This window comes from Pteronotus mesoamericanus, unplaced genomic scaffold, assembly GCF_021234165.1.
Source record: "Pteronotus mesoamericanus isolate MK-2021 breed Mesoamerican mustached bat unplaced genomic scaffold, CSHL_Meso_final scaffold_651, whole genome shotgun sequence".
NCBI classification, from domain to species: domain Eukaryota; kingdom Metazoa; phylum Chordata; class Mammalia; order Chiroptera; family Mormoopidae; genus Pteronotus; species Pteronotus mesoamericanus.
The window spans coordinates 28768901-28913079 of record NW_026555325.1 but is presented as its reverse complement, the minus strand read 5'-3'; the positions used below and the strand labels follow the sequence as shown (position 1 = coordinate 28913079).

General features: G+C 36.2%; 1 protein-coding gene across 1 annotated transcript; it reads right to left on the bottom strand.

The window, feature by feature from the left end:
* Window positions 1–46869: 46869 nt before the first annotated feature.
* Window positions 46870–119196, bottom strand: XIRP2 (xin actin binding repeat containing 2). The gene is made up of 9 exons (XM_054562397.1): window positions 119060–119196; window positions 93396–93556; window positions 87792–87929; window positions 62964–63074; window positions 62501–62573; window positions 61425–61555; window positions 51387–60780; window positions 49190–49323; window positions 46870–46936 (listed from the first exon to the last, which is right to left on the bottom strand). Exons 2-8 carry the CDS (start codon window positions 93450–93452, stop codon window positions 49229–49231), a joined length of 9999 nt encoding a protein of 3332 aa, XP_054418372.1. The 5' UTR covers window positions 93453–93556; window positions 119060–119196; the 3' UTR covers window positions 46870–46936; window positions 49190–49228.
* Between the last annotated feature and the right edge of the window lie 24983 nt (window positions 119197–144179).

Genomic DNA, 144179 nt, shown 5'->3' with positions numbered 1-144179 from the left:
TTTTACAGTACATTCATTTAGTTTTGAACTAACAATGGATATACAAAAAGTAACTGAAAAGAAAGCAAGGCAAATGTGAGGAAAGGAAAACTGAGTGATAATGATTAATGTTAAATCTAAAGTTTCTGCTCTAGAGCAACTAGCATCAAATATAGGCCATGTTACATTTAATAGTCTTCTTCAATCTTAAAGTCACTTTCTTAAAATACAACATTAATACATTTTGTTTTAAAAAAAATGGAATCTAATGATTGTAATTCATGGTCCCTTAGATGTTAAGCCAGATCCTGCTGGGTAAATCACTTTTGCAACTGGTAAAGTTGTAGATACAAATGTCACAATTATATGACTTTAAAATACCTAGGAAATGAGGCTTCAGGTTTAAGTCCCCAGTTCAAACAAGAGTTAATCATTGAGTTGCTGAATACTGAAATAATTGCTTTACATAGTTTTTTTATTTTTCAGGATTTTATACAGATGATAAAGAGCAGCCATCATAAATATTTGTAACAACAATGATGGCATAATATAGTTCTTATATCCTGAGTTACAGGAGAAATTAAGTGTACGATGCCAATTTTCCATCACCAACTAAAAAAGGGAAATAAACTGTCACCTTAAAATGGGCCTTAAAGAAATTTAATAACAGAACTGTACTCAACTCCTCACTCCCATTCCTACCCGACCCCCCAAAAAAAGCTTCGGTTAGCAGCCAAATCTCTTAATTACATTATAAATAAATTACATGGAGGGAATCTTATTTGAAGTTTTTTCAAATTTGATTTTAAAATACCACTTACTTCATTTCCCAATTTTAAATTGAAATGTGAAATAATGAAGCAGCATAGTAAACTATAAGACAGAGAATATAAGTAATATAGACAGGACTTATAGCCAAAGACTGATGAAGATGGGGCTATTTTTCCACTGGGTCTGTTCACTTGAAATCTCCTTTCTAGTAAGATTCAGATTACATACACATACGTGTGTGTGTGTGTGTGTGTGTGTGTGTGTGTATTATAAATTTCATCACCTTTATTGAGTTAGTTCAGCAGAAGGGGGAAAGTTGAAAATTCACTCACTGTACACCAAAAGCCAATAAAAAAAAGTAGTTCACTTTTTGTTTGAGATGCTAGTGTCAAAGTTATGGCTCCATCAAAAACTCATATTTGAACCTTGGAAATGTTATCTAACATACAATAAGATCTGTCCAGAAGGTGTTCAGCCATGTAATATGTAAAATAGTGACACTCATTCAAGAAGATACAAGATACAAGAAACATTGGATGAAGGATGATGATGCCTCAGTCCCCTTCAAATTAGGCACCTTGGGTCCTCACACAGTTCTCCCAGTTGCCCTCAGCTTTCCCATCATATCTTCCTGAATCTCATCAACAGCCTGGGTTGAAATCTGTTCCCTTTCAAAGGTGATTTTAGTTTTGGGAAAAATCGCAGGGCACCAAATCTGGGCTATAAGGGGGCTGATCACTTGGGTGATTTGATGTTTCACCAGAAAACACTGCATGAGAAGAGAAGCGATGCATCAAGTAGGAGCATTGTCATGATGAAGCTGCCAATCATCAGTTGGTCATTGCTGCAGGCTTCTGAATTATCCAAATAGTTTCCACAGAGGAAATGTTCAAGCCTAATGCAAAATTTGTTGCAGCTTCATTGCTCTACTCAGTCGGTCATTCTGAATGTGACATGTTCACTCAATGGCATCTACTAACCCACTGACTAGTACAGGGACATCGTCATTGTTCACACAAGTGCATTCCAGTCCACTCTCCTTGGCGGCCAGGTTACATCGATGTCATGCACGTTATTCTCATTATATTAACAATGTTTGGATATTTTCCTGAGAATCATGTAATTCCCATAAAATGATTAGCAAGTTTAAATCTAACACTCCAAAAATTATTTACTATTTTTATTATCATCAATAAAAGTTTAATGAGACAGGAATTATTGCCCCATTTACTAAAATTATATTTTAACTCTATTCAAATTTTATGTCAAAACTTCTCTTAATTATGAACTTAACATTTAACCATAAATGCAATTTTAAATGAATATGTTTTTAGAGTGTGAAAGGCTATTGAAGATACCCACAAATTTTCCAACTATCAGTTGGTGATCATGGGGATATTGGAATAGCTGAGTGAAAAATCTGAGTTCCACTAGGGTAAGACAAGGAGAGGCACTATTCTAGCTGTGACATCCCTAAAGCGTACAGCAGAGAGAGGAAGAGAAACTGTAGCACTGCACAGGCAAAACAGACAGCTATTTTATTCATTTTTTTAATTTTATTTTAATTTATTTTTTCAAATACATTTGTCTCTGCCTACCCCCCACCACTTTCCCTTGACCCCTCCCTCCTTCCCTCCCTCAGCTCTTCCCCTTTGGTTTTGTCCATGAGTCCTTGCTGTATGTTCTTTGACTTTCCCCTTCCCTTCATTTTCCCCGCCCCCCGCTTCCCGCTTGTCTCTGTTGATTTCTTTTCCTTTCAGTGTTGCTGGTCTTATTTTCCTTGCATCTTTGTATGGTTGGTTAGGTTCCACTTATAGGTGAGATCATATGGTATTTGTCTTTCGCCCCCTGGCTTATTTTGCTTAGCATAATGCTCTCCAGTTCCATCCATGCTGTCGCGAAGTGTAGTAGTTCTTTTTTTCTTTCTGCTGCGTAGTATTCCATTGTGTATATATACCATCACTTTTTGATCCAATCATCTACTGATGGGCATTTAGGTTACTTCCAACACTTGGCTATTGTAAATTGTGCTGCTATGAACATTGGGGTGTATAGGTTCTTTTGTATTGGTGTTTTGGTATTCTTAGGGTATAGTCTCAGCAGGGGAATCACTGGATCAAAAGGCAGTTCCATTTTCAGCTTTTTGAGGAAATTCCACACTGCTTTCCACAGTGGCTGCACCAGTCTGCACTCCCACCACCAGTGGACTAGGGTTCCCTTTTCTCCACAGCCTCGCCAGCACCTGTTGTTTGTGGATCTGTTTATGATGGCCATTCTGACTGGTGTGAGGTGGTACCTCATAGTGGTTTTGATCTGCATTTCTCTGATGGCTAGTGATGCAGAGCATCCTTTCAAATGTCTCTGGGCCCTCTGTATATCCTCCTTGGAAAAGCATCTGCCCAGGTCCTTTGCCCATTTTTTCATTGGATAGCTTGTCTTCTTGGAGTGGAGTCAAGTGAGTTCTTTATATATCTTGGAGATCAAATCTCTATCTGATGTATCATTAGTGAATATATTTTCCCATACGGTTGGCTCCCTTTTCATTTTGCTGATGTTTTCTTTTGCCACGCAGAAGCTTCTTATTTTGATGAGGTCCCACTTGTTTATTCTTTCCTTTATGTCCCTTGCTTTAGGAGACATATCAGTGAAAAAATTGCTGCGTGGGATATCTGAGAGTTTCCTGCCAATGTTCTCCTATAGGACTTTTATGGCGTTGCGACTTATATTTAAGTCTTTTATCCATCTTGAGTTTCTTTTTGTGTATGGTGTCAGCTGATGATCCAATTTCAATTTTTTTGCATGTAGCCATCCAGCTCTCTCAACACCATTTGTTGAAGAGGCTGTTATTGCTCCATTTTCTGCTTCTGCCCTCTTTGTCAAATATTAGATGCCCATAGAGACCTGGGCTTATTTCCGGGCTTTCTGTTCTGTTCCACTGGTCTATGGGTCTGTTCATGTGCCAGTACCAGATTGTTCTGAGTATAGTGGCTTTGTAGTAGAGTTGGATGCCCGGTATTGTGATCCCTCCTACTTTGTGTTTCTTTCTCAAAATTGCTGCGGCTATTTGGGGTCGTTTATGGTTCCATATAATTTTTTGAAATGTCTGTTCTATTTCTGTGAAATATGTCATTGGTATCTTAATAAGGATTGTGTTGAATCTATAAATTGCTTTGGGTAGTATGGACATTTTGATGATATTAATTCTTCCAATCCATGAGTACAGTATATGCTTCCATTTATTTGTGTCTTCCTTAATTTCTTTCTTCAATGTTGTATAGTTTTCTGCGTACAGGTGTTTCATGTCTTTGGTTAAATTTATTCCTAGGTACTTTATTTTTCTTCTTGCTATATCAAATGGTATTTTTTTTCTGATTTCTTCTTCTTCTATTGCATTGCTGGTGTACAAAAATGCCTTTGATTTCTGTATATTGACTTTGTATCTTGCTGTTTTGCCAAATTCACTTATTAGGTTGAGGAGTTTTTTGGTAGAGTCTACAGGGTTCTCTATGTACACTATCATGTCATCTGAAAACAATGATAGCTTTACTTCCTCCTTTCCTATTTGGATGCCTTTTATCTCTTTCTCTTGTCTGACCGCTGTGGCTAGGACTTCCAATACGATGTTGAAAAGAAGCGGTGAAAGCAGACATCCTTGTTGTGTTCCCAATTTTACTGGGAAAGCTTTGAGTTTTTGCCCATTGAGTATGATGTTGGCTGTAGGTTTTTCATATATGGCCTTTATTACGTTGAGGAATGCCCCATTTATTCCCATTTTGCTGAGTGTTTTGATCATAAATGGGTGCTGTACCTTATCGAATGCTTTTTCTGCATCTATCGAGATGATCATGTGGTTTTTGTCTTTTCTTTCATTTATGTGATGTATCACATTTACTGATTTGCGTATATTGAACCATCCCTGCATGCGTGGGATGAATCCCACTTGATCGTGGTGGATAATCTTTTTAATGTATTGCTGGGTGCGGTTTGCCAATATTTTGTTGAGGATTTTAGCATCTATGTTCATCAGCGAAATTCGCCTGTAGTTTTCTTTCTTTGTAGGATCTCTATCTAGTTTTGGGATCAGGGTGATGCTGGCCTCATAGAAAGAGTCTGGGAATCTTCCCTCCTCTTGGATTTTTTGGAATAGTCTGAGAAGGACAGGGGTTAGCTCTTCCTTAAATGTTTTGTAAAATTCTCCTGGGAAACCGTCCGGCCCTGGGCTTTTGTGTGCTGGGAGTTTCTTTATTACTGCTTCAATTTCCCCAGCTGTTATCGGTCTGTTCAACAGACAGCTCATTTTAAATACGACCAAGGGTTAGATGATAGTCCTGGCAGACCATGGGCAGGACATTGTCCAAAACAAGTCCTTCAGACAGCTGCACCTCTGCCCCCACAGTGACTTCGGCATGATCATTTCTAATTTTTGATGCACTGCCTTGGAAAATAACATCTTTATTAAGGGAAAATTAAAAATCATCTCACTTAACTGGAAAGATAAGCAGATAGTACCTGGAAAACAGTGCTTCATAATTGAGATGACACTCTTCTCATTGCAGTCTCTTTGAAATTAACTTGAACTTAATACTTTGAACATAAAGTGAGAATCAACTGGTCAAAGATGGCACGATAGTCTATGATACGAAACATATTTCAAAAAAGAGAGACAATGCCTCTGTATTCATTTTTACCAACAGTCAGTGGGGAAAATATACACCTCAAGTTATTTCCTTTCTTCTTCAATTCAAGTTAACAAATTAACTCATACTTTTTTTTTTCTTCATTATATTTAGTCACTTGCTTCTTCTTAAAGATTAACAACTCTTATGGGCAATCTTACCCAGTGTCTATTCCATGGGGTAAGTAAATTTATATTATGATATTTTTGTCACATTATTCACTTTCCCTGAATATATTTAAATAGAACATGTTGAATTTAATAAGGAATTAGGAGGTTGTCTGATTAAGCTTAGTGTTTTTGAAATAGAGAAAGATCAGTATGAGAGCTTAGTTAGCAAAGGGGACCGTATTATGAGATTAAGTCAGAGAAGTAGGCTAGAGGCAAGATCAGGGTGGTTCAAGATAATAGAATCTGTTCTTCCAAAAGAGAAAGAATAACTACCATGAGAAATGAGATTAAAAGAAAGTTTAGTGATTAAGGCTTTTTACTATATGAGAGAGAATGAGATTGTACATTTGAAGACAAGTGCATTGCTTTGCAAATTCTAGGATGAACTCACCTGTACTAAAAAGAGAAGATGAAAAATCTCACATTACTAAATACTAGCAAAGACAGATCAAAAGCTATTATATTCAGCCCAAATTATTAAAGGCAAAAGAAAAGGCTAGTTGTGTATTTTTTCACTTAAAAAAATTTGAAATGTTGTAAAATATTCTTGAAAACTAGAGAAAAAAGATAGGGAAAGAATCACCTATTTTCCCACCATTTTTAATGCATTTATAATTTCAGTGTTCATATGTTTAAGTTTTGCATAGATATAGTAAGACTTGTATATAATTGTGTATCTCCTTTTCCCCAAGAAATATTATAGCTTATATATTTTTATTATAATCCTCATATTTACTTTTAATGGTTGCATATTATCCTCAAATGTATGTGCCTCAGAGTATTATTGACCATATGAGTTGCTTCTGATATTTATTACACATAACACATCCATCAACATCTTTAAACATATGACCTTTTCCATATTTTTACTATTTTTTTAGGATACATTCCGAGAAGGAATATTAATGGATCAGACAGTATGAATATTTTTATAGTTTTCTCTATATACTGCCAAATTGCTTTTCAAAAGAGTTGTGCCAATTTTAATTGTGACAGTTTCTGAAAGCTCCAGATTCACTGCATCCTTGCCAATGTGGGACATGATTATTTTTAATATTGTCATTTAGTAGATGATAACAAGTCTCCATATTGTTCATATAATTTTTTTAATCTAGTAGACCAGAGGATCAGAAAGGAGTATATCTAAAAGTAAGAAAGGATTTGACAAAAGCCCCTATTCTAGTGGCTATCTTTGTGGTCCGTATGGTTAAGTAGATGCTGGAAGATCACCAAACAAGATCAGTTCACAAAAACATTACTATACACAAAGCATGCTATGAGGTAAGTGTAAACCTAGTCAGGGGTCTGCAGGGAAATGTCACAAATCCAAGTCTGATCCAGTCCAACTCTGCACTATTAATCATACAACTGAAGACAAGCAAATACTCACAATGTGAAAATAAACATACACATATACTTTCAGAGTAATTCAGCAAGTCTACTTCTAGGTCCTACAGATTCTTGCACACATGATATCATGTATGCAAAACAGTCATGACAATATTGGTGTTACCCAAAAGAATTGAGAAAAAATATATATAATAGTTCATCAGAAGGGGGCTGCCAGATACGTATGGTACTTTCACCAAATGTAATACCATGGAGTTGTAAAAATAAATGATGAAAATCGTTATGTATCAACTTTGACAGTCCTCCAAGATTGTTGAGTTTTAAAAGCGGTAAAAAAAAAAAAAAATGTGTATAAAATGTAACCATTTATATAAAAATAGGGGAAAAATTTAAAAGTTTATTGCTTTATCTAGCTAGCAGATTGCACATCCCATGAGCTACAAGAGGGCAATGGCTATTAGAGGGAACCAATGATCGACCAATTTTCTTTTTCCTCTTCTGTTTTTTTCCAGTAATTGCATTATTTGTTCAAGTATAATTTATGAGATCATCAAAATCACCCTGTACAGAGCTCAGCCAATATGCCAGAGTAAACTGTTCTCAAAAATGTGTTACAATAACAATGAATTTATGCTTTCAGGAAAATTCCACCCATTCCTATATGCAGATGACTTTATTCTTTGGAAGTCGTGTTTGAGCTGTAAGCATGAATCAAAAGAGATAAAATACTCAAAACATTCAGCTATACTTACTTTCTGATTTATATAAGGAAGCATGATTTTCACCTTATTATAATCATATTCAACAGAATCTTTAATTGTATTTAATAAATTACTGGGCCAGGCTATAGTTTATCTTCTTAGGATATAATAGCTAATGTCTCAGTTTTACCTTGAGCTAATGAGAATTAGCAGAGTAACTGATGAGATACACATACATATCAATACATGTAATTATTTTTATTCTTTTTTTAAACTTGCTATGCCAATAATAATCCTTTAGTTGAACCATAAAATTCAAATATGTTTAAAATTCTATTATATTGAGATAAAGATTTAAAAAGCAAAATCCAAAATGACTCCTGAGGCAAAATTGTGCTTGATATATAGTAACTCAAGGTGGAAAAAGGAGTATTTTACAATTAGCTACTTTCTTTCCAAAATTAAGTATATCAGTCCAATGTTGTGCTTTCAATATAGTTGCCTGAATGCCAATGGTACTATCATTTCTCTAGACATTGCTTTCTTTGTTTGTTTTAGTATCGGATTTTATATGATTACAGTACTGCCTGTTCTTAGCAAAAATTATTTTATATATTTAAAAAATAAAACCTCCATCTCCATCTCCAAAATATTAATATTTTATCAAAGCCTTTTGTATATGTGAATGCAAGTTCCTCCTTCACATTAAATCTTGTCTTCTACTTTATTCGCTATTATTTCATCAGCATTTTCCAATGTTATTACCAGCCTCTCAAAATCATGGTTTTATGGTATATATCTTAATGTAATTATTTCCCTATCATTGGCCAAATAGATTATTTTTACTATCAAACTACTACAAATGACATTTTAATAAAACTGTTGCATTTCTGATTAATTGCATGTAATCAATTTCTAGATTGGGTTGCTAAAACAAAGCGAACATTTCTAAGGCTTTGATACACACAGCATCCATTTTCCCTTTTGCTGATAACAGTCCCTGATTTCCCTTTGAATATGGTCTTGGCAAGGATGGCAATCAAGGTGTTTCAGTGATCCACTGACTAAAAGCATAAGCATGAAAACTGTCTAGGTCAGTCATGCTTCTCATTCTAGAAATCTAGGTCTGGAACAAATTGGCACATAGAAAAGGCCCATGCTGATTCATCTCGGTGATGGTACCTGGCAAAGACTTCATCATCTTTTCCCATGATATCTGTAACTATTCTGTTTCCTCTCCTTTTCTTTTGATTCTGTAAGCTACAAGTAACTTCTGTTTGTGGTGGATCTTATTCTTTAAGTGAATCATAATTAATTTCTATATCATGCAACAGAAGAACTCTGTAAACACCAATAAATAACCTTTCCAAAAGTTTAGAAGAGCTTGCAGTTCATCTCATCTTTATCATCTCCATCAATTTCGTAAGTGAATCAGCCTTCACTTATAATCTTTGCTATTATGCTCAAAAGTGCTAGCATTTTAAAATTTTTTCTTTACTCTTTATCATTAATTTAAAATATTAGATGCTTATTGACTTTATATATTTCTGGGTTTGGTAGATTATTTTTTTCTTTTTCTATTTTTCTGTTGGTATACTTATAATTTTCTAGTAGCTAAATAACGCTTGTGGCCTCCCAACTATGTTCGAAAAAATTAAAAGTCCACAGACCTTTGGAAAATAAGAAATCCTGTTTTGGAGTTATTAGTAAATATTTAAAAGAAATTCTATAGACACTGTGACTGAATTAAGCATAAACATTTTACATGCAAACTTACCTCTAGCTCTATAAATCTTAGATGACATCTCTAAATGCATCCCAATTTACCATTTCCTTGATCTCAACATAATATTAATACAATGCAATATTATGTGTATATCAGATAATAAAATATGTACATGTACAAATTGGTAGATATAGTCATTTCTTCTTACATTATTAGTTTACCAAATGCATAGCTATTTCGTTAGCAGCTAGCAATGGGGTTAACTTAGTAGATTATAAACAATGTTTCTAGACCTGACCCTCCTTTCAGCTGACTTTGGATAATTAATACCAACTTCCTGCAATAAAATTCTTCCTTATACAAAGAGGAGATTAGACAAATGATTGGATTCTTCTCAGCTCCAAATATCTGATTCCTTCTAAGGAATCTCTTCCAAGAGTTTCATAATCAGCTAGAGCTGTCTTTGTGCACTGGATATGGTAGTAGTTGGTGGTAACAGTTGGTTAACTTGCTTTTTAAAAACTCTAAAGTTTTACATTTGAGGTAGAAAGGAGAAAAAACAGCAGAAAAAGGTTAAGGCTTAACTGGGTGGTACCTGCATTCTTGAATCTGGATAAATAAAACACTGAGATGGCATTATCAGAAGATTTTCCCATCTCCTGATTAAATAGCAGCAGTCTTGAAAATTTTTCTTTCTCTCTCTTTTTTAATTTCAATATTTATTTATTTATTTTTAGAGAGAGGGGAAGGGAGGGAGAAAGAGAGGGAAACATCAATGTGCGGTTGCCTCTAGCAGCACCCCCTACTGGGGACCTGACCAGCAACCCAGGAATGTGCCCTGACTGGGAATGGAACCGGCGACCCTTTGGTTCACAGGCCAGGGACTCAATCCACTGGGCCACACCAGCCAGGACTTGAACATTTTTCTTGAAATGGAGATCCATTCAGAAATGACTGTTAGTATTGTGTACCCTGCACTAATACCTTGTAATAAAACTTCTGAATAATTCAGCATTAATTCATTATGTGGTATGGCTTCTTGGGAGTACAATTTTAGCTTTCCTCAAAATATACGTCACAAACCAATTTCTGAAGTCAAGCTACTTTCCATTCTTCACACGAGAATAAAAAAAATAGCAATTCTTTTCAGATGTAAGCTAAAGACCCTAAAGAAAATAATGAAATGGAAAGCACAGAAATGAAACTGGAATCATAATTGCATACTGTTTTATGCATAAGAGAATAGAACCTGGGAGAATATCGCAAGGTTTTATCCACCATTGGACTAACTGGATAACCAAGTTGATTTTTAATTAAAGACAAACTTATTTTGAAATTTTGGAACTGTTTTGGCTTTTTTTTTTATTATTAGAAGAGCATATCATGAAAATTTTAGGGAAACTGACTTCAGACCCTAGAGTTTTTGATCAGCTTTCACAGAAGTACATGAACATGTCTCTCTGAATAGAGCAAAAGCAGAACGCTTCTCATTAAAATTATGCTTTTAGACCATTCCTTATTACTTCCAATTCATTCATCCCCTTTAAATGAAGTCATGAAGATTTAATCTTGGATAGTGATAAATGCCTTTTAAAATGCTGTTAATTTTAAATAAACACATTGAGAGTATCAATGTTTCCCATTTTGGTTCCTCTGAAAAATATGATTTGATTTTTTTAAGAGCAATATCCAGTCATTTCATTGCTTAATCATCTTTGAATCCCTCTCTTGCCTTTAGCCCTTATTATATACAGTGTTGTTGTTTGGATCGTAGCTTTGGGACTAATATATATTAGATTATCATCATAAATGCTTTCCCTTTTTAGATTAATTTTTGTATATTTGTGTGGGTGTGGGTAGGTGTACGTTAACTGGGGAGAAACTGAGGTAGAAAGAGAACACAGAACTGGTGGTGAGGAGGGGATTAGAAAACATAGGTTAGTACATAAATTCTTTACTTATTATGCTTTTTGTTTATGATAAATTTTACCCCAATAAAATATAATCTTCATGAGGGCAGGGGTCTTTGGTGGTTTACTCACTGATATACTCCAAGCAACTAGAACAGCCTCTCGCACATGGAAGGAACACAGTACAATCTGTTAAATTTTACTTGAACAACTGTATTTAGTAATAGATTACTTAAGAGGATGATAATTTTGCTTTATAAAGTACAGTCATCATTCAGGATGGGTTGTTGAATTTGTTTCAAATGTGGAGTGGTTACATTCATTGGGAAAGCCCTTCCTGTAAGAGCGGAACTAAGGGGAAGAATGCAAATGAATTTTAGACTTAATCAGTTGGTTGAGGTTTTTAATTCTCCTAAATGTGTTAGTTTACACACATATACACAATAAATTCATCACTAATTAAACAAAAACAAATTAATATTAAGATAAAAGAAACCTCACTATCTTACCTAACAATGTTGAACTCTAATCATAAATACTTGACAGAATGAGTATGTTTTATTTAATAAGATTATGTGATTTATTCCATTACTACTGACAATGAAAATAATTTTTCAAAAGTTATGCAGCATTGAAATTAAAATCTGGGATACGTCTAAAAGTGATTTTAGTGGCCTAGAGTCTTGACAAGCTGACATTTACTTGAGTTACTAAAATCCATCCAGAAAATATGGCAGCCTGAGCTCACGGGCTGCCCTGCAGCAAACAACTCTAAACTGAAGTAAATTTGCAGAACTGGCAGAACTTGAATTGTTTTCATAAACTAAGTGGTTAGCACTATCTGTTATTCCCCTAAGCCTGTGCCCCCTCCCGCCCCCACACACATAGGCTCTGCATCTTTTCTGTTTTTAGTCAAACATAAACCCTACGGCTCTATCCTAATATTTATGCTCATTGACACATTTCTCTGCACTTGATTATATTTTGTTCTGGTAGCTTTGAACACATATTTTATTATCTGAGAAAGAATTTCCCAAATTAAAAGTCCCTTCTCCTCCAGAAAAAAAAATATATAAATGAGTAAAAGGGCTCTGTTTCTGCTTAAAGACTTGTGGCTTACCTCAATACATAATGCAGGGCATTTACAAGATGTTACTTGATAGCAATGTGAAAAACCAGGTCCTTAGCCAAGCAGTTAAAATTTTCCTTAGAGGTCCCACTTTTATTATTGGCTGTTACTTGTAACTTGGTTTTCATTTAAAGTTATTTGAAAATTATTGGTTAATAATGTATAATACATTTTTTAAAAGATTTTTATTTATTTTTAGAGAGAGGGGAAGGGAGGAAGAGAAACGTTGATGTGAGAGAGAAACATTGATCAGGTGCCTCTCCTACTCATCCTGGCTGGGGAGAGGCCCTGGGAGCCAGACATGTGCCCTGACGGGGAATTGAACTGGTGACCTTGAATGACGCCGAACCAACTGAGCCACACCAGTCAAGGAATGAATATTATATTTTAATCCTATTTTTCTCATATCAACCCATTGGGGAAAACTGTTTTGTGTTGTTGGGTTTTTTTTTTTTTTACCAGCTCATAGCATTGCATAAGTGAATCACAAAACTAAAATCAACTGCTTAATGTTTCATAATCTTACAAGTCCTGAAAGTTACAACTATACTATTGCAACATTAAAATAATCACATTGCAGCATGCAGATTTTGAATGGCAATGTAACAACCACCACTACAAGTTATACTCTAATTCCGTCAGAAAACTAGACTTTTGAACCAGATACGATGACTGCTAAGAATATATTTACTACCAATTTCTACTAACCCACATGCAACGTACAAGTGTTCAATAGTGCTAAAAATTCCATTTACAGATCACGAATTAACTGATGAAAAATGTGCAACTATCCTTAAACACAAAACTGACATCACTGTTGATTTACCAGTAAGTTATTCATCCACTCCAGAATAGTTAACAGTTTTATGTAAATTGGGAGAAAAATGGAAACTTTAAAAACAAACAAACAAAAAAAACCGGCTGAAAATGCTGACATTTTGGACAGCTCCCTTCTGACTTTTCTACAGTATTTCTATTAGGTGTCTTAACTTTCATTTTTTGTTTTACCAAATCACAAATGAGCTTAATCAAGTGGTTTCTGTGGTTTGGGTTTCGTTTTGGTTTTGCTATTTCTCGAGCTGTGTTTGAGGGCAAAAGATTCCTCCAGTGAAAGAGATTAAGAAGCTACATTACAGGTGAAGCGCTCCCTAATACCTCAAAATGGGTATTGAGCCCATTTTTATTTTTCCAAAGATTCTCGCTGGCAAGCAGAGAGGTTCCTTCTCCCCTCCCATGCCCCGCTGCAATCCCGTGGCCTCTGTCAACGACCCCAGACCCTCTCCGACTGAGCCAGGGTGGGGACAGTTCCTTCGTGCTTGGTATTTCAAGAAGTTTCCTAAGCCGAGACTCCTAAGGAGACAATGACCACCAACAAAACAATCGCCGAGTAAGTTCGTGCGTCCTGAAGAGGGATCGAGAAACCACTGCACTGAGCTACAGATATTGGGGCATAGCCCGGCCGCACCATCCACTGGTAGCAGCGGGGGAAAGAAAAAAAAAAAAAAATCCGCCTTCTGCGGAAAGGTTTGCAGCACGGTGCAACTCACAGCTTTACAAAATAAAACAATTTAATTAAAATAAAAACAGTGTAGGCACAGGAGGAAGCTGGGTACGAAAATCTGGTTGCACTTGGTGGTTAACGTACTTTAAGTCTGCTAGTCCAGACCCCTATCCGCCGGAACTTTCTCGGAGGGCGGAGCCGCGGGGCAGTCCGCAGCTGCCCCGGGCTGCCTAGGAGGGATCCGACCACCGGGAAGTGGCTCCACCTGGACGCTCAAGGGAGCCCCGCCCCGCTTCGGCCACGCTGTCGGATCACTGACGCGCGTGCCCCACTCCAGCGCCGGCCAGGAGCGGCTTCAGCCAGGCCCTCAAAGCGGGGCTCTCTTCTTCCCCAAATCTGCGCTCTCTAAAAGTGTAGCGAGCTTCCAACAAGAGGAATCAGACACACACAAAAGTCGCCACTCCCCAAGCCTAGTTCTGCTCCCCTTTCGTCCTTTTCTTCACCAAGGCGCACCAACCGTTACTTTCCCCTCCCAAGTCCTCCTTTCCTAAGTCCCCGGCGCAAAGTGGGACTTTGGGGAACCTCGATGAATGCCCCCGTCCCCTGACGCACTGGATCCACAGCTCCTTGTTTTCATTAAGGCAATAAAGTTCAATTTGCCCGTTAGAGCCACGGTGGACTTCCCCAGGCATTGCGTGCGCTCTCCCTCCCGCTGAGCCAAGTGCCATTCCCTCCATCCCATCCAATCCAATCTCCCTGAAGGACGTCGGTTCAAGCGAAAGAGAATTCACCTCGTTCCCTGCAAAGTGTCCCAAACCGCGTGCCCGCACATGCATCTACACACACAATGCCAACCTCACACTATCAAAGTCTGTCCGCGAGAAAGGGAGAACGCACGAACAGGAGTGGCATCAGCGCGGGGAGCAGCTTAGCCGAGCGTCCGGACTCGCTGCCCGGGTCCCAAACACCCTTGTCAGGATCCCTCCGGCACAACAAGCCTCCTAACCCCAAAGGTAACATCGATGGTCCCGGGAGCCGCACCGGCACTGCGAGGCCGGACCTTACCCGCGGAGCGCGTGGTCTCCAGCCGCTCGGCTGGCCCGAGGGCCAAAGGGACGTTGCAGCTGGGGTCCCGGAGATGCTGCTGCTCCGCTGCCGCTGCCCGGATGCCCGGCGCCAGCATCACTTCTCCGCCACCTCCGCCTCCTAGTGCTCTGTTCTCTCGGCTGCCCCTCCCCGGCGGCCGCCTGCAAGATCGGCAGCGCGGGCGGCGCGGCGGGGTGGGCAGCAGCGGCAGCGGCGGCGCCCGCGCGAGCTCGCCCAGCTGCACCAGCTAGAGCAGCCGCGGCGGCAACCGAAGCACCCGAGCCCTGCTGCGCTTCCCCGGCGAAGGCTCTGGCCTCGGCGACTGACAACGCCCAGCAGCCAATCACTGCCTGGCCCCGCACTAAGGGGGGAGACCAATCAGAGCGGAAGGCCCAAGGTTTTCCTCCGCCTTTGCTCAGCAGGCTTGTTTCCGGGAGAGGCGGCGATGCTGCTGGGGTTTGGGATGGGGGAGGCGGGGGAGAGGGGTGGGTTGGGGGACTCCTAGTTCCCGAGCCTTAGGTGCGGAGAGACAGCCCAGCCCACCGAGGTGGGCCTGGGGCGCTTCAAACTGCCCGGAACCCGCGCTTGGGCCGAAAAGGGCGCCTCGGGGTGACTCTGTCCCCAGAGGCTTGTCCCTGGCGGTTCAGGGTCTGCATCCCTGCGTCGCGATCGTGGGACCCGAGAACAAACGGCGTTGCTGGAGAGCGAATCCCCGGAGGTGGTCGCCGCCTTGAAGGAATCACGCGTGCTAGTCGCCAGACAGCGCCCCCGTCCTTCTCCCTTTGGCAGCTTTGGCAGTTGAGAAGAGTGGTACTGAGCCTCCGAACCATGCCTTAAAGCAATCAGCCCCGAAGTGTGCCCGAGCTATAAAAGAGGCACATGGGGGAATGTTCTCAAAGTTGTAGGGGGAGTGGACCTTCACTACCTGTCCTCCAAATAAACTCCCCCATCTTCACACACGCTCCATGACGAAAGAAAACAATACACCTCAGAAGCCGTGGAGAAAGCTTAAGCAGGCAACCTAGTCGGTTTGCTTTTTCTTTCTTTCTTTCTTTTTTTATTTATTTATTTATTTATTTATTTATTTATTTTGCTTTTTCTTTGGAGAACCACTTCTGAATGATACAATACGGTTTTTTTCCCTTTTTTCCTTTTTTTCTTTTTTGCGTGTTTAATTGGGGGTCGGGGTGGGGAGGTGGACTCAAGCACCAAAGAAGCGATATTATTTAGCAAGGAAATAGAAAACGACAGTTGCTAGCTCTTTTTCTTCCCCACTCCCCTCCCATCACCGTAATGATCTTTTCTTGTGAAGCATTTTAAGTCCCTTCAGTGCATGCAAGTATATCTGAATGGTCCAGAGTCGTAAGTCTATATTGCAGTACATGTTACAGTTAAAAAGTAAACCAAGTTTTACACGAAGGCTTTAACAGGTATGGGTCTTTACCTAAGTGATCTCTTTCTGATGGGAATAGTCATGCCTATCTTACAAGGTTATTGTGAAGGTCAAAAATCAAGTGTGTAAGTCAGCTACATAGTTGTTTGACAAACAGCTGGAATTCAGTTATGTCTTAGTTCTGCTGCTGCTGTTTCGAAGTGTATTTTAAGAGATCCTTTTCTTTTTGCAATAATTGCTCCTATCTTCATTTATCTTCCTTTTAAGATAACTCTTCATGTATCCTATGATGCCCCAAATAAACCCTGGTTACACTTTATGAGCACTATAAGGAGAATTTGAATGCAGAGTAGACATGTGTGTTGCCATCTTCTAGTACTATAGAAAATGTATGCATATCACCCCATTCTTTTCAATTTTCTTGTGTTCTTCCCCCTTCAGTCATTTAACCAATCTAGTGTGGGAGCTAGACCAACTCTCCTTAGGGAACTAACTGTGCTAAAAAGGAATAATGAGGAGTTAATTTTTTAGGCTACAGAGATATGTACCATACCACTTTGAATTTTTAATCTAGAAAAAGTTTGTGTTGTTATCGTTTGTTTAGTTTTGTTTATTTTTTTGTTTTTATTATGTAACTAAAATCAACACCCTCATTAACTACATCAAATGACCAATAGGTGAATGGAATTAAATATGGGAGAGAAAGTAAAATGAAGTTTTACTCAAACTTTATTGGGAAAAAGGGAGTTGATATTTTTAAAAAGTAGGAATATTAAAGCAAATCCTAAAACTGGAAAATGTAAATGCAATGGCAATTTAGAAATATCTCTGATAAAAGATAAATTTCGGATAATCTTCAATCAAAAGATGAATCTTGACTAAGGAAAGCATGTAAAATATGAAAATGTTATCAAACTTTAGAATATGTAAGCTCTTCAGAAACTTCAGACATATGCCTACACAAATGCCCACATAATTTTTCTAACTGTTCCAACATATCCTGCCAAATATACTATTTTCCAGAATTTTTTCATGTTAACTGATATTTTGCAATAGTTAGTCCTAAAAATATATGGGTCCTCTGTACCATATTCTTTAGCAATTAAGATAGTTAAATAACTATCTTACAGAAGCAAAAAAAGTTAAAGTCAACAGCATGCATACAGATGTAACAGCAATGTCTCATATCACTAATGGTATGCATAAGCAGCTCTGAGCAAAATAAACTTGCACAATGAACAACCTACTAATAGTGAAAACCAAGAAATACTTAAACTCAATGAAAATGAAAAATTAAGAAAAAAAATTAAAAGTAACTTAAAAGATTGTATGCTGATGTTAGGTGTTTTGCACTGCTGTAAATTTTGTGGGATGTATTGGGCGGAAAATCTAGTGTTATTTAATTATGTGTTTATTTAATGAGGTGATTATATTTAATTAAATAATTAATTGTTTTTACCTACTTTCATATGTCTATTTTTCTTCCCATGCAATCAGAGAACTCATTCAACTTGTTAGTAGAGGAGTAAATTTGCTCAGGCACTACTTTAACCAATAACTACTTGTCTAATCTCAAAAACACATAATTTCATGTTAATTGGTGCAAAGAAAAACCACCTATATCCATAACAGAAACTATTTCATTAAGTTAGTTCTGAAAAAAGGTATATCTAGCAGGCAAAAACTGAATTCAAAGGAAAGAAATCAGTCTAGTTCCAGCTCTGGTTTTGACTAGGTGAGTACTCAGAGGTCAGTTAAACTTTCCCAGCATTCCTTATTTATAAAATAAAGATTAAAAACAAAACAAAACCTATAGCTGCCTTTCTAAGATGTGAGGATTAACTAGTAATTGGAACTGCAAGCCACAATTGGCTTTTGCAGAACAGTCCTTCCAAAAAGGTAAAGCCCTGAAATTGAATGATAATATTATCTTCTCTCAAATGTGACTTAGTTTAATTCTCACAATAGGCCTGTTCATTATGGATACATAATATCTATTTCTACAGATGAACATACTAAATTCCAAAGAGGCTTTTAATACTTTTATAATAAATTGACCATCAGATACACTCTTTGTTGATGTTACCCAGCAGGAATATTTTTCACATGCTTTCTTTACTATGCCATTTCCATTTACTATGCAAATTTAAAGGCTGGCACCATAATTTAAATGAAAGATAACTCATGTTTTTTTAACATTGGATATCAGTTGCACCTTAGAGCTATTTCCTCAAATAATATAATTAATTAGATAACTTAAAATACATAAAGCCTCTGTTCTCATACTTAAAACTCTAAAACATCTATAATAATGAGTATTACTCATGCTCGTGTTAAAAGATTACTATACAAGTCTTTTATGTTAAAAGATTGAAGCAAAATCTTGATTAAAAAACAGCAATGAAAACCACCAGAGTGGGATTGGATTCTATTAGGTTAATCATAACTAGGACTTTCTTAAAATATCCTATATATCAGGACCATTGTTCTCCCACACATGCTCAGGAGTAAACAGAATAAAGTCACTCATTGTTTGGAAATAGGACTCCAAGCCCAGCAAATGTCCAGGCACCCAGCTCTATACTTTCCCACCACATCGTAATTTTCTCCTGAGATTTTGGAGTTAGCAATAGAGAGGGAATCACTGAAACTATGAGAATGTAAAAGATATCCAAGGACAAAGTGTAGACAGAGCCAACACACCTACGAAGCCACTTATAAGTAAAAGAAAGTAAAAATGGGGGGTATTTCCTTGGGGGGCACAAAATTTGTTGTGGAATCTAGGAAGACAATAAAAAACAATGTAGCACTGGAATCCAAGGAAAGATGATGGTTTTAAAAGACTGGAAGGTGAATTATATCAATTCTTGACTATAAGTATTGACAAGAGACCATGGATTAAGTGATATCTCTGGTTTCTTTTGAAAGGACAATTATGGTAGGGTGATTGGCGTGAAAATCTTTTGATCCCTACACAACAGGGACAGGATAGTACAAGTGGGTATGTTTCTATTATGGTAGAAAAGAGTTATGTTAGTATATATTAGTAGTAATATTTTGAAATAGAGCTGGAGTCATGATTTATGCAGAATGCTGTATAAAGAACATTAATCAACATAAAGTCTCATAGTCTTAAATTATTGACACTATTGTTATTATTAAAACAAAATTATTTGCAAAAATATGCAATCCTTCAATCAGTGTGTATGCTATAGAGGTCAAATCATTACCAAAATGGAAGAAAATATATTTCTTAATCTACCTTATAGAGTCCATCTGCAATTTTTATAATTTAGAATTAGGGTTTTGTTTTGTTTTTTGCCTAAATAAGAAAACCCAACCTCTTTTAATGATAATGTTCTTTTTTCCTTTAGCCTTAACACAAAAGAACAGCTGTATGTTACTTTGTCCAGCATCAAGTCGGAAAATGGAAAGGCGACATGGACGTGTGTGTGTGTGTGTGTGTGTGTGTGTGTGTGTGTGTGTGTGTGTGTACTTTGGGATAGGGGATAGGCAGGTGAAGGAGGAGCAGTGGGAGATGGGAAGAGTAAGAAGGAGAGAAGGAGCAGCATTTTCAAATTATTTATATAGCAGTTCTCCATGGCTTCAATAATCAGTACTTATTTCAAACACCACTTTGAGGAGAAGATGCTAAAAATTAATTTTTAAAAAAGTAATGACTTCTATATTGCCACCACAGAATGCTATTTATGTACCTAGCATAGTGCTAGGAGCTCAATAAATGTTTGATCAAGAAAAAAATTAATGTATAAGTGTTGCATGGGGTTTGGGAGGGGGATAGAAAGGGGGCTCCTGATGAATGAAGTCAACTGATAACATTTAACGTGCTTCTTTTAACTATGACTATTTTAAGTTTATATAAATAAAATCTTAACATGTAATTTCATTTTCTAGGGTTTCCCAGGATTGCTGGTCAGATTACACCACGAGATACACTCTCTCCTTAGACTGAATCTTAATTTCTGCTTAGCATCCCAGCCACCCTCCCCCGACCCCTCCAGTCCAGCTTTTAACTGATTCTCCAGGTAATTTAAGGAGCTTAGGAAGTGTACCGGGGGAATGATCCTACTTGCTTGGGAGTCAAGTGCTAATAAAAGGTCAAAGCTGAGTTCCCAGGGACTGGGGCCGCCAAAGCTTATAGCATGAATCATCATTAGCTTTTACTGATGCCAAGTCGTGCAAGTCTGTGAAGTTCATACAGAAAGAGAAATTTGGATCAATAGGACTTTATGCTACCATGCAACTTGATAATTACTTTCTAAAAATTAAGTCTGTGAAGCATTTTTGTTCCTTAAAAAATATTCTCTGTTCTGAAAGCTTGCCTTGGTACCTAAAGTGTTTTCCTGTAGCAATCTTTTCTGTTGTTGTCATGTTACTGTGCAGCCTGTCGGCATGAAGAGTTTATATGGACACCGTTGGTTTTATTACTTAACATTGGCCTGATATTTCATAACAGGATTGATATTTTAAATTCACTTTTCTGAATTTAAAACACGAAGTTACAACCATAGTGCAGTACTTTGCTTGCAATCTGCTCGTGTACTGGCTGTTGACCCAGCAATGCCAGGGGAAGGTGGGCTATGTTGTTTAGTTGGTAAATGAAGCATGTAAGCCATTGCTGTTTCTGTTTTACACTGAGACTCAATGAGTGCCTTGGAATACTACATTCTTGGGGAAAAATATAATAGAACCTCTCTCTGTTGAAGGCCTTAAATAAAAATACCCAATGAGATATTTTATACCTTTGCCATGTCAAGAATTTTCAAGGCTTTAAAATAAACCAGGGAGTCAAGAACATGTGTTTATGAGCTTAATATCAGCCGTGCCCATTTGCCTTTAGCTGCTAACAGAAAGGACTTTTAGATGTGATTGAGAAGATGGAAGTCAATTTTTAAACATGATAAGAAAAACCTAATTTTCTTATTACCATTCATTTAATCATAAAGTGAAAATCTGGCTTCACATTTTCAGAATTTTCTTCAAATCTAGCTTAGGTAAAATAGAATATTAGAAATCTTGTTGTCTAGATCTCTGTGTTCCAGGTTTGTAATCCTTTCTAAAATACTTAAAACTCTATTCCTCTATAGATTATTTTTCTCTCCCAAAATACATGAATTCTTAACTGTTCATGTGAATGCCTGCAAATTAAAAGCTCATTATTTCATTTAATCTGAAAAACTTGTAATAATAATGACTTCTATTTTCATATTCTTCAGTGTTCTAATAGAGAGTTTATGTGTATACACTGCATTTAGTTTTTTCCTTGATTATACTCACAAGTTAGACCTATATAGTACTTGACTTGAGTACTTCATTTTTAAAAAGCGATTCTGATTATCAAGCACTTTTCAATGGAGACATTAATTATAAATATTTATAACAAAGACATTTCAAAATGTGGCCTCATAGGGTACGATAAGTCAGATTCACAACATGATATATTTATAACATCTCTATTAGGATTAAGTGTTCTAGAAATATGTTATATTAATGTTCATATGCATAAGGAAAATAGGTGGTGACATATTTTAAGTGCCTTCTGGATGGCCGGCTCTCATAAAGCCATGGTCCTGTGGTTTTTAAGTTTTTAGTACAAATCTTCATGAATAAATGCAGTGCTTAGCCACAGGTCATCTCAGCCCTTCTAACAGCACCCCAGGGTGACATCAACCTCTAGTCGAGTGTACCAGCCTGGTAACAGGACAACACATGAGCTGTTATATAAAGTCTCAAAAAGTTGTAGCAACTTGGAAATCTCTTAACAGAACATTCAAATCAGGTACTTTAATGTAACTAATGAGCACTCTTTTATCTTTGAAAAATTGTTATTTCTGAGAATCGAAGAGGCGACCCTGGAATCTAAAAGCAACGGATCAAATCTGAGCTGGAAGATAATTTCCAGCAGCTGCTATTGGCACTAGAACATAGATTCTCTTTGTTAGGCTTCAGCCTCCAGGGGCAAGAACATCATAATTTTCTGAAGAGTAATAGGATAATTGCATGAAGCATAATTTCAGATCAGCAAAAAGAAGAAAATAAGAGAAAGACCAAAAAATGAGCAAGTGTCTTTTTCTGCTTGTCTTTTTATGAGAAACGAATGAAAATTAACCACTGAGTCATTAATGTATTATGTCTATGTGGAATGGCTAGTATACACTGACATAAATACAAGTGAGATACATATTTTCTGAGTTTTTCTGGACCTTTAAGTGGCAGCAGTACAATATTATGAGTGCTAGTTCTGGTGATCAACTGAAAATATGTGTTTTTATTTTAATATTTTAATTTTTTTATTGTTGTTCAAGTAGAGTTGTCTCCATTTCCCCTCCACCACTCTCTACTACCCAGCCACCCCCACCTCCCACCCTCACTCCTACTCGCCTTTGGCTTTGTCCATGGGCCCTTTATACATGTTCCTTGATGACCCTTATCTTTCTTTCCCCCATTATTCCCCTCCGCCCTCCCCTCGGGTTACCGTCGGTTTGTTCTTTATTTGAACAAACCAGTTTGTTACAACCAGAGAAATTGAAAATGTGTTTAATAGAAGCATCTTTTGGATCATTTTGGGAAGTTCAACTACAAAACCTCAATCATTTTATGCACATTTTCATTGCTATTGAGTGGTTAATGACAGGAATTTTAAAAGGTGCTTTGCTTTCTAAGCCATAATAACTAAGAATGGGAACTTGGAGACAGATCAACCTGAGTTAAAATTATAGATCTTCCTCTTATGTGATGTGTGATCTAGTGAAGTTACTTATATCTCTGTGCCTCAGTTTCTTCACTTGTGTAAAATGGTGATAATAATAATATTTAGTTCTTAGAGGGGTTTTGAAATTTGAATGAGAAAATATATATTCTAAAGTCTTATTTCAGTATCTGGAATATAACGGCTCAATATATATTAGCTATTTAGATCATTATTGTTATTATTCATTAATATTATTAGAGCAGAAGCAATTAAAAGTGAGACTTGCCTCAACTTCCATTCATTCTTTTAAAGCTCAGTTTAAGTCATGGCCAGCTACCTTAGTTCGTTAGAGCGTCATCTCAATATGCCACTGTTGCGGGTTCCATCCCTGGTCAGGGCACATACAAGAAACAACCAATGAATGCATTAATAAGTGGTACAACAAAACAATGCCCCCCCAAATCAATCAATAAAAAAAATTAAAGCTCAATCCAGACTTAAGGTTTTGCTCATGCTTTTCCCACTAAAGCAAATATGTTTTTTACATTGCAAGTGAATTTCAGGAGCTATTTTGTTGTCTTTTTTCCCTGAAAAGTCTTCCCTAAAGTATTTGTTAGGATAAACCCCGATATATCAATGGCTTAACAAAATAAAAAGTTACTTCTCACTAATTCTGATTCTATTAGTGTTGTAAGAAGGTGAAATAGGAAGTTACTCTACACAGTCACTCAAGCTCTTTTACCTTCAACACATGCTTTCAGAATGATTCTGGGAATCAACATTTAGATGAAAGATGAAATATGAGTGTAAGAAGGATTATTCAAGAGTGGCATGTATCATTTCCTCTGACATTTTATTGGCCAGATTCAATGACATGGCCACATCAATTGCAAGGAGATCTGGGAATGGCAGTCTAACTGTGTACTTGGAGGAAAGAAAAATACTTTTAGTGAACAGCCCATCAGTTTCTGCCACAGGTTTCCCTTTTTTAATTTCACTCATGTCCCTGCCCCCACATGTCAGAAAGATAAACCAATTCCCAACCAGATACTGCATCTGGCTCAAAATCAAGGTATTAGTGTGCTGCACATTCTTCTCTATCAGAATTTGATGTGCTTCCTCATAAACTATAGTCTAAAAGACTACTTATCTACACCCCACCCCATTCCCAATGAATGATGATAGCAATTAAGCTATCTCTTCAGAAATGAGAATAACGGGAGATGCCAAGGAGACACTGATCCATAGCAACCAAGGATATGTGATTGCATGCCTTGTGAAAACACCCATTCTGGATGAACAAAAGTTTCTTCATGAGGCCTTAATTCTAAGTTCTTGGAGGAACTCTCTTGTCCACATTTCTCCATGGCCTTGCTTCTACCTACAGGAAGAATTTTCCCTTTTCAGCTATTCATGATCCCATGTGAAGCTGGTGATGGGGAATACATTCTCCTTTTGCAGCCTGCCTCTTGCTGGTGCAAGTTTGAAAACTTAATGATTATTTCAAACCCTCAAATGTCCAAGCTTGGTTGTTGCTATTGTTTTTCTGGTTGTTGGAGTTGTTTTGAAAGCCTGAACTTCTAATTTTTTTGACAACACAATTCATCAAAAACTTAAATGGATTGTGTCCTATTTGTTTCTAGACAACCCTCTATCTCACTGTTCACACTTGAAATTCTTCTTAAGACATATTTCTCAAGCCTAATTTATTTTGGGTTTTTCATTCTGGCCCTTCTGGCCCCTACTCTACAATACAATGGAAGCTTCTTTGAAATCACTGGAAATTGGTGGGGTGAATATATTTTAAACCAACTTAATGAATCAAGTCGCTCAATGTATTTTTGTTTTAATTGTATTCCCCAGTATGTGAGGACCAGTGTCAGTCAGGTTTGCCAATGCTTTAAGTTCCCAATTTTTTGTTTGTCACTATTCCTTTTCCTCTCTGCTTGCAAACCAATCAATTCTTGACTGACCTCATCTTTTTTAAAATACCTTGCTAAATTTAGCTATTAGCAAATAATCCATTCTGTTACAAATGCATTTTCCAACTTCTTTCTCTAGTCCTAGGCTCAGTGGATATCTGATATGATTCACTTTATTGCCGATAGCTTTTCCAAATATTTCCTTGCATACAGAATTATTCTACATCCTTCAAACTTTTCTGTAGCCTACTGCCCCACTACTAAGCCAGTGCCACATATTTTATTTTTTGTTTTGTAGCATCCAAATTCTGGTATCAATGTGTGTGTTAGCCAAGGTAACACTAGATGCTGTGACAGCTAAATCTAGACATATTACTGGCTTAAATTACTGGAAGATTATTCCTTGCCCTCATAAATCCCTATCAGGGATGTGTAGTACTGACTACATTCAGCCATTCAGACTAATAGAAGCCTATGGAGGGAAAGAAAGGAAGATTATATAGATGATTTTTATGGGTCAGCCCTAAAGGTGATATACAGTTATGGCTAGACTAACTGTAAGATTGATAAATACCATCTAGTTGTCCAGAAGAAAAGGGAAGTGGGTTTGTTGAATAGCTTACTAGTTCCCACTAGTTCAGCAAATAAATTTCATTTATTATACAATAGGAAAAATAGCTACATTATAGAGAAATTGTGAAGACTAAAGGATATCATGGCATAAGGTAAGGCGTATTTCCCTGCAGGTACATGTTACATACTAATTTACTTGATTAATATTATCAGAATTGCAAACAATTTGTGTACAGATTATAGAATGGAATGTTAAATACAAGTCTTTAATTTATAATGTCTTTTTGTCCTGATTATTGTCAATCAAAGGTGATCCAAGAGACTCAGAGGATCCATAATCTTGACCTTGTTTACAAATTTCATTTTTAAAGTCAGTGATTCTATAATTAAAATTAACTTCCAACTAAGCTTTTCCTCTCTGGAAATCCATTCTTAGATTTTAAAGCTTTTTATTATATATTACACAGAGCGCACTTACACCTTAAAGTGGCGTAACCGAAGATGCTGGCACTGCAGATGTGAAAGCACCCACCCTGGCAGCGCAACGGTGGTGGCGGCAGAACAGAAGTTAAATGGAGACGAGATAACCAAATACAGAGAATATAACAGAAGTTGTGTTTCACATAACACATTCAATTATTCATAACACCAAAAACAGTTGTCTGCTTTAACTTTATGCTTAATGAACTTAGAAAACATTCTTTTCTACTTTTTTCTTTTCTCTGTCTAAAAATATTTTTCTGTTTTTTTGAAATTATAAATGTATATTTATTAGCAAAAAATATGTTCAAAACCTGCAGTAATCCCCGCTTGTCTATGATTTTTGCTTTCTGTGGTTTGTTACTAGCAGTCAACAGCAGTCTGAAGATACTAAATAGAAAAATCTGGAAATAAACAATTCATATTTTAAACTGTGTGCAGTTCCGAGTAGCGTGATGAAATCTCGTATCAGTCTGCTCCTCTTTGCCTGGAACATGAGTCATCCCTTCGTCCAGCATATCCATGCTGTATACACTTCCTGTTGTTAGTCACTCAGTAGCCACCTTGGTTATCAGATTGACTCTAGCAGTATCACAGGGCTTTCGCATAAAACACATACAAAGAACCCCTAAAACTCAACAGTAAATAAATAACTCAACTTAAAGATGAACAAAAGATCTAAATAAACATCTCACCAAAGAAGATACTCAGTTGGCAAACAAGCATGTGAAAATATACTCAAATCATTAGGGAATTACAAATTAAAATAATGAGATGCCACTATACATGTTAAAATGGCTTAAAAAAAACTGCTATTGAAGACGTGGTGAAACAGGAACTCTCATTCATTACTGGTATAAACACAGAATGGGACAGCCACTTTGGAGGACAGTTTGGCAGCTTCTTTCCAAACAAAACATTGATTGCTATTGTTTGTCAGATGGTATGGTAAACCACAGCATTTAGCAATTATGTTCCATACCTACCTGATTTGAAACGTTATGTCCACACACAAGTGTTGAAAGTAAATATTCACTTTAGCAAATATTAAAGTAACCAAGATGACCTTCAATAGATAAACTGTAGTAATCCATACAAAGCAATATCATTCAGAGAGGAAAAGCAAAAATAATGAGCTATCAAGACAGACACAGACATGGATGAATCTTAAATGCATAATGCTAAGTGAAAGAGGTCAGCCTGCAAATGATACTTACTCTGTCATTCCATTTGCATGACATTCTAGAAGGGGCAAAACTACTTGGATATTAGACAGATCAGTGGCTGCCAGGGATTTAAGTCGGCGGGGTGCTGAAGAAGTGGAGCACAGGATTTTTTTAAGGTGGTTAGACTATTCTGTGCTATACTACAATGGTGGATACATAACATGGTGCATTTCTCAAAACTCATAGAACTTTCTAGGAGACAGAGTGAAACTTAATATATGAAACTAAAAAAGAAATAATTTAGGGAGTCAGTGGATCCCATGAAGAAAAGTATATAAATAAATATGTACTTGGAAATACCAATGATTACCTCTCAGTTATGAAATGACATGGGCTTTTTAAAGAAAGTTATTTCATTTATACCAAAATGGTAGGGGTGATTAAAATCCCATATCTTGCTCAAGGTATTTCTTGGCTTCTATAACTTTCACCACTCAAAACCCAGACTTGTGGAGACTTTCCCAACCCCATGAATGTTCAAGTATAATACCTTTTACACCTGCCTCAGCAAGAAGACCAAGGGACTCAGACTGAGATTCCATAATCGCAGCCACTGTACACTCCATTCAATTCTGCCCACATCTTCAAAAATGACAAACCAGGAAGTGGTCCCTTAACTACCAAGTAAGTTCTTACTCGATTTCCAGCTTGCATCTGCTGTGTAAGAGCAAACAGCTGGTGCCAAGGTCACCTGCGCTGTCCTTGGTGCTGGGCTGCTGGGTGTCTCCCTGCTCTGGTCTGTCCTGACTGCTCAGCAGCTTTTGACAAAGAGGATCCTCACTTGATACTAAATGTCCTCTTAACTAACAGTGTATATGACTCGCTTAATTTTTCTTTTGTTTTACTCTTACCTTTCAAATATTGATGCAGATTTAGGGGTTGGAATGCTAGAATACACTCCCACTAAACTGAGGGTTCTGTAGCTATAAAATCACTCATCACATCTTCAAGAATAAAAGCTCTTTTCCGTGATTCAGGCATTTGTGTGTGTGTGTATGTGTGTGTATGTGGAAATAAAATGTATCTTATTGCTGCAACTACATCCTCCTTATTTTATTTGTTTGTTCTGTTATGAAATAATTATTAATGCTACCATCAGGGTTTCCATCAATACACTTTAAAAAAGAAGACATGAAGGAACAAATATCATTTTTTTGAAATGTGAAAAGGACAGTCTAATCAATATTCCATACTTGATATCATATTGGCTACCTTTTAACAAGTTTTCATCCCTTTGTTTCCAAAGATTTGGGGGACAGAAGGGTTTAATACAATGGATGTCCTTAGGGTAGATATTATAAACTGGTAATTCACTGTAGACTCTTTCTGGTCTTTATACATGCTTTCTCCAGCCATTCATTGTCTTTAAACAATTTAAATTTCTAACCATTAAATTCTTGGAGATTTGATATAAAAATTCAAATTTCTGGCTTATTCTTTTTAAAAAAGAGGTTTATCTACAAATATTGTATTCACATTCTCCAAAGCAGCAATAGACTGGTACTGAGAAGAAGCTGCTCCTTCTGATAAACTAAGCACACTTCAGTTTGCCTTAGGCTCTACTAGTGTCTTTTGTTCCTTTTTGTGGAAGGTGAATGATAGTTACTACTTATGATTAAACTTGCATTCCATACCCGATCTGCTTAACATATTTAAAAGCTCTGCTTGGCTCCAAGGGCATTTGTGTTTACTATTGAGATCTATATGCATTTTCAGACTTGTAGGACAGAAACGGGCAGTGTACGAAATCTATACCATTTGCTATGTCCTGTGTCTCTGTGTTTCAGCCTTAAATCCAAAATTTGGATAGGATAGAAACGTGCTCAACTTTCTACTTTCATTCAAAATGAGGAATGTGTGATACAATGGTGGGTCAACATCTAAATTACCATTTTGTTTCTTTCTGCTGTGAAACATTCAGTGAATCTAGGAATCTTCCTTTACTTTTTATTCAGAAAGAAAAATTAGACAGTAGTAGAAAGAGCACTAGACTTACACAGTTAGAAAACTTGGTATTGTATTTTAATCTGATATTCGCTAGCTGAGTACCTTTGGGCAAGCCACTAAACTCTTATGAACATGGACTAAAATCATCTATAAATTGGATATAATATCTCCTTTTTCTCTTTCACAAGATTGTTTTAAAGCTAAAGTATGATTAGGAGCATACAAATATCTTAGAAAGCATGAAACTCTTAATGTTAAGGGGTTGTCCTTAAATGAAAAATAGACTCTCAAATGTTAGTAAATAAAATTAAAAAACCACAATGACATATCACCTCATAGCTGTCAGAATGGCTATCATCGATAAAGGAACAAACAACAAGCATTGGTGAGGATGTGGAGAAAAGGAAACTCTCATGTACTGTCCACGGGAGTACAGACTGGAGCAACCACCATGGAAAACAGTATGGAGTTTCCCCCCGCCAAAATTAAAAATCAAACTGCTTTATGACATAGCAGTTTCACTTATGAGAATATATCTGAAGAAACTCAAAACAGTAATTAAAAATAATTAACCCTTATGTTCATTGCATCGTTATTTACAGTAACCAAGATTTGTAAGTAGCCGAAGTGCCCATTTGTAGATGAATGGGTAAAACAGCTGTGGTACATTTACACAATGGAATACTACTCAGCCATAAAAAAAGAAAATCTTACCTTTTGTGACAGCATGGATGGACCTGAAGAGTAGCATGCTAAGTGAAATAAACCAGTCAGAGAAAGACAAATACCATGTGCTTTCCCTTATATGTGGAATATAATGACTAGAATAAACAAACAAAATAGAAACAGACTCATAGATATAGAGAACAGACTGATGGTTGTCAGAGAGTATGGAAGTGAGGGGGCTGGGTGAAGGCATGAAACAAAAAAAGAACTTACAGACACAGGCAACAGTATGCTTATTACCAGAGGAAAAGTGGGGTTGGGGGAAGTAGAAGAGGGTATAGGGGGAATAAATGGTGATGGAAGGAGACTTGAACTTCACTTTGGGTGGTAAACACACAGTACAATATACAAATAATGCATTGTATAATTGAACATTTGAAGTCTATACAATTCTATTAACCAATGTCACCACAATAAATTCAATTAAATTGAAAAAGAAAAGGAATTCAAGTATTTGCATAATTTTATATTCTTATGACTACCTGTGTTAGAATAACACACACCCTCACCCACAAGGATATATACAGCCCCACTTTCAGACCCTGTGCACATGTTTCTTACATAGTTAAAGGCACTTAGCAGATGTGGTTAAGTTAGAGATGATGGCACTATTCTGGACCCCTATTGTGCTGGCACACATGACCCAAGGACTGCAAGAGGTCTCGTAGAAGTCAGAAAAAGCAGGGAAACTGATCCTCACTCAGAGCTACTGGAAGTAACACAATTCTGTGTATATCTTGACTTAGGGACTTTTGACCTCCAGAAGTGCGATATTATAAATATGTTAAGCCTCTAAGTTTATGGTTATTTGTTAAAGCAGCAAGAGGAAACTAATACATCTTCACAGCATTTAGAATCTAAACATTAAAAATGAAAGGGATCATGTCATAAGCAATATCATCTTTCCTATGTTATTTGGCAATTTGATTACCGTTATAGTAATCCTAGTCCCTGATGCCTTGGGTGCATTTGCTTCAGTATACTTATTCTTTCCCTGATTGTTCTACTCCAATTTTCATAATCAACATCTTATGCCTGGCATTGTTTCTCCTCTCCGTTATCTTATGCAACACTTCTCTTCTTGTTTTATCCAAACACTGCCTCAAATCATGCTTCTTGTTTTGCCAGAGTGAAATCAGAGTAGTTACCTCAGAAAGCCTTTGGGTTTTTCTTATTCTTTGTGGTTTGTGTTACTCCTTGTATGTATTGTCATACAAGCATGTATTGTCATACTTCTGTTTTATTTGGCTGTGATTGTTCATTAGTTTGTCAGCACCAAATGTTATTTGTCTTAAATCCTGAGCTCATACAAAGTACTACATATGAAGTTCAACCTTTTATTGTACAAACTACACATGTTGTAACCCTCACATGCAATTCTGGTGTTTTCAGTTCACCAGTCCTCGTATATTGTACCTAGGCAATTTCATCCATACCCATGTCCATTTGTGTGGGTGAATTACAAGTTGAAGCATCTAGTTTTCTAGTCTTGACTGGCTTTTCTCCTGTAACTGAGAATACAGACATGATAAACATACACGTTTCCAACCTCAAGATGTATGAAAATTTGTTATAATTTGATGCACAAAGACAAGAAAAAGTGTAGAGGATAGGCAACTAAGTCAGTGTGTGTTAAGAATATTTTCAAAATGAAGTGATACTTGAAATGATCTTTAAAGACACACATGAGATATAGTTAACCCAGTCAAATCAAGAGAAAGGACCTCCAGCAAGAAAAGACAGCCAGAGGAAGAGGGAGAGGGAGGAAGGAAGGAAGAGGGATGGGTGTGGAGAGAAAGAGAGAGAGGGAGAGAAGACAGAAAGACAAGACAAGAAAAAAGACAGAAAGAGAAGGAAATTAAGGATGGTCCCCAGCTTGCTGAACTGAGCACTGTCTGTGGCTATCCCACTCAGTTAACACACTGTAACACAAAGACACAAAAATATATACACAGAAGGGCAATGCTTGTGGAGAACACTTAAATCTGCATGTTTAAAATCTTTGTGGAAGAGCAAACAGTTGGAAACAAAGAGCCAGAGCTCAGTAGGAGGACCTAGTGTCGAGAGCTAGAGACACAGTAGTGACATTTATCCATACAAGGTGACGTAGAGATGTGGATAAGGTTGCCTAGGCAGAATGTGTAATGACAGAAGGGAAGAGAGCTGAAAAAGTCTGGAGAATACACATTCCAGGGAGAGATAGAGGAGAAACTGCACATGGAAGAGGAGGAGAATGAATGACTAGAGAGTTGGAATAGAACAGCGGAGATGTGTATCAGGGGAGCTAAGGTAGAAAATGGTATGCATGCATGTATGTATTTGTAGAGTGTGTTTGTTAAAGCTGGGACAGTGAAACAGAGGAAGAGCTTAGGATGAAAGAAGCAACAGGAAAGTGTGGGCAGGGTTGTTTTGGCTCTCAAGAAATGTTTTAGAAAAAAAGTAAGCCACTCTAGGGTGTTTGAATTCATTGAGAAGTAAAAGTTGCAGTAACAGAAGTGAGCCAATGGGGAGCCGCTGTTAGCTCACTAGAAAGTCAGAGAAAAGGGGGCCTTGGAGATAGGCTCAGAGGGTTAGCCCAGGACGAGCTGCCTCTGCCTGTTTCTACTCTGGTTGTAGGTCTCTTGGGGCCCCTTAGAGCTAAGGAGAGAAAAGTGAACAAGCACATCTGAGAGGGAAGAAAGGCATGGGCATGCTCCCGAGAGATCCAGAAGATGGTTTTGGTAAGGGAGTTGTCAACGGTGTCAGATATTGCAGAAAATTAAATTGAATTGAACCAGCCTTTCTATTTCAGGGGCTACTTCCAAGGAACCAGTTTTGGGAAGAGTTTCCACAGTTGGGGAAACCACGTCAGTGATCCCTGCATGAAGAAAAGATCTCTAAGACACAAAAAGAAGTAAAGCCAAAGACCAGGTACAACACAAAGTTTCCAAAAGCCAAGGGAAGAATAAAAACATTACCAGGTCCAGAGGGGCCAATAGAGTGTACAAAAATGCAGTTACTGAATCAGGAGGAAAGTACTGGACTGGGAAACAGGATAGGGTGGAAGGGCCAGCATCATATAGACTGAAGAGTGGTCCTTAGCTTCCCTGACCAGGATGCCACTTGTAAGAACTGGGCAATTCCTGTTATAGTTGCTCGCGCTGTGTATGAAAAATGAAGAAGAATCAACTACAACTAAAAACCAATATATTTTCAGGCAGTATCACTGTGTAAAAGGCATGGTACAGCTAGAGAAGGATGCATAATCTAGAAAGTGTTGTTTTTCTTCAATAGAAGTGATCAGAACATGGAAAAAGGACAGGTAGCTGTTCTAGGAGGCAGAAAATACAGATGATGGAACAAGAGATCTAAACAGGCAGGAGGACGGAAGCCAGAAGAGAGAAGGAAAGTTTAGCCATATTTGGCTCCTGGGGCTTTTGATATGGGGAAAGAGAGAAAAGGAGAAACTTTAATTCCTTCTGTTTTGTTCATAATAATGATGAAATTAAGTAAAATTTAAAAGCATAGTATGAAAGCCTGGTTGTGTCATGTAGAGAAGTCTAAGCACAATACACTTATATCTGTAGATAGAGGGCAACACATTTTCCAAAAAAGTCTAAGTTCATTTATATGAGTGTTCAACAGTTTATTTTTAAAAACAGCATTGAAAAAGTAAATTGAATAATAAAGTAACACCTGAATCTATTAATTATATTCTTATTTATTGTACTGCAATTTACTTATTTATTTGATTGGGGGAAATAACTCCTCTTTTCACAGGCAGAATTTATTCCTTTGTTTTCACTAAATTCTTTCAAACTATTGCTCATAGTAGGCGCTAGCCATTTTATATGCTACATAATTGAATTAACTTGTTAGTTAATATATTTGAAGTGTATTTCAACAACTATAATTCAAATAGGCTTTAGAAAACACCTGTATCTGATTAGGCATCTAAGCAAGGTATCTCTATAAATATAATCACATTTTAATATGTGAAAGAATAAACCATTCATCCATTAATATATTAAATATCTATATCATGCTCCGTGCATCTGGGCTCTAAAAGACCACTTTCTTATTCTTGTAACAAGAACAGACTATGAATCTTTTTTCAACATATATGAAGACCTAGGTTGAAAATAAATACCATACCTGCCAAAGTATTCCCAGATCTTCACATCCATACATTTAAATAGGCACCCAGTTTGAACAATTGCAAGAAAACACATGAGAGAACACAGAAAATACCCAGAGAAAACTACAGGGCTAAATTAAATTGTCTTTGATAGTAAGATACTGAGAAGTATCCCTGCAGAAGGAGAGGCAGAGCTGCAGCAGTTGGTGGCAACTGAATAACATGTCATGTGAACGGGTCCGCCATGGGCCAGTGCCTGCCTCCCAACCTGAGGAATTTTTCATAGTCTACTTCAGCAAAAGCGTAGGTCACAGACAACGCAAAACAATAAAAAACGCCAATGCCAAAGAGATTCATGTTTGGATTTAGAGTGCTTTTCCCCTAGTACATATATGTAAAAACACTAATGATTGACTTGGAACTTGTTCCTTTTTCCCTCAGAATTTGAGGCTGGAGCCACATCTTCACCAACCCATTCACAATCTCTGTTATCATCCTTCTGTTTTCCACATTCTTGTAGATTTCACAGCAGTTCTGTCTCTGGCAGGGTGTCTTAAAAACCTTCTGCAAATGAAGCTGGTAACAGCAAGCCAGTCAAATCCCCAGGTTCACACCTGGGTTTTCATCTTGTTCTAAGTAACTGATGCTCTGGATTGCATTTTACCTGTCAGAGCTGAGTCATTATTGCAGCCTCCCTCCCGCCACATCTCCCACCTGGACAGCCTCCTAACCCTTCTAGAGTCAGGGGCTGCTTTGAACTCAGGTCTCCTAGAGGCTCAAGTTTGATGGAAATCCCTTCGTCTGTGTTCCTACCTTCAGTTCTATGATGTAAAGCACATTCTTGCCTTGTCGCCTCTTTGCCTGTTGCTAACTTTTGAATCTGTGTGCTTCTGGTTGTTTGGGATATCCCTGAGCTTAGTGCTCAACCTTCCAGATGTTTTCTACTGTCTGCTTTGACTTAGATTCATTTACACATATAAAAAAAATCTATAGAAGCTTTTACATGAAAAACTACAGACCATAAAAGCACAAATTTTCAAGAAAAATATGCAGTAAAAAGGTATCAAAAAGTAAAGATGATTGGGTATCTGAAAGTCTGGATTTCTTTCTTTTTTTTTTTTTTTTAAATTTCACAGTGGCGGCGGTTCAGTTCTGTGCATGTTTTCATTTTCTTTCCGGGCCTGACATTGACTATATTTCCAGGCTCCTGTGCAGGAAGATGTGACCTTGTCCCTGAGTTCTGGGCAATAAAATAGAAGCAAAAGTGGTATTCCCTACTTCCAGGCCTGGCCCATAGAAGCTCCCTGCAGTAAGCTGCGTTGTCTTCTCCCTCTGCCTGCCAACTGAGGCGGCTCCAGGGCCGCAGAGGAGGGCAGAGCCACCGCGTGGAAGGACTGAGCTCATGAAGGACTTTATGGAGCAGGGTCACTTCCTCACCACATTGCATTGGAATATAAGCAAGAATTAATATTTTCTTGTCTTAAGCCCTGAGTTTTCAGGTTTTATCTGTTACATCTGGAGTTGCTGACCATAACCTTTATGTTATATCTAACTGCCTTCTTTGTTTCTGGGGTTTCAATCATAGAATTTGAACCAATCTGTTTGCCCCTGTCCTCACTGATGGAACCCCAGTTATGCTGCTACATCTGCTATTTTTCTTCATCTGTTCATTACTACCTTCATTTAAATGAAAAACAAAAGCAAAAATTAAAAAAAATCCTTTTAAACTATTTGCCTATATAATTTTCTCTCTTACTTCTTCCCACATATCTCTCCTTCCCAGATCACCAAGACTGATTTATGTATACTAATTTTTGGCTAGTATTCCCATGGTCTCTCATAATTTACTATGATCTGCCACTTTCAAGATGGCTGACCTTGGGAAAGCAGTTTAACCTTTTCAAGACTTAAGTTCTCTACATAGAGATAATAATATCTTATCTCAGAAGTATGTTGTCAAAACTAAATGAATATCAGTAACTTCAATAAAAAAATCATGATGCTAAATTGTATGCCTCATATTTTAATGTACGCATCAACTGGATATTGATAGATCTTTATTTTGAAAAACTTGAACTTTGGCAAAATGTAGGCATTCCATATAAACTCCCTCTCTTTTTTTCTTATCCCCTACTCTCTATTATTAGCTCTGTTTGGGGGACAAATGACTTTATATGCTCATGCAAAGTGCTATTTTCTGTGCACATTAATTTTTCATCCATCCATCCATCCATCCATCCATCCATCCATCCATCCATCCATCCAATAGTCATTGAACACTCATCATAGCTAGAGTTAAGGGAGACAGGAAGGATGCCATAGCCAATGAAAAAAGCTGAAAAAGCTGGTGTGAGAGTAAGTGGCTGTGGGCCCTGAGGGTAGGAGAAAGCTGAAAAGGAGGACCACAGAGCAAGTCTTTAGCTGGATCTTACAGAATATTGCCACTGAAAGCAGAAGGAGCAGAAATCCAGGGTATGTCATTCATACTTATAACTCCTTTCCCCTGCTCTGGAATAAAAATGTCATAAGAAATTATTTTGTAAATGTGGCCATTATGTTTTACTTCTGATGATATTGAAGTTCTTTCCTGTTCCCTGAGGACACAGGTGAAGATGGAAGGCAGACAGTGGTCTGGGTAGGTTGGAGATGCCAGCCCGAAATTTAACATTTTCTGTAGGCAATCTCTTCATAGGTAATTGAAACTAGGCTCTTTGAAATGCTAGTGATCTAATAATTTTCTTATGAATTAAAAAATAGGCACATGCCTTTCCTTTCTTCTTTATAAAGTAGCTTTTTAAACATCTTCCAGTGTTGGAAGTATTTCTAGCTTAAATATTTCAGAACTTTGAAAATTAAAAGGTTTAGTATTTAGGGCAAAGGGTTCCTGCCCTGTTTCACATAACCAGGGCTGAACCTTTAACATCCTGACATTTCCTGGCCCAGGAACAAATGCTGCCACATTTTACAGCCACACGGAGAGTGAGGTAAACCCTGGCAGCAGAGGCACTGACGTCTTTCTCTACGTTATTCACAACCCTCACGTCCCACGTGTGCTGATTCCTACCTGACAACTCTTCTCTGCCACATTCAATTGCTCTTGTTAATTGCATCGATTTAAAAGGAGCAGTTATGGTTTCTGCTTGCCTTTAAGGTAGGCACGAGGATTGATGTATTTCCTTCACTTCCATTCCCTGAAGTTGATGGCATTTTCAATAAGTAATCTTATTTTATGATTATCTACTTGCATTATAAATGTGTTTGAATGTACAGGCATAGGTACCTGGCTGTATTTGTGGTATAATATACCTGCTTATATAAACACACATATGCACATAAATACATACATACAATTCAATGTACAATACATTATACTTGTGTGTCTTTATAAATTTATATAGTCATAGGCACATTGCTGGTGCATATTCAAATTTACATATACATATGTGAACATTTTATCTATATATTTTTTATACATGCAAAAGTCATATTTGATCAGGACTAACTTCAGTCCATGTTTTGGTGCTTAAAGCAGGGTGACTTGGCAAACTGGGTCAAGTAACTTAAACTTCCCAGTCCACAGACTCTTCAGGAATATTAAGGGTTAAATGAGATCATGATCCCAGGGCTTGACTTAGTGTGAACTTGGAATACAGCAAAAGATGAATGCTTCTTCCTACCAGTTGATAGTGTTTTTGAATGTGCATGCATATCCATTCTCTAAGCAGCAGCAACTAGTTCCCTTCCTATCTGAAATTTCTGATTAAGTAATGGTTAATCCAGAACTTTTTTCCTTTTTAATTTTTGTTAAAAATGTTCCCAGAGCAATGGACTCTACTGGTTATCTAAGTTTAATCAAATGATCAACATGCTAAATTTCTAAATATATTGAAATTATGAATTACTTGTATAAAAACTAATAAATTACGATATTTTTCAGTCAAACCATGAGTAGGATCTTGATAAAGCAGGGGGTGCTTATTTGGTTCTAGAACAGTAGTGTGTATGCATAGACATGTACATGCACACAAAACATACATATATGCATACAACACAATTATATACAATGACAAGTGCAAGAGCAATCTATAAAGCCAGAAAATAAAAATTAAATGCATGATAGAGAAATTACAATATTTTCACAGAGACTGCTTGGAAGGAGGGAGGGGTATGGAATTTCAAACAATAACTCTTTTTCATGTCTTTGCATCACAGTACTTAAATATGCAATATTGGCCAACTCAGTATATCTAAGTCTTGCTTTTATCAAATATAAACTCAGAATACTAAAATCTCTTACATTTCTAACTCACTGGGTTATCTTGGGATAAATGTTTAACCTCTCTGAGCCCCAGTTTTCTCATATGTTAAATAATATAAAGATTTACATACAATGTAGGGTCATTGTGAAGACTGAGATAAATCATATCAACATGTTTTATAAACTACAAAGAGCTATATAAACTTATATAGCTAGTAAAAATGACAGGGGTGTTACCATATGAATTCTTATACACTGAATAACTAACAGAATAGCTGCTTTAACATTCCATCTATAACACCATTTTATGTACATGTGAGCATATTTTTTGAAATGTGATCAGCAAATCAAAGACTTACCATCATTCTAATCTTTAACTACCTAACTTAAAAGTTCTATACAAGTTATTTTAGACAAAAAGTTAACTTCTACTACATAGGAAAATGTATACTTTGAGGCTATCATAATAAATATTAATAAAAATTTCATATATATGTATTTGTATTTGTGCATTTATGTAAATGAATTTGTCTATCCTTAAGTACTAGATTAATGTGGGAAATCTTTGAGATAACAAACATGTTTTCCTGTAAATCTGCCTAACCCTATTATTAATAATGAAATCTACCCATTCAGCCATTTTTTTTTTTTTTGAAAAATACCCAAGGGTGCCTGCCCTTGGCTCTCAGATATGTAATCTGGGAGTAAAACTGCAGTTCTCTTAGAAGTACTGTTTTTACATGTTATCAACAAGACCATGGTTGATTCTTTGTACATAACCCCAAAATTATTCCAGAATGTATCCTTATTCTATATGTATCCGTATCCTTATCTATATGTATCCATATGTATGCTTTATACTAAGGCAGAGTGTACAGTGGCTAAAGTTTTAGACTTACATGGTGATTGACTCTTTCAAAAAAATACATCGAATACATATCATACAAAACTTTTTTTACTGGGAATTGAGGAAATATGTAGAGTAAAATTAGAACTAGTCCCTGTCTTTATAAAGCTTGCAGTTAGCCTGGCGGCGGTGGGGATGGGGGTAAACTGGTGGCGTTAGAGGGCAGGGGGACGGGTGGAGTGCTCCTGGCACTAAAATAATTGACAAATCCATCTAAAATTAAAGCTGTGATACAGGCTAGGAAGAAAAGAAAAGAGAGCTATTTAAGTAGTAAAAATCAACTGGATTTGGTGAGAGATTTTAATTGAGAATGGATAAAAGAAATAAGGGTATAAAATATGACTCCCAATACTCTGTTTTCAGCAACTGGATAGAAAACAATGTCTGAGAGAGTAAGTACTAAAAGGGGACCAGGTCTGAGGTTCAGTGTGGAAGTGGGTGATTTTCTGATTCAGACATGTTGATTTTAGGTGTAGTGAAACATCCAAGAGACACTGTCAAGTAAGCAGCTTTCCGTATGAGTCTAGCATTTAGGAGAGAGCTCAGGGAAGGTGATCTGCACTTGGGAGTCATCAGAATGAAGGAATTAATCAAAGCTTGGGCATGGATAAAATTGCTAGGAACAGTATAAATGAAGAAATAAAGAAGATTAATAATTTTTTTTAAAACTGTAATACAGTTATATGAAATTATGTTAGTTGAAATGCATTTGCTTGTAAGTACTGTAGCTGCATCAACAGCAACAAACTAATGCAGGTATTAATGAAATTGAGAGGAATAAAGAGAATAATTAGACTACTACATTTGGTAATATAAATATTATCCACTTGATAATATTTATCCAACTAATTTTGTTATTAACTTTTAACGAATATGTTTTCAGAGTTGGTGATTTTGATGGCATTGAGATTGAATGTGTTGGTTTGTTAAAATCATCCTGAATAGCACTGAAAACTGCTGATATTAATTTTTTCATAATTTGGACATTAACTATTCAATAATACTCATAAAGTCACATTTACCCATGCAAACATGCATACTTACATAATTCAGGGATTAAGATTTCAAAGAGATCATTTAATGATAGGGCATGGAGTTTAATAATTTTTTTCATTATTTGTAACTCAAGACATTGCCGGAGTTAATTGTGTTTTATATATCATCTTAGTTACAAAATCATTGAAACTTTTATTGAACAATAAATATTTCAGGTTAGATAGAGTTCAGGAAATATTGAAGTATTTTGAAATTGGTTTTTTAATTAATTTGTTTGAGGAAACTTTTATATGGGCAAATGAATACAATATAGAAAGGTGTGCTCACTAGAAATATCCTTTTGTCCTCCTAAAGGAAATGGCTTAATGGTGATAAAGGACCACCATAAAAAATTAGTGTATAAATATCTACCATCATCTTATAAACCATACAGTAAATTAGAGGGTGGATATATTAGTGATTGATACCAAATGTTGTTACGTTGACCCTTTTCAATCTTCATTCATCAGAAATGGTGTTAAAATGATAATGTGTGGGATGGGTCCAAGCACAGATGAACATGTTCCCTTTGTTTCCAAGAGCCTTGAGTTTGGTAAAGGACATGCTGCTGGCAAACTCACAAGTCTCACTGCATGCAAAGAGCAAAGAGCACAACCAGTATATATACCCCTGTTACCTCTGTATCTGGCACACACAAACTTTTGTTGGAATTGCTTAGCTAAGAGTGTCAATGGCTCTTGATTGGGAATGACCCCAACTTTCTGTATTTCAAACCCCATATGGCAAGGGTTGGGGCCCCTCTACTGCAGCAGGAAGTGAGGTGCACGCAGCCACACTGCCACACTGCCCATGTTAGCTGTGCAGTGGATCCACCAGCCATGGGGGACTAACACATTGCTGGTGGCTAGATCTTGTGTACTCTCTCTGTTTTTGTTATAAGCAAACACAGCACCTTGCAGTGTGCTCACTGACTCTGAATACAAGACTTCCTTCAGCCAGTAGAATGAGGCAGATATAACAGTGTACCAGTGTCTCTCCTTCTCTTTCACTTCTGCCATCACCATGAGAAAAGCATGCTCAGAACTGTTGGTCACAGGAGAAGGACAATAATCACCTAGAGCAGAACTGTCCCCATCAAGGTGCCCCAAGCAAGCTCAGCCTGAAACAGTTTCCAGCAGACTTGCTGATGATTGACAGAGGACAGACAAGACCAGCAGAAACACTCAGCTGAGTTATGGAGAGGCATCTGCATTATCTTTGAGTAAAAGTATAGGTGCCAACCCTTAATAGGGAGGAAGGGACCATGTCTGTAGGCTCAGAGGGTTCAGAGGAGTCTGGAGTTTCAACATTTATCTCCACTCATGTTCTGGATCCCATTCTCTTCCACACGAGTCCCTGACCTTGGCAAAAACTTCAACCATCTATGGGACTCATCTATGGGCCTTACAATTAGATTTAACCTTTGATTGTTAATACTTCCAGATTTTTGTTAATTTTTATTCCAGAGTGATAGGGTTTAGCAATGTTTGTTCAATTCCATTTTCATCATCATTGCTATTTCTCCTACTTATCTCAAATATTTGGTACATGGTACCGGCTGTACATTTGCTTCAACCAGGACAGCCATCCTAGTTCACTACTGCTGAGATTTTTAACAATTGCGATGCAATCTTGTGCCCACTGTCAGCCAGGCAGCAAATAATTCAGCTCCAAAATATCATCCTAGTGTCTGCTTTCTTGGGCCACTCCTATGACCAGCTGGTGCAGGGTGGGTTCTCAAGCAGATTCTGAGACAGTGATGAAAGTGGACGAGGTTTATCAGAATGTGCTCTTGGTATCAGGGGAGGGGAAGGGACAGAGAAGAAGTAGGACTGGATAGAAGGAGAAGGTGACCTATGACCCGGGCCCAGTGGAGGCCCAAGCTAACCCAAATGGGATATTGACAGTCGAGTGACTCTTCGGAGTTGTGCCACGTTGTCCTTTCAATGACCACTTATTGAATTCCATCCAAGTTGGGGGAAGTGGGTCTCTTCAGCTAAGGCAACCATGGTAGGGGGCTGAAAGCTGAGGGCTTTCTGTGGGCAGCACTGTCAGCACCTGTGGAAGAAAATTCTTCATCCCTGAAGCGAGGTCTCGGCTGTGCATCACAGAGTCCGCCATCACATAACCACATCTATGTAAATTGTGGCTGCAGCAAAATGAAGACAGCTGTCAAACGTGAAAATTTTCTACCTGTTTATTTACAACTATTCTGAGATATTCCAGTTGAAGGGACTGTTTCATGGTAATACATTTCTTGAGTTGGTTCCTTTCATATCCATAAGCATCAACAGTACTTTTTTGTTTTTGACTGGCTCTCTTTCTAGTATAAGAAGTTATACGAAAACATGATTCCTCATTTAAAAAAGAAATCTCTGCCAACATGTACCAGAGCTCTTTAATGTTTATTAAATGGTTATTGACTGGGCAACACCATAATGTCTATTTGTTATTTTTATAGATTAGTTTACTTTCTACAAAAATGTATTATGTTAAAAGATAATGACCACACTGTAGGTATTCTAATACTATTATTTTCTCTCCACCACTTCATTTGCATACCTGAAGTTCTAAAATTTCTCATAGCAATTCAGGGGGAAACATTCACAGTAAATGGTTTGGGTTTTTTTTTTTTTTTTACACAGCTTAAATTAGACTTTCTGAAAGATTCCATCAAATGTGAGATTAAATTACTTTTAGATTATATTTATCCAAAATGTTTCTTGTATTTTATTCCAGTTAATTTCTAGGAGATTGAGACTGCACTCTTCAGTGCCTCTCATATGTACTCATGGCTCTTACTTTGAATCTAAGTATCATGTTCCTGGCCTATTTCTGATCTCCATGTAAATTCAGTTTTTTCTAAAATAAGATTTCACATTACCATTAATACCTGTAGATTTCAAAACTTTTACATTAGATTTAGAAATCACCTTTAGTGCTCAATAACATTTTCAGCAAGAAAAGCTGCATTGCACCTCTTTTTCCTTCAGTGTGTATGATTATCTTACTTATAGTTCACTTTCTTAGCAATGGAAAAACTTTTCTACTCCTCGGTTGGATAGTAGCCAGTAGTTAGAAACTATCAAAATACAGCAGAAAATGTATTCTTTTTCCACCTTCCAGTTCTTTTAAAAATTAATGTGCCTTTAGAAATTACTCTAGAGATGTTTATAGAAAATTGTTAGTTTTGGGGAAAATATGCCAGGTGCACATTTGGTTGCATACTAGTAAGTTGGCGGTAGTTTTGCATTCCACAGTTTTATTGCACTATGGGAAAACCATTGTCTCAATCCAAAGAATGCCCTGCCCAGAGCCCCAAACCTGTCACAAGGATTGATTGTATGAAATCTGTAAAAGACAATTCAGTGCAATTTTCTGGGGAATAGAACATTTTTGTAAGATTCACTGGAAGGCCTAGTCTTGAATAAATACATAATGCAAAACCCCTTACGTGCCAAGCTCTGCCATCACACAGCCTCCTCTGGTAAAGCATATGGTCTATCATAGTTTATCTTGATTCCTTTGAAAAAGAATTATGTTCCTGGAGATATTAATTTTTATAGCAAAGGTCTACATATAACATAGCTCTTTGCTATACATCCAAAATGAAAAATTGTTGGGAGGTGTGTCATAGTATAAACAGACATGTATTAAATAAAAAAAAAACCAAACCCAAAACCCTGAAGGTGAAATGTGATTACTACTGTTAAGGGCTGAATTGTGTCCATTACGTCCCCCTAAAATTAGTATGTTCAAGCCCTAACCCTCAGGACCTCAGAACATGACTCTCTTTGGAGACAGTGTATTTAAAGAGGTAATTAAGATAAAATGAGGTTATTAAAGTGGGCCCTAATCTAATGTGGCTGGTGTCATTATATGAGGAAGAAATCTGGATACAGGTCCATGCAAAAGGAAGACCATGTGCAGAGAAAAGATGGCCATCTATAAGCCAAGTAGAGATGCCTCCAAAGAAGATGACACCAATTTCCCAACTTGCTCTCTGAGTTCTAGATTCCAGAGCTGTGAAGCAATAAATTTATGTAGGTTAAGCTGCTCAGTCTGTGGTACTTCGTTGTGGTACTTACTGTTTCAGCTGCCTGAAACAATAAGAAAATTTACTGAATTTTTGATTTGTGTACTTAGCTATACTTTAATTCTTAAAGATTGCTCTTTATATTGGTTGATTATTTGTCATAATTATAGTGAAGTGATACTCATTATTAAATAAAACAATATTTGGATTTCTTAAGTATGTTTGAGTTTTTTTTAACTCCTACATGTCATCCAAGGAAAGTGATGCATATATCTTGACAAAATGTAGTGTATGGTTTGTGTATTCATCAATTACATACAGTAGATAATAAAATATGCAATGTGCATAATTTACTTCAGTAACATCTAAAATCTTTTCAGTTAAGTTAATTTCTGAGTGTGGATGACACATTATTCTAGAGGAAAACATATTTTTATTAAATGTTTATAGATATGTTCCATGATAGTTTAATATAGGCATTTATATAAAGAACCATAATAATTCTTCTGTCTTTAAAATGAGAGCAAAAATGAGAATGAAAGTCTTTTATTTTCTAATAATACTGTGGCTTTGGTTTAGTATTTTTTTTCATCTGGGATTGTGTGTATGTGTGTGCGTGTGTGTGAGTGTATTAAATACTTGCCCCCATGGCGTACACTTCCTAAACCATGGAAAACATATACTTAGAATGAAACATATATGGAAAAAAGTAGCAGAAGTGTTTTGGTTTGCACCACAGGTAATTTAATTTTATTTCAACAGAAATTATAGAGAAAGAATAAGTATCGTGATAAATATCAGCGATATAGAATCACACCCATGATGTTATCTGGCTTGTTGAAAAACAGAGCGATGTGTGTAAGTGCCATTTGACAGGAAAACACAGCCAAATTGTTTCATCTCTTCATTCTCTTCAGAATAAAAGTAGATTCAAACCAGTTATAGAAAACATTATATAGTGAAATACAATGAATAACCCACTGTGGTAGATACGAGCTTTCTGAACATTACATTTACAAGTTCAACAAAAGGTTATCAAAATCTCAAAAGTCTCATTTCAGGACAATGCGGTGTCTCAGTGCCTGAGTGTGGGCCACAGGAGCCAGAGTTGTTCTACTCAGTGTCACTGTAGCACCTATTCCTTTTGATTTGCTCTTCCACGGTGAGCTGCTCAGACTGGACCTGCACTTTGGGAAATGTGGATTTAGCCGCACATTCACTTCTCAGAGCGTGAAAAATGGTGTTCCTGTTAATGTGGGCCGCGCTTATTGTTTCCTCATGCCAATGTTTGATGTCCTTCTCAAATTCTCTTAAGTACAAACATGGCATATTTTTCATTTTATCTACGGAATCTATTAAATCCCGCTCAAAAATGTTCTCATTCTTCTTGGAGAAAGCAGCGATTTTCACAGTGTTAGAAAAGAAGAAGTGTAGACTTTTGTTATTTGAATGGTGTCCTTTGATGTTTAAAATGTTTGTATCAGAAGAGGCTATTGAACTTTTGGTCTTTACTATTAACCCCCCGCTGAGGCCTGATTTGGGGGCAGACTGAGGAGGGGCTCTGTCAGTCTGTTTATCGAGAGCCACAGCAAGGACCTTCCTTGAGTAAGTCTTTTCGGATTCAAATATACCAAGTAACTCTGAGATTCTAGATGCGTTTGCTAAGTTTCCAATTTGATATTCACTTGCAGAGTAGTTTGCTTCACTTGACAGTGGTAATAGATTACGGAATTCTAAAGCAGCTGTCTTCCGCCTGCAATTATTCAGAGATGAGACTGCTACATAATTGTTATTATTATTCTTATTCAAATTCTCTTTATGATTTTCTGGCACCACCTCATCATCAGTGTTAGTAACCTGTAAAACTTCTGCACTATCAGGTTCATTAGTTTTTTCATTTTTCTCCTTCTCAGCACTCTGCACAACCACATTATTGTTGGCAGCAAGATTCATTTCACTTTTCCTCTTGTTCTTTGTCTCTTCAGCCTCATTCAGCTTATCTTGCACATTCTTATTTCCTTCCTTCTCATCTTTTCTTGCTTCGTACATTTCCTTTTCTTTGATTCCTGTAAGATCTTCTTTCTGGCACATATGGATGGGCTGTAGATATGGCTGCCGGAAAGAAATGCTATCATGCTCTAGTCTTTTATTTTCCAGGGTTTTAATGTGCTCTATCAGTGATTCACTTTTACATTCAGTGGTTGAAGGGGCTGTCATTTCAGGAGGCCATTTAGGTTTACTCATTTTGAGTTCTTCCTCAAGGGGGACGGTTTTCTTAGGCATCTCCCTGGAAGGGGGCCAAGTGATTTTTAATTTTCCTCTTTCCCCAAATTTTCTCAGACCATCCCTTTGCCTTTCCCTGTCATTAGCATCTAAATGTTTATTAAGATCTCCAAGGATGGGGATGTTGTCTGCCCTGTTTTTACAAGTATTTTGTTCTTCATTAGGAATAAAGTCCATTGAGCTGCTTTGATTTTTGCAATTCCATCGATCTTTATGCTGTTTGTGTCCAAAACCTTCATCATAATTTCCCTTAGATTTGAAAAGTTGTTTGAAGTGAGGTTTACAATATATATGTCCATGAAGTGATGCGTAATTTCCCAAACTGCCAGAAAAAGAAAAACAAAAGATAAAATTTAGTGTTCCATATATACCTTGCAAATTCATAGAGAATTTGGAAATTAATTATTTCATGAAGGAGTCAGAGATTTAGTACAATTAGCTTAAAGGCAATAGAAATGTGCTTATTAATTGAGCATTCCTATTCAATGATAGTTACCACTAATACACTATACGATGCATTTCTTGTAGTATTTAGAATGTCATGCTGTATGTCAGGTATTGGTATAGTAAGTATTATAGTGTAATGCATATGTAGTTATAGACAGTATAAAATAACAAGACTAATCTTTGATAACTCAGTGATTTATGTGAGGGGATTGTAATATTCAATAAATCCTAAATAGCACACACACAAAAATCAACTATTTGAATTTCCTTGTAAACTCAATTTTGAATGAATTGGAAAGCTTGCCTATACAATTGTTTTTCTGGTCTTTTTGGGGGAAATCAACAAATAGCATGCCTGTTAAAAATTAAAATCAAATTTAGTCCAAAGCAGCAGCAGCATTTTGGGATATCTCTGAATCTCCACATAAAAACAGATGTATCGACTAGATAGTAAAGCTGAAAAACCCATGGATAAAATTTATAACAAAACTAAGTAACAAGTCTTTGTGAAAAGTCACATGCAATGGGAGGAAGGGGCATTGGGAGAGGAGCAGGAGCAAGATCCTTAATTGCCTTTTAATTCATATTAAGATGTTAATTTTTTGATAGAAGAAGTCATTAAATGCATGGGTTTTCAACAGGGAAGTGACCTCAGATTTGCGTTTTAGGAAGAGCATTCTCATTCCATCGTGGAGCGTGTGCTGTGCAGGCTGATGGTGGTGGTGATGGCGGCGAAAGTTACTGGACAGGGAGACTTTTTGTTTGAAAGACCGCTGGTCCGTGGTATGGAATAAAGTGCACAGCTCAAGAGGTATTTATGGGAGAGAAATGATAGGACTTGCTCATTGCTTGGATACACGAAATGGAGGAGAGAAAGGAGTCAAATGTAACTTCATGTTTCAATCATTGAGTTAATGTTAATGTTATTGACTGAGAGAGTAGCATACAGACCATGGAGTAAAGGAAGCGATTTTGGTAGAGAGGAGATAATGGGGCATATTGAATTTGCTGTACTTAGGAGAAATATAATTGGAGCTATTCATTAGTCATTGGGATACAAGTGTCTGATACACAGAAGAGAGTGCTCGGCTAGGGGTACAAATTTCAGAGTTATTGCTACATGGATGATGATTACAGTTATGAGCATGGATATGATAAATGAGAAAAAATAAAAACAGCAAAAAGAATAAATGTCCATAACGGAGTTCTAAGAAACATTAATATCTGGGTAATGGACAAAGAAAGAATCACCCACACAAGAGGGAGACTGAGAAGGAACAACTAGAAGGTAGGAGGAAAGCCATTATACTTTGATGTCATGGAAACCACGGAAAAAGAACATGGCAATGAGGAGGGTTTGACATTGTCAATTAAAGTCAGGAAAGATAGAGCCTGAAAGATACACAGGATTTAGCAAAATAATTACATTTCAGCATTTCAGACTATAGCCACAACAAATGCCACATTCATTTAAGTGTATTTACTTTAAGAGTTTTGGAAAATGAATGCATTTATAACCGTGTTGGTGAGGTCCTCCGTCTCACCAGAGAACTTACAGAATATTTATCTAACTTGCTATCTACAGTTCCAAATTCCTTTTTTTTCCCCACTTAGATGGAATAGCCCAAACACAGGTAAACTCCAGCTCCCACCTCCTGTTCAGCATGTGAGGTTACACTGAAATACAGCTGGGCCCATTAGCGTATAGCCACCCCTGTTTGTTAGGTTTCCACTCCATCGGAAGGTTGAGCAACAACATAAACAGCATGGCCTGCAAAGGCGAAAATGTCTACTTTCTGGCCCTTTACAGAAAAAGTTTGCTGACTCCTGATCTAGAGTCTAGACTTTAAAATAGAAACTTGAAAATCCTGATTTGCACAGTAACTCTTACGTTTTCTTACCTATATGATCTCTGTATTTACACGAAAGGAACCCTTCTTGATTTGATTGGGAAAGCAAAATTTCAAAAGGAAAATGGTCACAGCCATCCTGAGCAAAGCTTAACAGGAATGCCCACATCCCTTTTGTGGCAGCAAGATCTGGGACAATGTACATTTTCCTAGACACATGATGTCATAAGTACACTGCAGGCTGCTGAATATTTGTGCCATAGACCACAAGCGTTTACCTCAGTTTACTGTTGCAATGGTGACATCGGAAGCAGGATTTATGAAAACTCTGCTTGTCTGCTGTTAGGCACTCCATTGGATAAACTGTCTTTTGACAAAGTATACATATTTCCTTGTCTTGGAGTAGCAGTTTCTAAAATAAAAATTTACAAAAGCTTTTTCAGTGTTACCTTCAATCACATTGTAAAAACAAAACAAACGAGAGCAGCATATTAACTGGCCATGCAGTTCAAGTAGGAAGCTCTGAGGTTGCTGTCCTGACATTTCTTCTCTGGTGATAAGCCATTTGGGCACAGGGTCTGGGACTCTGGTACAGTCAACCTCACTCTAGTGTCTCTACTATTTCATCCATTGTGCACGTTGACTTTTATTATTTAAGAAAGCACACATGAGCAAAACATAATCATTAATACCTTTAACGGGATATATGGTACACTCAGCCCAGGGCAGCCTTGAGAGCACTCATTCTGGGTTACTCAACTTTCCATGTAAATAAAGGTTTATACCTAACATGGTCCAAAGTTTTTATTTTTAAAGTATTCTGGAGAGATTTTTCTAAATTATGTACATATCTTTTGTTATCTGAGGACATTGTGTATATTTAAATATTTCCTTGATGACTTAGTGTTGACTCTATGACAGCAGTTTCTAACTTTAATGAAACTACTGATTACATTTGAAATGTTCAGGGCCATTTGTACTCAATCTAAATGGCTTTAGATTTTAGGGCTTTTTGGTTTGCATATCTGCCTTTTATAGCTTCCCTACCTCTCATATGAATGCTAGCTCCTGTGAATAATAGTAGTTTATATTACTAACCAGTGTTTGCAGAGTGGATCAAAACTGACACAGAACTTTCACCTCAGTATTGTTTTGATCCGCACAATGGTCCTGTGAGGATAACTAAGCCTTCATTTTAGTTATACATATAAACACATATGCTCAAGTTTTTCATACAAGTAAATGTACTTTAGTGATTCAAGGTTCAATTTGGACTACTGAAAGTTCTCTTCTGTCTATTTGGTTTTAGCAGGGGACACATTTCTATATTTCACATCAGTCTTTTTCATGTATTTTCTATGTGTTTTTAGCTATTGTAGCAGAAACTGAGAATTTGAAATTAATTAGACAGCTTTGCTTAATTATGCCAGAGGCAAGCACATTAAGAAATCATATTAACCTGATAAACTAGACACATATGTTACAAATATTATAGAGGCATAATTATTAGTTTCAGCAATTTTTATTTTGAAGTTGCTATTTCTTTCAATCTGTCTAAAAGAATGGACTACACTAATGATGTGCATTAATTATGTCAAATCCTTTTATTGTGAGGCCTCATTAATTGTAAAATGTAGGGAAATATAAATAAATGAGCTGTCCTCTGATGTTAAAAAATGTACTAAGTTCATATGTTTTAAATCTCCTTCCTTCCAAATATAATCAAATTTTTAAAAATGTGTTGTCCATGTTCATCTGTGTCTGAGGCTAACTGAGCTATCATTTGGGGTTTAAGTGAAAAAAAAATGTTATAGGAAAAAAAGTGGTATTAGAGAAAGTTAACCGTTTTCAACTCAATAGCAATAATTAAATATACAGGTCTAATTCCAATCTATGATTTTGTCAGAGATACCAATCAATAAAAATCTTTAAAACACATGTAAGTATAAATTGCTTCTTGATTTATTAGCAGGCTGTTTTGAATTCAAATGCAAATACCACTTAAGTCTGGTAGTTAAAAATACATCAATAGTAGGTCAAGGGATATTATCTAATACTGTCTTAAATAAATGGATAAAACAATAAGTTTTAATAAAAATATTAATAATATAATATGGGTGGATGATCATTAACAGATATATAATTACACATAATAATTAATACCATAACAATAACGATTATTGTATCTGCTAATTTATCCAAACCCTTATTCACCTTAACAAATACAGGTCTCAGTAACCTATATACATTATAGTATTTGTTATTCTCACGCAGTGCAGATGAATCATATTAGATGCTTTTATAAATAGAAAGTAGTAAAAGCAAGCATTGTAAAGAGGACACTGGCAACCAGGGAAAGCTGTTAGTCTTAGGTTATATTGTTTGGTTACTTCCATGCACTCTCATCATTTTAGCTAGGGAACACATGCCCAGAAATGGGTTAATCTTCATTTGCATTTTTTCAAGCTCATTTACCACTTCTGAAGGCAGATTCCTCTTGGAAGGTGGTTCTCATCTCAGCTGCAGAAGCATCTGAGGTTGCATATCCCACACTTTCAAAAACTCTTTCATTCTCCTGCCATGTCTTTTGAAAATTCCTCTGGAGCTCTTTAGGTGAATCAGAAATATCTAAAATATGGCCAGCGATGACATCTTCATAGGTTGGTGGGGCATGCTTGAAGCCAAAGCCAGATTTGCCAGCTTCTGAATTATGCATTGAAGACGTTGTAGTCTTTGACCCAACAGCTTGACTCTCAAATGCATCCACACCTGAGAAATGTTCACTTAGAGATCTTGTTTCAGAGTGTACACTGGACTGCTTAACAGGAATATTTTCTAGCTGCTCTCTAGGATGATTGCGAGAAAAGCCTGTAAAACTAGTGTTTTCTAAAGATGTTAATCCAAATTCCTCTGTACAAAATGTACGACTTTGTTGTTTTATATTATGGTCTGCTTCTCCATTTACATAAACTCTTGTATTTGACTTTGCTTCAAAAGCTGGGCCACCCTCAAATTCCCGGAACCATCTGTTTACTTCATTTTCGTGGTCATTTATGAAATTTTCAGCCATTTGAACGGTTCTGTTGGCTGCTTCATATCTCTGGGCATGCTCTGACAGGTGAGGCCCTTCCAATTTGCGGATGATTTCAACAGAGTCAAAACTTTCAGTATCTGGCACTATGTCGTTGGTGGAATTTACTCCATCTCTATGAACATAGGTTGCTCTTTTCTCTACTTTCCTGACTTCCTCTTGAGCTTCCATGGATTCTCTGAAGGGACCACTATCAACACGGTTTACATTTATAGGTATTGTTATTGTAGGAGAGTCTCTACCACGAGTTTCTATCTTAATTTGACGACGAAGAGTTGCAGGAGACTTGATGATCTCAGACCTCTTGTCTACAATTGGAGTAGGGGTTACTGATGAACACGTGATAGTACCTCTGGATAACTTTGCAGTGGTGTCTTTGAGTTTGACAAGTTGTTCAGAGCGATTCCTGGGTGGAGAAGGGGAAGTATTTGCTTTGTGATTTCTAGATGTTGGTGACATAGGCATCCTTGGTGATGGTTCAGCAAAATTGTCCTTTTTAGGGGACTGAGAAAGCTCATCCTTAGTAGAGGCTTCTGTTCGCCGGGCAGTAGACTCGATTGTTATAAAAGTTGGTGATGGGGAGCGTGTTTTTAAAGAGGGAGGAGGAATCTTGCTGTCATCCAGTTTAATTTCCTGATGGGTTTTCACATGGTTATTAGTAGTTGCTGCATGATGGGTTCCTACATGGCGGTGCTGTGTTTTTTCAACAATGGTATTCTCTTTCTGTTCAGTGTTTTTATTATAGCTGATGTTAACATTAGACACTTTTGATGTTTCATTAAGACTAGTAGGTTTGTTTCTCTGCATTTCTGCTTTAGAGGATATCATGGCTGTTTGAATTATATTTTCACAAGATGCAAGCATATCCTCTGCTTGAGTTTTAATATGTGCTATTTCTTCTTTGATTTTTTCTATGTTATTCTCCATAGTAAGGCAAACTCCATACTCTCTCTTCTCTTCACTTAATAGCCACACTGGAATAATATTTAACAGTGTCTGAAATGTTTTAAGGCCAATTGTGTCTGGCTCTGCTTCAAACTGTTTTACCCTAGACAAAATCTGTTGTAGTTCTTCACGTTTTCTCAAAAATTCCAATATATTTATAGCACATTTTCCATTATCCTTCTGGGATTCTTTTGCAGAGGAAAATAAAGATTTGTTTTGTGTAATCTCTTGCTTTGAATCTTTAGCATTAGAAAAGACTTGTTTCTGTTGTATGCCTTCGACACCAAGCCATTTTTCCTCCTGAAGATTATTGTATGGCTGGGGACATTTTTTATGTTCAGCTTGACTTTCAGAAGTCTGTATTTGCGTGTGCTGAAAATTCTCAGTCTGAGAATCAAGATGTGCATCAGTAACCATTTGCGTGACTACCTTCCGTGCTGATTTATTCAAAAGCTCTTGTTTTCTTTCCACTGTTAGCCCCTCTTCTTTTGGACTAACCATTGGTGGGCCCTGAATTATTTTTTCACTTTCTAGAAGTTTCCCACTCTCAGATTCTCTGAATTCTGTTTGCTTCTTATGAACTACATTGTGCTTACTTGCACGGCTTTTCCCTGAGGGTTCTGTAGGCAATTTTATTGTTACTCTTTTCTCCTTCTCAGGTAATTGGTAATATTTTTCAGCCACAGATTGCTTATCACTATATTCAGTCCTTGCTTCAGTTTTCTCAGTTTCCTGATGCTGTTGTTTGGTAACAGTTTGAACATGAATTTCAGGTTGCTTTTTATGGCTTTCATAGCTGTGGTCTGTTTCAGTTAATTTATGATCTAGAGTTGGAAGCTTGATGGTTCTAACTTTGAAACTTGGGGAAGCTGGTGTACGTTGGGGCACATGCAATGGCTCCACGTACTTACTCTGTTGTGTCTGTTGTGTACTGCATTCTTGGTGACTCTGTTTAATTTCAAAAGCTGATTTAGATTGTGTCATGTCCCTTGAGCTCTGTAAAACTTCCTTTTTCATGATATCTTTGTCTTTTGAGGCTGCTAGAACATGTTGGAGCCCCTTGGCAGTACCTGCTACTGCTGGTGTTGTGGAAAGTTTGTGATCAGTCCACGCTTCCAGTGCTTGAGAATGTCTTTGAGAGTCTGGGTCGGGTTGGGCCACAGTGGCCCCTGAATCCATTCCAGGTCTGGGAAATGCCTCATTTGTTTTTTGTAAAAACACTTCCTTTCCCAACTCCGATATATTTTGACTTTGGCATTCTGTTTTGGCTATGTTGTAGCAAAAACTCTTAAGTTTCTGCTTTTCAAGTTCTTCTCTTTGTTGTTTGTATTTTTCTTCAGCAATCATTAAAGGTGTCTTAAATTTTCTCATGTAAGGTTTTGGATTTTGTTGTCCTGAACCTGCAGGAAATGAATGAGATTTTACGAGAGGTGTTTTTCCTTGTTTTTCCTTGGGTGATAAAGTCTCTGGAACTGTCTGTGAAAGAGACCTTGTAGAGTCCATAGACAATTGTTTTCTTTCAGGTGCAGTTTCTCTAGGTATGTTCTGCTTTGTCTCTGTGTGCTCACTGCTAGTCGTCACTATTACTTTTTTCTGATCCTTTGAGGAAGTAATTTCACATTCCATGTCTGTCAGGGAATTTTTCAGTTCAACTCTTGGGGAACTGTAGTACACTTTATCTCCCATGCCCTTGAAAAATTTGGGTTTTGGCAGTGTGGGAGGTGGCAGGCGTACTCCTGATTTTCCTATTAAGGTTTTAGCCTGAGAATCAGCTTGCTGAGAGCGTGAGGCTTCTTCATGGGAATACTGTACAAGTGCTTCAGTGTGCTTTTCTTGAACAGAAGAGGAAAGGAGATGTGCTGGGTTTAGAGATGGAGTTGGAGGAGGCGGAGGTGGTAGAAACATCGATAAACGTTCTCTTTCAGATTTTTCTTCTTCTGGTGGTGGAGGAAGAGGAAGGCCTGGGAAATTTTCGAATTCAGCCTTTATCTTCTCTGTGGACATTGAGGGAGGAAACCCATTTTTTTCAGGCAACATCATTAAAGGAGGTGGAGGAGGAAGAGGAAATTCTATTTCAGATGACGCATTGGAAGGTGGAAGAGGAGGTGGAGATGGTGGTGGGAGAGAGCACTCACTTCCTTTTACATTATTTTCAGGGTTCAAGTTGACTGGATTAAAGGCCATTTCCATTGCCATTTTTAAGTCTCTGGAGGTATTTGTCTTCATTAGAAAGTCCTGGCTGTTCAGACGAAAATCAGTCTTCTGCTTTTCGTCAGTTGCCTTAAATTTATTGTGGCTTTTTGAAGAGACTTTCACTCCTGTTCTATCTGATATGTCTTGATCTACAGGCAAAGTCTGCCACACTGGTTGAGGGTTCACATTCTTGTTCTTTGTATCTTTATCACAATATTGCAGCTCTTGCTTTAACAAAGTTTGCTTCTGAAAGTCCCCTGAAACATCACAAGTTTCTCTGACTGTCTTGTTGACTGAACCCTGGGTTGGACTGGGGTTCCAGCCTTGTGTATTTGTTGATATTTTAGTGTTCTTGGTGTTTTTAAAACTCTTTACAGGGAAAGGCTCAGTCTTCTGGTGGTCATTCCTCAGTGCGCAAGTTTGAGCCTGCTGCTTTCCAACTGCTTTACCAACGGATTGGGCACAGTTAAAGACAGCACCCTGCTTCTGTTCTCGCACTGCCTCCAGCTCCTTAGTTTTTAGATTTTGCTGAACTGACACAGTTGAAGCCAACTGCCTGCTCATATATTCATCTCTAAGACATTGCCCTGTTGTGGTATCAGTCCAGGCTCCCATTATGTCCCCTGATTCCAATGTATCAAAGCTATCTTTAATAGCTTTGTGGTGTGAATTAGATAGTCTTCTAAGGCTTTTCTCAAGAGCATCATTGTTTTGTTCACGATCTATGACAATCTTTACGGTACCTTTAGGGGCTTTTGGGAGATGAACCTCAGTTCTTTCTTCTATTAAATTCTCATGACAAGATTTGCCTGTAGTTTGACTGAGAGTGTCTGTTCCCCCTTGCCACCTAGCTGCTGGCTCCAATGGTCCTGGTCTTGGTTGAAGAAGGTGTTTTTTGTCAGTCTGGATAGTCACCTGATGAATCTTTGTTTTTTGCTCTTGTGAGGATCCTACCATCCCGGCTTGTGCATCTTCTTGGATCCCACATTTTTTATCTACCTCTTTGAAAGCTCTTTGTGCTTCTTTCAAGTTCTTTAATGAGACTTCAAGGTCATCTCGGATAAGCTCCTTTTTCAGGATTTCCGTCCTTATGTTTGCAGTCTTTTCAAGGCACTCGATAGCCTTCTCAAAATCATCAGGGATGGCATCAGGCTGTTTAAACTCTTTCCATGGGTGGCTTGATTCCTTAAGTGACTTGAGTGTGGCCAGCATGTCACCTTTTATAATTTCTTCTGTTTTAGCCACTGTTTTCTGATTTATGGCCTGGCTGAGGGAATTTAGGGTTGATTTCAGATCAGCTTTTATAATTTCTTCTTTTGATGTCTTACAAGATGTACTCTGAGGCTCTGTCATGAAAACCTTAACAGTATTATGCACATCTCCTGGAATGATATCAGTTTCACTAACAGTACGTTCAACCTGAGACTGCCTTTTATTTAGTAACAGTTTTGTGCCCTGTACATCACCACCAATTATTTCTTCCTTTGTTTCTTGCATTGTGGCCGGTAGTGTTTCATTTGACCCCATCTGGAGTTGTTTGAGATAATCCAAAGCTCCAGTTTCTATGCATGTTGTAAAAAACTGAACATTTCCCTTCTCAGAGGCATCGATTTTAACCCTTTCAGATATTTTATTGTTTGATATGGAAGATAGCAAATTATGAATAGTATGCTTTACATCACCTCCTATTACTTCTTCACGCTCAATTGTGTCACCAGTATTTTCATGAAGAAGACAATAGATGGTCATGTTAATATCTCCTCTTTCATCCTCCTGAATTAAAATGCCTTTCTTTACAGATTTTTCCTCAGAAAATAGGTTTTTGATTGCTTGTTGTACATCACCACTCACTACCTCTTCTTTCTCAGCATGAAATTCTGTTGATCTGTTTAATAATTGAGTTTTGGTCAAGTTAACATTTCCCTTCTCTTCTTCACTAACTATTATTTCTCTTTTTGTACAGTCTCTTTTGGAAAGTAGATTCACCATTACATTTCTGAGATCAACCCTGATAATTTCTTCTTTCTGTATCTCAGGAGATGTTTGATTCATTAGCTTATACTTTGCCATTCGAACATTTCCAACTTCATCAGCTTCAATGATGATTCCAGGAGCCTCAATAACTTTTTGAGAGTATAATTCTTCTAAGGTTTCTTTAATACTCTTGCCAATAATTTCCACCTTTTCTACCCTATTTTCATTAAATGCATGAAGGGGTGTGGTTTCAAATAGCCATGTAGTTGTCTTGACATTAGAAGGAGGGATTTCTTCCTTGGTGATTTTTGTGATGCTTTCACCGGCTTCCTTCATAGAATCCAAAGTCTGATTTTCGAACAGCCATACTGCCTGCTTAACATCACCTTTCTGCACATCTTGCTGGGTGACTGTTTTGATATTTTCATATTCTGAGCCTTCTCCTCTCAGCTCATCTATAGTGTGGGTTTCAAATAGCCAAGTAGATGTTTTAACATTGCCCTTTTGAATTTCATTGACACTTACTGTTCTTACGTAAGCATTCTTATTGCAATTTTGAGACTCGAAAAATTGTTTACTTGTTTTTACATCCCCGCCTTGAATATGGTCTATGGTGGGCACAATATGATGTGATTCTTCTGAAATCTGATCTAGTGGCTGCGTTTCAAATCTGTATCTGACAGAATTAACATCTCCCTTCTGAATATCTTCTTGTGTGACAGATTTAATAACAAACACAGTCTCTGATTTATTAATTGAGTCTAATGGTTTTGTTTCAAAAAGCCACCTTGTCCCTCGTACATCTCCATGGATTACCTCTTCCTTTTTAACTGTTGTCACTTCATGATAATACCCTTCTCGGTCTTGAATTGCGTAGAGTGGCTGGGTTTCGAAGAGCATTCTGTAGCTTTTTACATCACCCTTTATCACTTCTTCAGTAGTTGATTCTTTGGTGCTGATATAATCAGATTCTTCTTTAATCTCATCTAAAGAAAAAGTCTCAAAGATAAAGCACCTCTTTCTTACATCCCCACCTTGTATGTCGGTCACTGTCTTAACTAATTCATCACCTTCTTGGCCTTCTTTTATCATATCAATGGGCTGGTTTTCAAAAAGCCACCTACAATTTAAAACATTGCCCTTCTGGATATCTTCAGTCTTTAGGGTTTTGATCTTTTTCACAACTTCCTCTGAACTGGAACTTATAGAATCTAGTGACTGATTCTCAAATTTATGCCGCATGCCAGAAACATCCCCAGCTTGGATATCCATCTGTACGGCCTTGATTTCCTTTATTTCTTCTCCTTGTATGCTGTCCAAATTTTCTGTCTCAAAAAGAAAACATGCTGTACGAACATCCCCACCTTGTATCTCCTCCTGTTTTACAGTTTGCAATTTGACTGTTGCTTCAGAGTCATCTTTTATGGTATCAAGTGGCTGAGTTTCAAAGAGCCAAGTACAGGCTTTGACATCTCCCTTACAAATTTCTTCGCTGCCAGTCATCAGTGAAACTTTTTCATAAAGAGATTCCATTGGCTGTGTTTCAAAAAGCCATCTACAGGTTTTGACATCCCCTTTAACAATATCTGTAGCTTGCTCAGGTTTACCTTCTAATTCTTCCATATTACTAAAATATTTAATTGAATCAAGAGGTTGTGTTTCAAACAGCCATTTAGCAGATTTCACATTTCCAGTTTGTATTTCTTGGGCAGATATTCCCCGAATTACCTGAAACTTATGAATGCTTTCATCAAACTGGTCAATGGGCCTTGTTTCAAAAAGCCACCTACAGCTTCTTACATCACCTCTTAGGATTTCTTCTTGTTGCACTGTCTTTACCTGATGATATTTGCCAAGGTGATCTTGAATAGCATACAGTGGTGTTGTTTCAAAGAGTGATTTATTTAACTCTACAGCACCTCTTTTGACTCCTTCCACCTCTATTTTATGTGATGCATCAAATTTAATTAAATTGTTTGATTCAAAGATATGTGTGTAATTCCTTACATCTCCTCTGTCAATTTCTTCAAGTTTCACTGTTTGTATATATTCTTTTTTATCTTCTCTAATCTCTTCCAGAGGTTGAGTTTCAAAAACCCATTTTTGGTGCCTCACATCCCCCCTTTCTTCTTCAGAGGCAGTGATTTTTTGAAGTTTTCCTACATCAGGGCTATCTTTTAAAGCCTCTATTGGAAGTGTTTCAAACAGACGCTTAGTAGTTTGTACATCACCCCCTATTTTTTCTTCAGATCTTAGAGTATCTGCATCAGGAACTTTGTTTAAAATGTCTAATGGCTGTGTTTCAAACATCCAACACTTTCCGGAAACATCTGTACCTATTATTGCTTCTTTTTCAATGATGACTTCTTGTGAATCTTCTTTGATTTTCTCCAAAGGTTGAGTTTCAAATAACCACTTTGCCCTACTCACTCCACCTTTGACATTTTCTTCCATGGATATTCCTCTGACAACTTTAATTTCCGTGATATCCTTGTTAATTGTGTCCAAGGGCTGTGTTTCAAACATCCACCGTGCTGTTCTCACATCACCCTTCTCAACATCTTCTCTGTGAACAGTTTTAATTTCTAGCATTTGACCTAAGCCATCTCTAATAACATATAATGGTTGAGTTTCAAAACATTTTATACTTCTCTTAACATTTCCCTTAATTTCTTTGAGCTCAGACCTGAGTTGCAGTAGGTGACCCTCATCCACTGAATGAAGCTGTCCAATTTGATCCAGATGCTGACTTTCAAACATGTATCTCACAGTCTTGACATCTCCCCCAGTTATATCTGCTATGGCAGTTACAACTGATGCTTCCTGGCTTTGATGCATTTTGTTCAGTGAGTCTAATGGCTTTGTTTCAAACATCCACCGGGCTGTGCGGACATCTCCTCTGGCTAGCTCAGGAATTTTCTCAGCATTTTCTTCAGTGCCAGAAGAATGATCCCCCAGTGTATCTATGGGTTGGGTTTCAAACATCCATGTGGTGTATTTCACATCACCACCAGCAATAATTTCTTTATCAGCAATGCCCTTGGAGATGTTTTCATCATCTGGAGAGCCATTGTTGATTGAATCTAATGGCTGATTCTCAAAGATCCATCTGATGGACTGTACCTCCCCCTTCAGAATTTCATCCCATTCCAGGTGTTCTCTTTCTGAGTTAACAGCTTTTTGAGAATGGTCATTTGTATTCTCAAAAACGTACCTGGCTTGTTGTACATCTGCTGAAACTGAGCTCTCGGTGTTCACTTGACTAGAAACAATCTCAGAAACCTCACTAATATAATCTTTTTCTAAGTTTTTTCTTAGCTCAGGATGAATGTGTTTATATAAACGGTTTAATTCATACAAATTTCTTTGCTTGGAATATAATTCTTTGGGGACTGGTGGTATTCTAGGAGGGCTGGGCAATTCAGGGGACTGGGAAAATGCTGTCACATCTAATGGAGTTTGAAGTATTTCAGGTGGGGGAGGAGGAAATTCTTCTGTCCTTCCCAAAGGACTGGCATGAACTTGTACCACAGTTGAGGAAGTGGCACTATGGTCACCGTATTTTATGGCTGATGTCTCCTTTCTCTGGCCGGTTGAAGTGTAAGAAGTGGAAGAGGTACCCATAAGTGATGATGGCTTTAAAATCTCTTCGTGTTCACCTTCAATCTTTAAGGGAGAGAAAATCAAATCTTATAAAGATGGGTGGAGTGGTGGAGACTTCCTAGGCACTGCCTTTCACCTGTCCATCTGTTATGACATCTTCACTGGGAACGACAGGTGACAGACTCCATTTAGTAACTGACTTAGGAGCAATATTCAGTGTTTATTACTACCTTTCTTATAATCTATTTGCACATTTAAAGTTATAGTCTCCATTCAGTCCATCTACTCAGCATTTTTACATATACATATAATCTTGATTATTTTTCCTCTTTCACTGAATGTGCTATGCAGAGTAATCTAGAGGAAAACAATAAAAGTCTTAGAGTACTTTTGAGGGTTGTTGTATTTTGTTTAGCTGTCTGACATTTAAACTTGGCTTTATAATTTTATTTAATGTTAAAGTTTAGAGTATACATGATTTTTTCTTCCCTTATTTTCTCCAGTTTGTAAAACTGGAACAATAAAGCTCTAAATCTATTGCTTTTCTCATGTAGAAGAATACTTCTCTATGGAACAGAATAAGTAATGATTCAGAATATTTTTTCATTGTTGAAAAACCACATCAGACATTCAATAATTTGAAAATGCTATGCATTTGCATTTAGTTTTGTAAATTAATATGTTTCTGTGTAGAAAAATAGTCTTACCTTAATCTGCTTGGCTGGAGTTGTCTCTCTGTCAGAACAAAGGACCTTTTCCTGGGCAGACTTTTCAAACTGCTCTTTTAAAAACTTAGTTGAAACCTTTGGAACTTCTTCATCCTCAGGTGTATCTATGACTACAAACAGAAAAGAACACCAAGGATATCCTGTAGCTAAGAAACATGATGTTCAAGAAGAAATTATAATTCCTTGGGAAACTTCTCATAATATAAGTGGATTAAAAAATTCAAGATACAAATATATACATACAGCGCTATTTCATTATGTAAGTTAGTATGTCAAGAAATATACAAAGAAAAATAGTATCATTATCTATGGATGATAAGTCATAAATGAAGAAGTGTTGTCTATTTTAATTGTATGGAGTCTCCAAATTTCCTAAGCATATTTTACTTTCATGTTCAGGAAAAAAATAACACAAGTTCTAAAACAGGAAAAGAACAGCAAAAGAATACAAAAGAAAGACTGACTTCCTTAAGCACAAACAAAATAAAACCAAAATACAGATATAGTCAAATAACATTTCAATCACAGCTAGTTTAAGACTGTCCTTTGAGCTTCTCAGGACAGCAAAACTTCTCATTCTCCCTGTATCAGCAAAACAAACTGCACCCATTTTATGCAAACTTGCACAGATGTGCCTGTAGTCTAATCTCATATCTGTAGGTTGGAGAAGTGGACATAAAAGTGCTTAAATCTGTTATTAAAAGTAATACAATCTAAATAACATTTCTGTTCTCAGGGAGCTTGATAAACATCAAGTTTTATTGTAGCTTCCTGAGGCAAAAAGAAATTCAGAGGTGGTTGGCTTATCACCTAGCTTTTAGGATGAATACATCATTGGGTTGATGGTCAATGAACTATTTTAGAAACTTAATGCACCTATCACCGCTGGCAGAATCTAATTATTTACAGAAATACTACTCTGTCCCCTTTGGGACCATGAGTCATACTTACTAACTTTACATAGTGAGAGGATTATGCTTTGGAAGTCCTCCATTCAAATATAGACATATGAATAGAGAAAGGTATATTAGGGTCAAATAATACCAGATTCTTACCTGTTTCTTGAACATACTGATGGAACTGAGAAGCTTGGTTTATTTCCTCAGTGTGCTTTTCAAGATGAGAGACCTGTGTTTAACGATAATTTCAAATAAATAATTGTTTTTAAGAAGTCAGTGATTTTGCCACTGTCCATGTATGTATTATTTCACAGTGATTTTCACCCAAGATTTCAGTGCACATTGAGAGGTGCTAATTAAACACCTTTATCATATATGTCAATGCATGGGCTCATACTATATCAGAACATATATTAATAGACACTTAAAGTGCACTCATATTTTTAGGGTGTTTCTTTTATTTTTCTAAGAATGTCAGCTCCAAAATGGGGAGGGAGACACTGATAAGTATTGATAGGAGATACATACAGGACAATAAAAGCAGTTGCTTACAACAAGGTCAGAATTTCCACACAGTTCTAAAAACTGTCCGGAAAGGGATGTCTTTCTAAGTAATTACCATTTCTGTTCCAAGAACACCCATTTTGTGTACTTTGGAAGCTTCTTTCCCATTTCTTTCCATCTCCTGGCTGCTTCTGGAAATGTCAGGCTGGCTGCTGTGAATTACCTCCTGAAAATAAATGAGTGAATGAATAGATGGATGGATGAACAACACTATAAGAGAAGTCTGAAAGTTTTAACTTTTTTACTAATGCAATTTCAGTGACAGAGGCTTCTGAAAAAAAAAATTAAGTTTCCTAGGTGTGTTAGTTTACTTAGCTGCTGTAACAAATTATCACTTTAGTGGCTTAAAATTGCACAAACTTAATATCTTATGGTTCTGTAAATCAGAAGGCCTGACTAGGTTTCACTGGGCTTTGGCAGCTGTCAGAAGGTATGTATTCCTTTTTGCAGCTCTAGGGGAGAATCTATTCCTCCTCTTCCTTTGCAGTTCTAGAGGGTACCTGTTTTCCTTGGTTTTTTGGAGCCCCAGATTGAGAGTTTCCTACACTGCCATTTCTCTGATTCTCTCGTCTGACCACCTCTCCCCTTTCTGCTTTTAAGGACCTTGTAATTACATTGGATCAATCTGAACAATCCAGGAATATCTCCCTGTGAAAGGTCAACAGATTAGCAGTCTTAACCTCATCTGCAATCTCAATTCTCCTTTGCCATATAATTTAACATTTTCACAAATTCTGGGGATCAGGACACAGGTATCTTTGGGAGCCATTAGGCTGCCTCCTACCTGTAGTAAGCAACAAATGTTAGTGAAGCTTCTTGTACCTCATATGGGAAATATGAACCTCAAAAAGAAAATGCAAATCCTTGATGAAAAAATAGATATATTTTGTTGTTTACAAGCCAGCTTTTCATGTTGCAGAAAGACACCCAGTCTTCGAGTTGGCCATCTGGTTATATGACACATCCAAAGTTCAACGGAAGGATGTAACCATTAAATATAAACAATATAAACAACTATATTATGCTAATGTGCATCTCTGTCTCTTCACACATAGGCATACTTTTGATTTTGGTTAGCACAGGCGACCCTGGCTGAATTGTAAGCTTAAAGCTCTTGTTACTTTTGTTCATCCAGCCTTGCTGTTACTACAAAATGTGATCTGTCACTACAAAATGTGATCTGACACAAGTATATGGTTGATTGATTGATCGATATGATGAAGCAGTAGACATATTGCTAAAAATCTTAGGACAGATAACACTTCAAGAACACGTGTATTTAAACTTGTTTAAAGTTGGGAGTTCACTTTTATCTTGATATCAACATGACTAACAAATACTGGTTTTGAGCTTATTTTTAAAAATTTCACTTAGTAGAGAATAGTCAAGTGAGGAAAGATTTGTTATTATTTTTCTCAAATAGGAGCATTAAAATTTTGTTGTTTGTTTTACATGGAGGTGAAGTTTTAAGCCATCAAATTCTAATCATTTAAACCAAGAATACATTTAAAATCAGTTCATGAGATCTTGACTTTATATATAATTTGTTAATGAACTTTTAGTGATGTGGTTTCCCCCTACATTCCACCAGTGTATTTGGTATAAGGGTTAAGGTTCTGATTAACCAAGCAGCAGTCAGACATTTAGTTAGAGATATATACTATGATCTGAACTTATTTACACTTTTCTAGGAAGGAGAATTAAGGGAAAAAGTTGATACTCTCTCAAAAGTTCTACAGAGAGTTGAAAGCGAAATGTACAAGGTTCACACTTTAAAATGTAGACCATTTCATTGAATGTGTTAAATAAAGAAATGTGAGGAATCCTTTCACAATGTATAGTGTATCAAATCATCATGATGCACAGTTTAAATATCTTAACATTTTTTCAATTATACCACAATAAAGCTGAAAAAAATGTAGATTATATCTCACTAGATTGATGACCAGTGCAATTTTTTCCTAAGCAGAATGGTTTTCTAGCCCAAGTTAATGCTCCACATATATCAAATGATATTTAATAACATGCTTAACACACAGTTTGTGCTAAGGAAAAGTTTACTTAGTGAATAAATGACTAACAGAGCAAATTACTGCTAGTCACTTAATTTTATCCAAACTTCTATTTGCCAGAGGATGTTTTGGAAATGGGGGATAGAACAATCAACAAAACATGTATTTTACTTTCTCAAGAGGAAATATAGAAAATAAATAAACCATATTCTTTGCTTTAATTGAAAGAACCATTAGTTCCATATAATAAGAAACCTTGCATAATCAAGTTTTACTTCAGGATTTCAACACATGAGGCTGGAGGGCAAAATAACAGTCGTTGAAGACTACAGAGAGGAGACATGCATGGTTGTAAGTATCATCTCTTTGCAGGACAACTGTTCACAATTGTGACAAGTCTTCCCATCTATAGGAATATAATGGGAGAATTATACGGCTTTCTTATGACACATTGAGAAATAAGAACTACTAATTAAACAGACAGTGGAAGAGCAAAGAAGAGTGGGAACCTGACCAGTAATCTTACTGAAGGGCACCACGACAATTGCTACAGAATCACATCTATACCTCGAGGCCCATGGGACCGGCTCTGGCCCAGAGGCATGCTGATTTGGCCTACTCAGTGTATTCCAAGTTTTGAATCTGTTAGCACACACAAAAATAAGGATTCCTGCCTGCTTTTGAACACTTCGAAGATTTGGCAACATTGGGTTCACATTCCAAAATGGCAGCCAACTTTTTTAGTTGGGACACATATTTCTCAGTTAATCATTCTTCCCATCATTCACTGATATTTAATACCAAGTTGACATTTAAAAAAACCTGTCTGGGACCCATAGAAATTTTAGAGTCTGATACTTGCTGCTAATCATCATGCTGAAAGAATGAAGTCAGTGATATGAATCTGTGTGTTGAGAAAGACAAAGGCAAAACATTGGGAGTAAATAAATGTACCTTTGACACATTTTTTTTTTATTGTTGCTCAGTTACTGTTGTTTCGCCTCTTTCCCCATTGTTGTCCCCTGACCTGCCCCCCTCACTCCCACAGTCAACCCCCATTTCCATGCTCACAAGTCCTCCATTCCTGTTCCTTTGCTTGCCCCTTCCCCTTCTTTCCCCCATTATCTCCCTCCACCCTCCCTTCTGGTCACTATCAGTTGTTCGATACATTTAAAAAATTATTTTCTGAGGCAAACATTTTATACTTAATATGTGTCTACTGGAGTAAAAACACTCTATGCCTATCATTTTCAAATATATATTTCTTGTAAGAGATGACACAACATAAACAGCACAAGTTTAGAGTCCTGAGTTTCTACGTTAGCACTTAACATGCTATTACTAAACAGACTGTAATTGCCACATTAGTTTGATATATTTATTTCAATGCATCAGTTTTACTGACCCCTGGTTAGTATAATTTATATAAAGTCTGTATTAAAATACAAGATTTTGTTTCTATAATCTTGCAACTTTTTTGTTTGGATTTTAAGTCTGACTTTCATTCTTCCCAATTACTGGTGTCTCTAGAGTGTAGGGTTAGGTAAAAGGATGAAACAGCATAATGCTCAGGAAGAAATCAAATTAATCAAATAAAGTATAATAAAAAAAAATCTGGCCAGAACACCATATGTAAATTCATACAAAAAAATTCATGAAATTGGTTCCCTAAAATTAAATTCAATTAGAGATAAGGCTGCAAGAGAAAAAATGCAGTTTTCGTCAAAGGTGAATTAACCAGGATCCAGAAATGGGGGATTAGTACTAACTCCCTCCTCTGCTGAGTATGTGCTTATCTGGGATAAGTCACTAAATCACAGTTAAAACTGGTTTATTCATCCAATTTATCCATTTAATGAAATAAAAACAGATCATATATGTACTCTAATTTTGGAATCTACAAGAGAAATGTGGTACAACTGAAAAACAATATCATGATGTTTGTATAGCTCATACTTATCTGATGTCAACTTATGTATTAGCCAAGTGTATTACAAAAATCTATGCTTGATATACATTTCTTTTAAGGAGATTGCTACAGCACAGGAAAGAGTTCACATTCTGCCTACTCAACTTGTCATTATTATTATAATAGAAAAAGGCAATGTACATTTCTACCAAAAAAAATGCAAACTCATTCTAGTATAATGAGTAATGAAAGGACAGACTTTTTTTATGGTAAGTCACTATTATTTTGATTCCTAGAAGTACAGCCACTAGGAAAAAAAATGTGATGGAAGACTGACAGAATAGTTAATAACTGCCTCACTAGAGTGGAGAAAGCATTTCATGCTCAATGCCAGTAATTAAGCAATTTTACCCATCACTAATCTCACTTTTAATAAACCTAGAGAGTTATGATATATTAATATTACTCTCATCTTTGTCAAACAGATATAAACAATACCAAAAACATGTTATTTATTTTAGCAAAAATGTCAATGGATTCAAGGTTTGGAAGAATAATTATTTTTTTCTTTTAAGTGATGAGCATAAGAAATTTGTGGTTGGTATATTGTGTTTGTCTAGAGAGGGATATATTCAAATTCAAACATGATTTTTTGTTTTTTGTGCCCTGAGATTTCTCTCTCTCTTTTTTTTTTAAAGTTTACTTTAACAACGAATAGCATACAATTTGACATTGTTAAGGTTTGAGTTTCAGGTTAAGCCTCTTTCCATAGTCACGTATACACCTTTGAAGTCTTGGCTCAAATATTATATTCTCTTTGAAACTTTTCCCAACTGAGTTATCTATTTCTGCTCCTTTTATTATTTTTTTTTGTATTTCTGTACTCTCAGTACATAACTCTATTATCTACCTATCATATTTCACAGTCATTATTTGATAATATGAAACTCACCTTTAACTGAACTCATGGATCCTCAAATGTCAAATGCCAATGTTTAGTTTCCTGGTAGATAGTAGATGCCCCTCCAAAATTAAGGAGTGAATGTGTGGGCAAATAGTCACATTTCCCCCCTAGAAATGTGAACATTTTATGATTTTATAAAAATCTACTTTAAAAATTAATTCTAATATGTTTCCACATAATTCTACAATTTTATGTTTTGGTATTTCAAATGACAATCTTTATTATTTTTTAAAAAGATTTTATTTATTTATTTTTAGAGAGGGGAAAGGAGGGATAAAGAGAGGGAGAGAAACATCAATGTTTGGGTGCTTCTTGTGTGCCCCCGTCTGAGGACCTGGCCCAAAACCCCTGCATGTGCCTTGACTGGGACTCAAATTGGCAAAGCCTTGGTTTGTAGGCTGGCACTCAATCCTCTGGGCCACACCCACCAGGGCCAACAATCTTTGATTCTGAATATTTCATAATTGGTAGAAGAGTTACTGAAGCTAATGTGTATAACAATAATATGTCAATCACTTTACAAAGACTAGTTATAAAGAGGCCTTTTGACAAAATTGCAAGTATCAGAGCATCTTTGAAAAAATGTGGGGAGTTCTGTGATGCTATAAGAGTAGTTGGCATCACCAGAGGGAAGAGAAGTCTGTACCCAGAAATCAAAATATACACAAAGGCAGCAATCACATACACAAATGTAAAGAACCTTTCAAAATAGGAAAATATATTTCCAAATAGCCATTTAATAAAAAGATTTTCATGGAATAGTTTGTATACTATTATTTTTAGAGAATTGTTCATTGAGTTGATGGATCTGACGTGCTTTCATGCATCTTGTAGAAACAGCAGTCGAATGCATTGGGCAAAATTACTATGACATCAAAAAATGAAGTTGAGATATTTATGATGGCAATGAAAAACAATACTTTACCCTTATATTTAATTTACACAAATAGGGAAAATATCAAGGAGAAAGAAGAATAAAGGCAATTGCAATTCTTTGAAAAAATCTTTTAATTAATTTAAAAAATGTTTCAATTACAGTTGGTGTACAATATTACATTAGTTTCATGTGTACAACCCAGTGCTTACACATCATATAACTTATGATTACCCCAGTAAATCTAGTAACCATCTGACACCAACAAAGTTACTACAATATTATTGGCTTTGTTACCTATGGCTGTCCTTTATATCCCCATGACTATTCTGTAACTACCAATTTGTATTTCTTAATCCCCTCATCTTTTTCATCCATTTCCTCAGACCCCCTCCCACCTATCAATCATCTAAATATTCTCTGCATCTACGAGTCTGTTCCTGTTCTACTTGTTACTTTATCTTGTTTTTAGATTCCACATGTAAATGAAATCATGTGGCATTTGTCTTTCTCTGACTTATTTCACTCAGCACAACACTAAGTCTATTCGTGTTTTTGCAGATGGCAAATTTTTTTCTTTTTTGTGGCTGAGAAATATTCTATTGTATATATGCACTACTTCTTTATTCACTCATCTATTGATGAACATTTAGATTGCTTTCATATCTTAGCTATTGTAATAATGCTGTGATGAACATATGGACAATAGATATGTATATATTGCCATTTTATTATTCATTTCTCCTCCTCCTCCTCCTCCTTCTTCTTCAGGAAGACCCTTTAACATCTTTGTAATGACAGTTGCATGGCAATGAATTCCTTTAACTTTTTCATGTTTGGAAAGTTTACCTGTCCTTCAGCTCTAAATGATAGCTTTGCTAGGTAAAATAGTCTTGGTTGTAGGTCCTTGCTTTTCATCACTTTGAATGTTTTATTCCAACCCCTTCTGGGCTGCAAAGTGACTGTTGAGAAAGCAGCTGACAGTCTTATGTGAGCTCCCTTGTAGGTAACTAAGTGCTTCCCTCTTGCTGCATTTAAGATTCTCTCCTTATCTTTAACCTTTGGCATTTAAATTATGACATGTCTTGGTGTGGGCCTCTTTGGGTTCATCTTGTTTGGGATTTTCTGTGTTTCCTGGACTTCAATGTCTATTTCCTTTACCAGATGAGGAAAGTTTTTAGTTGTTATTTGTTTTAAATAGGTTTTTAATTCCTTGCTTTCTCTCTTCTTCTGGAACCCCCATGACATGAATGTTGGTACACCTGGAATTTTCCCAGAGGCTCCTTAAACCATTTTCATTTTTTTGGATCCTTTTTTCTTTTTAATGTGTTGATTGGGTATTTTCTGCTTCCTTATTGTTCAAAATCCTGGTTTGATTCTCTTTCTCATCTACTCTGTTTCCCTGTAATATATTCTTCATTTCACCAGTTCTTTTTTATGTTTTCTATCTCCATTTTTATGCTTCCTATCTCTTTCTTGAAGTTCTCACTGAGATTATTGAGCATCCTTCTAACCAGTGTTTTGAACTCCGAATCTGGTAGATTGCTTGTCTCCATTTTGTATAGTTCTTTTCCTGGATTTTTTTTTCTGTTTTTTCATTTGGGACATGATTCTTTATCTCCTCATTTTGGCCGGCTCTCAGTGTGTTTCTATGTATTTAGTAGAGCTGCTACATCTCCCAGTCTGGATAGAATGGTCTCATGTAGTAAGTGTCCTATAGGGCCCAGTGGCACAGGCTCCCCAATCACCTGAGCTAGGCACTCCAGCTGCACCCCCTGTGTGGGCTGTGTGTACCTTCCTGTTGTAGTTGAGCCCTGACTGTTGTCAGTGGTAGAGAATTACCCCTAGGTTGGTTGGCTGCAAGGACTGGCAATGACCACAAAGAGCAGAAATCTATCCATTGGGGCTCTGATACACGCTGAGTCTGCTCCTTGAGTGTGTCAATGGTGGAGGTGGTTGGGTGATGCTTTGGCACAGTCTGAAGCTTTCCTCTGAGTGTGCTGGCCCTGGGGCCTCCCAAGAGGTGCAGGCAAAGGTCAGCTCCTTCCTGTGCCCTGCCCAGGACACCAAGCATGAGCTACAAAGTGATCTGCAGGTAGGTGCTACTTGTTCTCAACTCAAGGTGCCTGGGAGAAGCCAAGCTGTGAACTAAGGCCAGCTGTAGCTGGTATCAGGTCTGGGGCCACTTACCAAGAGGTATGGGGTATGCCAAGGCCAGATGTTGTTTGTTTATATGGAAAAGCCACTGGAAATGCTTGAATGGACCTGCAGTTAGATGGGGCAAGGTCTCAGTGAACCACCAGGGCTGGCTAACAGTATTAGCCAGGTTGTTGGAGAATTACATATGGGGCCTGTCTAGTGCCTCTGTAGGGAAAGGGCCAAGCAATGGAACAGTTGCCTCTGCTAGCACTTCTTCCTGGGATAAAGCTCTTCCTCCAGCCCTCATCCCGAAGCCAGGCAATTCAGTTCCTCTTCGTATGTCCCTGGTGCCTTTTGAAATTCTTCCCCAGTGCTAGAGCTCAGAGTGAGTGAGTCTGAGTGAATCTTTGTGCTAGCCCTTTAAGGGGAATTCCTGGGACTTTAGGAGCCCTCTATCTCACACAGTCAAAATCTCTGCTGGTTTTCTCAGCCAGAAGTTATTCGGACTTCTCTTCCTGGCACTGGAATCTTGTTCTGGGGATACCTAGTGTGGGGTTGGGATCCCTTGCCCATCAGGGGATACTGCCAACAGCAAAGATACCCCACCTCATTTTTAACCACCACACAGGGTTGTGAGACCAGCCTGTTCTGTGTGTTTGCCCCTCCTACCAGTCTCAATGTGGCTTCTTTATATGAAGGCTGTCTGGAAAAAGTCCAGTTGTTGGTAATATAATGAGAATGGTTTGCATGACATCAATGTAACCTGGTAGATAAGGAGTGTGGACTGGAATGTGCATTTATGAACAATGATGGCTTCACTGTACTAGTCAGTGGAGACAGTTGAGGTCACTGAATGAGCATGTGTACTGTGTGGTGGTCACATTCAAAATGGCTGAGCAAGTAGAGAAATGAATCTGCATCAAATTTTGCATTTGGCTTAAACATTCCTCCACAGAAACTATTTGGATGGTTCAGAAGCCCACACCTATGGGCAACTGGTGATTGGCAGCTTCATCATGACAATGTGACCACTCATGTATCACATTTTATGCAGAGTTTTTTTGGCAAAACATCAAATCATCTAGATGACTCAGCTCCCCTACAGCCCAGATTTGGTACCCTGTGACTTCTGGCTTTTCCCAAAACTAAAATCACCTTTTGAAAGGGAATAGATTTCAGACCATCAATGAGATTCAGGAAAAGATCATGGGGCTGCTGATGGCGATTGGGAGAACTGTGTGAGGTCTCAAAGTGCCTACTTTGATGGGGACTGAGGCATCATTGTCCTATGTACAGTGTTTCTTGTATCTTGTATCTTCTTTAATAGATGTCTATGTTTTTAATATTATATGGCTGGATATTTCTGGACAGGCCTTATATGTATACTTTTATGTTAGCTATAGGACTTCAGCTATATTTCAGGCAGATTTGAATGACAGTTGTTTTGTAGCTTTGTTGTAATTTTGATGTGGTTGTGGGAGGTTCCTAGTACTGCATTTACCTATTCCACCACCTTGACCAAACCCCCGCTAATCTTGATTCTTTGTATAACTCAATATACTCAGAAGTAAAGCCTCCAATTCTACATGGTTTAGTTGCAGTCCTGCCCAAAGCCATGAGTGTGTACTAGTTGGACTACTGGCATGCTAAGAGAATAGTGATGAAAAACATTAAAAAAATTAGTGACTTTTTCCTTTAGAATCACTGAGTCCTTAAACATTAGTGATCTTATATAGTTTCACACATGCATTTACTTATTCAACCAACGGCTTGTGAGCATCAACCTTCTCCATAACATTGTGCTAGGCATTGTCAGTATTGTTTTTAATAAAAGTTTCTGTGCTTATATTTCTATCTATCTGTTATCTATCTACCTATCTACCTACCTGTCAGTCATTTATCTTTCCTTCTATGCCTATATCTGCACAAAATATAAAAATGTACACATTTATATTTAATAGAATAAAAAGGTTCAGTTAGCATGAAATTCTTTTGAGACAAAATTTATTATACCTACACATGCATGAATTATACAGGTTTATTGTATAAATATATGAGAGAAGTGTCATCATTCAATTAATTTCAACTTTTTCTTGACTCAAAACAATTATGCTTTGGTCGTATTTAGCGATAAAGAGCAAAACCTATCACTTTTTAATACTTAATTTAAAAGTAGGAATATTTGACTTCAAAAAAGATTTCTGAGTAAGCAATTCCAGCCTTAACTCCTAGAACCCTGAATGCCCTCAGCTTTCTGAAAATTATTATATATGGAGCCTGATTCTAGTGTTCAAAAATGCCAAAAATTCATAAGAAGAATATGTAGATGTACCCTCAACAGGGCCATTTAACATATTAATTAGTTATGTAAGTTATATTTCTTTTACAAACTAAAAAACAGAATCATATAAAAACATTCAACTTTCAGTAGAGAATACCTTCCAGAAATTTTATGTAGCTGCATGTTGAAGATACACACACACACACACACACACACACACACACACACACATATTTCAATCTAAAATACACATCACCATCTTAAAACCAAAGAGGCACTAGGATATGAATAAACATAAAACACAATAAAAGAGGCTAAAACTTAGAGTCTTAGGGAGCAGTGAAATTGGAAAGAAAGAGCTTGTACAAAGATTGAAAATACTCCAAAGGAAAAGAAATCCAAAAGTAACATATATCTTAATGCAAACCCAGATAGAGAAACAGAATTATTGTACCTCTTCATTGTTAGCCTTCCCTCACCAATGTTCAATTGATTCATAAGTCCTGCCAGTTCTATCTTTATCTCTTGAGGATATGCCCTCTTTATTCTAGAACTTCTGACTCATTTAAGTCCTCATGTATATATTTAATCTCCTATTTCAGTAGTCTCCTAACATATAGTCTTCTCTCTAACCTTGACCCCCTTTACATCAATCCTATACAGCCATAAGTCTTTCTTAAATGCATATCTACCTATATTATTCCCCTGTGTAAGTTTCCTCAGTGGTTCTTGATTGCATTAGAATAAAGTAAAAAACCAAAATTGAACACTGCTTATAATGTTCTCTGTTATCTGGCCTTTGCCCACATCTCAAGCTTTATGCCTCAATATCATGCTATTTTACTTTTTGCATAAGTTGTTCCCTTAGCCTATAATGCAATTCTTTATTCATTAAAAATTATTTTAAGTCTCAGCTGAAGCATTTTTTGCCCTCACATGTCCTTCCTGACAATCCTTTATCCAGAGCAAAGTTTATCACAACCTCTTTGTGCCCCCAACAAACTTCATTTATATTTTTCTCATAGAAGCTACCATATTGCAGTTGTAATTATTTGTTATATGGCTGTCTCTCTGATAAAGTGAGCTCCTTGAGGGCAAAATAATATCATGCTCATCACTGAATCTTTTGTACTTGACATATGGTGGATGCCTAACGACTATCCGCTGAATAAAAAAGTGAAGGCACAGACTCTGGAGCCAGCCTTCCTGGCTATGATCACATTTGCTCCTTTTCTTTGGATGTCACTAAGACACGCCATGTGTTCATTAATTGTCCAAAAATTGTAATAATAATGGCACCTAGTTCAGAAGGTTATTGTGAAAAGTAAGTTAATATATGTGAAATTCTACTGGTGCTTGATATCTTTACTTAACAAATATTCATTGCACACTTGCTTTGTTTCTGCTATATTCCCAGTAACTAGTAGGCATACTTAGTAAAGAAGGCCAAAAAATAATTGAATGAAAGTAGATTGTCTGTGGCTATGTCAATGAATTTTACCATGAATTTTTCATTACAGAATTAAACCCCAAAACTAAAAAGGAAGCAGTTTCCCATACATACATTTTTCCCCCACTAGAAATGGATTTCGGGCACATGTGGGCATTATTCAGAGAGAGAGATAAGCAAAAAAGGTGCCTGTGCATATTATAACTCTTCCAAATTATTCTGGCCCCCAGGACGTAAAAGTATTCTTTATAAACATGACCAGAGAGTGGCTTTGTGATCTTTTATGTACTGATACCACCGTTCATAGTGATTTAATCTCTTGCTGGCTTCTAATTTTAAGCATCAGCATCTGCCTGACTTACACAGGAAAGTAATTTGGTAAAGAGACATTGGTTTGCTGGGGTGGGCAGCGGACACGGACAACAGTGTGGCGGTGACCACAGGGGAAGCAGACTGGGGCCAGACGAAGAGGGTAAAGGAGTCAAAGCTACGGTGATGAAGGACACTAGACCTTAGGTGGTGAGCACATGATGAAGTATGTAGATGACGTATTATAAACTTGTACACTGGAAACTTATATAACCAATATTCCCCAATACAGATAATTTAAAAAAATATAATAAAATAGGGACAAGAAAGGAGAGCCATTATCCTTAAGTAACAAAACGCATTAAAGAACTGCACAGTTACAAAATGTCTTCAAAGAATCCAAAAATTAATAATCATGTGCAGTAATTTTCATTGCATATTAATTCTTAAAATATCACTGGATCTTTCATCATAATATCTTTTTCACTACTATATCAGGTAACTAGATATTTTGCTTTCTTTCTTTTAGGGTTAGAGAGGCAGTGAAAACATCATTTCTATCAATGTAATATTGGTCATCAAGTGCAAAGACTCAACAAATAAAAAAATCAATATCAGAATTTAAAGTACTTTTAAAAGCGAAAGAGATTCTTAAAAAGAACAAAGAATTATTTGCTTTAAGAAGATGTTTAAATGGTTTTATTTTACATAAAAATATATGTAAGCAAGTAACAAAAATTGAGCTAGTTAACTCCTCTGGATTAATAGTAATAAATCAGATAAAATTTAAGGACATACTCTTTGACCTGTACTGGATTTAGTCCCAATTAAGCTTACCAATACCAGTGCATTGTAAAGGACAGAACACCCACCCACTTAATGGAAACTCGTGACTGAAACCCAAGTTTGTTCTGTATGGCTGGGTCAGAGCAGGTGAGATTCAAAAAGGCTTTAATAAGAAGGAATGACAATAGATATTTAAAACTTATTTCAAGTATTGTGGTGTGTGAAACACTAAAAGATAAATATCTGATCACGTCTTAAAATTATAAAAAGTGATATTATAATGAGCATAGATGCCATATACAGAGGCCATGGTCATTTTGTTTAAGTAATTTAATCTGCATTTTGTACAAAATGATATTGCCTGTCTCACCAGTGTTTTTATAGGAGGGAATCAACATATTTACACTTGATTGTGATATAGAAACAGTAATTTTATATGTATCTATAATTCTCTCCTCCATATATTTTCATACACCCTACTTCTCATAAATCGTTGCTTTTCTTTCTCTATTTTCATAATGGTATACTTTCTCATTAATACCTTATGTATTAATGAAAGCCCTAGAAAAAATAAAAACAGGAAGGAAAGGAGTTGAGGGACAAAAGGAAAGTTTCTTTTGATCCTCCAAAAGAAAATAAAAACAAAGAAAATATGATTTGGAGAGACCTGGCCGATTTTTTTGGATACTGGTAGAAATGTTTATGTTAGGCTCACAAACTGAATCTCAGTCTAAAGTAGACTTCATCAAAGTCTCCAAAATATCCTTCAAATGTTTCTGAACATTGTACAATATGGTGAATTCTGGTATTCAATTATTATAATTTGTCCTCCAAAGAAAAGAAATGAATTTCAAATGCCATAGTAGGTCCATGTCTCTAGAAGGCTCTGGTATTTACCCAAGAAGAAGGGAGGTGGATCGAGTGCTTGGCTCTCACTGTTGGTAACTGGTATATAACAGGCCCTGCTCTTCTGAAGCATTGGAAATGGAGTAGCCTCCACTGATTCCTGAAGAAATGAACAAATAACTTGTTGCTTACCATACCTGCATATGTCATTCAAGACAAAGGGGGATACAGAACAAGCACAAGAAAAGCCTGTTAGAAAAAGATACAATTCTACTTCATGTTCTGTGATGCTGACATTTGCATAGAAGCTAGGAAAAAATGAATTTTCTAAACAATATCTCTGAAATAGCAACAGAATCTTTCTTTTGTTTTTTAATCCTCATCTGAGGTTATGTTTATTGATTTTAGAGAGAGAGAAGAAGGGAGAGAAAAAGCAAGAGAGGGAGAGAGAGCAAGAGAGAATGAGGGAGGAGAGAGAAACATTATTGTGAGAGAGAAACATCGATCAGTTGTCTCTGGCTGGCACCACAACTGGGAAAAGAAACTGCAAACTAGGTATGTGCCCTGACTGGGACTTAAACCCACAACATTTTGGTGTATGGAATGATGCTCTAACTGACTGGGCCACCCAGCCAAGGAAGCTTAATGTCACTTCCTTTTCTCAGGCTCTGTGTTTTTCCATTTTTTTAGCATGATAATTCATTTGTAATTATGCAAACTAATAAACAAATGATCATCCCCTAAAATAGATAAGCCTGACTCAATCTAATCATTATCGAAGACCCATGAGTATAAGTTTATTTTGAGAAATACTGGACCCAAAAGAAGCAGAAAGAGATAATAATATCTGCTTATATCAAGTGCTTACAGAAAACACCCATTTTTCATAAAAGTAACTATGTGGGAAAATATTTTGCAGATTTTACTAAGTTCTACAAACATAATGATTCTGCAGTGTTAATGATTTCTTTCATTATGATTTTCCTTGCTCCACAAAAACTAGCAAAATCCAAGATCTTAAAATTCTGTAGCTTGCCGATCTATTATAACAAATTAAAAAATTTAGTTAGTATATTATAACATATTGTCTCTATCCTTTTAAGTATAATTATACAAAGAGCACATTTATATTTTTGAACTAATATGAGACTTCCTATTGAAGGCAGGGCTATACAAATTATTTCTTCTATTCCAGCTTTCCCTAAATGTCCATTCCCTCCCATGAAAAAACACATAAAATTGCATTATGACAAAATATCTGCATTTTGCGTCTTTATCAACATCAAACACTTTTTGAGAGCATCTGTCCCAACACTGAGAACATGAAACTCTGTGCTGTGCTTATGTGCTGTTGGGAAAGGGTCCTGGTGATACGCCCTCAACAATTCCTGGCCCTGAGATAAGAGCAGTACCACTCCTTTTCCCCTAAAGCAACCCAGATTCATTTTACTTAAAAGACATAAAAGGTATACTATAAGTGTGCTTGTCTCCTGCAGTGAAATTGAAAATGGGTTCTATAAGAACAAATAGGTTTACAGGAACAGGAATCCCACAATGCCATTGAGAAGAAGAGAAGCTGTGCGTGTGGTTCTTCAATAACTGGGGTAAAGATTGCTCCTACAAATCCTATTTTGGAGAAAGAGTAAGATGAATCGTGGAAAGAAAAGTAACCAGTTTAGGTTTTGTGGAAGCACTTGAACGCACACTAGCATCTCAGTCTTACTTAGGGGCATCCATACTATCCAGCGAGATCCTGTCCACCTCAGAAACAGTGCCAGGGCACCATTTGTCTGGCGTCACTTCTAAACCACTTCCAGTCACCAGGCAGATTAGTTTGCTTAGTTATTAATGGCACAGTAAAAGAATGCAGGCTGAATGCGTGCACTGGACAGACTGCACTATTTTACTAAGAAGATAGAGTTTTCACAAAAGGCCCAGGCAAACATTTTGTGATGTCTTCTCGGTGTGGGGTTGGAATGAGTTTCACTTAATAATGATGCCCTGGGATGGCCTGCAGTGCTGCCATAGGGCGGGAGGAGTGAGTCCCTCTAGGCATTAGCAGGAGAACACGTACACCAACAGATTCTGCAGAGAAGCTGAAATTGGAAGTTGCAAAGGGACCATGACTGAGACTTTATGGTCCCACCTCAGCAAACAGTTAGCAATTACCATCATTTTCATCTGGGGATAGCAGAGGCTGAGAGTTACAGTGTATGGCTCTTAAGTAATATTATTAATATCAGTAGATCATTGAAAATAGTCTTACTGTACTTTATGGGCACACTGTGTAACCCTGGGGGAAGACCACACATTGGTTTAATTTTATAGTCAAATGACTATGAGCATGTTTATATGATTTAATAAAGTTTATCACTTTATAATTAAGTTCTGTGTCTTTCAGAAAATAATATTTTTTGTATAGAAATATCAAAGGTACAAACTCCAGAGGCATTAGATGTATAGATTGCATAATCTCATACAGTTAAAGGTTGTTTAATGAATGATTATAATAACCCATAAGAAGTTAAATCTCAGTTTTAATTAGTAATTATTGGTGTATTAGTGTGTGGCCTAAGGTGATAATTTCTAATCTTTTTTTCTAATTGGTTTATTTTTAATGTTTTGATATTTTTCTTTAGTCCATTCACATCATTCTGTTATTTAGTTTATTTTTAGCATTAAAATACATCTTTGTACATATGCAGAAACTACTCAATACTTTCTGCCATTAAGAAGGGAGTTAATTGGGTTTGGGATATTAGTAAATTAGTTGTGTGGCTGACGGACATTTATTATATTCACCATGATTTGTTTAAGCCCCTGCTTTCTCTATTCTCTGCAGTTCCCTTGTTCTACTGATGGCAATAAGCATGGCAAGAGAAATGTCAGAATGAAGAGAAAGGCCCTGCTTTCGGAGTGAAGAAGAATGCGGTGGGCAGATGACAAGCCTCAGGTGAGAAACCAGGAGTGGAGTGGTTAGCCCAGGGGTAACAAATCCTGGCTGGGGTTTGTCCTCTCATGCTCACTGCTGCTCCTTGGAGTCACTTGGAGAACTATAAAATTCCCTGATCCCTGATCATTTGCCAGAACAATTAAGTCAGAATTACCTGGGCTTCCTGGGGAGTGTTGTGTACTACCAGAGTTAAGGACCACTGAAGGCTTACATGACTTAGGGAACCAGAGCTCCCACGGAGATTCCATGTCCCATCCTAATGGGACAGTGATTCGATTCTGATTCCTTATCCAGTCAGGGAGGAGGTAGGAGGAGATGTGTCAGGGGCTCTGAAAATATGTCCTGCTTCACATCCAGAGTGACAAAGAATTCAGCAGACAGGGATCTTATTGAAACCCACTACCACTACATTCTTACACTCCAACCCAGGGGAGCCTGGGATAGAGGCACATAGTAGGGGCTTTCACAGACCTTACTCATGTGAGCCTTAACAGAATCAGGGGGACACTTAATGGTTTGTCAGGGCTTGGAGAGAAAGCCTCTCTTCCTTTCATCCTGGGAAATACAAGCTGTCACGGAGTTTGGTTTGTGTTTTGCCTTTGTTTTCCCCATATTGGTGCAAACAGTAGTAAATGCACCCAATTGATTTTACAACTTGAGCAAAGAAATGTCCCCAAAATATAACTGTTTATTATTCAATTTCTGTACAAATAAGTACAGGATGGCCATCGTGACCTACCTCTAGAACTATAGGGAGGTGCATATAGGTAGGAAGAGAGGAGACACAGGTAGACAGGGAGTCCTAGAAGGTCACCACTGCAAAGTGGCAAGGCAGCAGTGGCCAGGACACAGGTGCGAAAAGCAGTAATAAGATGGGTGATCATGAGCATAATTGAGATAAGTTTGAATGCAAGAGTAAAGGAAAAAAAACAACAAAAAACAAAAAAACCAATGAACCAACAAACAAAAAACAAAAAACCCAACCCAGAACTGTCAATTCATTAAACATGCATCTAGAAACCCACAGCTGGATCAGAGTTTGTATTTCCAGTTCTTGCTGAACTGAAAGAAAAACTGAAGGACTAGTGTAAAGCAGAGCTGATATGCTGTATGGCACAGTCAGAAACTGGGATGTTTTGGTTAATAGAGACAACTAATCAGCTGAATTCTGTGTAAACCAGCCCGTGCAGGCCGGGCCTCAGTGGATTATAGACCTTACTTGGTTGAGGCCGTTGTTTCATTGTTTGATTTACTTAGTACACTGTTGGTCTTCTGATTCTGAGTCAGCATTCAAAAGTTAAGTTTATGTTCTTTTCCTCACCAAAGCCCACTCAGAAACAGGAACTGAGAGAGAGTTGTAGAAGATAAACAGCTTAAAGGGTCTGCATTTGGAAGGGAAACAAGGTGAAAGATTTGTTGCTAAAGTTTTAATTTTTAAAAGAGTAAACCCATTAAGTCTAATCTTCCTATTGGCCTTACTCATGAGACTCTTGAGGCCAAGGCTTGTGTCCTTTCTGATCTGTGTTTTCCTGAGACCATGCATATACTCAGCATGCACTGGGATGCTGCTGTGGTCGCTCAGCCTATGTAAGGTTTGTGTGTCCATCAGCCTATCTGGAAAAAGGTCAGGATGACTCCTTAGCCTGTCTCCAAGGAAAAGAAACAGTTCTCCAGCAGATAGGAGTCCTTGTTTCTTAGTATTTGTAAATATTAGCACTCTAAGTTGAAAAATACTTGCTATATTTCATTAAGACAATTGTAAGAATATATTTATCTTCATTGCTTCAATTGCACAAACCAGAAAATGTCATGAGGTAGTTTTTATCACTCACAAATACTTTTCTTTCCCTTCCATTCATCAGCTAAAACATGCTGAGAAACCACAACATTCGTAGAAACTGACAAAAATCAATACTCCCTCAACTCTTTCCCTTTTCCTCATTTATTCAAGCAGTGTAGTGGCCTTTTCTCTCCTGCCTGATTCAATACATATATTAATTATATTATTTTCTTCTTGGTACATCTTGTCACAATACGGTGAATAAAGCAGTCGTCAAAACTAAATGCTATGTTATTCATTTGCTCCCACTTAAAAATCAAACTTTGATTCATGACAGCAACCCGGGGCTGCAGCGCACCTGTGCAAGGCTCACTTTATGCCTATTCCTCTCTTCTGCCTTCCCAGATGTTCCCTCATCTTGTCATTTCGTAGAATCAGGGTTAAGCATCTTTTCCTCAAAAGAAGGCCTGCTATTACAACTTTTAAAATATGCACTAAAGTTATTGATTACTCCTGAGCAACAGATGCCCAGGTCCAGAGAACTGAAAAGAGAGCTAAGATGTGAGGCACAGAATGATGTCATCCGTCTTTGTCTTTTTACATATACATAAAATGTTGATGAATCATATCTGACTTTGATAAGTGATGATGTTGATCATCACTTGATGATGTTCTCTCGGCTCTGGTGTTAACACTACTGATAATAATAGCTGGTGTTTATTGAACAATTCATATATGCCAGGCTCTATAGTAAGAGTTTTACAGGGACCATCTCATTTTATTCTTAAAACATGCTTGTTACTTCATCCTCATATTACAGAAGAGATTAGGTGGCAAACTCAGAAGATTATAACCTGAGATGTCTGACTCCAGAGCCAACAGGATTAACCATTACTCTAGCCTGACTCATTTTGAGTAAGGTTACTTTAAGTTGTAATAGTTATTTAAAATTGGTGTGCATGATTAAAAGACAACATAAGACATGCTTTTGGTCACAACCTTATGTGTTGATAGAGATCTAGGCTAGATTGTGGCTGTTAATAGCAGTCTATGACCTTGAAAAATTACACATTTGGCAGAAAGCTAAAGGTAGGTTTAAAGCACTTTTATGAAAAATGATTTGCAATGTGGACATTTAGCTGATAAAAATATGTTTAGTTTGCTACAAAATAATTATGGGTCACCTTTAAAGAGTCTGAAACATGCAGATGTCAGATTATATCGGTCACAAGCTGTCAAAAATGATTTCTATCAACCTAAAATTGCCCAGGGATTGTTCCAAATCCAAATAACCTCACAGAGTGCTAATGTTGACATTAGGATTTCTGCAACAGCAGATGATGTGAAAGGAAACATACTGTCTTGCAGCTCCCTCCTGGCCCACATCAGATTTGGCAGCAGGGAATGAAGGTCAGGAATATTTCCGACTCTTGACATGGGTTCAGTACAACCATTTTTGCATGAAAACAATTACCTAAGCTCTGTATTGTACTGGTTATGTCCAAATATTTGGGGGCTCTATCCGTTCTTCTCTGCTTAAGCCACTTAAAAGTAATACAGAAACAACTCCAGAAAAGAAGAGGCTTCTGGGACTTCACAATAAAAAAACCAAGAGCTACTCAGTACTGCATGCATAGGGGGGAAAGAAAACGAAGAAGAAATTCACAGGAGAAGGTGAAAATCAAAGCCTGGGTGTGAGACTACAGCACAAGGAACAAACGGCTCAGACTGCTAATGGGCCCCTGGTTTATTCCGGGGGAAACGCGAACGTTCTAAAGTTAGATTGCGGTGACACTGCACAACTGTGTAAATATTCTAGCCACTGAGTGGTAGGATGAATGTTAAGGTATATGAATCACATCTCAGTAAAGCTGTTTACAAAAAGAAAAGAAGAAGCATTTGTAAAACACAAAAACCAAAAAACAAAGCATTAGAATGGGCAAGTGAAAATGAACGCAGAAAAGAGACAATGGCGGTTTCATGCCAATACCACATTTATTCTAATCTGCTCCAGCATATTTTAACACACCCTTTCAAGCACAAGGGGATGGATTATTCTGAATGCTCTTCCCAAACGGAGTCTGTTGAAATAAGTGGATTGAAAACATCCTCTAAAATGGTCCTTTTAGCTCTACCATTAAGGATAACAAATATATTCACTGACGTGGAATGCAAGGACACAGCCCTGAGGCAAAGCCAGAAACAATGCTGATGTGATATTTCTAACCTAAATAGCAAGAGGAGACAAACTGAGTGGTTTATAATCCCGTAGGAGAGTTGAGTTTCATTCATAGGTATTGGAATCAGTAATGGCTGTTTTGAAAAGCAGAATCTAAATGGGTAATGTTAAAAATGGTTAGTACTAACTACCAGAGCCTAATAATAATACATTCTTTTAAGAAGCTGACCCCTCTGCCTGCACCTCCCAAATGCAGGGTCCCCATTGTCCAGAGAGGCTCCTTTTTCTAATTTACATGAAGACACCACACAGGCTAGCAGTGACACCTTTAAATGGGAAACAGGCAGAGCCAGAAAGCATGACTTGTCTAGAATATAGAAATGAGATATTATCCCAAATTTAAAATGCCTGGCATAAATGAATGTTTCTATACCTTGTACCTCATTTTTTTCTATTTCAGACCCCTTTTTACAATAGGTATAAAATAGTCTGGTCAATCAGCAAACAAAAGGAATCTTTAACCCCAGAGATGGTTTACTTTTCAAAACTTGTTTAGCCTCATTGTTGATCTCCCAAACTGTTATCAAATTGTCAGTTAATTATCCTGAAACATCGACTTCAATACATTAGGAAGAAAAGAAGCAGATTGGACTTAATTATTATACCTTAGGAAATTATTACTAATGGTGACATTAAATGTCAGAAATCTAAAAGAAATGTCCTTAACTCTAATTAAACTTGATTTCCAAATTAATATTAATTTTATAAGTTAACTATATATGTATGTATGTGTGTGTGTATATATGTGTGTGTGTATTATATATATATATATATATATATATATATATATATATATAGGAGGGCAGAGGCAGACTTAGCAGAGAGATAAATCTCAGGTACTTTTAACAAGCAAAGAGACTGAAACACTATTAGAGCCGACAACAGCTTAGGTAAGACAGAATTAACTGTCTCTACCAGTAAACATGCTGTCTTCAATCGCTGCTGACAAGTAGTTTTTAGAATGCATTCGATAGCTTTAAAAGTTTGAGTTAATATCTAAGACACAATTTTTCTCCATTTTCTACTCTATTACCAAATTGGACATGTATTTCAAATTTCCAATAAGCATTATAAATTAAAATTATTAACTTTCTATGGTGCAGGTAACTTTTTTCCTTCATTTTCCCACAGACTCTAGCATACAGTTCAATAAACGGTATTTACTAGTTTATTCTTACATATATTTCCTTTATATTTTACTTATGTTACATTGCATTATGAATTATTCCTCATGAAATTATCGGGTATTATTAGCACATCTAAATGTAGATAACGAAACGGAGAGGTCTCCGCAGGCTGAGTCATGCAGATTTGACTTCTAGTTCATGGCTGGTTGTTTACTTCTCCCATACACATTACTATTTCATATTCATAGAACAGCAACTACATCTTATAATAATAAACTACATTTACAAGGAGTTTATTGTGAACATACATAGTTTGTTTGGCTGCCTTTGTTTTTACCTCATATTCATTTATTCTTCATTGATAACCATGTGTGCTGAGTATTTCCACTTTGGTAGCAGGTGCGGAGGCCTCCGCCAACCAGCTCCCTTTGGCTATAGCAGTGAGCGCTAGGAGGGGCATGTGTGTGCCATTTAGAGCCAGTTAGATGTGTAAGGCCTTTTCCTGGGACTTCTGGAAAAAAGAATTCTTACTCTTTCTCTGCACTTTTTACAACCATTTGGGAGAAATCTGGGTGAGAATGGGGGCAGTTCAGAGGAAGCAAGGCTCAGAGGTAAAAAAGAAGAAATACAATCAAGGGGATATTTAATTTAAAAACAAAACAAAACAAAACAAACCACACACTTGTGTAGTGCTTACAATGAGCCACAGCTGTAAGCACCTTAAAGTATAATTAATCTAATCTTCTTAACAAACCTATTAAGGAAGTACTATTATACCCTTGGCTTTATAATTGAGGAAATTGATGCACAGAGAAATTAAGAAGCTTGCCTAGTATCACACAGCTAATAAGTGAGGGAGCAGGAATTTGGACCCAAGTGATCTGACTTCAGTTTCTGTGATTAGCCATCATGCTAGGCACATACTTTTCAGCCCTTACATCAGTGGTAAGCTAATACATACTTAAAAATGGGTTTAAAATAAAAGAAGAAGAAAAAGAAGGAGAAGGAGAAGTAGCAAGAGGAAGAGGAGGAGAGGGGAAAGAGAGGGGGCGGGGGAGGAGGAAGAAAGGAAAGAAAGAATGAAAGAAGAAAGGAAGGAAAAAATAAATCTTTCATTTGTTACATTTGCTAATTTCCCTGGCACAAATATCCTCATTATGGATAATTTCAACTTGTTAACATGACATCATCTAGTTAGCAAAATTCCTAAAAATTTAATAATCAAAGAGTTAGTATAAGTCAGCTGCTCTAGAATACCATGGGAGCTAACATTAAACCTCTCTCCTATGAGACTGCCTTTTGGTCAGTCTGCAATGTTACTTTTGGTTTCAGCCACTTTTGGTTGGGTTTTCTGTCTCTTGTAATATTAGAGTCCAAGTTTTATGGATAATGAAATACTTTTACAGAAATTGTCCTTTGTTATTATATTAGACCTATATAGTAATCTCACAAGATACACAAATCACTCAACACTTTTTCATCTTCCTCATCAGAAACTGAGGCTTGAGTGGGTTATGAATTTGGTTTATGTAGTACCAGATACATTATTTGCCTGACTTAGCGCAAAATGAAAATGTGGGTCCCTTGTTAAGAAATTATTAAGAATTTCAAGATGATAACAGTGGAGCATTAATCTAAGTGCAGGGTCCTTCTAAGAATGGGGCCCTGTGCAAACACCCAGCCCTTCACCCATGAATGTGGCCCTGTGCCTGTCACTCAGCTGCTGACAGGAGTGGCCTGTGAGCTCGGATCTACAAGTCCTGCAGCCCTTACACTCTATTTTAGTGCTTTCATGCAAAACAGAGGCTCTGTAAATACCTACACTTCTATGTAGAATCTGTTGCTTAAATTATTTATTTTTATTTTTTAAAAAATTTTATTTATTTTTAGAGAGCGTGAAGGGAAAGAGAGAGAGAGAGAGAAATATTAATGTGCCAGAGAAACATCGATTGGCTGCCTCTTGCAGGCCTCCAACCAGGGACCTGGCCCATAACCCAGGCACGTGCCCTGACCCAGAACCGAACCAGTGACCTTTCAGTTCACAGAACGATGCCCAACCCACTGAGCCACACCAGTCAGGGTAGTTGCTTAAATTATTAACGATAACTCTATTTCATATTGTTTACCAATTTCAAGTAAAAACACATAATTGACTCACTTAAAGACCCCTATGTTGTAACTATATATTAGATCACAAGTATATCCAACCTTAATTTCTTATTTACATTATGTTTCCTAAGTAAAATTAAAAGAAATCTTACATAAATGTAAATATTAAGCTATCTATATTGCACATTTTTTACTTTTCAGACAAAGCCTGATAAAAACACAAATACTTTTTCACATCAGATTTTTAATCAATCTATCTGATATACCCCTCCTACCAAATAGACCCAGTTGCCTCGTTTTTTAAAACTTAGGCAACTCTAAATATCCTAAGGATTTAAAAAAAAAAAAAAACACTTTCATTTCCCACTACAAAATTTCAGAAATACTCTGGTTACTTTTTTATTCATGGAAAACATGGGCCTAAGTACAGCTGTTTACAATGCAATCTTTTTTTTAAGTGCCAAGCTCAGTCTAATGAGTTTTATTACTTAGATTCTTACATAGAAAAATACTTATATCCTATGATAACATTTAGTGATATATGATAATGGAAGAATAAAATGGAAAAGAAATATTTTATATAAGGTAACATTATACAGTTATATATAACATCTAGTTTCCACTAGTCAATTTTTGATGCTTTTTAGAGAAAACAGAAAACTCATCACAATAAACAGCTTTATAATGCTTCATATTTTATCTATGCCAACAACCAGTGGATAGTTTACTAGGAATGACAACCTAGAAGCAGAGACTCAATATAAACACTGTACACAACATTTCTATTTACCTGTTGACTAACCTAGGCTTTTTAATTTCCATTTATATTTGAAACATTAGATGCCGAGAGGAAAAATATTCCAGCATGCTTCCCCAAGAGTGTATCAAAATGCTCCACGCAAGTAAATCAACACACTGATATGCTTTAAAAATGGTTTTCTAAAACATTTAAAATTTACCATTTTTGTTCATAGGGAATTAAAATAAATGCACAAATAAAGAGGTGGTGAGGGTGGGAGGGATGGTACAGGCAGTCCCCACACTGGCACTGAAATGAGATCATTTCAATCATACATGATTTATCCATTAACTATCGTAGTGTTACCTGCTCAGATCTGTTCTGATGCTGGTACTGGTACTGAGAAAAGGTATTACAGGAAGAAGCAATTTTGTCCTTTTCAAATTGTTTCTTCACTCTGGCCAAACCACCAGGCACTGTGCACATGTCTGATTCCTCCATCATCTAGGACAATTTAAGAAAAAGAAAAATCAGCTTTATATTTTCTCAGGATAGCATTCTCAGCTTTTTTTTTTTTTTTTTACTATTTGACAATTATCAATTGGTTATATATTTACAAAGATATTAATATACACAATTATTTCAGTAGGCCCTTAAAGAATCCCTTAACAAAAATAATCTCATGTTATTTTCTCATTTATCTGCGTTTTGATATGTTAGAAGAATGTTCAAAGTATCGAGTTAATTTTCCTTATCTCAGATTTTGAGGTCTGGAGATTAGAACTATTAAAATGCATTTCTCCAATAATACACAGACTGGTAGAAATTAGAAAAATGGATTCAATTTTAACCCAATAAGGTCATCATTAAAATCCCAAATGTTATAGGCAACACATAGAATATTAAAAACATTTGACTCACTCCAAAATGTATTTAAATCTTTAGGGATAAACAAAAGAGCCTCAGAGTATCTCTTATGCAAAAGTATTAATATCAGCAATAATAACAGCTACTTAATAATAGTCCACAGTGAATGGCTATATACTTATACATATTCTGTCATCTGATGTTTCTCCATATTCTGTGAGATATGGACAATTATTATCTTGATTTTACAATGAGGAAATTGAGGTTTAGAAAAGCAAGGCAGCTTGCCAAGTTCTCACAGTTTGGGTATGAGTGTTGGAGCAGGGATTTGAACTCATATCTGTCTTAATCACAGCTGTCTGTCAGTCCTCATAAGCCTTAAAGGTCAGGCAGAAAAACAGCAGCTCTACCACTCCAGGACTCAGCTCTCAGCGTTGGCGGGTGAGAATAGGTGGGAGGCGGGGTGGGGTTAAGATCATAAGGATTTTAGTCTATTACTGGCAGTTTACAGATGAGAGAGTCTATTTCAATTGGCAATATTTGGAACAACTTGAAAAACACTGCAGAGTGTTGTCAGATTTTATGGGAAGTGCTATAACTCAAGGGCTTTGGTTTTAAAAATTTAGCACACTCTGCAGCCCAGCAGGCACTCAAGCCCCACTGGAAAAGGCAACTCTCAAGCAAACAGGCCTCAGGCCAACCCACCCTCCTCCAGGTCTCCTTATAACCGGAAGGAGACTCAGCAACACTTCAAATTACAGTGAGTCTCCTGAGGCCTGGCCTGGTCCTGACATAACATTCTTGAGACGTGAAAGTAACTGGATGCCCGGGATGCTGGTGAGTTGAGGTTCCCATACCATGGGCTGTGGGCTTCCGTGGGCCTGGAACCTTTACCCCTACGTGTAGTCTCTCTCGAAGAGACACTAACAACACAGCTGTTGTCTTGGGGTTCTTTATATACCAAAATATGAGAGACTAAATTATGTTCATACTCAAGATTATCTAAATTCTAACAAGCTTTTAAGCGGTTGCTTTATTAAGTTCATAACCTTTCCCAATTAAATGGACTGTTAAGAATATGCACATTGGATCTATGGAAAGAATGGATAATAATGTACCCTTATGTGTTTACTAGAGATAGTCTATCAGATTCTGCAACAAACTTCGTGTATAAGTCCTGGTCAACTACTGCCATTTGATACTTGTTTAAGTCAAGGAAGAGTATGGCATTCCTTTTGAAATTTAAGATAATGAAGGGGAAGGGTGAATTAAGGCTATGATATTTTTTTAAATCTCCCTGTCATTTGATTTATATAAGTGGCCTTCCTTAATTAATCATATATAGAAAATACAGGGTGGGGCAAAAGTAGGTTTACAGTTGCAAATATGGGAAACAGAGTTTATTCTTGTATTTTAATTATTTATTAATTAGTAATTTATTATTTAGTAGTATTACAACTGTAAACCTACTTTTGCCCCACCCCGTATATGAATATTAAGTTATAGAAATTAAGATAATTATTGTTAAGAAGAACCTTATACTTTCCAACAAGTGTAAACAATGTCCAAATTATGTGCAAATTAATCTGGTAAATCCCACTAATTATGCTAATTACTGGATACTTTCCTAGTTTGTGCCTTTTCTCAGAAATATCAGTTCCTACACTGAACAGGTTGACTCTCATCTACCAAAAGGATTAAAACACAATGTACTCATTTCTTTCCTTTAGTGTTGTGCTTTGTAATCAGAGCAAATTAACAGCAAATGCATACAGTTGATTATTTTTATCAGTAGCATTATCTCTAACTGCTGCTACACCATAGCTGCTACTCACCCACCTAAGTGAGGTAAGTCCTTTTAACTGTAGATTAGAGGTGGTGCTAAGGATTTCTTGTTCAGCACAGACTGTCAATGTAAGGTTTCCATATGTATGGGATAGATGGCAGGGATTATTCAGGGAGCAGTCCGTAGCCATTAGCTGGCTTAGATGGAGACCACTTCCCATCATTTTGCCTTGTTTAGCACCAAGTACTAAACATTCCAACTAAACCATGTTCTTGTAAATAACCACATAACATAGATTGTTTGGTTTTGAAATTTTGCACACTTATTCAAGGTTTCCTATTTTTGGAGTCAGAATTAAATTTAATTTAGAATCTAATGGGTATGCCAATAATAAAGTTACCTTATTAAGTGGATTTAAATACCTAACATAGAACCTAACCTAATATGATGTTAGTTTAATATTAAGTTAATTTAAATACCCTACACTTAAACGTAGGTAAATATATTACATAATCACCAGTTTCCTTTACAATGAACTGCCCTTGGGTTCCAGGGCATAACAGAGAGAACATGATTTGGGGGTTTGGACAGACGGTGATTCTAATCCCGGTTCTGACACTTAAAACCTAGGACTGGAGTTCCTGAAACTCAGTGTTATTTCTCAGAAACTGGGAATAACAATATATTCTCAAAGATTTCTTGTGAGTGTTAAAAAAAAAAGATAAAGGAAATAAAATTGCCCAGCACGGATTCTAGCATTTTAATTTGTTTTTTGACAAATGTTACCTTCTCCTTCTCTTCTAGGGGTTTCTGCAGTCTGCTACCTTTTCATGAGTGTGACTTTTATTTAGGTTCAACCAAATGCCATCTGGCTGAGTCTAGGACAGTGAGAAACTGATCATTGTCAGCGATCTCAGTGTGACTGAAATACAATGGATACACTTTGGGGCTAATCAGTGACTTCCAGGTTTTGCATATAAAATATTTGGTTTAGGTTTTACCCTTTGTGACAGTAAGGATGGACCTGGAGGACATTATGTTAAATGAAATAAGCCAGTCATAAAAAAAAAACCCCATATGATTTCACTCCTACATGGAACCTAATGAATACATTACACTAACCAGCAAAATGGAGACAGACTCATAGAGAGTGAGATGACAGTTAAGAGGCTGTGAGATTAGGGAGTGTAGGGATTGGGCAAAAGGGAAAAAGGATTCATGTTCAAGGACAACAGTGTGGTGATTGTGGTGGGGAGGTGTGTATAAGGGGACTAAATGGTAATGGAAAAAATACAATAAAAATATTTGGTTTATTTGTGTGGACGGAAATTTAGTCACAAGCAGTATCCATGATTTTTAAAAAGTGAGCAAGAATTTGATGCAGCTGACCAAAAAGGGCAGTTTCTTTGTTGTTTTATTTTGTTTTGTTTTGTTTTTACTTTTCTTTAGGTATTTACCTAAAGAATTTCTTTAGGTAAAGAAATTTTCTCAGGATTTCTCTGAGATAATATGTGTTCTTTTTTTTTTCTTCTCACAATATTCGCTTAGGGCCAAACCAAATAATAGGATAAGGGGTCATTTGTTGAGCCAAAGATGCTTTCTGGGACAAGAGGAGGAAGCTGAATATGGTAGAAAGAGTACCGAAGTCAAGAGACTAGAAACTGAGAATGGCTTTGTTACACATTACGTGATCTCCACAAATTACTTTCCTTCAGGTTTTTTTTTTTTTTTTGTAAATTGGCAGGAAAGGGAGGGATTATTAAATTTCTTATATGTAAAATATCTCCGGAATAGAATTGCATTAGTTAATGGAGGTGGAGGAGAGAAGGTTAGGGGTGGAGGGGTTGAGCAAAAAGGAAAAAGGACTCGTGGACATGGAGTCAGTGTGGTGATTGCTTGGGAGGGGGTATAAAGGGACTAAATGGTAATGGAAAAAAATACAATAAAAGATTAAATTCAAAGAAACCTTCTGTGTTAGTGATCATTTAGTTTCTTCATGTATCCAATTTGAATATGCTTTCTTGTATATTATAAATGCAAATTATGCCCTATACAAGTTTTTATGGTTTTATGGCATATTCCCATAGTTCATGAAAAGATAAACATCTTACTCAATAAAAGATGATTTACTGGATGTCCAGTCTTTAACTAGGTATTTTCAAAAGCATCTTGTTTCCCCAAGAATCCTTCCACCATTTTAAAACACTAATTTGTACTAAAGTTCCTTGCTGATCCAGCAGAGGGTGTTATCTAAGGAGAATGGCAGGAGCCGCTGGAGTGATAGTATCTGTTTTGGAAGTGATCTAGGGGCTTGTCATTTCTTTACGTTCATTCAAAAGCTGTTCTGCATCTAAAATGGATTTTAATGCTTATGTAAAAACTTAAATGTCATCTAGAATTGTAACATTGTTAATGAGATTAGCACAGTCAGACTTGTCTCTAAATAATTTTTTTAAAATGTTAACAGTGCCTATTTTAGAATTCTACCCTTTTTAGCTATTCTGTCTCTTTTTTCTATTGGTTAAAGGAACAATTTTGTTAATTTAGTGATTATAATTATAAAATAACATCTTTATATGCCACGAAGCTATAAAGCTGCTACTAATAAAATGACTCTCAAATCCTGGGGAATGAAGGCTACAGAATATGGAACAAAATTTCTTTTCAATATGACTTTATTATGCGTTGGCTCTAAAAATTAGCGGTCTTACTGAGGTCTGCTGTTTCCTATAATAATAATTGGTTTAGCAGAGTCCCCACATTGCTAATCTCCCTCATTTCTATGTTGATTAACCTACACCTATTAGGTTTAGTACATATAGGGAAATGAGAGAAGCAAAAGAAATTGTACTGCCAGGGAATCTAAATGAACTCTTCATGAGACCAAGGAGGGAGGCACGCAGGCCCACATTTTTAAAATTTGAAATTAATTTTCAACTTTTCTAAGGAGAGTAGCTATAGGTTAAATGATAATGATGGGAATAATAACACCTTTATACAGTACCTTATGGCTTACACATACATTATCTCTTTGACTCCTCACTAAGCCCCTCTGTGGTAGATGGTTATTCCCATATTTCAGTTAAGGAAACGGAAGCCCTGAGAGAGGTTAAGAGAGTAACCCGAATTTACACAGTTAATGAATAGCAGAGCTGAAGCTTACATTTAGATCTTCCAAATTTGAGTCACACTATTTCTGTGCTTTCTCTACTTTATCTCATTATCCCATAGTATTCTTATACTGCAATATAAAGAGGGTGAATGAAGAACAGACAACAAACACATTGCTGAAGACAAGATCACCAGGAGCAGCTTACGTTGGCAGAGAAGCTGCGGCAATCACCCCTGGAAACAGCTGCTTGGTACCTCGCCATGCGCTCCTTCAAAGACACCACCTCCTGGAGATCCGACACACCCTCAGCCAATGCGGCACTGTCTTCTGCAAACCCACTCGCAGGCTTAGGAGGGCCAATGATCACTGAAAAGAAATGTAGCATGCTCAGCCATGTGTCAGGCTTTGCGAAGAAAATAGCATGCCTTATGCATTCTGAAGGCATTTAAAATATCTGGTCATAAAACAGACTGCAACATTTCACAATATTTTCGATGTTCCACTGTCACCCTCTTTTCTTCAAGTGTCAAGCAAAGCTACAAAATGCCAATGCATGAGCATATACTTATCCAAACAGTAAAGGAAAATATTGTTCCCATTCCTACTCCTGCAATTACTGTGATGAGAAATAGTTGTTTATTAAGAGACACATACTGTTAATTACAAACATTCCTGAAGCACTACGTGTGGGGTTGATGCTAGATGCTTTAAAAGTGTTAAGTCATTTATTTCCCTAACAACCTCATAAGGTAGGTGCCATTATTTTCTAAAATTCATAGATAAGGTAACAGAGAGTCAAAGTTAAAAAAACAAACAAACAACTTTCTTATAATCACACAAGTAACAAGTGGCAGATTTGATGGTTGAATTTAATCTTTAGCAAATCTAAAAACTGTCCTTTTCTTCTCTCTCCACCCCCCAACCATCAAGGAGATAGATCTAACTAAAATATTGAATGCTAAAAGAACTATAGCATTCTTTCTTTTGCTTTTATTCATCAAGACATGTTCTATAAGAAAGAAATAATAGTCCTATTGGAAAAAGCTTTGTTAGTCACCCATTTGAGATAGTCTATTTGCCCGCTGACACCATCTGCCTGACAAAAATTGAGGGTAGTAGGGCTTATATCCTTGGAAAGAGAGCAAAGAACTGTTTGCATGACCACAAACTAACAATTGTTGGAACCAGAAAGGTCTTAGAGATCACATAGTCTCACCTAGTCTAACTAGCTCATTTTAGGAATAAGGCAATAGATCTAAATGTCAAAAAGGAACACAAGGACCCTCCATGTGATTCTCCATGGTTATTTAGTGATATGTGCTAAAGCTGGTTTCAAAACTAGTTTTTTAAAAATATTTAATCTAATGTTTTTTTGTTATCACACTGCTTGATAGTTTACTATTTACTTTTATGGAATATTGTAATTCCAAAGTCATTTTAAACAAATATTTGTGGAACCAATCACTGTATGAAATATATGTATATATGTATGTCTATTCATCACTTAATTCATGCACCCTCTACCTTTCACCTTAGGAATGGCAGTAGAGTAGAGCTCTTTGTTGTACTTGGTTATTTGGATTTGTTTCATTTAATCACTGTGATTAAAGAACTCCAGGTAACAGATAGCTAAGTTGTTTTCTCCCTTCCCTGTTCCTCTACTTCCTCTTCCAGCCCCCACATTGAACCATCCTATTCATTAGCTTTTGCTATTGGTTTCTTTAAAATTTATGTACACAACAACAGTTGAGAACAACTATAACCCAGAAAAATAATTAAAAATCATTTCTGTTTTGACTCTTTGATTATTTAGTTTTCTACAGGGACTTCTTATTTAAATGAACCTTTTCATATATTTTAATTAAAATTGTAAATATATTTTATGTAACATGCTTTCAAAAAGATACAAACTATAAAGGAATAAGAAGTTTATTATATGAACACTGTGATTGTACAACACTGATATGTTCACAATAAATATCAGTTATTTTTGAAGTTCACTGTCATCCAAAACCTTTTCTCCAAACAAAAGGATGCTCTTTCAAATGATTCTGATAAAAGAGACTCCCACAAACCATTGAACATCTTTCACATGCTGAAGTAATGCATCTTCATTTTTGCCCTGTGTATTATTTATCTGCACAGATGAGTTTAGTTTTTATTCAACTGTGCTCTTCTTACTTTGTTGCAAATAATCTAATCACTGTAGAGATTGTATTGAATATGACTCCCTAAAATTTTTCCACCTTAACATATAAATTTTATTTCTTATATTACTCATAAAATTATGTCATTATTTTATGAATCTTAACAGAAAGTCTGAAGTTCATATTTACTAAAATTTACAGATAGTATTTACTTTGCAAATATTCAATTTTTATCTTTTTTTTTTTTAATTGTACTGAGAAATGCTCAAGGTTAATGGTCAGGGATTCAGTAGCCTAAGAATTAAGAGATTTGGATTCCATTGTTTTGTGGCCTTGTATTCTGATAACAATAAAGACACCATATTTTAATCTCTCTCTTTAACATCTCACTCTGTCTCTCTCCCTTTATTTTTCTATCTTTGCCTTTCTTTTGTTTTCTCATTACTAATTTTGCCTGCTCAGGTAAGGTCATGGAGTGGAAAACTTTCCTGGAGCTAACAAGCTGTGTCCACATTGTCCCCTAACCTCCGAAGAGAACGTCTTACTGATTTCTTCATCTGAAAACCAAGATGATGCTTCCTGCCCAGTCTACTATAATGCAGTGCTCCTATCCCGATGCTGGTGACACCTGATGTAATTTTTTAAGACTGTTACGACAGCCCTATTCTTAGGGGAGTGGGGAAGAGATAAGAACATTGTTACTTGACCTTGTAATGCACTATTTCAGGAGAACTGAATGCAACTGAGAATGAAGGACAGTGTGAAATGAGTTCAGGGTACTTCAAAGAGAAAGGATATGTAGAAGAACAAATACAAATGATACTATGAAAAAATGCCTGGCAAAATAAGGAATGAAGGGAACTGTAAGTATGCAAATCAGACAGTGGAGGAACATGCTATAAGGCTAATGTGGTCTGTGAAAAAAAGGAAGGGAAAAAATAAAACTTTGGATGATCATTTCTGTTAGCATTATAAATATTGTAAAGTGATTGTACTAGAAGTTGCTTGTCTCTGAAGTTTAGAGGTAATTTATTGTGCAGATGAATGCATGAAAATCCCCAAAAGTTCCATGAATTCTGCCAGGTCTCCAGAGCTAATGATACAGCAGGAACTGGAATTCATTGCATCCTAAATAGTATATGCTTACTTTCACTTGATAATTTCTAATGCATAGAAAATATTATTTCTTTGTATAATAGAATGAATCCTATTGTGGGAAAATAGGGGTTCTGTGAAAAAGTAACTTTACAGGATGATCTGATCATAAATCCTTAACTGGGCATGTCTTAGTGGGCAGTCATGCCCCAGGCATATAATTTTTTAGTAAAAGGTTTGTGTTTGCTTTAATGCAAGTCCATTGTTTCTAAGTTAACATATCTTTGAAATAAATTGTAACCACACTCAGGAGAGCACATAATCTTGTTAACTATCCTGTAATCCAATACCTGCCATGCTTCTCCCACTTCCATGTAATTTTCTTACATTTCCTCCTTAATTTCAAATGCATAAAAGAAGCTACAAAACCGTTACTCTCTGGAGCATTGAGATCTTGCTCCTTAACATATGTTGTTAGTTTGTCTCAAATGAACTCATAAAAATTCTCTACAGGTTTGGGCGTTTCTTACGTCAGTACTATAAAGCAGAAAAAAAACATGTAGGAAAGTACTTTGAAAGAAAATAAAGCACTAAAAAAATCAAGCTGTTGAGAAAGCTATTACATAGCAAGGTCAAGAATGTCTTGTGAGAATTCTGAAGTTCTTTCAAAAAAGATATACATTACAATTTTTTGAAATACAAAAATTTATACACTACAGATAAATCCAACTCATGTCCAGTTCATATTTTCTTAAGCCATGAGAGACTGTGTAACTAGAGATCTATTTTCTCCATCTCTACCATGTTCTTTTTCTTGTGTAGTTTTAAAAAAAGATTTTATTTATTTATTTTTAGAGAGAGGGGAAAAGGGAGAAAGAGAGGGAGAGAAACATCAATGTGTGGTTGCCTCTCGTGTGCCCCCTCCTGGGGACCTGGCCCGCAACCTAGACATATGCCCTGACTGGGAATTGAACCGGTAACCCTTTGGTTCACAGGCCGTCACTCAGTCCACTGAATCACACCATCCAGGGGCTCTTGTGTAGTTTTTGAAAACAAAGTAACTGAATCAATCAATCAATTTAACCTTACCCAGGTTAAATAATTCATTATGTCTTCTAGAATTTTATTTTCTATGAAGAGTCCACATTTAAAGCATTTTAAATAAGCAAAGTGATACAACATAAGGCAGAATACTCTCCTTGAACAATTATTCACACACGTGTTGTCACTAACAGAAGCACCTGCATAGTCAGTCACTCCTTGGTGTGTGCTTGGAGGTATTAAAACATAGCTTTAAGAAATCAGATATAGAAAACAATGAGGAATAGTCAGTGTAATTAATATACTCTGGAATTTTCTCCTAATTTTACAATTACTATTATCAGTGAAAGAATTCTTAGACATATGCAGAGTAATATCAAGAGATTTCAAAAAGGTCATTGCTACATTTGTTATGAACCTTTCCCTAACTAGCTGTTCAGTAAATTTCAGATATGGAGTTCAGTGATTCATAAAAATGATTTTACAATATAAAGAAAAGACAAATATATCCTCATTTCCCATTGAACAATTGTCTAAATATCTGAAATAACAAGTTATACATATAATCCTAAGATCTTTACAGAGTAACAATTTGGAAATGATGGTCAATGGCTTGATACAAAGAGATAGGGTCAATGCGTTGTTCAAAAATACTGTCAAAATCAGAAAAATGTTTATTCATAAGCTGTCCAGTATGGCAAGGTCCACAGGGCTAAGTGCTAAGTGTTTTGTCATAATCTTCCTTCTATAGCAAGATTCCATCTCAGGACATATTCTAAAATAAATATTTCTTCTTACTTTAAAATATAGAAAGCACATTCCCAAACTGTAGTTGTGGATAATGATTTATGGGAAGAATGATTGTGTAACAATGCAATGGATGCCTTGGATGAAAGATAGTTATTAAACGCCAGGTGCTTTAAAACTGGCTTACACAAATTATTTAAGATTTTGTGAATCATCTTATTTCTTTTCCCTTTTGCCTACCCAATATGAAAAATATGAAAGTTTATGGAATAAAGTATAAAATATTTTGACCTCTTTATTTCATAAAGAGACCACTTGCTAGTGGGTTATGAAGCTGATATTAGCTTTGCCTGATTTGGAGCAGTGATCTGGCTGAAGTGAAATTAGAAGAAAAGAAAGTTGCCAGAGATTAGAAGAGAATGAAGATTATTAAAATTTTTCTAAAGAATGAAATACACATAGGATAACATATGTTGCAGAAAAGAAAATCACTAACATTAACAATAATGCAAAAAAGATGACAGAAAGAACAGAGAGAAAAATTTAAACTACAAGATAACATTATTTCAGTAGGAGAGTAGGGTGGAATGAGCAGAATAAATAAGATATATCAAGAGAAAAAATCGCTGAAAATAAAATTTGGGCACGGATTAAGAATATTTACCATAATCCAGAAATAAATTTAATTTTAAACACCAATGTATCAGCAAATCCTGGTAAAACATTCTATAAGAAAAAAGAAAAATTCTACATTATCTAGACACATGAGATTTTGTGATAAAGAAATAAAATCCAAACATCCATATATCTTCTTTAAAACACTGGAAACTATAAGGAATTAGAAAATTGGTTACTGGTTACTGAAATTTTAGTTTTGTGAAGTACAGTCTATATGAACCCAAGTCAATACTCATGTGAGAAGGCAACAAAAGTCAAACAGAGTCTAAATAGCAAAAGTTAGCCAAAAAAGAAAACAAAGGACCTCATAGTAAAATACCTAAATGAGGAGGTAGAAATAAAATCAAATGCAATAGTCATGAAAATAAACACAGGTCAAACTTCACACTGAAAGACAAAGACAAATAAGTCCACCTACAAGAAACAAACTTAAATAACCACACAATTTAAAGAGGAAATATTGGGAAAAATTACCATGCAAATATAAGTCAGTAATATTATTATGGCTATATTTCTTTCATGCAAAATAGTATTAAAGGTAAAGAGGGCTATTTTATAGATAGACGATACCATCCCACTATGAAGCTGTAATACTGTGGCCTTTGCATGCTAACTAGCCCAGTACAGAAACACATGAAGACCATTAGTAACACTAAAAAGGAGAAATTTATAGGAATATAGTTGCTGTGGGTGATATTACTATATCTCCCTCCATCTTTGTCCAAGGAGATTTCAAAAGTAAGTGATCTGAATTGTATAATCAATAGGTTTATTTTCTTTATTGTCATTAAATAAATACTATCTACAATAAACATATTCACTACACTCCATAGCTTTCAGTCTAGTTGGAAAGAGAGACAGGCAGTTATAACCCAAGAATTAATGGGTGTCCGCCCGATGAGTTGGGAACCTCTAGGAGAACATGTAATCCTCCTGGGTGTGTCAATGTGCAGGGGGCAGGAAAGACACCCTGAGGAGTGGAACATCTGCACTGAAACATGAAGGAGCTGGACACGTGAATATAGGAAAGAAAGAAAGGAAGGCAGGCACAGAAAGGGGATGAAACAGCAGCATTATCAGCAAATCACGTTGGGAAAATTGGGTAATGTTTTTGAGGAAAACATTAAAGAGTTCTCCCCACACTATATACTGCCACAGAGTATTAGATGGATTAAAGACTTAAATGTAGTTTTTTAAATGATAAAAAATCTTTAGAGAAATGTAAGTAATTCATAAAATGATTTCAGTTGGACTTTCTAAGCATTAAAAATTTAGAGTAAAAAATCTTTTAAACAAAACAAAATTTAAACAAAATTTGTAAGATGAAAGCTGCAGAGGGACAATTATGATAAATAGGCTAAAGTTTTAATTTTCAGTAAAGAACATTGGTCAGAAAAAAATGCTAACTATTGAAAATGGATAAATGACTTAAAACAATAATTCACAATAAAAATAACAACAAATATGTATAAAGTGCTTTCTGTTTGTCAGATATTATCCATTTAATGCCTCTAAACCACCCTATAAGTTAGAAACGATTTTTATTTCTTATCTCCATTTTACAGATAAGGAAACAGAAAAGCAGAGAGGTTATAAAACTTGCTCAAGGTCAGTGGCTGGTGATCTTCAGGGACAGATGGGGAAGCCAGGCTCTCTGGCTTCAGGTTCTGTGACTTTACAATAATTCTAGGCTACTTCTCATCTCCAAAACACCAACACAAACCCAAACAACCACCTTTCCCAGTAAACAGATGAAGGAAAATTCAGACAACAAAGGGATTCCTTTTCCTGTTGGGACACTGAAGTATAATTCCATAAACAATACAAAAATATAAAAAAGTCCCAGATAACTCATCTAGTATATATTTATGAAATATATTTAATAGTTAATATTAAATTATATTACTATTAAATATATTTCAAAAGAAATTTAATAGTAATTTGAATTCTTGAGCAGAAAAAAAATTTAATATTTTTCCTTTGAAATTTTCTATTTAGAAGGCTTTATTTGATAAGAAATGAGAACAAGGCAGAGAGTGAGCTGGAGTGTCAAACAGAAGCCCACAAAGCTGATGCAAATAGACTCCAGCTTCAAGAAGGTAAGCACAATTTCCATAACACATCAGTAGTCTCACTATTTTATTCTGGATGCATTGTAAAGAAGTCAACTGATTCATACTCAGAAAATTGATTTAGAACTAAACTGGGAGAGTGATGAACTAAATTCTATCAAATCTAAATACATGATCTATAACCCAGCTCAGATTTGTGTACAGGATATCATTCCAATGGACATATCTTAGGCTGAGAGCCATAAGCATGAATAAATCTTCTAAATTTGTTATATTTGCATATCCCTCAGCCAATAATAAAACTCATCTCTTTTAAACATTAGAAATGCTCCTGCCAATCAAATTTGTAATCAATTTGAGTTTTATATATTTTTAACCCTCATTTGAAAAGGATAAAACCTAGAAATGGTTGGAGAATGAAATGGAAGAGCAAGTGAGTAGTGCAATCTTGCATTGATTCACAGTTCTTAAAAAACAAGGAGAAGAAGGGCAAAGGGTAAAATGAATGGATGTGTGTGTGCCATGGGAGCACAAAAACTACATGGTGGCATCCATCCAGCATATAAACATAGTGAATCATATTCCACTTTTAAAACTAACTTTCCTGTGATCCTATTCTCCCCAAATGCATTGTGTTATTGGACATACACTTGCCATCTTCCCCCAAATCCACCCATTCATCTGATCACCATGCTTTGTACATTAACCAAAACAGAATTCTGAGGGTAAGAAGGAGGATTAGTTCTTGCTCCCTTACTGATCCTTCCATAACCAGTATTCTCCTAGTTAACCAGATACTGAGAGTGATATGCTCATCCAGTTGTCTTTAAGAGGAAGAAGACAAGATTCAGCTTGCAGTAGACAAAATATTGGTTGTCCAAAGATGTTCACATTCTTATCCCCAGAATCTGTGAATGTGTTAGTATATATGGCAATGGGACTCTTGCAGATGTGATTAGGTTAAGGATATTGAGGTGTAAAGAGTTTGATTATCCAGGTGGGTTCAATGTTACCCGAAGGGTCCTCATAAGTGAACAAGAGGGGCAAGGAAGTCAGAGTCAGAAAAGAGAACTTATGACAGAAGCAGGAGGGAGGGGGGGGAGAGAGAGAGAGAGAGAGAGATGCAGATTCTAGAAAAATGCTGCTTTCTAGAAAAAGTCCATGAGTCAAAGAATGCAGGCAGCTTCTAGAAGCTGAGAAAGATAAGAAAACAGATCCTCTTCCTCTCCCCCTACCCTCAAGCTTCTGGAAGGACCTTTGCCCAACCAACACCTTGATTTTGGCCCAGTGAAACTCATTTTAGGCTTTGGACCTCAGAACTATATATAATAGATTTGTGCTGTTGTAGCTACTACTGTTTGTGGTAATTTATTACAGCAGCCATTGGAAACTAACACAAGCATCCACTGTACACATACCTACACTCGTCCAAGTCGGAAACCGCTACACAATAATTCTTTTTAAGACATGTTTTATTTCTAGTTCCCTCAAATCTCCCTGATTTATGTATACTAACTACTCTGTGATGGAAACATCTTTAAAGTTATCCTTCATGTCCCAAAAAAGAAATGTCCACTTACTTTTAGATAAAATTCATTTTAACTGTCCATTTAGGTTCTAATCTCTCTGAGTAATAGAATTGTCATTTCCAATTGTAATAACTTCTTTTTTCTCTTAAATATTTTATTTATTTATTTTTAAAGGAAAGGGAAAGGATGGAGAAAGAGAGTGAGAGAAACATCATGTGAGAGAGAAACATTGACTGTTTGCCTCTTGCATATGCCTGGACTGGGGATCAAACCCTCAACACAAGCATGTGCCCTGCCCAGGAATTGAACCAGCAACATTTTGCTTTGCAGAATTATGCCCAACCAACTGAGCCACTGATCAAGGCTGCAATAACTTGTTATATAGACTGGTCTTTTGTCTTCTGCAGCTCTTATCATCTCACAAGAAGTGTTCCTGGTACTACAGTAGTTATGAATGAACAGAATTTAGTCAGAAATTAAATAATCCTTAGTTAATATTGCTAGTCTGGGCATTTGAACATTTAATCATATTACTATTAAATATTTTAAAAAATATTTTTGAATTAATTTCTCAGTGTAAAGAATTGGCCAGTTAAAAATCAATAATTGAAAAAATGACTTTAATTTCTTTGAAATGGTCAGATAAATTAGAAGCATTAAATGCCTGTAGATTTTGCATATTTTTACAGCATAAGTCTCTAGCTGGACATTTCCCTAGTACAGCGATTTTCAACTGGTGTGCTGCAAGAATTTTTAAAACATATAGTGCCTGAATATTTATTTAGGGACACTGACCTCTTTTACCTGAGATTGTCAATGAAAAAAATGGCAACAGCAAACATAACAGTAGCTGTGAGGTGTGAATGAATCAAAATTATACCTATTTTTTTTTGTCAGATTGGCAAAAAATATATTTGGTGGGCTGCAGAGTGTTAGTATTAGTTTATGTGCGCCATGACATGAAAAGTGTTGACAATCGCTGCCCTATCTGCTAAAGTGTCAATTATGAGGTAACCATGTATTACCCCACGAATTCTTCAACAACTTACTGATAGGTGGTATTATTTCCATTTTACTAAGAGTAAAGTAACATTTCAAAGAAGAAATCGTATAGTAAGTGGCTGAGCCTGGAAGTGAGTTCAGGAATTTTTTAATATAAGGCTATTAAACTCTTCATAGGCACCTCTGTAAGTATATTTTAATAAAAATGTAACATTTTATTAAAGAGTAAATTTTTAATGGTATGAACCATCTTTTCTGCTTCCTAAATATCTACACACAATAAATCAAAGGGAACTAAAAGGCTGAATTTTTATGGCTCTAAGTGGCTCCTTTTAAAAAAAATAATTTACCACATTGTTGCATGTGTCCATGGGCTATGCACATATTAATATATGTTCTTTGGCTAATATATATTTCTTTCTTTCTTTCTTTCTTTCTTTCTTTCTTTCTTTCTTTCTTTCTTTCTGTCTTTAGAAACTTGAGTTTAGGATTAGAAATCAAAGGAAATTTTTCAGTTATCATTTTTTGGTTACTTTGGAGATCAAATTTGAAATAGGACTAAGCATTAATCTAAATGCCAGGAATAGGGATGAACTTTACTATAAAGGACAGAAAATGCAAAACAAGGACCATTGCTCTCATTTTCTATTTATCTCTTTTGTCCCAAGGCATGAAAGGTGGTGTCAGGCTTCCATAAAAGTGTCCTGTTGTTTAAATCTGCCTCCCAGGTATATATGGTGAAGGTGTTTGATAACTTCTCCTCTGACGGCTTTAACTGTATAGTCAGTGAACGTCTATTGCCCCTGTACTGTTGGCCAAGCATAGTGCTCAGGTGTGGGCATTAATTAATCCCCATTATATTCAGTCCTGCTCTACTTGAAGAGAGAAGAAAAGAAAAACACCAAAGAGATCCTTAATAAATAAAATATTATAAGAAGCATGGATCCGGCCTTATCTCTAAAACAAAAATACAACAGATGGTATCATTCCAACAGGCTGACTTCTGAATGGAACTAGCTCCCAGATGGCTGGCCCTGATAAGGAATGGCTGAAGAAACACCAAAAGGGAGCCCTCATCGGTTGGAAATGTTGAGGAACTGGGTGGCTCACACTCCACTTCCCTGCCCCCCCCCACATCATTTACATAGAGGTAAAGTCAGATTAAAATGGATAAAGCTCAATCAGATTCCATGGGGCTGAAAAGTCACTTACATGGAGCTGCATAGTGACTCAGTTTCTTTTCAGATTGTCCACTTAATCTAGGCAGTGAGTAGTTCCCATAGCTTTTTCTTCCAACATTTGAAAATTCTATTTCCATTTGTCTTACTTATTAATTTTTAGTATATGTTTGAGCCCCTCTGTCCTCCCCACTTCTCTCATCTTCCACCAATAAGCAGGTCCCTCCAGCACAGGACAGAACTAAATTAATTTTGTAAACCTGTTTTACACTAGGTTTTCTATCTTGGGCAATTACCCTGGAGGAGGCAGACTCACGGAGATTAACCACCATATCTGGACACAGATTGTTTAACCTCTCTAAACCTCCTTATCTCTATCCTATATAACGAGAATGATAACAGAGCCTAGGATTGCCTGTGAGGACCAAAGGAAGTCTAGTAAAAATAGAGTTCTACATAGTATCTTGCACATAGGAAATAAATGCTCACCTAGGTGTTCTTGTATGCTCTAGGTATTATTCAGGTAATCTGAGATGATAAAAGTCTGAGAATTAGAAAAGCAATGAGAATTTTCTAAAACTCCAAGTTAGTAAGTAGCAAGGATAGGACTTGATTCAGGTTTATCTGAATCTAAAGCCTCGTATAAGGATGTTCCATTCCTCTTTATAAGCCAAGAATCTACCATGTTCCTTGACATGACGAGAACACAAATACCATAAAAGAATGGATATCTACACAATGAGATTGGGGCAGAGAGGGTGACATAGTTCTACTCCTACAGCCACAGGGATGGAGAAAGTGTTCAATATATAAAGGAGAAGAAACTACTAACTCAATGTATATGACATCAAAGAATGGATTTGTCTGTGTTTTTGACATAGCAACATGGCAGTCCTCTGAAAATGTAAAATTCATAAAAGTCACCCTAATTTATTACACATTAGGGGTATATTTGCTCTCCCCCTGCCCAAGTAATCCCTCACATTTTCACCTACACTATGTATTTAAGGTAAAATCATGAAACCATCACTCAAATTTATTCACATTTCTCATTTCCCCACAGGGACTCTGAGTAGTGGGTTTGGAGCAATGAATCCTGGTCTCGACCAGCCAGGTGGTAGTGACTCCCTAGGTCTCTTCTGCCCTTGTTGCTCCCTATCAGAGGCAAAAATAAGGGTCTTGGATTCCTCATTTTTGATCCATTCCATTGTTGATCTACAACTACATTGTGAGGATGGGATACATATGAAATCTGTCCAGAAGGTATCCAACCATGTAATATGAAAAGTAGAGACATTTATTGAAGAAGATACAAGATACAAGAAACACTGTACATAGGACAATGATGCCTCTGTCCACTTCAAAGTAGGCACCTTGGGACCGCACACAGTTCTCCCAATCACCATCAGGTGCCCCTAATATTTTCCTGAATCTCACTGATAATCTGAAATCTCTTCTCTTTCAAAGGTGATTTTAGTCTTGGGGAAAGCCAGAAGTCTCAGGGTGCCAAATCTGGGTGGTAGTGGGGCTGAGTCACCTGAGTGATTTGATGTTTTCACCAAAAAACTCTTCATGAAATGTGATGCATGAGCAGGCGTGTGTTGTGATGAAGCTGCCAATCACCAGTTGCATGTATTGTGGCGTTCTGAATCATCCAAATAGTTTCCTCAGAGGAATGTTCAAGCTTAACACAAAATTTGATGCAGATTTGTCTTTCTACTTGCTCAGTTATTTTGAATGTGACGGCCACAGAGCACACATGCTCATTCAATGGCCTCTACTGCCCCCACTGACTAGTACAGTGAAGTGGTCATTGTTCATGCATGCACATTCCAGTCCACTCTCCTTGGCTACTAGGTTACATCGATGTCGAGCAAACTGTTCTCATTATATTAAAAATGGCTGGACTTTTTCTGGACAGACCTCATATATATTGTATACAAGGGAATATTACTCAGCTGCAGAGAAGATGAAATACTGCAATCTGCAACAACATGGATGGATCTTGAGAGTATCATGCTGGGTGAAATAAGTCAGATGGAAAAGGACAAAAATTATACATTTTGACTCCTATAAGGGATATTAAACAGAAAGCAACAAATGAACAAACAAAGCAAACAAACAAAAAACTCACTGACAAGATGACAGTATGGTGGTTACCAGAGGGGAAGGAGGTATAGGGAGGCAAAAGAGGGTAAAGGGAGTCAAATATATGATGATAAAAACATTAGTAAACTTTGGGTGGTGAACACACTATGCAATATACAGATAATATATTACAATGTTGTATACCTGTATCTCATATAATCTTACTAACCAGTGTCACCCCAACTAATTTAATAAAAAATTTCAAAAACAGTACATTGTGAGGAGCACCCCAAAATCAAGAGGTATTTTTATATTTGCTCAGTTTGAATATAGGTATTCTTTCAATTTAAGTTGAGTATTCTATTTAAATTGTCATCACTTTCTTCGTAAAGTCTCTAGTCTAGAAAAATCTACAAATTTCATATCATTTTACATTCTTCCACTTCTCCCTGACTTGCTGTCTTTTGATATAATATTTTTTCACCCATTATTTCCTACCACATTCCTTTTTTATTCCTACTGCTTCATTTCTACTTTCCCTTTTTTCCAAACTTCCCTGTGATTCCCACCTCTCCAAATCTTCATTCATGTGTGGCTCAGTTACTAGCTGGCAGTGCTTTTGTGAGGAGAATATCATCCTCTTTTTGTTTTTCTAGGCTGGCACTTGAGAAATGGCAAGCAAAGGTGCTCATTCTCTCAGCCAGAGAGAAAGCCGTCAAGCTCAGCCTGTGATTAGAACAAACAGCCATGACTCCCCTCTGAAAGGCCTTGAAGAAACAGACCGGTCAAAACATTCACCAACACCTCCAAAACCATCAGGGCCTCTGAAGCACAGAAAGTGGTTTCATTCTGAGGTCAAAGCAATTTGTTGGTAGATGGAGAGACTCATGCACACTAACTTAGAATCTGTCTTTCCCTAAAGTGATCCACTTTTGTCTCTCATAGGTTTTGTAAAACTCCGTATGAAGCTAGTTCAAATTTACTGAACTGTTTTGTCTAGTTCCAAGTATGTTTTTGGCCATTAACAGATCAAAAATAAACAACAGTAATGTAATGGAGATGAACCTTTAATAATTTGCAGCTTTGAAAAACATCTTCCTGGAATGCCTCTATTTAAGTTGTTTGACTGTAGGTGAGGCAAGAAAGTTAATTACTTACTGACTGTTATCTTAAATTATTTCTCTACTAGTTGCATTCTGAGATAGCCAGAGGTTTGAGGATCTGTTTTTAGGAATTCTCCAATTCTTCGCCCTCTTTCCAACTTTCACCTCTCTGTTAAGATTAGTGTCTGAAATTTATTTTGACAAAAGATATTAAAAGAAAACCCAAATCAGATTCTGACTCTCACTGTCTTAGACAATTGTTACTGTGGCAGCTTTTCTTCTACTAATCATTCTGTTCTCTTGCATAATAAAATGTATTTAATTGAATCTGCCTTTTGTCTTAGAGAAATTCAGCCTCTGAATTTACACAGACTGTTTTCAGTGATCTTAAGTAAGTCTTTGTTTACAATGCTTTTCCACTGAAGTCCACAAGCAGCAGCATGCTGACATAGGCTTTTCCTTTGAACTGGGTGGCTGATAAACTTGATCAAAGAAGGGAAACCACATTAATTCCACACACTTTCTTTATGGAACATTATTTGGAAAAGCTAATCAATCAAGGAGTAAAATGAAAATGCTTCAATAATGCATCGTACTGCTTGGTGAACACCGACTCCTCTGGGAGTAAATTCGCTCTTTCAGAACAGCGATGCGCTTAGAAACATTCTAGCTGAAGAACTGAATGCTTTCACGACTTTGTGGCCTTTAATCATGTAACCTTGGGTGGAAATATAAAACTGCTAGTGTTAAGCAAAAATGCTAAGAATCCATGTAGGTTGCATGTGCTGTTTTTCTAATCGAAGCTATAGATTTTTCTAACATACTTTAAATGAAAGGTAGTTGTCATCTTGCTCAAATGTTTGTACTCTCACAACTGCGTTCTGCTTACTGTCCTCATAATTGTAGAGGTCATTGGATAATGCTGTATACGTTTTGAAAGCTTTTAAATGTAGATCAGGAATGTTAATAATTTAAAGCTATCATACTTTTAATGTATTAAAACTTTGAGTCAGGTGCTGGCTGATTCTTCCTGTCACCATTAACATGACCTAAATACCTTTTGCATACAACCAGCAGCCTGTAATTTCAAAACAAAGAGATGAGGTCAGGTTCCTAATGATACTAGGAACAGTCCAAAGAGTGGAAGTAATTTAATAGTCTCCCCTGCTTAAGAAACACATGGAGTAAGTACATAGTTAGTCAGTTTCATCATCCCTTAATTTATTTATAGTTATTTACCTTTAAAAAATTTGGCATTGGCTTTTGTTTCTTTTCCCTCAGATTCAAAAGCTAATCCTGTAAGTGGGCCATAAGTGGAGGAACTCAGTTTATACTGCTTGTTTCACTTCTGTTTTCAAAGGCTAAAGTGTAAAAATCATCCTTGAAATGTTATTCAGATTGAAACTTGCTCTTATGTACATTACGGCAGTAACATCTGTTAACAACAAAGAATTTAATTAAAACTTGCAAACTAAAGTTGTCCTAGACCAATTGTATTTAAGCACAAGCAGAGTAGAAGGTGAAAGGAGGGAAGTTGAGGGGGGTGAAATGTAAAAAGCAATTTAAAAAATTTTAAGTACACGAAACAAAGATTTTATTCTTATATTATTTATTAATTATTATATTATTTTCCACATGAACAACAGTAAACCAACTTTTGCCCCATCTTGTATACACACACACACACAGACACACACATTGGGTTTCTTTGATAAATTCAGTATGAAGCTAGGCTTTCACAGCTTTAAAATAGTATCACTTTCCTAGACCTACTCCTTTTAGGCACCAAAAACCTTGAGCGGATGAAGTCACTTCAATTTAGTGTGACCACCCACTGTATTAGGAAAACTCACCTTAAAGGGAACTCAGACTGTAAAGTTAGTCATCTCCTTGTTTGTCTTTAAAGAATATTTTTATAATTTTAGATACTTAACTACAATTACAAGTTATCAACTAGTAGCCAAGCCTCAACATCAGTTTCCATCGCTTAAGTCTATTAATAGCCTGCACAGCCATAATCTACCATGATTTCAGTCAAAGAATCTCTTGGCTTCATCAGCTTGCAAAATGGCAACAGAGATATTGGGAATAGGAAGAATAGCCATCACACAGTGTCCAGAAATGCTGCTTACAGGCCCTTATGTGGAGGAGGGTGTAAGAAAAATATAAAAGTATTTCTAAGAATTATAAGTGTGTGCTTTCTTTAACAATGAGAGGCAGAGCCTTTCCTATCATTTTTGCTGAACTGGATATTAAATTGTCATTACTACCTGGAACTAAAATTCCTAGATTGCCTGCCAAGAAACAAACTGTCAGTTGCGATTAAAATGGCCAACTTCACAAGAATTTAACATTGAACATCATGACTTACACACAGTACATGCCCATTAAGCATTTATTGAATGGATTTGTCTTGAAGTAAAACTGCAAAATCCAATGCCCATCTTTTTATGGTTCCTGCTGACAGATTTTGATACCTTCTCTCTCCTACGTCTTTCTAAAGAGTTGAAAATAAGTTCCAAATTCTGCAACAGAAGTTATTTAAACAATACAGGGATGTTATGTGAAATCTGGGATTATATCTTTCAGGTGGGAGTAAAAATAAACTTGTGTGTGAACCTGTGAGTCTCCCACAACAAAATGCAGCTCATCACCAAAAAAATGCTCAGCAAGATACCACGTGAGCAGATGAAAATTAGAACTGCACAAAAACGTTTGCTTGGAAAGTGAAACCAGTCAACTTCAGGCTTTCCGCCAAACAATTTCTGCCAGAAATTCTCCTGTTTCTACATAGCTGCACTAAGCAATTAAAAAAGTGTTGTAGCTAAAAAAATTCCAGATTACATGAATGTCTTTATCACAGTGCAGTCCAAAAGAAAATAACTAGCCTCTTCAGCTCAGCAAGCCAAATCTAGACAGAACATTCAAACACCAACACACACATATGCGTGCACACACACACACTTTTCCTTGGAGGACCATTTAATGACAAGTAGTATCCCACTTGATTTGCAAGATCTAGAAGGAAGACCTCCGTAATTTTTCAGGGTATCGCAGTGTACTCTTGAGTTGGAAGCCTACCAAAAAAAAAAAAAACAGATGTGGCAAAAGCCCTAGGTTTCATTCTCCAGCAGTGCAGGGCCTGAGCAAAACCGCATGAACTTCACCAGGCCTGATTATTGTTATTACAGAAAATGTCTTGAAAGGAGAAATTAAAAATGCAAATGTTTTCAATCACTTTCTGGATTGTTCTTTATAAAATCTTATACTTGGGTGTGGAGTTAATATGTGGCTTATAGCAGACAAAAATACCATTCATCTATCATGGCCAGTCTCCTGAAACACACACGTATGCACACATAATTCCTAACACCCCACCATGTATAGTCTCAAGGTCTCCATCCTTTGTCTTCTGTTTTTGTTTTACCACACAACCCATCAGCTTTTGGCTACATCCATATTATACCCAAAATATATCTCTTGTAACGTTTAATTCCTAATCTTGCCAAACCTTCTAAAATTTAACATGGCTTTTAAAAACATATTACCTACAAGCTTGTTTCTATTTTCAAGTTTTTAATTTGTATATTAGAATAGAAAACACCTGAGCTTGTCAGGAATAATGGTAAATGTAATATGGAGTCAATTAAAAGTAAATAAAATGTTAAGTATTAGCATATGTTCAAATCCATAAACCCTTAAATCTATATCTATATCTATCTATATCATCTATATCTATATAAAGAGAATAAGTGAGACTTGAAATGAAAGAAAAATAGCAGTGTATGGGAAAAAGCTTGAATTGGCTTTTGGTGAGGTGGATTTAGCTCAAGCATGTGAGGACAAATGAAACAAGGAATCAATGGAAGCTCTATTTCAGCTGTTGCAACTGACAACAGAGCCCAGGCTGAAGTATCATTAGGGGTAGCATTGCTTCCTTAACCTCTTATACCTATTCCTGAATCTCAAAGTCAGGAGCCCTTCAAACCAAGGTCTCTAACACTCTAAATTGTTCTCGGCCTTAGTTTTGAAATACATGTCCTAATCCATTACAGGCTCTATCCTATCTTGTCCTAGTCAAGACTCCCTTACTTCTGACCTTGAGTTGTATTTTCAAGTTTAAAGCTGGGCTTCATCTCCTGAACCTGGTGCATTGCACTGTTTCATTGGTTCATGATCTTTGCTTTCTCTGCCGCTATTGGATTCTTCTTTGCCTTTGTTGCTCTAGAGTCCCTTGATAAACAGTCTGGTCCCCACAGCCCCATCTTTCAGTGCCTCCCTCCTGAGTGACAGCTCTCCTCCCACCTTCACTCAGACACTGTGAGTGGATCCAAGATAGAGAGGAGGCAAGTGAGTCAGAGGGGTGATGAGCAGGATGTGCTGAGGATCGGGGGGTTATGCTTAGGGTCTAGATCTATTTTAGTTGAAAAGAAAGAAAACTATGTTCCAAGAGACTATTTTGACAGTCCAAAAACCAAGTCAAAGTAATGACAAGGTCCATTACGAGGCTGTGAGCAGCTCCATCAGGAAGGGGACAGTTATTAGGGTTGAGATGGTTGAAGAATTCAGTTTCTTAAAGTAATGTGATGTGTACATCACCAAAAGGTATTAGTTTCAAGTGCTGAAATGATTATAATAGAAAGAGAGCACTTAATAGCTTTCTACAGCTTCAGAGAGGACAGAAATTTAATTTGAACACAAGGGGCATCCTTTAACAACAGAACAACCTATTAAGTCAGGTAGACAATTTTCTCTCTTAAATATATTTTTTAAGTGTGCCATTATTTTGAATTTTCAGCATCTAGAATAACTTGGAACTTTATATTATCTAGGATAACTTTGTACTTTATATTCTTTTCTTGCCCTCTGGAAAAGAAGTAATGGCTATTGTATTATACTAACCTCATATGTTAAATACTACTAATAATGACAAGAATAGCAAAAGCTTATAAAGCACTTACTATGTTGCTGGCACTATTCTTTTAATAACTTTCCAAATATGAATTTATTTAAACTAAAAAGAAATGCTATGAGATGACTACTATTAGTACCTTCATTTTCAGAGGAGGAAATAGGCCACAGTGACGTTAAATAATTTGCCCAAGGTCAAACAGTAGGTAGATTTAGGAGTCAGAATTCAAAATCAGTCTGACTCTAAAGTCTGTGTTCAACTAATCAGGGTTTACCTGACAGTATTTTCTGGTTTCCCAGAGAAGTGTTATGTGGGATTCATCTGGAGTTACTTCTGGCCCTAGAAGATGATATTTTTGTGATTCTGGTAAACTGAGGCCACTTCACACATCTTAAAGATAGTTACAGTTCCAGGGTTAAGGAATATATTCTGGAGGTCCTTAACAGAAATGAGATTTTTTTTATAAAGGAAGGAGAAAGGAAGAGAGAAATAACCTAGCACATCATTGGTGAAATCTTCTAATCTCAAGAACTATTCAATTAATCAAAATATAAAGATGATATCAATAATAAAATTTTATATATCAACTCCTGGAACTCCTTTTAAGTATCTCTCTATGGCAGAATAATGCTATAGAAAATGTTGATTATTATTATAAAGGAGTAGGTTGACATTTTCTTAATACAAGCATTTCACAAAATTCTGTGTCAGGCTCTCTATACAATGTGACACAAAGGGTAAAAAGAGCTGTATTTATAGATGATACTGTGGTTATTGGTTGTTGTTGGAGGACTGCTCATCTTTCTTTGAACATCCAAATGACTGAGATATGAAAGAAATACAGAATAATATGGAGAAACAGGTAAACCATGATTTACAGAAATTAATATATACATACATACATATGTATACATATAAGCATAATAGAGCATAATTGAAAGAAAAATGATTATATAACATAATGACATAGTCAAGAAGCCCGTTGGTTCAAAATCGTGAAGTAAATGAAAAGAGGTAAAAACTGAAGTCTGAGATAATTCATAGCTTCTATTTAAAGGGTGAAGTAGTTTTGAGTTGACAATTACAGTAGCCGGACTAGATCTTTTCAGGAAAACAAAAAGACTGTAACTTAAACACAAATACATGCTTTCTTTTCAAATTTCATGTCTTGGAGTCTGTTGGGACTTAGAGGATGGGCATGGTTCCTACTGAGGAAGTCAGGGCTATGAGGAAGTTCTGTTCCCACCCTGCTTTTCTGGGCTGGCACAGAGGCAGACGGAACCAATTAGGCAGCTGCTTGTGTCAGTTGCTCTGCCTGTGGCACTCCCAGCTCTATCCCCTCTGTTGCGACTGCAGACTGCTGCAGGGTTTCATCCTCCTACATAGCAAAACAGCTGCTTCTACCTTACCCGGTACTCAGGAAATGGCTCAGGCTCCAACAGAGGCAGACACAGTGAATTTTAAATAAAGCATGTAGCTGGAACTGACAACCCTTTAATCACATCGAAACAATGCACTTTATTCTTGTCCCTTTCCCAGAATATTCCAATTTGACAATATGATGCTTATGGCCACAGTAAAAAATTTTAACTTATAAAACAGATGAATTTAAAAGGTAATCTTTAACTTTAGAATAAGATTTTTCACTGTTTCCCTAAAACACTTATTTAATATAGTCTCTCAAAAACTTCTAGTTATTTGACAAAAAGTGTTACGGGTTAGATAAAATAAATCTGAATTCTTATAATGGCAGTGATCACTAATAAACAAAATAATCACAGCAGAGATACTGAGTTATAATGCATTTCAATAGGGAAATGTGACTTTATTTACAAAGATTTAGTATATGTAGATTAAAAAAAAAAACCCCAGCTACTTCCTAATATGAGATCTATCTATATTTTACTCAACAAAATTCAGTCCCTATGAATTACAAAACAAAAATAAATAATGGTTACTTAAACATTATTTTCTATTCAGTTTGCATATATTAAACTTTAAATGAACAACATTGAGAACATGTTTGGAAATAATTTAAAATGTTGGACTTTACATTTAAAATTAATGGTGATGTGATTTTTTAAAAGCTTTTCTGTGTTGGTGACTATGAAGTTAATGCATTTAGATGCACAGGGTGATATTTTCAGATTTGGGGGGAAGGTGCTATTAGATCTTTGACTAACAGAGAAAGTTCCCAAAATAAATTATTTTAGTAGTTGGTTTCTAGTTCTTTTTGTTTAGATCTTATAAGTTATTATTTAATGTTTCTGAGCCTCAGTTTTCTTATCTATCAATTAAATTGTTGAGCCAAATGGTCACTGACGTTCTTTGTGTTACATACGCAGTAAATTCCTTTGGTCCTTGGTGACAATGTAAGAAGTAGCTACTCTACCAGGAATTTGGCTTGCCTACTGTGCTATTCACTGGCAGATTATTTTTATGCCATTATTTAAACCCATAAAGTCCCAAGAAGTCATTAAATATAGCCACACTGTCACTTGTGTCAAAACTGATACAAGTAACTCACTGAATTTTTGATTTTCAACTTTTTTTTTAAAAGAAAACAAAACCTTTACTCTTTTCATTGCCTAACTAATTGTCATTATTCTTATCTATAGATTGAAAAAATGCTCGGGTTAGTTAAACTTGTAAGAGATAGATTCCAATGACTAGAAAAACAAACAATATGAAATTTTTACCCTGGAGTTCATAGGTAGCATTTCAAAGAAGGAGGAGTCACATTGAACTTATGTAGTATAAGAATAAATAAATATTTGGTATTTGTCCCTGTTCCCGGTACAGAGCTCCTAAACCCTGTGGAATGTCCTGAATGATAGGTCTTTAGTATGTTAATGAGTGACTCCTGGCCTCCCTTGGGTGCAGGGGATGGGAATGGAGATAGCTTCAGGATGGGTGCCTGTGGCCAGAAAAACCAATCAACTGGTTAGAGGGTTAAAACATTCAACCCCATTTCCTGTCTCTGAGAAGAGAAGAGGGCTAGAGATCGAAACCAGTCACCAATGGCCCAAGACTTAGTCAGTCATCCTCTATAATGAAACCTTAATAAAAACCCTAAACAACAGGGTGTGGTGAACTTCCAGGCTGGTGACTGTATTGATGGGTGGCAAGCTCAGAGAGGGCATGGAAGCTCGGTGCTACTCTGCCTTACCCTGAATTTGGCTGCTCCTGAGTTGTGCTTGAATTGGAGGCTGAAGTGGGGGCAATCTGTGGGGTCGGGTCCGCTTTAACTATGGGAGTTAGTGTGAGAATTGAATTGTTTGTTTTACACTTAGTTGGTGTCAGAGAATTGGAGAATTGGTTGGTATCAGAAAATACTACTCATTTGGCTTAGAAGTAGTGTCAGGGAAAAAACAGACATATTACACAGTCATATAAAGACCAAGAAACTACATAGAACAAATCAGTATTCTACGAGTCATTTCTGAATCAGAAAAGTTTGAAGTTACTCACCATTCTGCAAGGGATGAACCTCTAATTTGAATGAGCAAGTATTTGTTTCAAAAACAGGAAACACAAATTACAATTTAATTAAATTTCAAAGTATAATTTGGATGCTTTAAAAAAAAGGGGGGGGGGGTGGGAAGCAAATGTCCAGGAAAAGGACAATGTAAAGTTAATTAAACTCTGTCCCCCAGACTGATCAATCAAAAATCTTGAAATTACACTTCCAGACACTTATTAATAGCCTGCTCTGCTCTATGACTTACTGAATTTAGACATGACCCCTAGCTATCAAACAGGTATTACAAAATGGTTTCTTAATGCTCAGATCTGTGTGTGTGTTGGGGTGGGGGGGCGAAGAAAAGAGAAGAAAAAAGAGAAAAGAGAAGAGGAGAGGAGAGGGGAGAAGAGGAGAGGAGAGGAGGGGAGGGGAGGGAAGGGCAGGGGAAGGGAGGGAAGGAAAGGGGGGGGGTGGGGGGGGGAGAGGGAAGGAAAGGGGAGGGGGGAGGGGAGGGGAGGGGAGGGGAGGGGAGGGGAGGGAAGAAATACCAGTTTCCAGTATCAAGGTTAGCAGGGGAGTCCAGCTGCAAATTGCCTCATCATAAGAATGTTTTACCAAACAAGTAAGAAGAATATTGATGTATGACATTTTTTAATTATGGTAAATGTGAGAGGAAATATGCTGGAACTATTGAATAGCAGACAACTATTGAGGCAAAAGACAGAATAGGAATGAGGAAGCCCTGGGTCACCAAGCTGTCATCAGCCAGCGTCCAGCGTCCTAGTTACCAAGAAAGGCCTTGCAGCATCCAGCAAGGGGGCCGCGCATGCGCACCCTAGCAGAAGATGACCGCTGTTTCACCTTGCTTTATTATTATGCTATTATAATAAATTAGCATTGTAGTTTGACCCCTGAATGAGAATCAAGGAGGATTGTGGGAAACCACATGCGCAGAAGCTTAGAAGTTATATAACCACTTGCGCATGCATTGTAAAAAGCCCGCCAAAGAAAAGAGCGATTCAGGACAAACCAGCCACTTATAAAGCCTGCGCCTTCTTGAGGAAGGCGACCATTTTCTGCTAGCAAAAGTGGCCCGCTCCCATGTCTTGGAAGGTGTACTTTTCCTAATAAATCTCGCTTGCTTCACTTAACTCTGGGAAGTCTGCTTTTCTCAATAAATCTCTCTTGCTTCACTTAACTCTGCTTGTGTAGTCTATTCAATTTGTTGTTCACAACTACCAAGAACCTGGACCCCGGCTCCCTCTGCAGCACTATGAGTGTTAAACAACAGTAAATTATCTATGAATTTTGTGGGCCTTTTACCCAAAAGTAAATCTGAGGAAAGGCAACTGACCCTCTCTTCCTCTGTAATCTAGGAAGACCTGAAGCCCAGATTGACATTTTTACATGATCATTTTCTGAAGTAACTCTCTCCATGATCATTAAAAACTGTATACTTTTGTTTCTCAGGTGGTTAAGGGAAGCTTTTCTAAAAGAGGCCCAATGCTGGATGAAATCAGAAACATTTATTCCAAATCCCAGAGGACACTTTTCCCACACAACTGGCACTTTGCCATTTGCAGAGATCTGAGATGCTGACTGACTTTAAAATATGAATTTAGTTGTTGGTTTACATGTTGGCGGCAAGAAGATAAAATATTTGTATATTAGGCAGACAGGTAGAGAAATATTTAAGGATAGAATTCAAGGCTTTCTCATTTCTCACCTAATATTTTTACCACTCAGTGGTCATATCTTTAAAACTCAAAACAGGTGCTCTTTCAAGTTAAAATCCATGGCTCTGACTTTAACTGAGGTAAATATTTTACTTGTCCTTTGGCACCCTGCACATAAAATTTTAAAATAATTCAAACAACCTGCAGCTCATCAGTGACCAAATAGAGCTCTGGTAAAAATAAAATAACTTTCTGTTTGGTACCAGCCAGCTAAATTTAAACCCTGTATTAGGTAATCTTAAAGTGCCCTTGCTTTTTGTTGGTGTGTTAAGAGATTCTGTTATAACATCTCTCCCAAGTTACTTCAGGATATAACATCTGAACACTTGTAGCACAAGACCAAAATGAGGTGTTCACAGGCAATTGAAGACTGAAAAAAATCCATTTGAAATAGTATGTAGGTCATAATACCTTTAAAGTAAAATCTTAGTCTTCTCTCTTTAAGTTTGTAGTTACTATAATTAGGGCTGGCAGATCCACCTGGCAGTGCTTTTCTTAATTCCGCAAAACTTGTAAGAGCCTGATTCTTTAATCCTTACTCCAGTAAAACTCCCGGAGGAGAAGAGACTGGCTGGAGTGAGAAGTACAAGATCAAACTAACGCTGGAGAAGGAATCATTTTCATAAATTTCTCTGTGCAAGCTGCAACAGTTGAACACAATTAAAAACTCTTCCTTTCCCTCACCAAATTCTCAGAAATACAGCATATATTTTAAAATATATTCATTACATATATTACCAATTTATGCTCATAAAAAATAAAGTATTTAAAAAAAATTTTCCCCTTTAGCTGTAAGTTGAAGTATAATTTTCACTCATGACTGTTTATCAAGTTTAGCTCATTATTCTTCAATACTAAACATGAAAAATGCTAATTTTACAAAGAGTTTAATATATGAAGCCCTAAATTTAATTATATAAACTAAGGCTAAATAATGTCATAAAAACAAAATCTGACTGAATATTTCCTTTTATAACAAGTACAATTTGACCTATTGTCTTCATTGATTTAAAGCAATCAGCAAGAACATTTTACAACCTCAGAAGCAGACACATATCAATGACTATATTACACATACCTTTTGTAATATTTAGTCTTAACCCCAAGTTTGTGGAAATTATAATATCTTTACAGTTCTTCACAGAATAGTTTCCTCCCTTGTATCGTGTACAGCGAATTTCCCAGTCCCCTGAAAGCAATTGGTGGAGTGGAGGCCAGCTCCACTGAAGGGTCTATCAAGCAAGTCGACGGGACGGCTGAATTTATTTTAGCCCTGTGTCTAAAGGATGCAAGTTGGCACCTATTTTTAGGAACTGAGCTGGGTATAGGTGGGGCCTGAGTCAACCACTCTTTTCAGAAGTGTGTCTCCGAGGGCAGTCTGCCTCGTACTGTCCTCAGTATGTATGTATGCGTGGCTCTCACACATGTGCAGTCAATCAAACTCTCTTCCCGTCCACGCCACCCAGCCAACTCTCGACTTCTTAACAAAGCCTGAAAAAGAACTAGCACCGATGAGGAAAAGGAGGGATAAAAGCACTGGAATTATTTGTATTTGTTTTAATAGTTCCAATGTTTTCGGAGTCAAAATATGAAAATAAAACATGTAGAAAAAGTTCCAATTTATGTTGGTGGAATTTGTCTTCTCAGAAAGAGGAAGCATAGTTTTATTTACAAAATGTTCTTAGATGTGGAAAACATCAGTTTACTTTTTGAGGCTTCACATATAAAGAGAAACACTATTAGAGTGCTTATAGAGTAGAAGAGTTGTTCTTTAGATTAAAAAGTGAGGGAAGAAGGGGTGAGAAGCCACTCCCTAGTGAGAATAAAGGGCACACTTAGCCTGTGATTTAATTAATTTGTTTTAATAACTTGGCATGAGGAAGAGCGAGCAGGGGAAAGGAGTCACCTCACATGCTCTTGAGAGAATCATATTAAATGTCCTTTGATGTCACTGTACTAACTCAGCATACCCTGCCCAAATGATTTGGAAGGAAGTAGGGAAATTCACCTGTAATTGCCATTTAGCTCCATTATACCAATATCTAATACATTTTAAAGAAATATAAACCAATGAGCTTCTCCTCTCTTTCCTCTCTTCTATTATTTTCCTAGTTTGCTGTTTAGTGTGTATCTAAATAGTCCCACATCAAATCCAAATAAGAGGAAATTGCCCTCTGACTTAAGGAAAGTGACTGAGTTCTATACTGTTCATTTCATACAAAATGCTTACAAATGAGCTATTTACCATATTACTTACTAGTAAAGACGAGTAGTAATACACTACATTCTTTTCCATATACAATACTGATTTCTATCCAGGAGTGATATTCCAGTTGTTGAACTCTAGTAAAAAGTTTCTCAAATGATGTTCCTATATACTCCCCTAGAGTTTTCAGGACCATGAGTTAGTATAGTCTAATTATTTTAGAGTTGTGCTATCCAGTGGTAACTACTAGACACATGTGACTATTTAAATTTTAACTGATGAAAAATAAAATAAAAAATTCGGTTTCTCATTTCCATTAGCCACATTTTAAATACTCAGTCACTAATGTGGCTAGTTCCTATGTATCCAGGTGTGTCCAACCCACAGCGCCTGGGCTGCATGTGGCCCAGGATGGCTGTGAATGCAGCCCAACACAAAACACTAAATTTACTTAAAACTTTTTTTGCTCAACAGTTTTCGCTAGTGTTTATGTATTTAATATGTTGCCCAAGACAACTCTTCTTCTTTCATTGTGGCCCACTGATGCCAAAAGTTTGGACACCTCTGTTAGTGCACATATAGAACACTTTGATTATTGCAGAAAATTCTACAAGACAATTATAATTTATAGCAAAAAAATCCAGCACAGCTTTGACACTAAGCAAACTCTGTGACTTGGTAAATTTCACAGGTTGTCTAAGCTTCACTTTACTTTTCTGCGACTAAACAGGACTAAGTTTATATACTTACAGTGGTTGTTATAAAGATTAAGTGACATAATATACATATAAATTGCTAATTATAGTCTAAATCTAGAATAAATATTTGTTTAAAATTATTATTACTTTACCTTCCTATATACTTAATAAAATGGCACTAAATCTAAAATAGTAATAGTTTAATTTATGAGGAAGTGGATCTTACAATGTAAATATAGTCATATTTACTCTTGCATTTGCATATAGATGCTAATGGTGTTTGTAGTGGTTAAATATTGTTACTTACTCAAATATCTGACTTCTAGCTTCTTCATTTTTCTCTCCTCATTCAAAACTACCTGTTTTTTTCATTCCATTGCAGTGATAGGTTTTTATACTTTTTTTTAAATGTTTCATTCAAGATAACCTTACTTCAAACTTTCTATTTTTGCCCTTTCAGGAAAGAAATAGGTTTGGTTTAAACAAATACATAAATTGTTTTTTTCATTAGTTCACATTATATATTTTCCAGTGTTTGTAATAGCCCAAAGACTCAATGATTATATATTGTTAAAAGAAAAAAATAATTGATAGAAAAAGAAAGCTTGATAGAACATAAAATAGTTGATAATGGATTAAAAGCAATACATGTTAGATCTATAATATCATGCATCAATTGACTAACCTAAGATCAAAAAGAGTATTCCAGTTATAGAATTAATTAGTTATCATACAATGCAATTTATTCATTTAAGTTATGAGGACAATGAAAACATTAGCAACTAGATTATTACCATTCATTATTTTAGTTGTTTCAGACACTGATTTTCATCCTTTATTTAATAGCAATATAACAAATTACTATGAAATTACTATGAAAGCAATGGATGGGTGGATAGATGAATTGGGGGATGGATATTAGATAGATAGATAGACAGAAAGACAAGTAGAAAGATGATTCCTCGTATCAAAAAACTGAGAAAGATTAAATGGAAAATTTTGCTCCCTACCCAGTCTATAAACATACTTTATTTTCATAGTGCCTAGATACCTCTATCTATTAAAACCTATATTGTACTCCGTGAAACCTACATGAAACTGTTGCTTCTAATGAGATGGAGTAATTAGCATCAGACCAATGCTCCCACTAAGAACAATTAGAAAAGCTGGATCGATTATAGAAATAATATATGTAAGGCACCAGAGATCAGCCAAATAATAAGAACCAGAGGGAGTATAATTCAAGAAAGGCATGAAACTTGCAAATGTGAGCTGAGGCTTTGAGGCTGTCCCTGGAGGTTTGCTGTCAATTCTGGATCATCCAGGGCTACGAACATGGGCTAAGCCCAGGAAAAGCACTGCTGAAGGGGATCAAAAAACTAGAAAACTTTGGGCAGTTATGCGCGACTGGAGTGATAACATCGGAGAGTCAGCAAGATCTCAAATTTTCTCCCCTTGATATTTGCTAAGTTTTCAAATTTCACAGGATAGCAGGCTACAATCATAAGCCCAAGCGTGGAAAATTATAGTGAAATTGACTACTTTTTCATGATACATAGGAGACATGGATCCACTAGGAAGAGAGGTAATAGTTAAAATTCCTCAAGGAAAGGACAATTAACTCTAAAACAATCTGCAACAACTGCTTTGGCCTGGAGATGCTTGATAGTGTAGAGTTAGCTAGAGGTTGAATAAAGGTCCTGTCCTGGGCTCTGGAAGATGGAAGACAGATAACAGCAAAGATTTTGGCACTTGATCAGGCTCAAGGTGATAAAATTGGTGACTTAAGGGGGCTGGCACACAGTCAGTCTCCCCCTCAAGATATTTGCCAAAATCTGGGGCCTCATAGGGTGTAAGACTAAATATATAAACTGAAGACCTATGAAAGGTAGAGCAGAGCAGATTTCCCTGTAGTCTCAGTGCTGAGGAGAAAAGGATTTGACAGATTCTGAATAAAATCCTAAATAAAGGTGGTCAGCCACTTTTTTCCCTCCTCTCTGTATGCCTAGCAGAGAAAAGGCTGAACTCCTCTAATGAAAGTAATATCATCTTGAACTTTTTCATCTTTGTTTTCAAAAACACAATGCTTGACTTCCACTTAAAAAAAATACTAAGATTGCAGAGAACTTTTTCACTGACAATCAAGAGGAAGAAAACAGAAAAGCAGCAGATGTTGTAGATATTTGAATTACAGGCATAGACTTCAAAACAATTACAACTAATATATTTATGAAAATACAGGAAATAACTAAGTGCATAAGATATGGAGATTTTCATGAGAAAATTAAAATTACAAAATAATAATGACATGAAAATTAAGAACTCAATGAAAGGTTTAACAGCAGATTGAAGACAGCAAAAGACAAGTTCAGTAACCTGAAAGGAAGGTGGATAAAAAAATAGAAAGGTTTGGTTTAGATATTTTATATTAAATGTCAAAAAGTACTCACTAGATTTTCTGCAGCAATGTGACACTTTTGAATAATATAGTTATAGTCCATTAAAATCTAAGTGTTTTTTGCATATGCAACTGACAAGCCACATCAACATTCTCTTATGCCTGTTTAGTTTATGCCTAAGTGGATGGCAGGCACCATCCCATGCTCCCAGTTTGCTTCTGTTCTCTACTAGTTCTGTTTTCTTTACACACTGAAATCCATGTCCTAGCTACGTCTATAACAAAGAACATTTAACAAAACAGAGTCATTAGTATACTAAGTCATACTATGAATAAAGACCTCTCTTTTAGATGGAACTGATGTATGAATTAAATCCACTTATGAATCCATATTTGTAGGTGTTCTTGATAACCTGAAATAATATGTATCTGGTTAGAGGCTTTCAAAATTCTATGTATTTTTTTTACTAGGTCATCAGTCATCTTGAATTTATTCCCTTTTCTACTTTTGCTGGTGCTACCATTTGTTGGCTGAAGCCTATTCTTGACATAATAGATATATCTAAGAATTCACTTAGTTCCCTTATATCTTGTTTGTTCATATTAAAACCTTCCAAAAAGAGCAGTAAATCTTTTTTATTCCTTTATTTTTTCCTTAATAATATCTATACTTTATAAAAGAATTGTACTGGAGATTTAATTATATGATTTACATTTATTTTCCTTATCTTCACAGCAACCCAAAGATTTTGCTGTTATCACCTCTTCAGAGAAAGAAACTGAGGATGAGTGAAGTTACTAACTTCTCCGAAGATAAAAATTATTGTAATAATCAGCAAAAGTGAGGATTGGACTAAATCCTGTTCATACTTTTGCATTATTTGGGATATATTATTTGTTGTTTCCTGAACCTAAAAGTTTCATCCAATTACTGTTTAGTCTGTGAGATGATATGCTTTCAGAAGGATCGCCTTTTTCACATATTAATAAATACCAGGGCTAAGGCATAGTGTAACTCAGCAATAGGTAGGCTCTGGCAAAGCTCTCCTTGTTCATGGTGGCAAAGTTTACAGCCAGTGGACACCTGAAACACCAGAGGAATGGGTGAACGGGGACTTTAAAGCTGAAAAAACTATATTTTAATCTTCCAATATGTAATCCCTGGAGTGATAGGGCTTGTCTAAGATTTTTAGAAAGAAAGAACAAAAATTCTAGAATTCCTAGATTTAGAATTACTTGAATATATACATACTCAAACTCTATATTGTTATCTAGCAGACATAAAATACTGGCCTACCAACTAGGGTTTGGTAATCTGCTTTGAACATTGTTGGTGGCACGATCCTTTCGGTCATCATATGAGCAGGATTAGGGTATTGGTCATTGAATTGTAGCTGAACTTAATTAACGGTAATTTTCACCTATTCAAGTTGAATTCCATTAAAATTACATCATGATGTTAAGGAACTATGAATACAGTGTTTAGCCATATGACTCATTTAAATCATATCTCCTGGCCTTGTGTAAACTGGTCATGTAATTTATCATGCAAACCAGGGTGCTTTTGAGAGTGAAAGAAACACTATTTATAACTATGCTAACACAACAGAACAATCTGGGATAGTCCAAGGCAGATAGGGATGTGTAATCACCTGATAATAAGCCCAGAGAAAATTCTCTTGGCTTCCCATTGGAGTACACTCAGAGGGATCTCTAGTGACTTGGCTTTCAATATGAAAAAAAAGAGAAAAAATTTCTTCACTAGGTACCTCAGTGTGTGAATCATCCCAATCCTTTTAAATATACTTTTGATTAGACATGTCCCTTATATGAAAAACCTGGGATAAAGAAAAGAACTCTAGGGAATCTATGAAATTATATCCAGGAAAAAAGAGATAAGTTATACCTACGGAAATATCTGGTTAAAAATGACAGAGGACTAGGTGTCCCTGACAGGCTTCTTACTAACTTTCAATTAAAATACTGAAAAATAAAAAAAGAAAAAGCAGCACAAAATAGCAAAAATGGTAGTAATGGGAGTGTGTGTGTTTATTTGTGTGAGAAAGAAGATGATGAACACAAAGGCCAAAATGAGGAAGAAAAAAGGAGGAAGAGAAAAGAAGAACAAAAATCCGCTGAAGTTTGTACAGAATTTCCAATAGTCGTTATTGAGAATGACAGACACAGTAAGTCAACATATCATAAAGAGGCACTGCTGGATGATGGTAAGGAGCATTGACTTGAGGAGGCAAATTAATCAGGTAGCTTTGAAAATTAGTTTATTTCTGAAATGTTTGAAAAAGTTACAAGTTATATTCCTGATGTGTTCCAAAAGATTCAGGAGGAGAAACTTCTGTAAAACTCTAATAGGCATTATTAAAGAGAGAATAGGATCAAACGAAAGAATGGAAAAAGAGAAAGGTAAAATAAGTTGCGAGAATATACAAAAGTCAATAGAAAAATTAAAATAGCATTTGAGATAGTAAAGAGCACATAGGAAAAATGAAATAAAATCTACCAATGAAGGGGAGAAAATTTTGAGAATTTTTTTCCATAGTACATGAGCAAAATCAAAGAGATAAGGATGATGACCTAGATAATGATAAATATGAAGGATATAGATATGATCAAAGATAAAATATAACAAATAAAGAAAAACACAAGCTGGCCTCAGGGTTCTTCACTAAGATACTGTGTACTAAGAGTGGAATACTGTGTATAAGATGTTTTGCTTTTGTTTCAGTTTTGAATGAAGAATGCTCTTTATAGACAACCTTCTGTTATTTATGTATGAGGGATATAGAGACATATTTTAAATATTTTCTCAGATGAAACATTTTCTCAGATGAAAAAAAAGATCACTGTATCCTCACTGAGGAAGCAAATAAAATGTATCTCCAAGCTGACTCAAAATGATGACTCAAAATTCAGAATAGAAGAACGGAAAACTTATTGTATAAAATGATTCAGTAAAACTAAGCAAATATTGTTACAAAATTAAATGTAAATGCAAAAAAAACTTTGAACAAATGTACATGGAAAATATTAGAGTTTAGCGCCCACCTTACCTTGTCTTCCCTTATCTCATGTTAATAATGTAATGTTTCAGAGCTCCAGTCACAAATTGAAATAAACTCCGTGGCATTAAATGCCAAGAATAGGGATTTTTTTTTTGAGTTTGGATATTTTTGGAGTTTGATGACTTTACTCAATCATTCATGTGTTCATTTATTGGGTGAGCAAGTTGTCAAATATTTATGGGGCACCTGTATGTCAAGTGCTGTGTTACATGCAATGTTTTATGATAAACAAAAAATTGCCATGTTCTAAAAAATATACAAACATACACACATACACACACATATATACATATCTATATGAAGTGGGATCAGTTTATGAAGGAGTAGAAATTAGTGGCATAAAGAAGAAGAAACTTTGAGTGGTGAAGGTAAGAATTTTAAGGTGTGACCAAATTTTAAATTTCATCAGAATAAATACAAAAGAAAAGTGAGGTGGAAAACTTGAAAAACCAATATGGTACACCAAACCTAACAAAACATTTATAATTTTCAGAGCTACAGAAATTCAAAGGCTACAAATCTGGTATTAAAATCAACATTTCTCTAAGTGCAATAAAAATAATCATTCTAACTCAAACAACAGTGCTTAGAATATGTAACAAAATACAAGAAATTTCCAAAAATTCAGACACTCAAGTAAATAATTGGGAAAAATTATTTCAAAGGCTCACTTTATAATTCAAAATATATTGCAAGCTAGTAAAATACTTAAGTCTAAAAGCAATAACTATAAAAAAACAGAGGTATGTGTTTTTCAAAGCTATATACAGTCAAAATTTTGCATAGCACTAGAGTATGTATAAATAAAACCTTTCTGCCAGCCCAGACACCAGCCTTTTTCCATATAGGCAACAGATTGCTGTTAAGTTTTTCATGTATCCTGAAATGTTCTCGCTATATAAAAGCATATATATGGCTTTATATATGCATAAAACACATGTATACATATATGTGTATATGAAACTATACTTTTTATTTCTATACAATGCAAAAATTATATACTCGGTGGTGCATATTTGCTTTTTTTGAAAAACTTAATAATGTTGCTAATCCATTTCCATTTCCAAACAAAACAGAGTCATTTACCATAACTATAAATTAATTGAAGAAACATGCTTAACAACATTCAATAGTCATTCATGATTAAAACTTTCAACAGACTAAGAATAAAAGGAAACTTTTTATAGTTTATAACCAGTATGTACAGAAAATCCTATGCTAACATTACATTTAATGGTAATAAATGAACATTCTGTCTTTATTAATAATGAGACAAAAATATCTACTCTCACACCTTCCACTTGTCATGATGCTGGAGTGCCTTGACAATGTAATAGGGCAAGGAAAAGAAATATGAGACATAATGATTACAAAGGAGGAAGTACAACTAACATTGACAGATAACATGACTATATATTTGAAAACCTCCAAGATTACTATAATTAATAAACTATAATAATATACCAACCCACATCTAGTAGAATGTAGAATATCACTGCACATCTTGTAGAACATCAGTTGTTAAAAATGTTTTCTATATGCTTATATGTATGTATAGATATAGGTTAAAAAAAAAAACTAAAAGGATATACACCTGTTTCTCTCTGTGTAGAAATATTAGTTCCGTTTACTTTAAAATGTCTCTATTTCCTAATACAAAATCACATATTATATTTAAAACAAGAACAAAACAATAAACATCCCACAAATTTTTTTCAAATAAGAAACATGCTGTCATTTTCCATCAGACAATATACATTTAAAAATATATGAAATTTGAAGGGCCAGATATATTTTATGTTTTATTTTTCTATTGCCTATATATGCAAATAAGAAAAACTACTAGGTTGTTTATAGGATTATTTATTAATGATCTCCTTCCCCTTAAACCTGCACATCATTCTTCTGCTTTTTAGGATTGCATAGATTGAATACACTGTGCAGCTTGATATTTGTTTTTTTGTGTATGAATGACTTTCTTTACAGGATGCTTATAGATTTTTATAATTTATTCTAGACATTTAAGTTGTTTTTAATGAAAAAAGTAACTTTATAAAATCCGATAATAGTAATAGTAGTCTAAAAAGGAGCAGTATGTATGTACCAATTATATTCCAGGCACATTGGAAACATCATACAATATAATCTTCATAAGACATATGAGGTGAGTCTTATTTTTTGTTTTTTAATGAAGAAACAGAGACACCGGGAGGTTAAATATAGTTCCCCCAAAAGCATAAATCACGAAGTGGATCCAAACAGTGTAGTCCTAAATTCAATGATTTCGATTAGAAGCTTGTTAAGTTTTACTCTTTAAAATCATGGGCAAAATATTTAATTTCAAAATTCTTCATCTGTTAGAAATAATCACATAAAATGTATTTTTAAATGACTTCATCCATGATCTAAGAATAAAATATATACCCCAAACTATGTCGTTGTGATAAGTAAAAGATATGATAGAATTTATCTCAATGTTGTTTGCCGAACTAATGTGCCATTGATTATTCTATTCCTCTAGGTTCCAAATCTCTCTGTGGCTCCACTAGCAATGCTGGAACATTTCTCCCTTGCCAGATGGCAGAGTAGTAAACTTCATCAGCAGAGGACCCCAGAAGGATCCTGGAAGAGAAACGGTTCTTGGTTTCTATGCGTCCTGTCCGCTGGCAGGCTCCTGTCGCGCTTTGTGGTCAGCAGCAGGTGGTGCCTCTCCACGGGGCCTCCCTCAGCACCCCAGCAGGGGATGTCCCGGTCATCATCCCAGGGCAGCCCTGCGATGAGCGAGCTTCTCTGCCTCCCACTGGGCCACACTAGTGCCTTCTCCAAATAAGTCTCCATCTCGGTCTTACAGGGTAGAGGCTCTTTTCCAGACCTTTTTTTATTGAAATATATTCGACATCTAACATTGTGGAAGTTCAAGGTTTCTAACATGTTGATTTTATGGATTTATATATGCAGTGTGATTGCCACTTTAATCACGGCTAGCACAATTGCTAGCACTTCTATCAAGTGCTATGATAATTATCATTTCTTTTATTGTGGTGGGAATAATTAAGATCTAGTCTCTTAGCAAATTTGACATTTATACACAATATTTATACACAATAATCACTGTACTGTGCGTTAGATCTGCAGATCTTATTTATGTATTAGTTGCAGGTTTGCACCCCTAAACTTCTCTCCTTACTCTCCCACCCCCAACCCCTGGCAACCACCATTTTACTCTCTGTTTTCATGAGTCCTTTTATTTCTTTTAGATTCACATATAAGTGATGTTACATAGTTTTTGTTTTTCTCTGTCTGATTTATCTCACTTAGCATAATGTCCTTAAGTTTCGTCCATGTTGTTGCAAATGGCAGGATTTCCTTCTTTCTCATGGCTGAAAAATATTCCTTCGTCCTGTCTTCTCTATCCATTCATCCATTGACAGACAGGTTGTTTCTATATCTTGGCTGTTGTGAATTATGATGCAATATATATGGGAGTGCATACCCAGAGTGGGATTTCTGGATCATTTATAGCAGTTCTATTTAAAATTTTTTGAGCAACCTCCACACTGTTTCCCATAGTGGCTGCACCAATTTACAATCCCACCCACAGTCCACAATCGTCACCTGTTCTCCACATCTTCACCTCCACTTGTTGTTTCTTGACTTCTTGACAACATCCATTCTAATAGATGCAACTGATTTGTTCCTTTCTTTGGTGTTATGTGTTACCCCTAGATGTAATGACTGTTTCCTTTATTTGTATTTGTTAATGTTTCCCAATGGGAGGCAGGTTCCCGATCCCCCAATACTCCTATCTACTGTTATAGGAAATAATTTTTTTATGTCACTTTTTTCCATTTTTATTGAATTTACTGGAGTGGCATTGGTCAATAAATTACATAGGTGTCAAGTGTGTACTCTATAATACATCATCTGTATATTGTATTGTGTGTTCACCACCCCAAGTCAAGTCTCCTTTCATCACCCTTTATCCTCCCTATCCCTTCCCCAATTCGCCAACCCCCCAGCAATCACAACACTATTGTCCGCGTCCACACGTTTTTTATCCTTTTTTTCCAATCCTTCCACCCTCCCTCACCCAGACTCCTAACCCCCAACCCTAACAGCTGTCAGTCTGCTCTCTGTCACTGTTCAAATTGCTGCATGGTTCTTGTCTTCTGATTTGACCCTTAACTGACAAAACATGAAGTGCAATAAAAAATAAAAGACTATTTCTGGTGGTTGAATACCTGTGTATGTATTTGTAGTTATCTCTAAACATCCAGCCTTAAAATCCCCAAGTTAAAATAATATCATTTATATGGTGGCAATAATACCTATCTAAAAAAATGAGTAGAGAACACAATGTTCATGAAAATGCTTTACATATTGTGTAAGTGCAACAACAAATATAAATTACTATTGCTAGATAGTAAACTCTGTGAGGGTGGGTCCATGTTTGTCCTCCCATTCCCGAACACCCAGTGCCTTTCACAGGCCCTGGTACACTGGGTGCTCAGTAAATGTTGGTTTGATGAACAGATGCTTAAACACAGGGTTATTGCTCTGTTTCATGCCGGTCAAGTTGTCTGAATTAAATTTCAAAATGTCACATAAATCTAGTGCTTTCAGATTTGAAAAAGGTAAATATAATATAATAAAATATATTTAGTATCCTTCAACTGAATCCCAAAATATTCTAGAATCTTGCTGCTAACCCACTTGTAGTTATAAACGAGGATAGAAAATATGGAGAAAAAGTATGGAGAACACTATGTAGTCTCAGAGACTAAAACTTAGCTATTTTCTGGTTCATTTTGTCAGGATATCTATTTTGTAACCCAGTAAGACATATAATTGACTACAATTTTTTTGTTATCTCTATGTGCAATTGTAGGTACTGATGGCAACTGCTAATGTTACAGCATAAGTAGAACACTTTTAAAACATTTAAATGGATAAATAATTTCACATTTGATGCCCTTTATTTTCAGGGAGAAGAGATGTAGTTTTCATGGATTTTGTTCACTCTTAATAGCCTCTCCTACAATATTTTCATCAAAAATCCTAGACAGATATCTAGCTAAAATATATCACTATGGCCAACGTGAAGCAGTACAATTATTTTCTTCTTGAACCAGTGCACGGGCTTATATCCTCATACACTGTTTGTTCCTCCTATCGCAGCACTTTTCATAAAGTTCTCCAGCAGCTTTGTCAAGGAATTTCATTATTTTCTTTTTAAGAGTGTGGCATTAATAACACTAAATAGCTCTTTTGATTGTAGCAGGAAAGGCAAAAGTTCTGGATTCTCAACACTTTAAAAAAATAGTCAAGTATTGCTTATTTTTAGTGAACTTCCCTTTCTATTTGGCTGGTGCTTCTAAAAAAATAAAGACAAAGGGTAGCCTCCAGCTATTATTCATGTATAGTTATACAGTATGATATATGTATAGGTTTCTTCCCTTTACTTCATATAAATGAAGAACAACTTCTCTATAAATTGGATACTGACTTTGAGATAGGAACATACCAGTGAACATACAAGTATCAAATGTTTTCCCAAGCAAAAATAACAATTTAAGTCAAAAGCACACCCAAAGCATATATTTGTTTTATAAAATACAAAATTACAAAAAATAGACATAGAGATAAGTAGATGAATAAGTGAGTGAATGAATGAAAGTTGAGAGGATATGAGGAACAGATCAGCAGTATACACCTGGAAATACTGGGCTCTCTCATCAATCTACCATTTTTTAAAATAATTTCATTTGAATGTCTTAAATTGCTTTGTGTGTCTGTTGAGAATACTCTTTTCATGCCTTTATTGCACTTAAGGCATTTTGTTGTTGTTGTAAGTGAAAAAAAATAAACTTTTTAAAGCAACATGATTTGTTTATGTTGGGAATTGGGAAAACGTGTAAGGAGGGTTTAGGATGGGCATTCTTAGACTGTTAAGTTGAAAAAAATATTAATCAAGAGAAAATAAAAGTCTAAAAATGCTAAGGGTTTAGGATGGGAATTTTTAGACTGTCAATTGAAAAAAAATATTAAGCAAATAAAAAGAAAGTCTAAAAAATGCAATGGTCTTTCTCCTTCAGAAGAAGGAGACCAAGAACTGTCAGTTTCACTGTCTTCAAAGTTTTAGCTGAGGGACGCCTGTTTCCTTGTCCATTTTTATTGACTGACCAAAAAGCTATTCATATTTTGCTTTAATTGTCATTTTAGAAAGACTGTTAAGTTTTCTTTTTTTAAAAAAAATGTTCTGTTCACAGGTCATAAAAAAATGTACATGGCAGATTCTATTCAATACAATGTTATTGTGCAGTTTATAATTTAAGTTTATGCCTCAGAAACACAATGTATAAATGATCGGCCTATCAAAAACTGGTAAATCATATTTTCACCCAAATAACATTCATTGAATGTCTGCTAGGCACTGGGAATGCAAGTACCACATGCCTTGCACTTAATGAAATTATTTATCAATTCAGAGAACTTGGAAACATCTTAGAGAAATGCTTTAAAATAGTTTTCTCTAATTATATCTTATAAAGGAATTTTATAGAATGCACTGTCTCTAGCTGGCAAACTACATCTGTGCTTTAAATTTCCATTAAAAATAGTTCATTTTGCGTGATACGTAGTATACTGAGTTATTTTTATGTAATATTTCAGGCAATGTCCATAATATTCCTGAGAGATAGCTATTATTAGCTTTGTTATTTTAAAGAGTAGGAAACTAAAGCTTAGACTAGTTCAATAACTTTCTCAAGGTTGCACAATTTTTAAGTGCCAAATATAGGATTTAACCTTCACTTGCCTATCACTAAAGTTCATGTTCAATGATTTTATCACAAGTCTATATATGAAAGAGCATATTCTGATATGCTCACACATGACAACTATATTCAATAATTCTAGTATTTCAAAATCAGTTAATTCATTTATTCATTCAACAAGTATTTTGGACATATAATCCACACAGGGCATGTACTGGTATAAAATTCTGAATAAGGTATAAAGCGTAACAGCGTGGGGCATGCCAGAATCATCATAGAGATATATGTAGAGGTTGCTCGTGCAGTTGGGGAAGGGGATGCATTTGCGGGAACATCTGGAGAAGACAACCTGGAATCACTTTATCTGTTATTCTGGCGCCAGTGGCAAAAATGACAACTTCCTTTTAAGACATTGAAGCATTTTCCATCGTGCAGAATCTTGTATTTCTCAGAGTGGCTACATAGGGGGGCATCAAAGTGGTGGACAATTCTCCATTGCCCGCTTTCTCTTTCTGCAATTGCTATTCACATCCCTAGGGCTGAGGTTTCTACTAAACTATTTTTCTATTCCTGATTAACTATGATTTAACTTGTCTTTCTTTGCTCTTCAAGTCCAGGTTGTGTTGGGCATAAAAACCACATCAAATTTACTGTTGTGAGGAAGTAAAATATTGTATATGTAAAATTGAGACCATAAAAACATAAGTGACAGTATCCAGCTGCTTTAAAAAGTAAGCTTGAGCTGAATGGAAGGAAAGTATATATCTTGAAGATTCCTGTCACAGAAAGAACTGTCAGTTACAAGGGTTTACTTCAGGTGTTGTTGTAAATTGATTTACAAATGTGACAACAGGAAAAGAGCATTGATTTCACCCTGCAATCATTTGACAGCCTACTAACACGTAAAAAGTTCAGAAAATAGCTTGCCAGACTCAAGAGCTAATTCTTTTGAAAGTTGAATTCCTGTTGCTGAACTTTGGGGCCTGCTGGGAACAGGCCTTATATAATGACAAATACATCTGAAAGGCCGTGGTTCAGGGTCATTTTTGTTGGCTCTATGTGGGGTCTCCTGAACTAGAGGGAGCACACGGCTCTTCTTAAAACTGAAGGTGTTTATGCTCCAGATGAAACTGAATTCTATCTAGGCAAGAGACATGTTTATGTGTACAAAGCAAAGGGCAACACAGTGACTCCTAGTGGTAAACTGAGCAAAACCAGAGTAACTTGTGCTCATGGAGAGTGGCATGGTTCACGCTAAATTCCGAAGCAACCTTCGTGCTAAGGCCGTTGGACACAGAAACCGTGTAATGCCGTACCTCTCAAGGTTTTAAACTTATTGAAAAGTAAATAACTAGCCCTGACTGGTGTGGCTTGTTTGGTTGGGGGTCCTCCGGCAAAGCAGAGGATTCCCAGCTGGGGCACGTGCTTAGGTTGCGGATTTGGTCCCTGGTCAAGACACAAAGGGGAGCCAACTAATGAATGTTTCTCTCACACATCGGTGGCTCTCTTCCTTTCTTCCTCCCTCCCTTCCATCTCTCTAAAATAGGTAAATAAAAAGAGACCTAATCCTTTTGAAAACTAGTTAGAAATTGAATTTTGAAAATTTTGTTTAAATGATTCCTTTTGTCCCTAGTAATCGCGTAGCAATCCCATGTACCCAGTTTTCTTCCATCATTCTCACAATTTGTAATCACCTACTTTGTTATGGGTTTAAGGACTTATTGTCTGCGTTCCCCACCAGAATGAAAGCATCGAACAATCAGGGACCATGCTTTTGTTCACCATGGTGTATCTGGCACCTGGTTCACAGTAGTCATTTCATGAACTTGTTGCTTGAATACATGAATAGTGATTTCTGTAGTTGTTAGCACTTATCTTAGTATTTTTATTTCCCTATCTTCTGCACTAGCTGTGAACTCCTTGAAAGCAGAATTAGTCTTAACACATATATGTGTCTTCCGAATCTAGTTTATAAGAGATACTCAACCATTGCTTGTTAAATGAGTTCATTTAACCCAGATGTTGCAATGTTGCTTCACTTGCACAGAAAACTCAACATATAATTTCCTTGAATGACCATATGGAAAGAGAGGGAGGACCTCAGGATCCACTTGAGAATAGTTTTATTTCTCTGCGTCTAAAGAGAATTTTTGCTAATCTGAATTTTTACTGTATGGTTTGTTTTTGTTCTTGTGCCTTATGTTGTTCCTTCCATGCTGACTGGCCCATACCCAACGCTCAAAACTTTAATCCCACTCCAGCCCAACTCCAGCCTCTCTCCAAATATAAAGTATGTTTTGGTGCAGATGAGCTGCTAGGATTCAGTGGTATTTCCCTTAGCAAACAAAAATCCAAGATAATGTAGTTTACCAGACTAGACTAGAGTGCAAACTAACCACTTAGGAAGTTTATTAAGATGCACTAATATTTAAAGATTCTAAATATATGAGATTGAGCTACATTTTGATTTAAATTGTAGGCTGAACTGAGAAATATGCATTTTAACAATCATGCTAGGAAGGTGTTTTCAAACATGCAGGTCCAGATCCTAAGAGCTGAGAGTTCAGAGATGTTTCATACATCCTTGCATTGTCAGTGCCTAGACCTAACACATAATTGGTATTAAGATCCACTGTCTTAAAATGTAGATGTTTGTGTTCCCTAGAAAACTATTTCCTCATGAACTGTCTTTTTTGTTAATCTTTTTCTGCCCTCAGATTTATTTCCTATTACTTCTTATGTGATGCTATGTACTAGCCTCAACAGGAATTCAGCCTATTGATTTATATTTAATGAGATCCTTTTTTATACCATTAACAAATTCCAGTAACTTAAGATATCTAAATTGTTTATTAAGAACCAGCTTAGATGCAAACAAATTAAGCAAAGCCCTAGAGCTACTGGGACCCAGTCCAGACTGCTTAGTGATAAATGAATATACATTGAATTCGGTACTTTGCAAACATGTAGAAGAATCTAGACTTGGTTTTTCAGACAATGAAATGTCATAAAATGAATTGAGATTGAAAATAGATTTTATTTCAAGTGATATGATTTTATATTAATCTCTCCTAAAACACTTTATGCACTAACATTCTTAAACTTAAAAATTTCTGAAAACCTTCCACCAAGTTGAAGAGAAATCGAAACAACAGTGGTCTCTAAAATATTTGGAATCAAATAAACAACAAAAGGTCAGTTTCACTTTACAAATGACCACATTTTAATATTGTACTTTTTGTTTATATTGCTATAATAAAATTAAACTTAATTTTTTTGCCATTTGAAAATCCTTTTTATCAAGTGACTGTTCACATCATTTTCTCATTTTTCTGTGGGTTTTTTTTTTTTATTGATTTTTACGATTTCTATTTTTATTGTTATTCTCTTACAGTTGTCCCAATTTGTTCCCCTTTGCCCTTCTCCACTCAGCCCACCCACGGCACCCACAGTCAGTCCCCACACCATTGCCCATGGCCATGGGTCATTCACACATGCTCTTTGGCTAGTCCCTGCCCCTTCTTTCCACCTTTGTCCCTTCTCCCTCCCCTCTGACCACTGTCAGTCTGTTCCCCGTTTCCATGTCTCTGGTTCTATTTTGCTTGTTCATTTTGTTCATTAGATTCCTCTTATAAGTGAGATCATATTGTATTTGTCTTTCACCTTAACTTTTTACAGAATTTTATAATTCTTAATCACAGGGATGCACACTCATAGTACCATGAAAATTTGAATATCTTTATTTAATTAAAAAGTTGGCACATGTTTAGGGATTTTTCTATTTTTTAAGTTATTATATTTAATTTTTCATTTTAAAAATTATTCTATTTTCATTTTTAAATTACTTTTGTTTTAAAAATTAAATTAAATTTTTCTATTTTAAATTAGTAATACATGAAAGTTTCTTGCTATAAAATTTTAAGTAGCACAACTTAAAAATATATCTTAGAAACCTTTCTATGTTATTACCAACTGAACTATTTCATTTTAGTCAGTTCCATGTAATATTTCATGGTATGCATGAACCATAATTTATTTAATCATTCTTCTATTGATAGACATATAAATTGTATTCAATTTTTCTCTCATAAAATCAATACTGCATAAATATCCTTCATCACTGGTGACCGTATTCACTTGCACTATCACACTTAGAAGAATAGATAAAAGTTTATGGAGAATATTTGGGTGACATTTTGAATTTTAATTAATACAATCAAATTGTTTCTCCCAAAGAGTACACTGTTTCCGTACTACCATCAACAACACATGAGCAGGTCTATTTCTTTATACCTCCTAAAAATGCTAACTGTCACACAACTTTTTTTTTCCATTCTGATCGAAATACTATGCTTAATTATATTAACTTTTAGTTTTCCAATTAGTAGGACGCTATTCACATTGTGAAATAATTATTACCCAGTTACAGATTTTTTTTGTTTATGTACTTTGTCCAATTTTAAATTTTGTTGTCTTTTCTTTGGTAGATGCTTTACATATATCCTGGATATAAGAGTTTTGTTGGTTACTTATGCTGTAATATTTTCTTTCTAGTTTTCTAGCCTTTTAATTAGTTATTATATTGTTCATAGAACAGAAGTTTATGTTTTTTATAACATTCGATTTCATATTTTCTCTTTCTGTTTCCTGCTTTGAGTGTTTCTTATAAATTCCTTTTTGCTCTAAAGTTATTAATTTATCTTTCTAGAATTCTTCTAATATTTGTTACAGGTTTGAGTTTTGTGTTTTGCTCTTTAAACAAACCAGAGGAAATTTTGTGTATAATGGAAGGAAGGATCTAACATTTTTTTAATGACAGGCATTATTCAACTTTTAGTACATCCGTTTCCAATTAACTTGAATGTTAGATGTTTTACAAACTAAATACTATAATATACAGAGTTCCCTTTTTATTATTTCTAATTTATACTTCATGTCTATGTAAGTATAGTTCTGCTTTCTTATACTTGTTGACTTGTGCATAGCCTTGTTTCTTGTCCATATTGTGATTTTTGGAGATGAGTTCCTGTTCACTGGGAATTTATCTCTGGGTCTTTTTGAGGCCCTGGTTGAAGGAACATTCCTTTAGAGAGGATTTATATTTTACTTCTACCAGCTGTTTATCAACCTAAATTTATTATAACTTATTATTAAAATTCCTTAATAGTTTTCAGTTTATAATATTACCAAAGGTAACGGGCTCCATGCTCTGACACCATCTTCCCTTAGGGCAATATGTCATTGTTAGGGATAGAGACTAAAGACATTTAAGCCAGGAGTCAAAAATACTGTTACATGATGATATAAAATAGGTTTGGATGTGATGTATTAAATTCTTCTCTAATGTTTATGTAAAACAATGGTCTTACCAAGTCACTAGAGAATGATCACCTATCCAATAATAATTCTGGAACTATCTAGAATGTTAAGTGCTAAAATATTAGACAAAGTAAGCTATTAAATGGAATGAGTTTCTTGCTGTGTTTGACAAGAACTGATTTTTTTTTTAATAGACGATCTTCAAAATATAGAGCAACTGGCCTTTTGTCTTAGGCAATACAAAGTTATGTGGTATTCTTCAAGAATTCCTGAGACCCTTTGGCTAGGACTTTGTGTGCCTTCTAACTGAGGCCTCATATACTATTTCATCAGTTTGGAAGTTGCAAATAAAGAATTCTAACTGTGACATGCAGAAGTTATTCATAGAACATTATTTTAGCCCCATTCCCGTATTTATAGATGTGGGAAAAAGGAGCCAAATATAGAAACATTTAGCTCTTTGTAAATGTAACTCCACAAAGAAAAACGTTCGTGTGTTATTATTGCTTGGGTTTTCACATTTATTATTAATAAGTTGTTATTTGTATAGCTCATCATGAACGCTATATATTTTAAAGGGCATATAAAGCTACATTAACCAGAAATAAGAAATTATGTTTAAATGTTAAATATTTAGCATCCAGCGTGGCTCAGTTGGTTGGAGCATTGTCTCGTAACCAAAGGGTTGTAGATTCAATTCCTAATCAGGGCACATACCTAGGTTGCATGTTCAATCCCAGTTCTGGGCACGTATGATCCCTAGTCTGGGCACATATGAGAGACAACCAGTTGGCAAATGATCAGTGCTTTTCTCTCACATAGATATATCACTCTCTCCCTTCCTCTCTCTTTTCTTCTACCTCTAAAAAGCAATGGAAAAAATATATACTTGGGTGAGGATGAAAAAGTAAATATTTATATAAGATATTTCTAGTATTAAATGTCTGTAATAAACTGTTATTGATAAAACTTTTATAAATATTGTTGATAAATGTTGATAAAAATGTTAATAAACATTTTTAATAGGAGTATTTGGCTCAAAATCTGAAAATACAATTAAAAGCTTTATATACATTGAAAACTGGATTTAAAAAAAAATTGCTAATCAGCTAATACACGTAGTGGCTTTTTTTCCTCTCCCCATGTCTGGGGATATTGAGCTTCGGATTGTTCCTTAGAATGTTAGCTTTTTATCATGGTGAAAAATAGCCAAAAAAAAAAATCTACTCTTTCAATTTTGTAAACATTGTTTAAATATGTCAAGGAACATTTTAATCAACATTGAAAGCATGAAAATCAAGTTTTCCTTTTTTAGTCAAACTAGCCTTCTTAACCTGGCAGCTGAGTCTAATTAACCTAATTTTTTTCCACCCCCAGCTTAAAATCTAGAACCCGCTCAGGCTCCAGCTTATGGAAATATAAGGACATTTATTGAAACACACTGCTAAGCATCAAACATGTAGAAGCATCCCTATTTCCCCTGTATTCCTTACTTTTAATGCCCCTTCATGATTTTACTGGCCCTGCCTCTATGTCCACCCTTTCTCCTATTCTTCCTCCTCACACATCCCTTCTTTCTGCTCTAGTTCAACTCTGGATCATGCTTCAAAATCAGTGGAAGAAAAATAAAATGAGAATAAAATCAATACTTCTATGAAGCATCCCTAGGCCCAGAGACAGAAATTGTTACTTCTTATGTGTCTTTCTTTTGTAGCATTGTTCATTTTTTAATACTGGTATGTTTTTCTAAATCTGCCTCCTTAAACTAGAAGCTACTCAGGAGCAGGGTCTGTATCTTTACATATCCTACTCCCCAGTCAAGCACAGGGGCAGGTCCAAAGTGTGTGTTCAGTACACATTTGCTGAATTTTCAGGTATTGCTACTGCTTCCCCATTGTTTTTGTCTCTGACAACAAAAAGCAGTTCTTAAATCGTTGGATTCTATCTGCTTCTCAAAAGCTCCATACCACTGCTTTTTTATTTTCCCCCTTCTCTTCCTGCCTTTTTTCCTCCATTCCTGCTTTTTTTGTCTTAGTCCTTTTCCTCCCTCCCTTTCTCACCTTCTTCACTTCTCTCTTCTTTCCATCTCCCCTTTCATTCAAAATCACTGCCTCAAAGTAATGAGTTTTCTTAGTCACGCACTAATCCTTAGTGACTGCATTTTTTTAATCCTTTAACCCAACTAGGATCGCATCACCAAACACCTGTTAACAAACTTGTCCAGGGGAGACCTACCGCATTTGCGAGCCTCTAATGTTGCCTTTATTTTGGAACACTGACGGTCATATGAGCTATGCCAACCTAGATAAACACATGGAATCATGAACTCAATTTAAGATGTGCAGTTCTTGTGTTTCATCTTTGTACTGACATTCTAACTTTAAACCTATTAGGTAACAATTCTCATGTCCCTTTCCCTGGAATAACCAATTCCTGGTTGGGTTCCCATGTATGGGCGCCAAGTCTTCAGCCAACCCTGGGATTCTGCCTAAACACCTTCCCACCTGTCTGGGCCTATCCTCTGGGGACCAGGCTAGAGTAATAAATACCTCAAATGTATAGGACATATACTGAGAACAAGAGGTGGAGTGCTATACACTTTGCCCTGGTGGCAGTGGTAAGGTATAAGGGTTTTATTGACATATATCTTTCCTGTGCTTCAAGTAACTGCAGAGAAACTAACAACATAATTGCTCCAGTCACAGGGCCTGGAATCACCCAGGAAGGATTCTGCTTCAAATCTTCCTGAATATATTTTCCTTGAACACATTAAAAATATGACTTTGTATGATTTTAAGAATAAAGATAAAGAAAAAATATTTTATTCAAGTCTTTGCTTAAATGTCATCTTTCTGTTGTGGCTAATCATGATCATCCTAATTAAATCTGCAAACCTCTACCATGCCCGATCCTTTCCATCCTAGCCTATAGTTTTTACATCTCTTATTACCTTCTGTGATGTATTTTACTTCTTAGTTATTTTTATTGTTCATGGTGTGTTTCTCCTGTTTGGAAATCAAGCTGCAGAAGGGCAGGGTTTGTTTGGTTTTTTCCTCTTTTATCTCTTTTATTCATTGATGTCTTAAAGCACCTAGAATAATACTTGGCACATACAGGCACTTAATAAATATTTGCTGAATGAATGAATGGACAAATGGGAACAACACATAATAAATATTCTACAGGAATAGATATGCATTTCTGATTCTACAGTCAGAATGTTTAAAAATAATGTTTAGTTCTTTCCAATGGCAAGGAAGTAAAATAAATGAATGATTTTCAGGAGGAATATTTACATTTATTTTCCTCTTTCTTTGATGATATCATGTTTTAAAATTAAGTATGACAATGCACAAGCTCAAAATGAGTTCCTGGGATTTTGAATATTAATCAGTGGAAATTTTCCAGCATTCCAAGGTGCTGATTTTCAGTGACCATGTGAAAGGTCTCATGAATAGACCTTTCATTACAATTCCCTCAGAATAGCAAACTCCCAGCTGCCCCTTCCAGTAGAGCCCATGATTTAACTCTGGAATTTGTTTTGACTCACTGACTATAAAAGCGACTAAAGGAAAATGTGGGAGTCGTTGAAACAGTGCAGGTAAATGCTGCTTTAAGAAAGAGAGAAAAACGCCCCTACATTGAGTAAACAGATCAAACATATCAAACAATTTTGATACAACAAAAGGATTCTTTACTTTGTTAAGGTTGTTGCCTCAGGATTATTTAAAATGTAAAATTATTTAAAATATTTTTACTAATGAAATTCTCCTTTGTGAATTAAAATGATGTCGCTGTTTCACAGGAGATTGTCTAAGGCATGAAAGAAAGTACAGATGGGTAAGGAAGCAAGTCTGGGAGCGGAAGCCGGTGTTGGGAGTCTTGGGTGCATCGTGGTGTGACCAAGATTATGTCTTAAAGCCTGTCCTCTGAGCCTCATTAGAGAGAACAAATCAGTCACAACAGAACCAGTGGAGACGATGGCCTTCATTGGAGCTGCTCTGTGACTAAATGCCTGATTTATTTATGTTTCCAAATGAAGCACCCCCCTTTTTTTAATTAAGGGAATTGTTCTGTTAATTTTAAAGTATCCTGTGACTGCATTTCATTTAACTTTTATTGACCTTAAGTATTTAACGAGCAGTTTGCTTACTGACCTGAGAGGATTCATATTTCCAAGAAAATTAAGCTCTAGAAAAGATGTTATGGAATATGCATAGCCTCACAGTAGACATTTGTATTCCTATGATAAGATCATTGTTTTTCAGCACGTTGAAAAGCGAACACAGGTAAAATGATTTTTTCTCCATTTTATCACTAGGAAATACCACAGAGAAGAGACCATCACTGGCTCTTGAAGGTAATCTTTTCAATATGTATATTATTGTTGTTTATTTTGCTCACATGAATTCTCTGTACACTAATTTTTATATATATATTAATTAAGGAAAACTTTCAGAGGAAAGATGATGTAAAATGAAAAACTGGAGTCCGGATCCTTCTCTATGAGAAGGGTGAATGATGAGCTCCTTGGAGAAATGACATTTGCTAACACTGTGCTGTCCAAAACAGTGACTATTTACAATTAAATTAATGAAAATTAAATAAAATTATCAGTTAAGATGCTGAGACACACTAGCAACTTTTCGAGGGCTTAATAGTCACTAGTGGTTACCTCATTGAACAGCACACCTATGAATACTTCTATATCATATAAGGCATTACTCTAAAATGTCTAATTTTAAGTGAAAAATAAGATATGTAAATAGCGATCAGTCACACACAATACACATACTGTACATACCTCAATTATTTTAGAAACACTAATGACTGAAAGGATCTCACTACTTGAATGGAGGTAGAAAATTTAAAAAGAACAAAACCCTCAGTTTGTTGTGTAAAATCTGCCAGAGAAAATGAATACCATTATAAGAATAAAGAATGAATTTAGGTTTAATAGAGCAGAATAAAAAGAGAAATACAGCAGGTAATTTTTAAGGTTTATTACAAAAGTCTTAAAAGAGTAACTTTGAATGTATATTTTACCTGTTAGTATTTTACACTTTGATGACTTAGAAGATTAATATTAAAATTATGGCTGAGAGAACAAAAGTGCAAAGCAGGTAATAGTCATATTAAAAAATCCCAAGTAATTTAAACTTGAAGAACATTACCCAATCACCTGTGTTATTTGAAGCATCCTTTGATCCATAATTTTTCAGCAGAAAAAAATAGATTTTTACTCTATATACAGGTAGAGCAAATTATGTAAATCAGTATCTAAGGCTTTGAATAGTCCCTTTCAAAGGTACTGGTTTTACAATATCTGAAGGAAATTCCATAAGCCAGATTTTTAAATAATTATAATACAGTAGTCAAAACCATTTATATAGATTTATTGTTTTATCTCTTTTATCTATCACATCACCCAAATTTGTATAACTGTGGATTTGTCATGCTTGGCTTTTAATTTCCAAGTCTTATTAGAATCACTGAGACAACTAACTATTAGACTACATCCAAAGAAAATGTGAATGGAATGCACCAACATGCACAAAAAGCACCATGATTTACTTGACATCAATATATCAATGAGGAAAGGTGAACAGATCTAACCAAGGTGGGTGGTGAGAACAATTAAACGCAACTTAGGAGCGGGCCATCAGTCATGGGAAGGAATCCAGTGGAAATGCTAGTGCCTTTCTGGGCTGATGCCTGGTA

Bases quoted from the DNA above. Each gene is read 5' to 3' on its own strand.
- XIRP2 (XM_054562397.1), bottom strand. From the start codon at position 93,452: ATGGCGAGGTACCAAGCAGCTGTTTCCAGGGGTGATTGCCGCAGCTTC. The intron at 87,930-93,395 runs GTAAGCTGCTCC...AAATTGTCCTAG, and splicing joins GCCGCAGCTTCTCTGCCAAC to ATGATGGAGGAATCAGACAT. The intron at 63,075-87,791 runs GTAACACTACGA...ATTTATTTTCAG, and splicing joins ATCAGAACAGATCTGAGCAG to GAGGTAATTCACAGCAGCCA.